This window comes from Anser cygnoides, chromosome Z, assembly GCF_040182565.1.
Source record: "Anser cygnoides isolate HZ-2024a breed goose chromosome Z, Taihu_goose_T2T_genome, whole genome shotgun sequence".
In the NCBI taxonomy this organism is placed as follows: Eukaryota; Metazoa; Chordata; class Aves; order Anseriformes; family Anatidae; genus Anser; species Anser cygnoides.
In genome coordinates, this window is record NC_089912.1 from 80,904,111 (window position 1) to 81,025,781 (window position 121,671).

Consider the following 121,671-nt stretch of genomic DNA (forward strand, 5'->3'; position numbering starts at 1 on the left):
TTTCTTTTTCCACAGCCACTAGAGACTTTGCAGTTTCTCTCCGTAAGTCACCTTGCTGTCCTACATAACCACAAGAGCAAGTACACAGAGGATTTTTGGTTCCGTTCTGAAAGTGAAAAAAAGCCATGTTAAAGATTGTACTTCAAGTTTCACTGATTCCATAACCAGAGCTGGTACGTGTATCGCTCCCACACTTCCTTTCAGCTTTCCTTGTTTCTGAATCCTTTGTCTATACTCCAAGAAAGCTTTAAAAAGAAATAACAAAGGTGGCTCCCAGAAGGCTTCTGGACCTATCAGCCTGTGGGAGTTCAGATTCAGAAGTAACCAGAATACAGAAGTTAGTGCTGAGGCCAGTAACAGTTTTGTGCATACAGACAACAAATCTGCTGATGTTGACATACCAGAGCAGGGAAAGCCTGACTAAAAATTAGGACAGAGTGCCATCCAGTGAGCTCTAGAAAAAAATTTACTTATGTCATTACTAACAGGGAAGTTTGTACCGCTCTGACATAGGGATCAGATTGATAGCTGCAACCACTGAGATCTCTGTCCAAGCAGCTACCATCAATCAAGAGCTAACCTGAAACCAAGGGGAATTTCAGACTGGAAAATAGCAAGTTCAGAGGCACCATGAGAAAACGGTCTCCTTCGGAGAGCAGGAGGTACTTAACCCTGCCCATACTGCAGTGTTTCAACACTGCTCTCTTCCCTGCACCAGTAGTCTTCCAGGACAGGCTTTGTCTGTGACTTGGAAATATCACAAGGGACATCAGACTGGAGCAGTTTGTCAAAAATGGAAGCAGGTAACTGGTTTAATTCGCTGTTTCAGTTAACCTTCAGCATCTCCTCTACCAGTTTCTAGTGCCCTGCTACAAACTGAGACAACTGGAAGCTACAAGTTAAGTTAGACTGACTCCTCCTTACATATGCCTCAACAGCTACTCCACAAGAAAAACAACATATTCTGTGACTTCTAGAAGCAAACTGTTGAACATGTGTCAGCCACAACAAGCTCCATGTCACTCCCCAGTAACTGCAATGCCCCACTGGGATGAAAACAAAACATAACCATAAAACCCACTAGTCACTCAAATACATAATTATCTAATTATCTGTCTGCAATATAAGGCAATCTATTGAGTCACTTACTTAATGACTTGTAAGAGCAGAATCCCACTTAAAGAAAGGGGTGAACAGATATACAAACGAAGTTACTAGATCTGCTGAACATCAAACAGGACCTCTAGCAGCATGGGAGAAGGCAGAGAGCATGCTGGTGACAAGGCACAGTGAGCACAAGACCTGAAGGGCAAGGAAACAGGCTGTTCCACAGCAGCAAGATGACCACTGCAGGAAACAGTCTCCTGACTGGCTATCTCAAACAGCGTAAGTAAGGGACATGCCTCAATGAAGCCCATTACTCTGGTCAGTTCATTCATAAGCTATGCTAAGTATTTCTTCCCTATTCTGAGAATAACTTCCCTTTACTATGAATGGTTTGAAAAACTGCAAGTGGGGGCTCCCTTATCATAGAATCACAATGGTTTGGGTTGGAAGGGACCTTAAACACCATCTAGATCCAACCCCCTGCCATGGGCAGGGACACCTCCCACCAGACCAGGTTGCCCAAAGCCCCATCCAGCCTGGCCTTGAACACCTCCAGGGATGGAGCACCCACAGCTTCTCTGGGCAGCCTGTGCCAGTGCCTCACCACTCTCAAAGTATTTCCCCCTTATATCTAATCTAGATCTAACCTCTTTTAGTTTAAAGCCATTACTCCTTGTAATATCCCTACACTCCCTGACAAAGAGTCCCTTCCCAGCTTTCCTGTAGGCCCCCTTTAGGTACTGAAAGGCCACTCTAAGGTCTCCCTGGAGCCTTCTCTTCTCCAGGCTGAAGAACCCCAACTCTCTCAGTCTGTCCTTATAGGAGAGGTGCTCCAGCCCCTTGATCATCATAGCCTTCCTCTGGGCTCATTCTAATATTTCTATGTCAGCCCCTGTGCTGGGGGCCCCAGATGTGAATGCAGGACTCCAGGTGGGGGTCTCATGAGAGCAGAGGGGAAGAATTCACCTCCCTCATCCTACTGGCCACACTGCTTTTGATGCCTTGATAGTACTGAGTATTATAGGAGTGTTACTCATGACTTCACTTTGGAAAAAGCAGCTATGCGGGGCAGTAAGGGTAAGAAAAGAAGAATAAAGAAATCTTGATAGATTTCAAACTGAAGACCTTTACCCAAGCATACTTCTAATACTGCATGAGTTGGAGTCAATTTGAAGGATCTGTTTACGAACAGAGAAAATAATTAGGTTGGTCACTCTTTCCTCAATTTCACTGGTCCTTCCTAAATTACCTTTTTTTTTCCCTAATAACTACCTACACTCCCTGATGAGTGGAATTTTTCCTCATTTTCATAATTGATTTGAGCTGGTTCAGAGTTATTGACCTACAAGGATACTAAACTGAGTAAATGGCCTCTGAAATACAAGAACACGCAAAGCCCAGTTTTAGACACAACTGTCTTGAGATATTTTTCTGTTGAGGCACATTAACCATTATAACAGCAATACACTATAATTAGAGAAAAGTCTGAATGCTTTCTTTGCAATTCCCTTTAGGGAAGAAAATATGGAAATAAGTACAAGAAAATTAGGACAAAAGGAAACAATGTGAAGTGGAAAAAAAATAATCAAGTGTTTAGTCTTTAAAAAGAAAAATCTAGAGGTTTGTTCTCTTTGCTCCAACACAGTGCCTGTTTCTCTTCCACTAATCTTGTTGTTATGAGATTAAGTTAAAACACACATTAGAAATGAAGCATGTGCATATTTTCTTAATTCTCTCAGGCCACAAAAGAAGGAACATTCAGAACAGCCTGTTGTGGCTTTGAAGATGAAAGCCACAGATTTTATGCTGCAAAATCCAAGGGCAGACTAATTTTCATTTGTGCTACCACCAAATTTTAATAGTAAACCCAATGAAAGATTAAGCCATATTTCTTGTGTTTCAAGAAGTACTTTAAGACAGAAGCAAGGCTTATATTGACTATGTGTTTGAAATACTTCCACAAGATTAGGTATCATATTGACACAGGGAGGTCTTCACTTCCTATTTACCCCTAGCTTGAAAGCAGACATGAAATAACAGGTCAGAAACTGCTGGCATAAAATTCAACAGGGTAGAGACAGTTAAGTATGAAGGAAGGAGAAACTGGAAACATGGCTTGTAAAGGAAGTCTGGTTATGAGCTTAACTTGAATGATATAGTGCTTTATCCTCTTGTAAGTCTGGCCTATGACAGGTATACAGAACAGGAAATAACGTAATTTTTGCATGTAACGCTTGTGATACAACTTTCACATTATGGATGAGTCAAAGAATTTAAAAATACAAATTTTGATTCTAAAAAGGGGACATGTTGCTTTCTGTTTGACCCTTCAGAGTTCAAGTTTTCTAAGATTTCTACTGCAAACACCAGGGCTATAAGCTTACTCTCCCTTACCCATATGAAATTTGATATCCTCATGCAGTCATGAATTCAGGAACTGAGGACTAAAAGAAAAAAAACATTGGAAGAATTAAAACACTTCCATCTCTCTGTTTTATGTCTCCCAGAGTAGGCCCCATTTCTGCTATTTCACTTGCAAATGCACCCAAATCTTTTCATGCACAAGGACCACGCTCTTCAGACAAGAGGGAATGGCCTCAAGTTGCACCAGGAGAGATTTAGGTTGGAAATTAGGCGACATTTCTTCTCAGAAAGAGTAGTCAGACATTGGAATGGGTTGCCCAGGGAGGTGGTGGAGTCACTGTTCCTGGGGGTGTTCAAGGAAAGGTCAGACCTGGTGCTTAGGGACATGGTTTAGTGGGTGATACTGGGGTAGGGGGATGGTTGGACCAGATGATCTTGTAAGTCTTTTCCAACCTTAATGATTCTATGACCAGGTCTAGTTTATACAATTATTTAAGAACTACAATATCTAACCCTTTTAGCTGTTGTCCACAACAGCAACTTCCAATGGACTCAGAAGCCATCTCTTTCAGATATTTTCCTTTTAACTGTTTTCACCCCTAATTCCAATTTTGACCTCCTCCTGCAAAGTCGCCACTGTCATTCTATGTTTTTTCCTTCTGGTTTCTAGTAAAACCATGAATCCTGATAGGACAAACTAACTGGAGGGAAAACCTCCCAACTTTATTCAGTTTAACTTCCATGTCACAACTCCAGAGGGCTCTCTCCTTCTTCTTCCTTTGCCTCTCACTCCTTGTATAACTCACTTCTCCATTTACATACAGTATGTCCCCCAAACTGCACTCTTGACAGTCAGCAGAACTATCTTTCTGTGAGCACAGCTGGTCAACCTAAAGTAAATTGGAGTTTACCACATTTTTCCACCCCCCATGTACCACCCGCTCACCCCAACACAATTTTTAATCACTTGTGTAGGTAAGGGCAAATGCCAATTAGCCTGATAGTACTTTCAGTTTCCTACTATCAAGCAACAATAACACTACCAGCACTAGCAAGTTTGCAGATGCTAATCTAACCAATTTGCTCTCATATATACGCAGAGTAATTAGTGCCCAACGTTGTTCTCATCTCACATAACATCTGACATCCAAGAAGAAGGATTTTCAGAATTTAAAAGATGCACAAAACAATCTCCAAGCATTCAGTGGATGTCACAGACAGAAACTCTACCAATATGAGTTGACAAAATGATTATACCAGCTCACAATATAAGAAGGGTAACACTGCGTTGTTAGTTCTGAGTGTTGAAGGTGGGATAGGACTAAGCGTCTGGAAGAGTGCTGGAAAACACCTGCAGTAGGAAGTTACAGAAAACAGGATAATCCTGACAGTCTCCAGGCACGTGTGCAGCAGGGATCCTTCTCACCACAAACTGAGAAAGTGTCAGGGATTCTATCCTGTGCCAGACAACTACACTCCTTTAAGAAGCTGCCAGCTACGATCCCTGTGCGCTACAGGGAAAAAATGATTAGAATAGAATCCTTTTACCGATATACCGATATAAAGGATCGAATACCCGATCCTTTTTGGTAGGGAAGGGGTCCTTGCACTGATGCCATGGTTGGATGCAAGGATCCCAGAAGGGCGCATGGCCACAAACAGACATTTGCAGACCAGTTCAGCAGACGACTGGTTGGGTGCCACGCAGACAGTGAGGATAAAACCCATATTCAGCAACAACTCTGAAGGATCCCTGGTAGGTAGGATTCTTTTTTACACAGAACACTCACAGCACACAGGAGCTGGGGTAAAGCAGCTCTTGTTTTCTCACCAGTAGGGAGACTAGGTAGAAAATAAATAGAGGTGAGGCCCAAGCACACAATTAAAACCAGAGGTGACTTTCTTCAGACGCATAACACAAGGCAGAGCAGTTTATGTAAAGTTCTGGGAGGATCTGTCCCACAGATCTGATCGACATTGAGTGACAAAAGGCACAGGCAAGGAGACTTACAGATCTTTGAGGCGATATGCTTGTGACCATCGAGACGACCTAAGACTCCACAAGCTGTCCAGAGCCTTCCTGTCTGAGTTTCTTGATGCTGCCCGTGGGCACTAAAACACAACCAACACATGGACAAAGCAATTAAGCTCTACTCCGTTCAGGAAAAGCACCATCCCACCAAAGACCCCACCTCGTACTCCAGCCTGTCAGCCAGGCTCTCCTCCAAGCCACAGAGGATCTCGGAGGGGCAGGACGATGCCTTGAAAGCGCAGCTCGTGCATGTAGCAGCGAGAGCCAGGTGGCAGCGAGCCTGCCCGGGGCGAGCTGGTCCTCACAGGAGAAGCCTCCTCACCAACCCCATGCCACCAGCACGGAGAGCAGCGTAATTCGCACAGGGCTATGTGATAATTCCCCATCCTCCCGCAGGCCCAGAGGTCCCTGCATGAGACAGGCAGGCCCAGGCTCTCCAGGGAGCAGCAGAAGAGCCTCTCTGTTACTCCAGGACACCACCGCCCTACAAAAGCGACGCGCAGAGGACCAGCCATCGCCTCCACCCTTCACCCGAAGGGAGCCAGACCCACACCGACAACAGCAGCACAGCCGGCGGCTGTCGGGTGACACAACACCCCGCACACCCGCCCCACGGAGGTCAGCAGGAGGACGAGACCTCCTCCGACACCCTCCTCCGGAGCCGCCGCTCTGCCCCGCGGCACCGTCCCCAGCCCCCCCTCCCCTCAGCGCGGGGACCACCCGCCATCTTCGCGCCCTCCCGCTCGCTCTCTCGGCAGCAGCACCCCGACATGGCGGCGCGGCAGGTGCGGGGCAGAGCCGGCAGCTCGCTCGCTCCTTCTTTCGCTCCCTCCTTCCTTCCCAGCGCCCCTTACCTGGCCGGCCCGCGGACAGCTGCCGTGGTTCAGCCAGCGCCGCTATTTAAGCACCTGCGCCCGGCTCCGCGCACCTGGGCGGCAGCGGCGCGGGGCAGGGCTGAGCCGAGCCGCCCAGGGGCCAGGGGCGCGGCGGCGGTGGTGCTGCTGTTGGTGGCTGCTGCGGCGGCACCGCCTCCTCGTCCCCGCCTCCCCCGGTGCCGAGCGCCCCGCCCGCTGGCCGGCGTCGCCCCTCGGTCGACCTGGGCTTCTCCTGTCAGCCCTGAGGGGCGTCCGGCAGCGCTCCGGGGCGTGAGGAGGCTGAGGCGGGAGGCGACGCCATGTCAGCCGCCCCGCGGCTGTGAGGTGACGGCCGGGGCTGAAGGCCGGCCGGAGGGGATCCATCCGGGATGGGCTTCCCAAAACCGGCCGCAGCCCGCCGGTGTGTTTGCTGCCCGGCTGTGAGGGGAGCCGGCCGGCCGGCCTGCCGCCGTGCGGGTGCCGCTGGCCCCTCACAGCCCTGCGTACGTGGCCCGGGTCTGGCGCACACCCGAAATACGGGTGGTTTTGGGGTGAGGCCGATGAGTGTTGCTCTCGGGAGGGTTGCGCCACACCTGCCATCTCTGGATCCCTTTGGTCACAGCCTTCTGTGTGTCCTTGACCTGAGACGTTGGGTTTTGAGCAGGATTCCCCTTGCTTTTCATGGTCTGGATGTGCCTGGTGTTGCTGAAGGTGACACAAGGTGATGCCACGTTTCCTGCTCCTCCTGCCTACCCTTGGCATTTCAGTAGGATTCTATAGTTAAAGCAAGCAAACAAAGAAACAAAAAACAAAAACACAAACAAACAAAAACAACAAACACTTCTGCACACTGGGAAAGTTGCAAGGCATTAAAGATAGGCCAAGCCTAGGAGTAAGAGATTTCCTTCAGTGGTGAGTCAGTTCAGGCAGTGGAAATGTGAGGAGATGCTTTCCCTCCAGCTTCCTAGGTGCCGGCAGCGTGGAGGAGGAAGGTGGCTTTGGCAGCAGAGATGAGAGCACAACAGTGAACAGCAGGCTTAGGTGGAAAGGTAAAGAAAAGTGGGAGTAGCTGTGCAAGAGGACAAGGAGCTAAGGGAATAAGGTTGGGATGTACCACTTGTAAGTGCATGGAGCTGTGGTTGGACCTGAATGACCATGGGACTAAAGCTGCTCCACTGGTTAGGCCCAGACTGGCAGCTAGTGAGGTGCAAGGGAAGCTTGGTCTTATGTGAGTCAAAGTGAGACGAGCAAGAGGAAGAGTGAAAGGTGGAATGATGCATAGAAAATAGATGGCAGGATGGAAAGGGAATGGTTAAAGTCTTGTTTGACGGGGAGATAGTTTTGTTATATAACAACACTGAGAGAAAGGGAGATATGTATGTTTTTGGAGCGGATCTGGATTTGGGTTAAAAATAGGGAAAACTAAGAGTGAAAAGTCAAAGACTGGGGACTTACTAAGTTTGAGAATACATGTGGGGTGTGAGAAGGATGGGGTAGAAGGCTTCAAGTTTTCTAGAGTTGTAGGTTTCTGGATGTTATTGACCTTCTGTTGTTTCTATGTTTTTATGTCCCAACTCAGCTGCCACCGACTTGAAGGTCAGTTGTGAAAACTCAGACACTGTTGTGAAGGATCCCACGGTAAGGAGAGACTAGGAAGTGATGATTTCTATATTCAGTGAAGAGTGAAGTATTTCAGTAAAGGAGAAATAAAAGGAAAAAGGCTTGAAACAAACAAAAGAAGGTGAGCATCATTTGTTACGAACACAAGCGGAAGCTGAAGTCTTGAAAAAAAAGAAGGAGCATCAAAATGCACAGTCAGACTATTTTATAATGTGTGGCAACACTGGCACAAGGAGATTAATTATGTTTATGTGACAGTTTTCTATTATCTGATTCTAGTTCTATTGTTGTCCAATATAGAGCTTTAACAATAGTAATAATAATAAATTATGTAGTGCTTATTTCTGTCTTGTTAGGCTGAACTTTCTTCAGTTGTCTGGTATCCTTAAATGAGAGGATCACTTGTTCTATAAGATCTCTCCCTTTTCCTGTTATGTAAATACTTCTTGTACCAAACCTTACACACATTAGGAATTTCACATTTATTAAATTATTTTCTTTAATTAAAAAAAAAAAGGAAAAGACAATCACTCTTCTTGACAAAAGTTAGCAATCTTGTTGTTTAGCATCTACATGCAAACAAGATTTCTGTCCAAACCTTTACATCAGCCTTTCTTCTCCACCCTCCACTTGGTTTTCTCGTAGTGCTAGGTCTCCAGATTTGACACCGATGATGAGAGAAGTCATTTCAGGAATACCATTCTTCCATTTGTGAGATTCTGATTCAACCTGATTTCAGTTTTCAGTGGATTGAGTGGATTTGAATTCATGTCATATGGCTATAGTCATTAAACTGTAATCTTGAGCCATATCTTGTGATTTAAGATAAGAATAAATTTATCTTTTTATTTATTTATTTATATATATTTTTTAGCTTTTCACATAGTAACTGTTTAGTTATAAGTTATGCATATTTTATTTCTGGATACGAAGTGGTAATGTTTGCAAAAATGGAGGTAAATTGATTTTCCCTATACCAGAAAGTACTGAGAGAGTTGTTTGTATAAATCTGGACATGGTTGTAAGAAAGACAGTGGTTATAGAAGTTGATGCTAATGGGGAAAATAAAGTATTTTGGACTGGCATAGAAAGCAGTCCTAGGGCTATGGAAAGCTATAGTGCATTCACAGCTGGAGCGTGACAGGAAACCCAGAACTACCAGAATATCATTGCTTTTGACATAATTTCCAGGCCTGCAGTCAGGAGCACTAGTGAAGGCACCAAAAATACAGATTACCATTTTGGGATGATGAGCAGGGAAATAGAGTTGTTCACATTTTATTGGTTGGGAATTAGTCAAGGCTGTTCTGGTGGAAGCAACTATTAAAGCAATAACCTAATGAAATACAAACTAAAATTACTAACTTGCTACACACAGACCTTTTTTATTTTTTATTTTTAAATTAACACACATAAATGACAAAGTCATTTGCGTGATTTCGATTGCCTAATGAGGATGATCTCTAGAAATGAAGACAAGTACCGTAAGGAAAGTTAAGCATATTTCATCTTCTAAAATTCTACAGTGCAGAAGAGAAGTTAATTTGTTATGAGCAATATGAGACTGGTCACAAAAATCACAGCTGTTGGAGTAATCTTTTCTCTTTTGAGATTATACGTGCAAAATACAGGACGTGCTGAGATTGTGCTTCAATTCAAAACACTAAATATGCTCTGCAGAACGTATTTAGGTGTCTGAAAACATGGTGAGAGAGTCCAGGCTTTTCTAATCTGGCTTGATGAGAACGCACCCACTAGAGAAACATCTTGTGTTTATAATTCACTGCACACTTGGAAGTTTTTCAGTTCTGTTTTTCTGAAACCATACAAAATCCTTGAATCAAGGCCGGTGCTACTTGCTTTGTCTCAGTGAAATCTGACCTTTAATTGGTATGCTTTGAAACAAGAGCTGTTGAAGAACACATGGAGGTAATGTGCAGCAAATTGTACTTTATAAATTATAACTTGCTTACTGTGACAGTGTGGACCAAACAAAATGATGGCACAGAAGCCAAGGGAAACCCAGTTCTCCAACTCCCATTGAGTTCTGTCCAGACAGTTCACAGCAAGCACTCAGCGTGCATAGTTACTGTGAAGCTCACCCGAATAGCTAAGGACTGTGTGTTTTGGTTTATTTAAGTTCTGGTAGACTCAAAAGGGCTATACTTAGAAATATAAGGATATAAAGATGTTTGTTTTATTAGAATTGTTTAATTAGAATTGTCAATTTATAGGCTGAGGACAAAAGCATCGGTGCCAACAGCCAGTAAGCTTTTGAACCAAACTTAATTAACCCTGAAATAGTTGTTCTTCTGCAGTTGTTTGGCAGATAGTTACAAAAGAATTGCAGAAAAGTGCAGCATGCTGGCTGCACTGGAAGTGGGGGGATGAATTTGACATCGACACCCTTCTCCCAAAGCAGCAGCAAACTGCTGCTGCCTTGTGCTCATGCTATGCACCCTATTCACCTGTGAATGTCCCTCCTGCAGGAGGAACTGGAAAAGTCCCAACAACAAAACTGACAAGACTGCTTTCTTCAGGGCCTGGGCAAGCCAGGAGTGCTCATAATTTGTCTGTCTGTCACTGCCTCTCCATAAATCTTCTTTCCCACCCTTCCCTCTGTTCCTCTAAGAAGTGTGTGAATGTGACAGTTCAGTTCAGTTTTTCTGTTTGTAAATGAAGATATTTAGAGAGAAGAGGTCATTTAATTAAAGGTTACACGTTGACCCTACTAAAAATCAAATAACTTCGTTTTGGCCTGTAGAGGTAGTCCTGTATCTCATGTCTGCATCTTAATTTGTCGTGTTTGCTTATCGTGCTTGTGTCTGATTTTAAGAGAAGGGTGTGGCGGATCCTCCAGCTGGCAGTGTTGGTAACCCTTCACCTGTGGCGCTGAAGAGTCACGGCACTGGGATGAGGAAATGAAGGTCAGCCCTTCATGTGCGTGCTGCTACGTGCTGCACCTGTCGGCATAGGTGTTGGCTGCAGACACCTGTACCCCGACTGGTGGCCGTGCTGCCCGTCTGCCAGAGCTGAAGCCTGGAGAACAGTAGAAAACACAGTGGGGTACAAAGATGAATCTGTATTCTTTAAACAATGTTTTTAACCTGGTACAAGTGGGAATCTTCATTCCGTTTGGGGTGCCTCCCCTTCCTACCTCTCCCCTCTCGCTCTTCCCAGCCTTTCTGGGGGAGTCACGAACTCCTCTGGTGCTGGAATGACAGCTGAGGCTCCCTGACGCTGCTGTGGATCTCTTCTCTTCCTGCATGTAGCAACTCAGTGGCTGGGACATTTAGGACGGATGTGGGAGTCCCTAGTCTGTGGGATTCAGTTAGGATCTAAACTGCGATCTTATATATACTTGAAATGATTAAACTGGATAATGCTGGACTGTGGCTGGGTGAAGTAACCAGGTTGTTGTTGCTTTTGAAGTTGTGTCCCCCTGCCCAACTCTGGGGAGACCCAGAGTTGAAGCGAGGTGCCATTTAGGTACCTGGTGACTGTAACATCCAGGTAATTCAAAGAAAGATTTAGACGCTGCCAGGAGGATAGCACAGGAGTGTGATTCGAGGGAAACACTGTCTTCTTGCTCATCTTTTAAACAAAGTTTACTCCAACTGTTTTCCAGACTACTCCTTTTTTAATCTAATCCTGACTATTCCAGAGAGGTGCTTTTAAGTGGAACATAGAGAATATATTGGAGGCAAGTCACTGCAAGCTCTCTGGCCTGTCCAGGTCTCTCTGAATGGGACTTGCAAAAGGTACACCCAGGCACAGCCCTCTGGTGTACCACACCTCACAGTTTTGTGTCATCACCAAACATGCTGAGGGTTCACTCTGTCCCTTCATCCAGGCCACTGACGAGTGAGTTGAACAGGTCTGGACCCAGTACTGACCCCCCTAGGGACACTGCTAGCTACCAGCCTCCAACCAGACTGCATCGCTGATCACAGCCCTCTGAGCTCTGCCATCCAGGCGGTTCTCAATCCACCTCACTGCCCACTCCCCTAACACACAATTCCTGAGCTTACCTATGAGTATGTTGTGAGAGACAGTGTCAAAAGCCTTGCTGAAGTCAAGGCAGACAACAGCCACCGCTCTCCCCTCATCTACCCAGCCAGTCATTCTGTCATAGACGGCTCTCAGATTGGTTAAGCACGATTTGCCCTTGGGGAATGCATGCTGACTACTCCCGATCACCTTCTTTTTCTCCACATGATTAGAGATGACCTCCAGGATGAGCTGTTCCATCACATGTCCAGGGATGAAGGTGAGGCTGACTGGCCTGTAGTTTCCTGAGTCCTCCCTTCTTGCCCTTTTTGAAGGCTGGCATGACATTGGCTTTCTTCCAGACCTCAGGCACCTCCCCTGTTTTCCACAGCCTTTCAAAGCTGTTGGGTAGTGGCGTACTGATACCATTGGCCAGCTCCCTCAGCACTTGTGAGTGCGCCCCATCCAGGCCCATGGATTTGTGGCTATGGTGTTTGCCTAAATGATCTCTAACCCGACCCTCCCCAGCCAAGAGAAAGTCTGCCTTTCTCCACACTTTCTCTTGTGTCCGAAGGGTCTGGGATTCCTCGGGGCTGGCCTTAGCAGTAAAGATTGAAGCAAAAAAGGCATTAGTGTTTGTGAAGCTCTTGAGAGCAGAGGATACTGTGTGATATTTGCTGCTTTATGAACCAACCAAATGGTTAAGTTACTGCTGATTACGTGTAGGAGGGTTGTTCTCAAACAACAAAAAAATCATTATAACAAGCCCACTTAGTATTCAGAGAGGAGGACTTTTGTAGGGAAATCCAGATTTCATTGGGTTCCACTGTGCAAGATCAGCTATTTTTTGAGGACAAATAAAAACAGTTACATAAAGTTCAGCTGGCTTGCTGATAAAACCAGGCTGTAAATGTCATCACACTGGACACACTTTCATGTAAAGTATATCCCTGGTAGTGTTTAATGGTGCTTAAAGTAGCTAAAGAATCCATAATAAAGCCCTGTTAATCCTATACAGGTTCAGTTCACCTTTCTCTTAGAGTGCTGTTGCCGTACGTAGAGTTTTGTCTTTCTACTTATGTTCATGTAAACTGTAATGAGTTCACTCCTTAGACTTTGATATTCTGAAATAGACTCACACCATTAGCGCCCTGTTTCACTCATTCTGCAAGTCCCATGGCTTTTTTAATATTCTTCATATTGGCTTTAAAGTAAGCTGAATGAAATTATGTTAATATCATCTCTAATGTAATAAAGCAAAACAAAACAAAAACCAGGGAAAGATAACTTAACCATGGCCAAAACCTTCACCTGATTATAAATGAAGCATTTTTTTTTTTAACTGAGGATTCTTGCCTGAAGTGATTTTTTTATTTTTTTATTTTTTTTTGGTAACGTTTCGCATGCTTTAACTAATTATTTTGATATAGATGCAGAAATTTTATTTCTGTACAATCTAACAATTTGTTCTCCTATATTTTGGACATCATAATCAAAGAAGAAAGGCAGATTACTGATTCTTCTGAGCATGGCAAGTGTGTGACTTCGCATGTACATACGCAGGCACTGAAGCTGAAAGGCTTTTTCTAACTTGTAGGACGCTGTAGGATACACACCTAAGCTACATGTCTCCCCATGTGTCAAGTGATTTAAAGAGCTTTGCAGCACCACAGGCACTTGGCATTTCTCAAACTCAGATTTCTCTTGTTTATTCAGGAAGCTTCTGGCCAGAGGTAATTTGTGAAAGCCTTGAGACAGAGAGAAATGGAGATGGTTGGGATACGTGCCACAAGGAAGTATTTCTTGATATTGATTGTATCTTTATTCTGAGATATGGTCTGCAGTTTTACACCATGAATGACTTCAAGCAGGTGATTGTTGATAATACTTGTGTTATCTGGATAAAGATTCCGGAAGCATAAGAAAAAAGTGACAAGGAGGTTGCTTCTACTGACGTTTGTGTCTTCTCTGCACTGTACTTAGCTATAGTGCAGTGTATAGAATTTTGTGGATAGAGCTCTAAGTTAAGGGATAAGAATGTTTGTCCTCGTCCCATAATATGGGCTTGTATCACATCAGATAGCTTCATCTTCCATGAGAGCTTACTAGGGTATGAGACAGACACTAACACACTGGGAGAAGATGAGTGAAGACTGCAGTAAGATTCTTGGAGAAAGAAGCAACAGAATTGCATTCTGTCCAAATTAAAAAAAAAAAAATCTAAGCATGTTAATATGTAGGGTAGAGAGTGTTGCTTCTGTTGTGGATGAATGAGATTTAGGAAAGGATGTAGGTGGGGTAGTTTGGACTAAGTGAAACTGAGGAATTACCTTTTGGCAGGAACTTCTAGTCACTCTGAAGTTAACCTTGTCTCCAAAACTCTTCACATAGGCAGATCTGTCACAGAAGCCTGTATCTTTTTTGCAGTCATTCCAGCAGAAATAAAAGATGCCAAAAATTCCATTTCATAGATGTGAAAAAGACTAAATGTACCTCACTATTCCACTGAGGTCAAGAGAGTGAAACCAAGGTTTCTCCAGGTAATTGGTTTCTTCTTTAGAAGAAAAACACAAAGGAAGCTGTTGAGGATGGAGCTTCAATCAGGTAGGCATGAAGAAAAGGGAGGGAAACGGTAAGATAGGAGTAGTAGCTAAATATACACTAACTAAACTAATGGAAAGCCAATATAGCCTGGAGGAGTTTGCATTGGTAGGTGGTGGAATGATGGTTTCCACAGAAATCAGTCTTTGTTGGAAGTTTTTGTTAAGACTAACATTTTTATTTCCAGGGAGTTCATTAATTTGGTAAGACCTCAGGTCTTTGTCCATGCTTTGAGCAGGTGAAATGGCTCGATGATTTCTGGGGGTCCCTTCCAGCCTCAGTTCTTCTGTGGTTCTGTGAAGTTCTGCAGGTTTATAGTCAGAAGTTGGCACTGTATGTCTTTTAAAAACAGTTTAGGAAAGTCCTTAGTTATCCCAAAGCAAGAGGATATTTTGTCCGAATTATTTATTCCTAAAGCCTCTTCATGCCTGTTTTGTGTGATGACAATGTGGTCCAAACTGTTTGTACATGAGATCTAGCTTATCTTTTGTACTCCGGCCTTTCGTCATCTGCAAACATTTATTTTTTTAAACTTCAGGTAATCGGAGAAATGTTGAGTATTATGAAGTTTGCAGGAATCCAGCAGAAATGTGCTTATAGTTGATTTCTTTTTTAGTTACACCTTAAGGCTCAGTTTTTAATCTATTGTGTGTTTGTATTGTTGTAAATTCTACATTACAATTATTTGGACTTTTTTTTTTTTTTTTTTTTTTTTTTTTTGTACTGGTGCAGTGTTAGCTGTCTTCCAGTCTTCTAATACTTTCCAGCACTTTAAGGCTCACTGAAAGGAAAATTAATCGTTCATAGCGTGGCTTATCCAGCTTCCTAAATTCTTGGATGTTTTTTATTTGATCTGCAGGTTTAAAAATATTTAGCTTGATGATTTTTTAACATTCTCTTAGGTACTGCTGGATTGCAAGGTATTTTTACCATGTGACTACATAACCTAGGTGTCCTTTAAGAAATGTGACAAAACGATTATTAAACACTTTTTAAAAAATGTTTTTTGTTCTTACTGATTCTGGTATTTCCATTTAGTAAGGGTCCAGTAACACTGTGGAAGTTAAAAGATTTTTGTTGTTTTTCAGAACAAACTCCTTTCCATCGCCCTCAGTTAAGCTACCAGCATGGACTTCCCTACCCCCTGTGTTTATTTGCTTTTCTTATCAACCTCGCATAGTTTATAACTTCTGGTTTTACAGCCACTATTAAGAAGTCTCCCATTATGCCATCTGAGCTAGCTGCTTCAGTTCCTCTCTCTGGCTGTGGTTTAGTGAACAGCGGAGCCAGGCTTAGGATGCATTGCAGCTGAAAGGGGAAGATCTCGTTCCCTGCCCCTTCACTGCTCTTGGATGGGGAAATGCCCGTGTGTGGTGTTTGCCAGCCCCTGCCGGCTGGTTCAGCTGGCTAACCTACCAACAATCTCTCCCTCTCTCTTTTTCTTTTTCCCCTCTCCTGAGTTTGAATTATGTCTGGTTGGTGACTTACGTTGACTCATAGGCAGACACGATGCACGCCAGAGCTGGTGCAAGGTGTGGTGGGTGAAGTGGACAAGTGTGGTGTGCGCCTTTTGGCACTGTCAGGATGTTTAACTGGCCCATCATGAAGCTGTAGTCTAAGCCAGTTTAGTTGTTCTTAATTACTCTAGACCTCTCAATCATGGGATTGCTGCTTTATAAGCATCAATAAAATCTAAAAGTTGACCTTTTAAAGTACTACCTTCCCATAATATTAGTTTGAATTGATTATAAACACCAAACACAAGTAATGGTGACTTGGTTGTCAGAAATATTTGGTTGTGCCACCCGGTCAGGCAGCTTAAGATGAGGTATAGCGTATGATTCGGTCTGGTAACTACATCAAAAAGTGTTTTATTTTTCTTTCTTTCTTTCCACGACCTTCATGCTCCAATCTCCAATTTTGAGCTCAGTTTGGGGCACCATAAATTAATGTGCATACTTCACAGCTTCAGTGAAGAGGACTAAACTGACAATGGGTATTGCTGGACACATGAGCAAGATCTAAAGATTAGATCCAGATGCTGAAATAATGTCTGGTAGACTTCTGTGAATAGTGGAAATGGTGAACCTATCTTTTGGATACTGTTCCTGCAATGTCTTGGTACAGGCACACATTCACCTTTCTGATGACTTGAATAGGAGGTGTAGGTGAATCTTTGTTGGGAATGATTCCTTAAGGGTAAAATTCAGCATGGTTTTTGTTTAAAAACTGGTGTTGAGGTTAGAGTCACATGTTTAAGAAACAAGACATTTTTGGAAGGCTTCTGTTCAACCTGTGGCAACCGGTGACTTTTCCTAATCATTTTTTCCTAATCAGTACTAACCCTGGGACAGCCTTAATAACTGTATTACGGATGGCTATTGATATAACCCAGCAATGACAGTAGTGGGGAGGGGAAACGAAGGCAGTGGAGGCTATGGATATTATATAAAGAATGCATCTAATTGCAAAGCAGGAGGGGAGAATCAGCAATTGTAAAAATCAGCTGCTTCATTTAATGACAGTGAAGAAAGAACTGAGCAGAACTGAGCCATTACTGAACGCATAACCACTGCTAACTTGCTGGAGCAGAAATGAGACCTTCAAGAAGGGAGATCTGGTGATGGTAAGAGGAAGAGTTGAATTGCTATCACAATTGTGAAGTTGGCATAATTTATGACGTGATTATTATCCTGTTTTGTTGTTGTTTTTTAAATATCTGAATTCTAAGAAAAAAAAAAGATGCCGAGTCACATAACAAGGCTTTTAGCAAGAAATACATCTGAGACAATGGCAAACAAAATGATTCCTTAGGTTATAGCAATTGAAATAGCCATCCCAAATTAAAAGAGAGATATAATGGATTCAAACTGAAGTGAAAGCAAATATAGAAAATGCAACATTTGAATATTAAATTCTTAATAAGTAATTCAGCAATTGCCTCATGTTTCTAAGATTACTCTTTACAGGCTGAATGATTTCTATCGGTATTGAGTTAACTAAGGAAGAACTTAAAAATCAACATGTCAGTAAACACAGAGGTCACACAGCATTGAGGAGGAATACTTGGTAGTGTAATAATATGCACAGCTGAAGATAAAAATCAGGTTTTCAATTAAGAGGCCTGGTAATCAGTCCAATCAAGGGCACTACACAGTAAGTATGCTATTTGCTGCTTTAGTACCTTGGACTGTTTTTAGCTTACTCTATCCTTACAGGAATTTCTGATTTTTTTCTTGCGTGCTCTAAAGTAAACTTGCCCGTTCATGGCAACTGAAATGGAAACCAATTATCTAGCAATTCCAAGAAAACAAAAGGTATGCAGATATTAAGATGCCTATCTTAAGCTTCTCAAACATGCAAGACTTGAAATGTAATGCTTTTTGGCATGATGCAAGACCTTCCTGGCTAGTTGGATGGCAAAAACCACCACACTTGTAACTTCCACACTGTTCCATTTGATAATCAAATAATTCATCTGCTTCAAATGCACTACCTAAATATTATTTGGCAGTGGTAGAGGTAGACGATTATCCCTGAAAAACTACCTGATAATACACTTCGATAATGACAAACCAGCTTGAGCAGTATAAATCCAGTTTGTAGTAGCTGTGAGTAGTACCTGGGCACTGGCTTACAATAACAAGTCAACTGTTAACAGAAGTGCCAGAGCAGTGATCTCCGACACTTTGAGTTAAATGACTGCTGGAAGGACTGAGCAGAGTTGTACCCTTTCACATCCCTAACCAATAACTGAGGATGCTGGGTGAATAGCAAGGAAATGGCTTATGAACTCTCCTTGCCACAGTCCATTCTCCTGCCTTTGCTGAAGACAAGAGCCCTGGGCTAGACGGACCATTTGGTCTGGCTGTAGGGCAGTGGCCAAAGGGCACCTGCATTCTTCATTCCTGCCTTGCAGCAGAAGATAGCAATCAAACCCCACCTTTGGACTATTACTTGCCAGCATGACAAGAATGGTACTTATTGAAATGATATCCAGCCAGCTGAGAAAGTCAATTCAATAAGTCATTACTTATTAAACTACACAGACTGTGAGACTAGTGGGAAAGAAACGGACACAAACATACATTTGTTCAGCTTCAAACTTTGTTTCTGTGCTCAAAGCTTTGAGGGACTATCTATTCTCAGACTGTGAGAACTGAATTACCCGCCGTTATGACTGCGGAAACATAAGTCAGAAAGAATTACTTTAGCCTCGCCATGGACTTTTTTCATGTGCACTCAACAAAATATATGCTTATTAAGGAAGTTAGGGAACATATAGTATTTTATGGCACTATTTAGAGAAAGCAGCTACAAGCTAACATGTCTACAAAGTCAAGATTTTTCTGACAAACGTATCTGCAGTTTTGTCTGATAGTTAAGTATACCAATTTAGTAAAGGCAGAAGACATTGTAGATATCTTCCCAAGCATTCCAGTTTAGTAAAGATGTAACTCTGCAGAAATCATCTTTCCACCCATCTTTTTTGTGTTGTTTTAAAATATAGAAAATAGATCATATATTATCTCTACTACTTATTACTTGCAAATCAATTAACACTTCACAAACATTTAATACAGGCATAGTTTTGTTCTATTATCGTATTGTATCTCTGTGGCCCTGAGTGCAAAAGTATAAGCAATATAAATCAGTATTTAAATTATATATTACATGTTTATTATGGGTGCAACATTTTTTAAATTTACATTTTATGAAAAATCAGAAGTATTTACAATTTTTGCAAGATAAACTTGTATGCTCTAATTTACAGTCTGACGTAGTAACAATTCATAAAAATTCAGATCCTTTAGAGTTGTGTTTACAAATTATTTTTTTTAGGAGGCAGCTACAAAGGATATTGCTGTATACACAAGCAAGAACCAGCTTGCTACTTTTTTTTTCTTTTTTCATCAGATAGCTACATGTATTTTTTACATTGTTTTTGAATTTCTTTACAAAAAGTCTACATAAACTTGTATGGCTTCAAAATTGTAACCTGCACCCAATGCAAATGTATGTATAATCACCTGAACGAAGACTAGTTTAAAAGTGCTGAAACATAACTACTTCATTTAACTTAGAATTGAAAGTAACGGTTGATTAAAAACGGCTATACAGTTTTGGGTTTTCCTAATAAAACATACTCATGTTAAAGAGCATTTGATTGCAAAGCAGATTACAATTAAGATTCCAGTAAATTGACTGTACCATTTCATATTAGTTAGAAATTCATCATTCAGTAAGATCATCAAATTAAAAGCCAGATATACTCTTCCAAACAGGTCTAAAGTACAGTATCCCCTTAATGCTAATAATGAAAATCTCATCTGCAAAAGTGTATAGTATACCTTAGAATTTATGTAGCCTCTGCAAAGCTTAATTTACTGTAAAGCTTTAGCAGTCCAATTTATTACCGGTTCTGCATGAATTAGTTCTGGCAAGTTGTATTGTTTTAATATACAATTTAAAATAGATACTGGTATTGTGAATGGTCATATAATATCCCCACTTGCACGTTATTAAATTATTTTGCTCCAATACTTTTGATTTCTGCATTGAAAAAACACTTGATAATAAAAACACAAAATATTTTCTAAATTAGAAATTTACTTAAAAAATGTTACTAATGTGTCACTTCCCTGTGCTTAGGCTGTGTAAGAAGAGTAGATGACAAATATTAAAATCGGTGGTTACAGATAAAATTTAAGCTAATAAAAATGGCAGTACTTGTCATCCTACTGCCATAAAATACCCTTCTGAAATGCTATTCCTCCCAAAGTATTATGTTTACATTCACTTCACACAATTCCAAAAGCACTTAAATTCCAAAGACTTGCAATCAAAGCGAAGGGAAATGCTGTGTGCTCTTATAATCTTCAGTGATTTTTAAGGATTCTCATCTTTGGTGACATTAGAGTTTCTATATCAAAATTTCAGTGTCCTGCATGATGCATCTCCCTTTACTATGGCTGCATGTATTGCAATTACCCCATGAGGAAGTAATCCAGTATTTTAAACCTCTTTTAAAACAATCTCCAGTTTTTGCAGATCTCCCTTTTAAATCCCAGTCAAAGGAATTTTTATAAAGTTGTATGTATTATACAAACAGCATGCTTTCTTTATGAAGGGCCAAACTTTGAAAAAGGAAGTGAGGCACATGAATAACAAACTGGATAGGCACAGGTTTCTTTTAAAGGCACAAATGTTATGCAATTCATATAAAAATAAATTAAATCTACAGCATTAATTCAAACAATCACAACGCCCATAAAATTTACTAACTGCAGAAGTAAATCTCTTCTGTCTTTTGCAATTTTATAACACATTGCACTTAGGAAAAATAAACAAACAAACACCTATATAAAACAACTTAGATGTTAATAATATATGATACATGGGAATCAAGTTACATTTTTATACACCTCTAACTCAAATAGTTTTATGGCATGAGTGGATGGAAGAACTACATGAGTTTGCCTTTGTTTTCTTTAAAAACTGGCAATTAAAGAATCTGATATTACTTATGGAAAGCTCAAATATTTCTTACTTGCTCTCCTACATTTTAAGGTTTAATGCTTACAGTATAACATACAACTTCATACTTTCATTACAACTATTGATTACCATTTTGACTTCTATATAAATTTACTAAAATTTTAACAAATTTTCCCCAATATTGCAGTTGATCATTTACAGACAGTGTTGAAGTTAACTTCAGTGCTATTAAAGTAATAAAAAGTTTGCAAAATGACTTTCAAAAGTGCATTTTCTGTTCTGTAGTTCAGCCTCAAAGTAGGTCAACATTTAAAAAAAATTAATGCATGTTAAAATAGTGTTTGAGAAGTAGAGGGGGCAGAGTGAGCTTCTTGCACTCCTTTGATCCAATGACTTTCACAGGTTCATCAGCAGTCTGCCATATACCGTCCTGAAAAATAAAGGTAGTTTTTTTTGCATTCAGTAGGTAAAATAGATTTTGTCAGTATTTTCCTGTGAGCAGTTTAACTATGGAAAAACAAAAGACATGCGAAACAATTTTCCGATGTGTTTTAAGGAAAGGTAAATATGCATCACTTGTTTAACAGTTTCATAATCCATAATTTAGCACTACAGAATATATCATGTATTAATTTGAATACATAACCATTTCAACATCTTACCAGTGGCAAATCTTTTCTTAAGTAGGGAAAGCCGATAGCCGGTGCCTACTAGCTCTACATCTACTCCTGAAAGGGTGCTTCCTTCACTTATGAATTGCACTGCAAGTGTTGCTGGTTTACTGGGTCCTTCTGAAAGTTCAAATTTTGCCCTGAGGGATCCAGAACCTATAAAAAACAGTAATGTACCAAGAGGAAAAAAAAATCTCATTCTTCTAATATAGACAAGATTTAATTAAATACATTTCCCAAAAAACTTTAGTTGATTTGTCATAGACATTGGTGAAGCTCACTTCAGTGCCATTATAAAGTAGCAACAGTTCAAAATTATTTTAAAATACACTTCTGTAGCTAGTGCAAGGCATTCAAAAAAGCATGCTACTGCTCCCTTTTTCTAGTTCTTTAACATTTTCTTGTTCTTGCACTGTCTAGCGGGAAAATGAGATTTAAATAATAAATAATGGAATAGTAAAAGTCAAGTACCTTTGCTTGCTTAAAACAACTTGCTATTCCTAGTCAATAGGAACAGCTAATTGATGAGGAGAGCTAGTAACTTGATAAATTTGCCATAAAGTCCATTCCATTTCTTTAGTATATATATCATAGTTTGGGTAAATGGATTCTCATACTCAAGAGCTTTGAAAGTTGGTTGTGTTTTACCTCTGTGATTCACCACTCGCATAATGTGTTGGATTGTACAAAAAGCACATTTTACCACCCTGTACACCAGAATAAAGAGACTTCAAGGCATTTGTCCTAATATGAAGTCTTTCTGTAACTTCTATTGTTCCTATAACTGGAAGCCTGGCATAATATTACTTCCTCTTAAACACTGGATTGTGAGTATTAAGTATTTGTGCTCAAGAGAAAGGGAAACAACGATGGTGGGAAGAGAAGGGAATATAGTAGAACCAGTGGGATATGCAGAAGTCTGCTGAACACACAAGATGTGATCTGTATCACTAGGAGTCCATTTTATGCTGCTCTGCAGGTGTGCAGTAGTTTTTCATCTGGCTGCATTCATGTTTTAGTATGGCTTTTTTTCTTTTAAAAGAAAATATGGTTTAGAAAAGAAAAAGAAAAGAGAAGGCTATCCCTACATAATCAAAATGGAAGAGAAATGGCAAAGAACTGTGAGGTCAGTGAACGGTAAAGTACACCAGACTACAGAAACAACCTCTGTCAGATTAAAATACCCTCAGATTTTGTTCAAATGACCACCACAACTTTGCAGCCTTTACACCAATTGAAGAGGGCTTCCCTTTCCAGGCTTATAGTTCCTATATGAAATCAGACGTATTTACAGGAAAATCTATGCTTTCATAATGCTCTTCACTAAATTCTTAACAGGACTATAGGCCCTTCCAAGGGCCACAAGGCCATTTTTTCCACAGAGGCTTTGTGGATGAGATGCTTCCCTTTTGCCCCTACTTTTCTAATTCAGAAAAAAACATTGCAACTACAAAGGCTTCAAGGACTGTGACATCAATTAGACTTCAGGGAAAGGCGGCTGTGTGGAGGACACCTACTGATACCTCACAAAATGCTACATAAACTACCACTCTGAGCAGATGTGCAGAGTCTTTTTTTTTTTTCTCATAGCTGTATGCAAAAACAAAGACCCTCAAAATGCTGGTCAAGAATCATCTAGAGTTGAGCCTGTCTCAGCACAGCATTTTATTTTATTTTTTTCAGTTCTTCCACTTACCTCTTACTACTTTATCTCAATTGTCAACGTGTGGCAAAACAGAAGACAGATAGATCCTTTTTCTTCAAATAATTGCTCATTTTCAAATAGCATTGATGTAATAATTTCCTTACTAAACCTAAACTCTATTTTAGAGCTCGTAACTGCTTTCAAGGGGGTTCACTATTTTTCCTTTTAAAATTAAATGATTTGTGCTGGTTTCAGATGGGGTAGAGTTAATTTTGTTCCTAGCAGCTCATATGATTCTGTGTTTTGAATTTAGGATGAGAATAATGCTGATAACATGCAGATGTTTCAGTTGTTGCTGAGCAGTGCTTATGCTAAGTCAAGGCCTTTTCAGCTTCTCATGCTGCCCTGCCAGCCACTGGTAAACAGGATACAGCATGAGATGAAGTGTATACACGCATGAGGATGCAGAGGCTAAAATGATTACATTTTTATTGTTATCATTTTTCTGTAGAAGAAAACAAAACAGAAAAATCAACTTGCCTCCATTCTCAGACTTCTCTGAAATGCTAGATATTTTCCAACAAGCTTTCATCTGGTCTGCATTCCTGTAAGAGAAAGTTACAGGTTAGTTACAAGCATCAATTTTTAGAACATTATTTCTGTACATTTACACTAGTACTTTAAAAGACTAAGTATGTATGAACTACATCTCTAAATGGATGTTTATGAAAATGCTTGATTATTTTGTGTAAGTTTGTGGAAAACTATACAAAGCAAACAAGTGCACTGCACCTGAGTTCACAGCAGAGCTCATGCGTACATGACACCTCTTTATACAGTTAACACTGTCCTATGCCTAGGTTGACAACTCAAAAATATTTGTCTTCGAAGGGCAAAGACAGGCCAAACACACTGGAAACAGTTTGAAAGCTGAGTTTTTATGCTTGATGGTGATGGTCTGAATGGGAACAATGCTGATTGCTCTCTCCTATGCGAGATTCTTGGCTGTATAAATTTTATTCCATTTCCATTCTAATAAAACTATAGTTGGCAAAAGTGGCACATGGTTTAAGCTTATGACACACAGATTTACTTCTGATTATATACAGGGACAGGAAAGGAAAGGGCACTGAAAATTGGAGTCTCTAAACTGATAAGACATTTTGATATTGAGCAGCTGTTCCATCATAGGAAAGTTAACAACATAAAGCTGTGAGTGGCATGAAATGCTGATAGGTGTGAAATTGTCTTTGACATTGGTATAGCAGGAATGAAATGTTCACATAAGTAGCACAGATGATACCAGTCATTTGCCAGAGACAGAATTACAAAACTGTTATTAAAAATAAAAATAAAAAAGCACAACGGGCCACTGCCCAACCCAATAGGCCAAAAATGTAGCATGACAAACACTAGAACTGTATTTATTTTTTGTCAACTTGCAAAGCTTAAAATTCTAGCTTTGGGTGGTTGCTTAGTTGAAAGGCAGAATAGCTGGGATTGAGTCCCCTACTCTGACGAATCTGCTGTGAAACTGTCACTAAGTGTTGAATCTTCCTACCTAGCACTAGAGGTTCCTGTTTTTACTTAGGTTTCACTATTAAAGGGTTTTGTGGAAGAAGCCTGGACAGGGAGAAACTGGTCATGTGCAGGCAGGATACTGAATCTGCTCCAGTAGAAAAAGCTTAAGATGATCTGGTTACAAGTTTTGCTCCCTTGAAATAGAAAATATAGAAAGATTCAGTCTTGGCAGATTTTTTTCCACTTAAAATCATTCTGTATTACCACATTGTCCTATCAACACATTTAAGAGGACTGCCTTCTGAAACATCAAAACCTACTTGATAAATATATCAAGTTTATTTTTCTTCTGAACCTTGCTTTATAGGAAGGTTAACGAAGTTTGGTATTCTTTTCTCTCATAATCTTCATGCTTTACTCAGCTGAAAAGACCCTCTTGACCCCCTTGGAAGTAAACATCCTGGAATTATATTATACCTGGGCAAGTAATTTAATGTTACCAAACCACAGGTGCAGTGGTTGAATTCTGGTCACGTTTTGCTCATGCATGTACTTCTCTGCCTTTTCCTACCACCCTCTGCTTGTTTTCACAAATCTGTAGCAATATACAAATCTGAGGCTTATGTCTCACTTTCAAGTGCTGCTGTAAATGGCCTGCAGGCTTAGGAGGTGGTGGCAGGTAGCTGTGAGTCAGATGATAATCGTGACAACTCTCGAATTGAGAGACAATGCTACATAGCTTATAAAGTACTCTTCCATCTACTGAGTTATCTTTTAAAACAATTTAAATCAGACGCTAATTTTTAAGTTAAAATACTCAAGAAGTATAAATCTGTATGTTGCAAGTAACAATGATCAGAGGATACAAAAAATACTAATGTATGTGGAACCTGAGCGTGACACTAACTTTATGGAATAAGGAGTGCAAGTTGTAGTGGGCCTGGCTGGGATGGAATTAAGTTTCCCCACAGCTACCCACACAGTGCTGTGCTCTGCATGTGTAGCTAGAACAACATCTATACCAATGTTTTGGCTAGTGCTGGCAGTGCTGCCACAGCATCAAGGCTGGCACAGCATCTCCAACCCTCCACCCTCAAAAGCCAGTAGGCTGGGGTAGGCATAGGCAAGAGGAGGGGAGGGGACGTTGCCAGGGCAGCTGGCCCAAACTGACCAAAAGGATGTGACACGCCATGTTATGTCGTGCTCAGCAACAAAAGCTGAGGAAGGGAAAGAAGAAGAGGGGGACACTCGTTATAACAGCGTATGTCTTCCCCTGTAAAAGCTACACATTTTGAGACCCTGTTTCCGAAAACGTTGCTGAACATTGCTTGCTGATGTGAAGTAGACAAGAATTGTTTTCTTCTTTTGTTTCTGTGAGTCCTTTGCTTGTTTTTCTTTTTCTATAATTAAACTGCTCCTTATCACAACCCATGAACCTTTTTTCATCATATTTTCTCCCCCGTTCTTTTGAGCAAGGAGAGTGAGAGAGAAGTGTGCTGGAGCTTAGCTAGCCATCAGTGTGAAACCACCACAAATCCATATACATGGATATATTTACACACACACAAATCTATATAACATTTTTTTTTAACCATTAAGAGATTCTGGCTGCAAATCATGTTATTAAGAATAACTATCCTGTCTATTGGACCAAAAGAAAACACTGGAAATTTCGTGAAGACCTGTATTATTATACAGTTGGAATGGCTGAATATAGTTTCATTTTAGTCTGTATGAATTCGCTGCACATGGTCTATTTGGACCAGAAAATGTCCTATGCACTTTATTAAGAGAAAAAAAAAATCGACTATTTCTTCCAATGAAATTTTTTAGGCTATGACCCTAATGAATACAATGAAATGAACTTAAAATAATAGAAAAAAAAGTATTAATGTTACCATTTTGCAGGTGGAAGCGACTGCATGTTTGTTACTCCTCCATCTACTGGTACCACAACCTGTACATTAGACAGCATACTAGGCACATTCATAGACTCTGGATTGTATTTATAATCCACTCTCACATCAGTAGTGCTAGCATTACATTTCCAGTAAGTTGCAAGATTCAAGGGAGTGGACTGGATGCCATTTGAAGATACCTGTAAAAAAAACCAACCAAACAAAAAAACACATTGAAAGCGGCTTAATTACAATATCTACCCTTTTGGGCAGAATTATGGAATGACGGTAATGAGTACAACTATAGTATAACTATAAATCGTGACAAAAGATCAGAAGAACAATCGACCTCTGAGCCTTTGATCTCAGAATTCTATAGACTGTTGCAGCCTACAGTAATTGCCACTCTTTTAATTTTAAAATAAATTATTTTTAAACGACGCTTTAAATTCACTGTGGCCCATGAGACTTTTTCCTGTTCTGGCTTTCTTAAGTCCAAATAGTTTTGTTTTAGTCTTGTTCTCTAACTCACAGAAGTTACCAGTGGCAAACATCCTTACCAATTGTGTACCACATCAGTTCAGCTCCCCAAGCAGCAAGCAGCAAAAGAGAATACCTGTCATTGGACAGGCAGACAGCAAAACAGTTCTTACATACTAAAAGCATTGTTGTCCTGGCATAGGAGAGCTGGAAGCTGCTGCTTCTGTGGTTGAGCTCATGCTGCTGCCCTGCTGCATACCCCTACCACCTTCCTCATCTGCTTGAGGAACCTTCTATTTCCCTGTGCCCTGTCTTCCCTTTCCTTGGCAACTCAGGACTCTTTCCATCTGCCATGGCTACTGCATGCCAATGCCTCACTTTTCTCCAGTGGTAAAGGCCTCACAACTCCTCTTTCCACAGTGCTCATTTCTGCAATCCAAAGAACAGTTCTGTTCTTTCAATCTTTCTTAGGGTTTCTGTGATTCTTCCTCTGTTTTTCTGTGAATCTAACATTCTTTTTATAGATTCAGTATGGCAATATTTTGAACTATACTGAGAGGATGTGGAAAACTACTTTGGTATTAATAGCTGCATTGGCAGGCCTAGGAAACGCTTGTTCTCCCATTCAGATGAACGTGTCATTTCTGTATTTTCATGAAGGTCTTTGGTTGACATCCCACAGAATCACAGAGTGACTGAAGTTGGAAAGGACCTCTGGAGGTCATCTGGTCCAAGCCCCCTGCTCAGACAGGGCCACCTAGAGTCAGTAAGCCCAGGACCATGTCCAGACAGCTTTGAAGTATCTCCAAGGAGGAAGACTCCACAGCCTCCCTGGGCAATTCATGTCATTGCTTGGTCACCCTCATAGTAAGAGGGTTTCCCGATGTTCAGGTGACACCTCCTGTGTTTTCAGTTTGTTCCCATTGCCTCTAGTCCTGTTACTGGGCACCACTAAAAAGAGCCTGTCTCCGTCCTCTTTGCACTCTCCCTTCAGGTGTTTATAGACATTGGTAAGATCTCCCCCACCCCCATCTTCTGTAGGCTGAAGAGTGAATCCCAGCTGTCTCAGCCTTTTGTCACAGAAGAGATCCTCCAGTCCCTTCTTTGAGTCATCTTTGTGGCCCTTTGCTGGACTCTCTTGAGTGTGTGCATGTCTCTCTTATACTGAGGAGCCCAGAACCGGACTCTGGCTGTGGCCTCACCAGTGCTGAGTAGAAGGGAAGGATCACCTCACTCGACCTGCTGGCTACAGTCCTCCAAATGCAGCCCAGGATACCACCAGCCTTCTCTTCTGCAAGGCACTCTGCTGGCTCATGCTCAGCTGTGTCCACCAAGATCCCTGGGTCTTTTCCAACAAACTGCTTTCCAGCTGGGTGGCTCCAGCATGTCCTGGTGCCTGGGGTTATTTCCCCCCCAGGCGCAGGATTTTGCACTTCTCTTTGTTGAACTTCATGAGGTTCCTGTCAGCCCTTTTCTTCAGCCAGCTGGGGTCCCTCTGGATGGCAGCACGAGCCTTTGACCTATTAGCCACTCCTTCCAGCTTTGCGTCATCTGCAAACTTGCTGATGGCAAAATCTTCCCCATCCTCCAGATCATTAATGAAGATCTTAAGCAGGGCTGGTTCCAGTAGTGACCCCTAGGATACTCCGACTGGACTTTGCACGACAGATAACCACCTTCTGGGCCTGGCTGTTAGCCAGTTTTTGTATCACCTCACTGTCTGCTCATCCAGCTCCTCCATGATGATCTAATGGGCGACAGTGCCCTACTGAAGTCCAGGCACACCATATCTACTGTTCTTTCCTCATCTACTAAGCCAGCTGTTTCATCATAGAAGGCTATCAAGTAAGGGGAAGCATGACTTCCCCTTACTGAATCCATACTGACTACTCCTGATGACCTTCTTGTCCTCTGTGTGCCTAGAATTGTTTCCAGGATAAGCTGTTCCATATTTTCTGAGGGGTCAGAACATCACTCACTCTCTTATATTACATCTGTTACAGCATCCAAAAATAAAATAATTACAAAAGCAAATGCAATTGAATTACAAACTCAAACAAATACCTGAAAAATGCCTAAATTCATGTAAAACTTAAGACTTTGCTAACAAATACCTAAAGAAACAGTGTTCAAAGTTTTCACACTTGAATTGGAGTAAGGTGTGAGCAAGCTGAAACAGGTCATGAATTCAAGGGAATCCAAGGGAATGACATGAAGGCATAACAGGAATGCACTCAGCCTGGGCAGACCCTATGGACTGGAAACAGTGACATACCCAGAACTGATCTAGATGCAGGGTGACAGTTCATCTGTATGCTATCAGGCAAAGAACAACCCTTATAAATTCTGTATAGATAAGAAATCAGCCAGAGTTCATTAAAAAATTCCAAAGGGAAAAATGTGTTTACCTGATACTTTAAAACATCCACATTATAATAGGATGCAGATGGATTCTGCTCTGATAACTTCTTGAGGTAGACAGTTATAGCTTGCATGTTCATCCAAAAATCCCTAGTACTGGAATCACTTTGTGACTGATCACTACAAAGAAAAAGAAAGGTAGGACTGAGAATGCAACACTGAGTGTTCTTTTTTGCATGTCTAATAACTAAGACTAGATCCTTTCCCTTCTTCAAGCAAGAGTTTGTTATACTGCTTTATGACACATAATTATACCTTTTTAATATTAAGGAAAATTATCAGCTTGTTGTATCTAGTAAAAATTCTCCTTCCATTCAAGGAGCAGTGAGTTTTCTCCACTGACAACTGACACCACAAGATTTAGTCTTGGATTTTATATTTAATAAACTCAATATTGGCAGGTGCCATGGGGATGTGCCATGAGGATGTGCATGAGCTCTGGATACAAAGGGTCTTTGAAAAGGAATGTTATCCAATTTGGAGTAAGACCTAAAATCGTAGTTAATTTTGGTTATGTTATAGCATCCCTAAGATTTCTGCTACATGTGTGTTACTATACTTTCACATCTGCAGAAAGCATAAGCTTTCTAAAGTTTTTCCATTAAAAACAATTTTCAAATTATTATAAACAATTGCCTTTTAGGTACTCATAGTTATATTCAATCTATGAAGCAATTTATTATATCATCTCTCTATGTAGTTAAGAGCAAACATGACTGCATGATCAAAATGTTGGTTTGGAGCTACTGGAGCATGAAAACCTGTTTGGCAGGTCAAGAATATTTTCAGTTCTGGTTGCATCATGTTTATTTTGAATAAGGATGAAATTTTTAAGAATACTGATTCAGAAGCAAAATACAAACCATTTAACAATCAATAAGCTTCACTGAAGCTCTGTGGATACAGTGAGGACCTGCATCCATTTGCTAAGGAGGTCTGCAGAATGTGTGTGCAAAGCAAAAGCTGAAAATGAACATCTGGACCACAGTAAATATTACTGCAATGGGTTGAATCTAGAATACTGACTTATACACAAGTAATCTGTTTGATTTATTTTGACTTTGATTCTCAATATAGTATTGTAATTCATGCTACATCCATTTTTAGTAAAATATAGATGAACACTTACTTATCACTACAGGGACCTTACACAATTTAAGTAAATTAAATCTACAGTAAAATCCTTCTGCTGCTCCACAATTAAGTGCAATTCAAAATAAATTCTGATGTTTCCATGAATGTCACTCTCATTGAAACATTCCACCTCAATAAATATTAAAGAAATGATAGCATTTGCCATATATGATGAAAAGTTAAATTATTACCATACAGTTAACTTTGTAAGTTTCTGTTACATGCATTTTTTCTAGTTAGAGGCAGGGTTACAGCACTCAGATAGGAATATTAGACATTTTCATGTTTTGCCAAAATGTACTTTTTCAGTATAATTCATTGTCAGATATAGTTCTGCTAATATTTCAGGTATATACCATCATGTCAAAAAGCAGCAAATACATTTTTTTACACTGAAACATTAAGTATGAATGATCACAATGATTAAATGTGAAAGAATGGATGCATATGGTTTGTTTCAGTTATTTCAGTAATTTTTAAAAATGTACCACCTAGAAGTGTTTAATAGGTTTTCAGATAATTTCTCCTCTAAATGGAACAAACAATTACAGCTTTTAAAAATGTCCTTTTTTTTTTTTGAAAAGAAGTCAAAATGCTGTGATTTCAACACTTATTCTACTCAACCTCCAGCCTTTTTTCTTAAGAATTCTCCAAAACATGTTGCTATGCACTTGATATATATATAGCCATGTAATGGCTCTAATCTACTGTAGAAGCAATACAGCTTAAAAATACAGTAGTAACCAACAAATGAGATTAGGCATAGCTCCTACTATTTGTCTTCTACTTAAAGCCACTGTTTCATCATTTAATCATACCACTGTTACTGCATAAAGAAATTTGTATGACAACATAAGAATTTCCTAGTTTCAATATCTAATTTTTCTTCATATCTTGTACTTTCATAACTAGTTAGATTGTTCATATAGTTTGACTGGGAAAAAAAGTATTTTTTTCCAATAGGTTATTAAACCATTTCATGTATAAAATGCATGTAAAAACACAGCTACCTTTGCAAAGTATTTCTTATGGCTCCTGTTTTATTTAGCATAAATTTCAGTACCTTACTGAGATTTTTAATGGTGGCAGGAGAAAGAAACTGAGCTAAACAAGATTAGTTCATAGAATTAAATTACAGTTAAGCAAATCAACGAGATGGAAGAGAACTCTGATTTACATATAAAACAAGTGAAATTTTAGAAATCACACAGTTTACTATTATATTAAAAAAAATACAAAACCTGTATACAAGTTGTGCATTTGGAAGAATCTGCTCTAGTTTGCTTGTGTTTTTTACCCTGAAGCAGAGCACAGCTGGAGATGGGTTGCTGGTGAAGACTTTAATAATCCCACTTGGGAATGATACTGTCATATCACCAGTGATCTTCACAATACATCTAGGAGAATGAAAACATCAGTTTTATTGCAACTCATTAACTGCATGGTTTTAATTACTGATTTTAAAGCAATCACTGTACTTGCACAATCTGATGAGCTGAATTCAAAACAGAAAGTCAATTTTAAATAAGGGTAATGTGGCACTGTAACAATGTACCATCACTTTCAATTTGGCAGTCAGATGAAAGTGAAGAAAAAAGTGCAGCTGGTTAAGCATACAGTAGTCTTGGTGGATATTATTCAGGCTTTGAAAACATGGCACAACTATGCTTAGGCAAGGCCTACTAGCATAGCAAGGGATGTGACAGGGTGAATGAGGTGCTTTATAGAGCTGCCCAAATTTACTTGTAGCACCTAGCTGACTACGATAAAAACCTTTCTAATTTTCAATGTTTTCACTGAACATATTTTTGTAAAGCAGGGATATATGAGCTCCTAGCAGGATGCAGGACAATAGAGAGCAAAGAGCCACTGTTGTCACTTACGCTCGGGGAAAAAAAAAACTGTGAAAACCCCTTCTAATGCACATACATATTCCCCAAAATATTACAAGTATAAACATTTTTTTTTTAAATTGTAATTTATTACATTCAAAACAATTCACTATTTAACTAACTTTGTGGGATCTGCTCCTTTAAAGTAGGCGTTAACAGATTCAGTAAGGGCTACTGCAACAGGCAAGGTGTCCTGGTTTCCAAGGCTGACAGGGCTGGGACCACGTGAAACACCTAGAATACATACAGTGTATAGGTTTAATTTATAAAAGTTTAGCAATAGATTTCAGAATGGTTGACTACATCTGTCATTTTCACAAGATGTTACTACCATCAAGGTCACAGTAGGGCCTGAAATGGTACTTGAACAGTTATTAGAAAAATATAAACATAGTACAGTACAATCACACCACCAAAACACTGCTTAGCAGCCTAAGAAAACAGGACTATCAATATGACATATTGTAAATGGACAGACACAAGGAAATACGTATGAGCTAGAGGAATGCTGCATTAAAATGGCTAATGATAACACCAAAGTCAACAGATCCAAAGGACATTGGACATTAACTACAATACTTAAAAAAAACCACCAACAACCAAAAACAAACCCTACTGTATGCTTGTTGCATGGAAAAATGAATGATAAAATGGTGAGGGAAATGCAAAGAATTCAGCTACAGTATGTATGAACTTAAGTGCATATACATTTATATTACTCTACATAAGTGAACTGTTGAACATTCTTTTAACGACTTCAGCCAACAAAGGTTAAAATTTCCAAGCAGAAATTGCTGGAGAAATATTTTGCTACGTTTTCTATTGTTTTTGTAGTAAGGGTTCTGGGAATACCTTGGAGGTACTTGGAAATACACAGCAGTTCACAAGAAAAATAATTATCAGGCTTACATCAGCCTTCACAGGTGCTTGTGCATATACAACAGAGTTGAAATGCACAGCTACAAAAATTAACTCAGACCTCATGCTATGGCTTTTTAAAATCTGTACAACTGAAAAAACTGGTTGTCATGGGATATTACTTTTATCAGTGTTTTCCAATGTGCGGCCAGCTACTTAATATAAACCACAATACTGGAACTTTCATCATTTTTATTACTGCAGCTGCATAGTAGAGAGCATCTTACTGATTTTTTGTACCACTGCTGAAATGGTTTATATCACATAATATATGTATCACAAAGGAGGCACAGTCTTTCTCATGTCATAAGCAAAATGAGAAACTTGATTTTCATACCGTGAAGTAGAAACAAAATGCTTCTGTATAACATTGCTAATGGCAAACTAATCTCCTATTTACTTCAAAATAGCAGCTGTGCCTTCTGGGCTCTTTCATAAACAAAAAGGAATTTGAGACCTTGTTCTTCACAGAAGGTCTACTATGTGATTTTATGCTTAAATACAGAGATAAGAGAAAGAAGTATTAACAACAGAATAGTAAAAGACAGGAGAGTTGGTCTAATTCTGCTACTTCCATACCTTGCCCTCCATCATGATTTCTTGCCTAAGGTATGAAAACGTTCAGAATACTTCTCTGTGCTATGAGAAGGTATTAGTGCAAACTTTAAGCCCTCTTAGATGCATAGTACTGCTCTAGTCACAAGTGTTCAAAAACAGAAGATTCTTCAATGAAAGAAATGTTATGATGCTTTTTTTTTTAATATAAACAGTAGATCAATTTTATTTGTTCTTTCAGAGTACTCATAGGTCATGTTTCCAGTGTTATGTTTCTCTCCATGGAAGCTAGCAATAAAAGCTGTCATTTTCAGTAGTCTTAGGAATGCAGAAATAATGACTTCAAAAAACAAATAGGCATTAAAATTCTGTGTTAACAACAACCAGACCCATTCACAAAATTCTGTCTGATGAAATAGCGAACTCCAGAAGTATTCTCCACCTAAGTCAAACTATGCACTTGATGGAACAACAAACAACTGCAGAACCCATAAGAGGTTTTTATGTCATATTATGTCAGATTGTCTACAGATTTATAAATTGTATCTAAATCTTTTCCTTATAAAAGTGTTGCAGATATCTTTACAGTGATATTTTAAGATCAAGAGTAATGTGAATACATAAATTATATTCCTATCAGTAAAAGACAAACATTGATTTCTTCACCAAACAGGGAAATTTATTAGTAACAACAAGGCTATTTTACATTTTTCTGGTAATACCAAAGCGAATATATATATATGTATAAACATTTCTCTGAGTTGTGTCTTAGGGACTACTACTTATTTCCACAGCTCTCGATCCTCATTGCCCTTTATGATTCATGAAATCTAATCATTCTCCTTAAAAACAATGAAGTGAAACATATAAAACTGTCTAACCTAACACATGTGATTGTTTTGTTGCCTTGCAGCTGAAAATATAAGCCTAACAATACAATGCACCACTATCCTGCTTCATGGCATTCCATGTCTGCTGCACCCTTTCAGAGGGGCAGGAAGCCATAGAGCTGTGCCAAGGTGGACTTGCTGCATCTCAGACTGCAGCACAGCTCAAGGGTCCAGATGTTCTGCAGTACCTGCATAGCTGGCCTTGATGTCCTGATCACCGTTAACAGCACCTCAGCTGTGCTGACACATACCGACATTGACACTGTTGAGGAGGGTGGCAAACTGCTGAATAAAACCTCTTATCATTGGTCATAAAAATGCCAAATAAATAAATTTGACCAAAGGGTTTCAGTTCAGTTCAGGAATAAAGACTCAGGTGATTTTAACATTGGCTAAGCTGTTTTGGCGAAAATATATATATATTTAAAAAAAGACTATCTTTACTATCTGTATCTTCAAAGCTTTGTATTATATGAATATATATAAATGTTTTTACCTACTTGTCTTACGAGAATAAGGACCATCAGAGTAAAAATGTAGTCCCTTTTTTTGAATAAAAGCAGTAAAGCAAAACTAAAGAAGCGAGACCAGGTGTCAGCATGTTTGGAGAAATAGAAGACTATGCTGCAAAGAAGTGGATAAATAAAGTTTTGATGATTTTGGTAACATATAACACATTAAGAAGTTGCACTTTCTAGCTATTTGTATCTGCCAGACACCAGAAATAGCTGGAGAAACTTGTTCCAAAAGAAATACAATTTTATTAGGTGCAGTGCATTAGAATGATTAGTTGACATGTAAGTCTGCTTCTAATACTATACCTGGTGGTGCGTCACAAAGCCTTTCTATTGGATGAAGTGTTCCAATCAAAAGATCATCCTCTATTACATTTAAATGAAACAAGACATTGCAAGAAAACAAAATATTTCAAGCAAAAATATATAATTTAATATATATATAAATTCTTTCCAAATGAAAATTAAGCTAAAGCATAAAAGAAACGCACAATTAGGCACACCTACAAGTTCACATGGAACAAGACAAGAGTCAGCTCTCTATTATTCAGAACAAATGGGGTGAGGAAAACACTAGATTGTGCAAAAGCCAAAAGACTATAGATAGTAGTGCAGAGTATCCTCATGCCCCAAAGTCATTTTGCCATCTGCATTGCCCTTCCCATCTCTCCAGGTCTATTTAATTCACACACATGGTGCAGTGAACTGGCCCTGTTCATTTTCGGTAGGCCAGGTTAACAACCATGTCAAATCTCTGTGGCAGCACACACCTCCTTACCTTCTTCCTCACACACACATGCATACACAGAGAGCTGGAGCTATTGATGCTGCTGCCACCAACTTCTAGTTCCTTGGGACCAGTGCTGAGGCCTGAGGAAGTGAGCCTGGATGGACTTTGACAATCAAAATATCAGTTACCTTTCTATGATGATTCTCAGCGTTTGGGAAAATGGTAGACACTGAACTGTGCCACCACCACAGCAGCTAAAGCTGGTCAGACCTTACTAGCCTACGTCTTGCACAGTGAGGAAGCAGCTGCACTGCTTTCCATATGGAACTCCCCGCTAGAAGCTGTACAGATGCTCTCCTGAAATGTTGAGCCAGGCTGAGAAATCCTTAGCATCAGTACGATTCACAGACAACTAAGTGTTAAATCAGAGTCTAATTTCACTTTGAACTAAAGTGCTAACAGTGTTCAGAAATGAAATATTATGCTTCTGCTAACAAAACTAGTTAGAACGTCTTTAAAAAACAACAAAAAAGCAAATGAAACACCTCAGAAGTCTCCTTACTATTTGTTAAAACCAGATATAAAAATTGAGGACTTTCCTTTAAAAACATGAGAAAATCTTCTGAAACTTGTGGCAGCACATAGAGACTGATTTGACTTTTTTTCGATTGTTCTTTTGTTTTTACCAACAAGTTCTGCTTAGTTAAAATACTTCAATAATTTGAAGGAGAAGATGCATTTTTTTTTTTTTGAAACTGCAATTACAGAATAACAAACAAAATAAAAATAACATAAAATAACTGTTCTGAACATTTATATTCATTCAAACTTATCAGTATCCTAAAGTATTTCTGTACCTATAAAATAACATATTCCAAACAAGTGCACAATAACACATTGTGCTCAATGAACGCATATACAACCACACCGAATATGAACTTACAGAATATTTTAACTTTGAAAAGTATTTCACTAAAGAACATGCCATAATTGCATTAATGGCCTAATCTAATCAAATCCACTCTCCTGGCAGGACAGAACACTGTCCTGTCTCAGTATCATTTAGTAGCAGGTATTTCAAAAGATGCTTGAAATACCTACGCTAGACTTACATGTGGAACAACTAACTCCAAGGAATGGTTTTCCTAAGAGGTGAAACTTAGTGGTGGAATTATACCACTACTAAGTTAGTATGGTTAATTTAACTTACCAACTGTAGGTGTGTTTGCTGCACTGAGGGAAGCAGAAGAGGATATTGAGGAGATGCTCTCAGCACGTGCCAAGGGAGCTGCAGGTGGTGGACTTGAGTTAGAGGTCAATGGAGGGCTGAATGGCCTAGGCTGAACACAAGAGATCACAGGAGTATTAAATAGACAAAGTGATTTTAAAAATAAAAAATACTGTAAATGGAAGAGTTTTTCTATTTCCCCAATTGGGGAATGTATCTTCCCCAATACATTTCAAAGCATTTCTTATTTCTTTTAATACTTTATCTATCCTAGTTTTGGTGTAAAACAGAGAACACACATTTTCCTTGGAAATCAACTCCACTATTTCATAGACTATTGATACCATTTTTTTCCCTGGGTAGTGAAGTCTAATATTTTTGATTGTGTAACAGCCTGTCAATAGTTGAACTGTATTACAGCAGCAGAATTTAAGCCTACAGCCCTGTGCATGTGTGCACCAAATGCAGATTTGCACAGCTAAAGGAGAGCTACTAACAAACTGGAAGCAAGTCCAGCATAAGACAACTAAAACAGCCGGGGTCTGGGGAACATAAGAGAGAGTAAGAGCTGAACGACCTGAGTTTGCCCAAGCCTGGAGAAAAGAAGCCTAAGGAGGGATCTACTAGCAATCTTCTACCAGCTAAAAGGTGTCACATTCTTCTCAGATGTGCAAAGAGCTATAGCAAAGGAACTTCAGTTGAATGTATGGGAAAAAGTTCCTTCTTATAGGCTGGGACAGCTTGCCCAAAGAGGTTGTGAGATCTCCCTCCTTGGAAACTTTCAAAAGTTGGCATGTCCCTGAACAATTTGATTCAATTTTGAAGTTGGACCTTCTTTGGACAGGAGGTTGTCCTAAAGATCTTCAGAAGTCCCATCTACCCAAAAACTTTGAATGGCCTTGTAAATCACTTGACTGTAAAAGCACCAGTTTAAACTAATCAATGATCACTTGGGGATTAATCTATCTAAAAGGTACTGAAACTCCTGAAACATCTATTTCGGCTGGGCAATGGTTATTTTATTTCAGTTCTATCACTCTTGTCAGCGAGTATATGACTTTTATACAGACCATGGGAATTGTAAATGTGTGTGACATATAATGAAGACAACTCAGTCTTCCACTTGTACAGAGATAATAGCTGATTTCTAAAACAACAGTATAAAATAAATGTAACTTTAAGCAGAATCATACTTTATAACAGAAAACTACTGGCTAAATTCACTTCTATTTGGATGATAAGAAGAGCAGATTCCTTTGTCTAAGAGCAATTACTACAGTTTTATATTGGAATGAGAAAACAATCTCAAAATAGACCTTACAATATTACAGAATAGCAAAATAGTTTAAAATGTTTCTGTTTTGTGAACATGTAGGACCAAAATTTTGTCTATAATGAGAAGATGGTGAATGTATCTTGCTGTTTTGAAAGACAGGAAGAGGATATTACCACAGTCACATTCTTTCAAGTCATTAAGTCAAACAAAACCCAAAGAATTATAATATTCATAGAAAAGATTAAGCATGGCTTGGTTTGATATGCTGCCTGAGTACTTGCATTCTTTGCCACAATCTTTATTGGCAGGTGGACCTGCACTGCAGGCAGTGAGCAGAGATGACCTCTCACTATCCTGATGGGCAGCTGCTGCAATCTGCCACCTCCCTTCACCACCAACCAGCACCAAGGGCAGGGTGAAGTCACAGAATGGCTACTTGTGTCAACACACAACTGATAATGATCTACTTAATGCCACTCATTCCCCAAAGCTTTGGTGATATTCCTAAATCAATGGAGCTTTACTAACGACTTTGCTAGAGTTTCACATTTTGAATACCTTAATCCCACAAACATACTATCTTTGCATTTTCAAACTATTTATTTATTCACTTAAAAACAACTGGCTGATGCAAAAATTATGTTTTAGACTTTTCTAATTCAATTAAGAATTATTTTTATTATAGTAATATGTTTACCAGAAACAACTTCCATGCCTACTTGGTAATGGTGAAAATCTGAGTATGTGATTCCTTGAGCACTGGCTGGAAAGTAACTCCATTGTAACAGTGTAAATTAATGGTATATCTGACACTGAGTTATAAAAGAGAATTTAAAAAAATCTATACATACTATTTCATTAATTCCACTAAGTTTCCCTGTAGACAGCTTTGGTCTTGAGGCAGGCCTTGGTGGGGGTACAATGGTGCCTACAGAAAGAGGAGTTGTGGGTCTTGCTGAAAGAAAGCAAATTTAAGGAAATTAGAAAGATCACATTGAACATAAATACGTACTCACTTGAATAAAATAAATAAAAGTTATGTTTCTATTCAAAGTCCCTATTTTGCAAGTTCCATTTTATAAGATTTACCACTAATCAAAAATGCTTCTAAAATAGGACTATATGATACCCTGAAAAGTGACTCTAAAAATGGCATCATGGGATTTCTCATTGCTCTCAAATGACTTTATATCAACTATTCCTGGAAATTTATAGGTAAAAATATGGTTTTCCCTGAGCTCCCTTTTGAGTATAATCTATGTGGTTTCAAAAAACAGGACAATCTTTCATGCCTCACCATAAATGGAAAATTCAGTGGAAATTCGTATTTGGTCCTGGCTGACAACGGGGCAACTGTTTGCTTAAAATCATGCCCTTTGAAATCATGTTGACTCCAATATATAAATGCCAGTGCAACAAATATAATTCAGTTAATTACTCTGTTGTTTGCAAGAACACAATAACTCCTCATTATCTCTTAGCTGACCTGTCAGAACTAAAAAGTGATTAAAAATACTGCCCCCATGTCCTTCTAATGCTAACAGACACAACTAACAGATGGTGGCAGCAGTACAAAGATGCCACTTTTACATAGTCACTTTTCTGAATAGAACTGCATTTCAAAATAAATGTTAAATGCCATCCAGTGAGTATGCCACATCTAAAATTAACTTCAAAATAGAACGAAACCCTTATACATAATTACATTCCCAGTACTTCATCTCCCTCAAATTATTCTGGATGGTTCTTTCTTAAATAATTAAGTTAATGTTATATAAAATGCAACTTTAAGCATGGAATTTTCTCAGGTATTCAGCATAACTCTGCCATCATTGAAGTAAGGGAGTTTCATTGCTGACTTGGAAGAAATTAGGCTAATACTGACCACATCCACCTTAAAAGTTGCAAATTGAAATGTCCCCAAACAAATTCGATTCTGAAATATCATTAATTCCTTTAAAATTCTTGTTGTGCCCAAAGAAGGCAGTGAATGCTAAACACCGAGTAGTCTGCTGCAGTATCAAAGGTATTCAGTGAAACATGGCACACTTGCCCAAATACTTTTTCCCATTGCCCTCTTAATATGAAGCATTACCATGATATCATCCACCCTTCAAAATAATGGGCGTTAAGAAAGTATCATTCTTATTCCAATGTATTTAACTTTATTTAACCTGAAGTTATACAAATATATACAAAGCTGGTTCAGAATGCATCTGTTTAAGAATGGAATTGTTTTTGCATATTCAATCATTTAATCTTTGAGACCTCACTGCTCTCTGACATCACAGATAAGTACATTCATATTTCTAGAGAAGCTAAGTTTCACGTAGTTAAGAAAAAGCAATGCCTTTAATTGAATAATTCAAATTTTTCTTCTTATGTCAAGCTGAACATTTATTTTGATGTCCTAACTTTCAAGGAAGTTGGTGCTAACAAGCAGTTTGTTTAGTACATTCTAAGTTAAGAAGACAAAGTTAATTTTAACATCAGGTGAGCAAGAATAATGAAATGAAAAATCAGTCCAAAGCTTACTTTTTAGAGTCAGTTATTAGCAAAGAGCAGCACACAATGCATGCTTGTCATACCCTTATTTGTATGAACACAAGGAGACACTAAACTATATTCCAGTAGTGCTGAAGATGATGTGGAAGAAATTTCAGCAGCAGTGCCAGTTTCTTCAATGAATAATTGTTCATGGCATATAGCACTATTTGAAAGGTCACTTTGATCCTCAGAAGCACAGCTGTTGGAAGAATTCCCAAGCAAAGCAGAAGAGGCAAGGCAGGCATTTTCAGTTGTGAATGGCAATTTTGGGGGCACCTTCTTGTCTGTGCTTGTGTCTCTACTTGTAAGAAGTTCATCAGCAAAGGAAATCCACTGACTGAGAGACCATGAAACAGAGGATAAAGTACTCCCTGATGGTGCTTCTGTAACACCAGATTTGCACAAAGTGCTAATGGTAAAGTCTGGTGAGGATGGGCTTCTAGACCCAGAATCTGTCTGGTGTCCAAGCAAAGACTGAGATACTCTACACCCAGGCAAATCATTGGTAGATGAAGAGCAATTCGTATTGTGCTCTCTTAGAGTAGCTGAAGGAAAAGGGAAGAATTGAAACTAGAGGCAACACCGAGATAATAAAAATTTCAATATAAATCTCAATATAAATCCAGGCTTAAAAGGTGTATTCAATAATCATTGCATGATGACTACTAGCCAGCATGAAGAAAAAAAAACACACAACAAAAAACAAAGTGTTCTACTAGGTTAAAAATCCCACTACTTACAATTAAAGGAAAAACAACAACAACAACAAAAAAAACATCCACATATCATAGGTACTTTGTTCATACTTTCAGCCAGGTCACTTTCCATTTGTTAACTAAGCCAAAAAGTTATTTATGGTGTTTTTCTCCTCTTAAGGCCTTTACTCTCATGACTTTGCTTATTCCTCTGACTGCTTCCTTATTGTGGTTTAACTTCCTCTTGACTTTTTCTTTTACTTTTCGGTGTCCTAATCCATTTTTATTTCCTCTCCACGGCATTTCTTTCAAAGTTATTTAATCAAACCTATCCTTCTATGTTCCTTCTAAACCCTCCATGCTTGTAATGGAAAGGCTTAACACAAATGGCTGCCCAGTAAATGAATGAAGACAATGAAGTCATGAGATCCTGTTTAATATTTTTCTGTCTGCATTCTAGAAAGTGACTGTATGCATGAGGCATCATCTGCCTCAGTTTATTTTTCTTGCTCATCCCAGAGTCTTTGGGGTGCTGGAAAATGGGAGTTTCCTACAAGTATTCCCTGCACTTGGCTGTTGCCTGTTGCAGTAGATGACAACAGAAGCAGCAAATGCAAGGTTAGTCAACTCTCAACATCTTGCAGATTGGCAAAGCTAGGAGCAACAGCAGAGTGGCATAAAGAATTAAAGAGAGCAACACATTTAAAAATTCATGTCAGAAGTGTAAGTCACTATAGCTATCTTTCTGTCATGAACAAGTACATTCCCTAAGCCCAAATAAACAGAGACCTAACACAGTTTTCCCTTTCTAACAGATATTTTAAATATCATTCAAAGACTTTGAAATACTACTACAAGTCCTATACAAAAGCAATGTGGAAATGCTATTTTAAAAATACCTGTTCATGAAAATGGGGAAGATAAACAAAAAGCATTTTTACAGTTATCAACAGCTCACTAAAAATGTCTGTTTTGTTTGTTCAAGATAACAAAGTTAGTTTAAACATCTAATAAAGCAGGACTTCACGGATGACCAAAGTTTACCTCTGTTCTGCATAAACCAATGCCTGCTCAAATACCACAGTGGTTTAGGTGTTCAATGATTAACAGAGTAACAAAACAGTATCTAATGAAATGTTTTAACAGTAAAAAAGTATCCGTGGGACTTGTTAGATCACATTTACATATTCTGTATATAAAATAAGTAAATAATTATATACTTGAGTAATTTAAGTTTTGGATTGAGATTTTCAAAAGCTTTAAGCACCTTGTCTTATAAGCTTATCTTATTAACATTCAAGATGAAGATAACACTGATTTCAATAGGTTTCAAAATAGAATCAGATCAAAGTATGTATTTTTTGAGGTCTTCAGAACTAAGATGCAGGTAAATGAACATCAGAAGCTAATTTCATTTAAACAACAATATGAACTACTGCAATTAAGTAAAAATTTTCCCAAATGTGCTACTAATTTGGTAACACTTTAGCACGCTCACTTGCTATCTAACTCCATGGATCATTTCACTGATGTAAATACCACACTTAATTCCTAGAACAACAATCCTTTAAATAATTATCATCAGATAAAACTGCAAAGGCAAAATATGTAGATATTTATATATTTCTCATATTTAAAATAGACTTTCATACCTAAAATTGACTTATACCCATGAGGCATTATATTCCAACAATTTCAATCAAACATAGGGCTCTGTGCATAAGTCACTTTCATGTACAAGGCCAGGTGCAGATGATTCCTCCTGAAGTCTGGCTACTGATCCCAATGATCTGTCATTACTCACCAGCCAGAGGCTACGCTCTCTAGTTCTGCTGACAGGAGGGACTGTGTGAACATTTCCTAACCTGCTTTACCCTCCTACTCATAGGTAGCAATAAATATCTGATTGCAGACAGAGCTTCAGATGGTGGATGTGGCCCTCCAAGTCCCATGCTGCGGGCAGTGCCTGTGGCCTCTCTCTGATGCCAGGACAGATGATCAATCCCCTGTCCTACAGGACAGCTGCAGTGCTGTCTTGGAGGAGCTATGCCACCAAGTGGAGGAGATAAAGTAGGGAATGAGCAGGCTGTGCAGCATGCGAGAATATGAAAGGGAGACAGATCTTCTCTGAGACACAACAGCTTGAAGAGCCTCAGACCCCAACCACAGTAGACAAGCAGGTAGTGTCCACCCCCACTATTAAAGTAAGCACAACCTCTAGAGAAGGGGAAGGATGAAAGCTGGTGACTTCTGGCAACAAGAGGAAGGCATTTGCCCCTTCCAAGGGCTTATAGCTACAGAGGAGGTTCACTGCCCTTGCAGTTGAAGGGAAGCCAGATGGACGTTAAAGCAGTGAACATGGTCCGCCTGATCCTACACTATGCAAGAACACCTGGAAGAAATGGTAAGTCACTATAACGGGTGACTGACTCCCCGCTACAAGCGACAAAGGCACACATCTGTTGACCTGAGATATCAACTAGAGAGGTTTGCTGCCTGCTGGAGGCCTGGATATGGGATACGGCGGAGGAACTGCTGAAGATGGTTCAACCCACTGACTACGATCCCCTGCAGTTCTTCCATGTGGTGCCTAAATGATACTGCTAGGTGAAATATGGACAGTATCAAAAACAACTACAGAGCTCTGAAGGCAGTAGTCAAAGGCATGGAGGCCCACGTGGTTTTCCACTCAATCCTGCTGGTGAGGGGAAAGGGTGTCAGAAGGGCACTAACAGGACACGTCAATAATTGACAGCAGAACCAGTGCTGGTGACAGTATTGTGGGTGCTGTGACCATGGTACCTTGCTTACAGATCAGCATCTGCTTGGGAGAGACTGGATCCACCTCACTACATGGCACAAAGACATTTTTACCAATAGGATGGCTGGCCTCATAAGGATGATGAGGGACTAAAAGAGTAACCAGCAGTCCTGTGAGGGATTTGAACATGGTCGCTGAGCAAACAGCATGCAGTCATGTGACTGGAACAGATTACAAAAATTAACAAAATGGGGCTTAAGAAGGGTCATCTCCATCACTTCCATGTAAGCAAGGAAATGCCTACAAGGCACTATTACAGAAAGATTGTTCAAACCCTTTCTAGAAACTCCACATGCTGGGACACCTCTCTGAAGTGCCTGTACACTAATGAACACAGTATGAGGAATATACACAATGAATTAAAAATCTATGTGCAGTTGTAGGGCTCTGAACTTGCCGGGATGGTAGTGGGACAGCTCCTAAGACTGAAGTAGGAGTCAGGGATGGAGTACGGGCAGGGATACCACCCGCTGGATCAGGCTGCCCAGGGCCTTGTCCAACCTGGCCTTGAACACCCCCAGGGATGGGGCTTCCACAACTTCTCTGGTCAACCTGTTCCAGTGCCTCACCACCCTCTGAGTGAAGAATTTCCTCCTAACCTCTTATCTAAATCTCCCCTCTTTAATTTGCTTTTAAAAACATTCCCCCTTGTCCTGTGATTGTCTGCCTGAGCAAAAAGTTGTTCTCCATCTTTTTTTACAAGCCCCCTGTAAGTATTGAAAAGATGCAATGAACTCTCCCTGGAGCCTTCTCTTATTCAGGCTGAACATTCCCAGCTCTCTCACCCTTTCTTCATAGGAGAGGTGCTCCAGCCCTCAGATCAGCTTCTGAGCCGTCCTCTGGGCCCACTTCAATAGATCAAAATCCTTCCTGTGATGGGGACCCCAGACCTGGACACTAACAACCACTAGCAGAACAAACTAAGCATCCTCTACGTTCCTTTACAGACTTCAACACCAGACCAAAGCAATAATATGCTACAAAAAAAAAAAACATTACTTTGAGAAAACGCAACTTCTTTTCAGCATATTTCATTCATATATATAGAATATATATATATATAGGTGGTGCCACAAACTTCCCCCTCATTTCAGTCTTAGTCCTGCCATTTTTCTCCCACTCCCCCTGGATTCTGCCCACACATCTCCTAATAGAATCACGGTTTACTATAGAAAGCAGGTTAATTACTGCAAAGTTCTATAGTGGCTTTGTACTATACAGCTCAGCAGGCTTCCCTGGAAAGAAGCTACCCATCCCTATTCACAGTGCAAGCTCAGCTTGGCTCACAGTTGTTCAACAACCTCCATTTCATCTCCCAACCCTACCAGCTGAAAAAGTAGATTATATTATTCCTCCAGAACAGATGATCATTTTTTGGGAAGGGAGAAAAGGAGATTAAAAACAAAAGCAAGAGGGAATTTTCCTAAGGTTTCTTGTGTTCTCTCTTCCCACTTGCTCCCTAGCCTGAAAGCCTGACGTATTGCATTATTGTTGTGTATTACTTATAACATAGGACACTGCTTTTAAAAGTACTTTCATTTCAATATCTATGCACATTCACTTGCAATGACTAAAAAAGCAACAATAGAACACCCTGAAGAATATGCAGAAAACATTTTCTACTATAAAATATCTTACCTGAGGAAGATGAGGATGCCAAGGAGGCTGAAGAGGACGATTCAAGAGAACTGCTAAAGAGTGGATCCCATGCCAGAAGGTCACTGTTCCCCTTTCTACAGTAAGAGTTACAATTGGAATATAAATGAAAGGCATATATACTTATAAAAAAAAAATCAAATTACAACTTTGATAGTTCATCTTCTATATTAGTTAGTCCTTGCATCTAAAATAAAAAAAAGTACTTACAAATTGTAGGTCAAGGAACTCACACATAAGTAAACTATCTGAACTGATACCTTTATCACCTCGGTGCAAGTTTGTGTTTGGGCATATATCATTATGTTAGTACTTAACCTCATTTTCAGTAAGAAATACATTTACAAACTGATTTGTTTCAGCAAACACATATATGAACAATGTATATATATCTGTCTAAATGTGGGGTTTGTGATCTTAAACGCTCTTAAATGGAAACTAACCTCGGCAGTTAAAACATGAGTTTTTAATAAAAAAACAGTATTTAGTGATTATGTAATTTTAAATATCAATTCAGACATAACAACAAAGCAACAAAGTAAGTTACGAGGGCAATAACAAGTGAACAGGAATCATTACATGATTAGTCCTTAACTCTTACCACACAAGAGATGCCTAAAACAGCAGTCGATGTTTCCAATGAGTTTCTGAGCATTGGATCAAAATAAGAACAAATTCCCCCCCCACTTCATTCGACATAATATAAAAGTTGAACTTACTCATTAGTTGGAGCAGAAAGTTTTGATTTTGTTAACTCCTCACCTAAGCAAAGAACATAGTATGACCAAAGCTGTGATACACTAAAATAAAAATCTTTCAGCTTTATTACACAAAAGTAGTAAATGCTTATCATTGCAGTTCAAACTTTATCATGGATTTTTAAAATGGAAAGAAGATGCATTATTTCTGATAACATAAATTCAGATGCTCCTGAAATACTTTCTGAAAGGACTACACACAGCAATACATTTTGGGAGAAAGTGATCACTTGAAATTTCATCCGTATATTATTCTGTTTACACCAATTTTATTCTTCAGCAAACCTGTCCTCTTTTCTTACTGGAAAAAAAAAGAAAACCACACATACAAAAAACCTAGAGGATATACTTTCTCTCTGAAAGATAGTACTTAGTGGGTTTGTGGATCTGTGGATCACACCTTACTAGAGATGGTGGAAGGGTTTTAAGAACTTGCACAAGAGTGATTTCCCTTTGCTCTTGGACTTGTTCCTCAGCAACGTCACAGACAGCCTCATCTGATTCCCAGAACAGGGAACAACTAAGTACATAGAAACTGAAGAGATCTTCACGTGTTTTCTACTGTTTTGAAATTTAGACCAGATAACTTAATTTTGTCCTTTGAATTTACCACTGGTACTTCAAAAGAAATATCACAAAGGTACCAACAATAAAAAATCTATTTTCATGCTAAGTTGAAAAACTAACATAAATAGACTAAAAGTTAAATATTGCACTTACTGGATGAATTTCTGTTCATTTGTGCCTGAAGCAGAAGAAAAAATATTATTATTGTTGTTGTTGTTGTTACAACAATTGCCAAATAAAACACTTAATAGTCCCAGGGCTCATATTTCCACTCAATCTTCCATGAGATATTTTACTTTCAGTGCCAGGCAGAACATTCTGGAACTTGCAGAATAATAGAACAAGAGCCATAACAGAGCAACCAGCGCAAACCTGTCACACAGGATATGAAAAGGCAGGAAAGAAGATTGCAGAGCTGACAAAGGGAACAGTATTATCAAATCTCTTTTCAGGCTAGGCCAGTAGAATTTCACAGCTTTCATATTACATGAAAGCTGCATCATGTCTGACAGATAAGAATAGAAACATTCCTAACATTTTCCCAACTCCCTCACATAGTAGACTTACTCAATTTTCATTTGAAAACACGAATAAAAAGCCATTCCGTACTTACAGGACTGTGTCTCTGCTTTCAAAAAATGGGGAAAAAAGAGAAAAATCACTGTTAATATTTTATTATTACTTTCCTTGAAATCAGAGCCATCCTAATTCTACTTTGACTATTGCACTAGAATACTTCAAAACTATTTATTTCTAATTTCATCTCTTGGTATAAAGGATAATTCTGTGGTTTGGCAGAATACATACAGTAAAGATGCTCTTTAAGAGTTACACGTACCCACACCATATAATCAATTTTAAAGGTTTGCATATTATTGAATACCCATTAGTTAACTAAGTTTGCAATGCAATGCACACCTAACTTCACATTTATTCAAATGTATTGTGGTGGCAACGGTGGAAAGACAAGGATTGAGCACTTCTCAGACTTAAGAAAAGTTAAAATCTGAGAAGAGAAAATTACTTAACATTATATTGTGATAAAGTGCAGGAAAGATAATCTAGTGCACAGTAAAAAAAAAAAAGAATAATAAAATTTGAAACTAGAATAAATTTTGGACAGTAAATTACATGTTTGCAGTAAAGATTCCTTATCACTCTTCTTCTCTATTCATTAAAAATACAAAGAACAAAATTACTTACGGATGTTGCTGGAGAAAGGGCAATGTTCCCTATAGATACTTTTAATTCATCCAAGGAAGGCATGGTATATTGAGAGCTATTATTTGGCTGTACAGGTTTTATTTCTATATGGAACCTCCTGGGTTCATCATCTTCAGAGTCAGAATCACTGGATGAATAGAAGTGGTTCTCTTTGGTATGTTTTTCTCAGTTAAGGTGGAAGTACTACAAATTCACTTACTTTACAAATTACAAATTCATACACAACTGATAAACAATACTGCCTAAACTCTTTGTGCACTTATACAGACATCTCAAATAGATCCCACAAGTCAAAGTAAAAAAATTTAGTTTTCATATCCCACTCGTCTTCGAAATGGTACCCCTGTTATGAAAGGCACTACTCCGTTCTATAACTGAAAAAGTGCGTATTTGAAGGCATCAGGGTAAAAATGAAGATTTTACAATGGCAACACTTCTGTATGATAAATTAATGATTTGTACGATTCCACCAAGGATCCTAATGCATGTATGAAAAATGTATGAATCGCAGAAATCCATAAAAATCAAGTAAGGGAAAACACTAGGCTTTTTAAATAGCAACGGAATGCCCATGGTACCTGCACCAACCATAACTGCAGAGGAAGCAGCAGCAGCCACCACAACTTGCCATTTTTGCAGAGTGGCATGACAATTTCGCAACAAAGGATGCCAGTTACACAGGAGGCTGCACAGTAAATGAAACACCAGAATCAGCTACTTAAAGCAATGTCAACATTCCTAAAAAGGAATCACAATGACAACTCAGCCCTCAACACAAGCGAAATATAAAGATGAATTTAGCCTTGATTCTTTTTATGTACATATACTGCACTGGGAAAAACCTCTGAAAGGCCCATGCTAAGTCTTAAAAGATGCATTCGTTTTGACAAGAAACAAGGTGAAAAATTTTCTCTATTCAAAATTTTCTTGCCACATGGGGGGAGAACACATACCCTATACATTGCTTCTTTTTTTTTTTTGTTATTTGAAAAAATGCCAGCCACTTGAATGATATCTCTTGAAAGTATTCCCTGACAAAGATTAAAATCCTGAACCATAAGTGCATTACAAATCCAATTTAACTGAAAGAATCCCTGAGATCTGGTGAAGAAAAATTCAGATGTCTTCATCTTACAGGCTATCCGTCCTCAAAAATGGATCACATCTGGAAAAGAAAATTTTAAGACAGGCCATTTTTCATTTCACAAAATTGCCTTGCCTGTGAAGTTACTGAGTTTTATGACTCATTTACTACAAATCAGGCTGTTGCATGCAGGTCTATTAAATGGTTACTGGCAAAGATTATTTAGATCTGAATAACGTGAACTGAAAGGTCAGCCAGTAATTTTTAGGATGAATGTTCTTCCAACACTTAAGATTGGCCTTACTAAGATAGACTGCCATTATGGTAAATTAATGTCCTCCAACGAATCACCTTAAAAGTTCCCATCAGCAGAATAAATATCCACTCTTGGATGCTAGTGGGAGGAAAAGAAGAAAGGAACTGATGACTTCCTGAATCTGGTCAAAAGCTTCTGAAGCTGAAGGGATTGCAAATCATTGAACTTTGTCACTAGATGTATGGCCTTTTCCATTTCTTCATGACAAAAGGGATAACGGAGAAAAAGATGTCTGGGTAAATCTTTTACAAAGAATGGATGTTACTCACTCCACTTCATAAACATATGCAAAACATGAAATAAAGCCCTCCACAGAACTGGATAAGTCTGTCACTTTTATACCAGTTTTCTAAATGAGAGGTAACATGACTGTTTTCATCAGTACAGGAATCTTCACTGGGGGCAAGAGACGCATATTCTGCAGAGATGATGAAAACAGAAACTGTGATGAATTGGTTCACTTTAAGGTGCTTTAAACTTGTTAAAAATTGTCACTAATATAAATGTAAACTGTAAATTTACCTTTTATCTCTAGTCCTCTGAAAAATCAGCGAATACATTTCCAAAAATTAATAATCTTGCTAACATAGTAGGCTTGTTTAGATCTATAGCAAGTCAGATCCCAGCTCCTGAATAGAGCCTCTCTCTGTTTCTGATAGGAGAACGAAAGAAGACAAAAATATTTTCCTTCAAAAGAAGAGCAGAGAAAATCACGTGTCTCCGTAAAAAATTACTCGTAGTGAAAATGTATTCTACATATCGAAACAATTACTAAAATACAATAAAAGCTGTAAGCACCAATTAGAAAGTGCATGCGGTGGAATACTTAATAAAGAAATTCCATTTCTAGGCTGTTGGAGCTCCCAACCTTTCTAATGGTATTATAAAAATGTGGAAAGGGTGTGGGTATAGAACAGGTAACTGTTCATTATGCTTAAAAGAGTTCTACTTTGCAAACTCTCTGAAAGGTTTTCATGGAGAAAGATCTTCATGGTCACCTTAAAGCTTTTGTTCAGGCTTTCTGTTATTGTTTTGTTTACTGTCAGACAAAGAGAATCCTTTTACAGTTCCTACGAAGTCTGATCTAAATTTTAACATTTATATACACAAAATCTAGGCTAGACAAAATTTTGTACAGTTTGCAGAAGCTATAAGCATAAGAATACAAAGTTGCAACGTAAGCTTGAATGACGTCTTCCTTTACTTAATACTTTAATCAGTACTTGCCCTCTTCAAAGAACTGTAACAACATCAAATAATTTGGCACAACAATAGTAAAAAGGATATCCTGTGTTGTTTCTGGTTTAATGCTGTATCCTTCATCATCTACATCAGGAATGTTCTAAAAATGAACAAACAAAAAAAATGTGGTATTGACAAATAACAAAACCATTCTTACATCAGACTGGATTTTATGTCAATGACAAATTAAAATTTGATTATGACACCTCATGAAAGTCATCACTATTCACCAATAATTATCGCAGTTATCTCATGTTATGGTCTATAATTCGGAAGAAGAGTGACAGGCAAGATACCTCAGAACAGGGTGCAACAAAACAACCTCTGAATTTCCTGCGAAAAATGGCAGTTTAAATGCATCTGTTTTTACTGGTATGCTAGCAAAAAGGTCAGTAGCAAGTTACCTTTATTGCTGAGCATTAAATAAGGCTACAGGTTTTTGGCTCCAAATATTTTCCTAGTTTCTACTTCTAATTCTTTCAGCTGAGCCCTTTGAGGCTCTGATGGTGCAGGAACTAAGCATTTACTAAACACTAGTTAATACTTCAGTAAGTGAGCAAAAGCATTCCAGGCTATACAGGTTGCAACTTTTCTCCCCCTTGATAAGGCAGCAAGCCTGCTTTATCAAAGAATATGCACATCAGTTAAAAAGCATGGATGAAAATTAAAAATACATCCTCAGCACTGCCCTGGATTTTCAAAGCTAATAATCATTCAGGAACTTCAAACCATTTCAGTTTTTCAGTTCTTGCAGGCACTTAAGCATAAATTGAAGAGAATTATGCTAAAAATCATTTAGAATTTTTAGCTAAGCACTTTGTTTCATAAAAGTGCTTTGGAACGAGAAACAATTTTTTAATATGGTAATCTAGATTTCAGAAATATGCAAAAAAAAGGTCACATATATATTGTATTGGTATATATTGCATGTAAAGGAATAGACTAGCATATATGGATACTTTCCCCATTCAAAACAGAATAGTAAAGGAAAGGACCACTAATGACTTTGTGAATTGAAATGCCACAGTTAAGGTTATTAAAAAACAACAACAAGTTCTTATAAAAATATAATAATGTCAAGATTCATACAAAAGAAGTGTTTTATTCTAATGTATCAAAAAGTTTATCCTTTCTCTGTTAGAAAACAGGTACGGGTAAGCAGTTTGACCGAAAAAGAAACATATATTATGGCCAAAATATATCTTTCTGATACAAGTCATGAGATACAAGAAAATAACCTATACTAGAGACTTCCAGTGGGCTAGCAAGCAGCCACTTGACTTCACCTAAAATTTGAAGCCAAGCTTAAAGAAATATTCAGCCTGAATAGCTTTAGAATTACAGAGGAAGATAAACATACAGTTGTTATTATATTCATTTTATAGGCATCACAAATGTGATGTCTCATATTTTACTAAGAGAGATTCTTTTCTGTACAGCCCTCTAAATCTAACACTTCTGAATTAAGTGTAAGGAATTTAAATATAGATCAAACTTTATGCTAAAAGGAGTAAGAAATATGATCATATATAGGAGATACAATACAGTACCTAATTAAACAGCACAACTAAAGCAAAAAAAATATTTAAACACAAACTTTTAAATGCAGAATGTTTAGATGCAGTTTCTTGAAATTTGTAAGACTTTGCCTTCACCAGTGTTTGATTTTAAAAAATTAAAAACAAGAAGAAAAAAAGTAACACCCCCCCCCCCAAAAAAAAAAATGTAATAAGAGTAGGATCACACGGTCCAGTACCTTAGCTCTACTTGCTCAAATCAGGGTTCTTAGCTACGCTTGACCTCAGGCCGACCTTGTTTATATGCCAAAAAACACTAATGAAACTTGACATCAAAGTAAACAGAACAAAAACATACAGCTAGAGGGTAGGTACACGTTCTTATTACAACTTCTGCATTCTGAAGTGATTTAGTTGTCATAATAGACAATTTTCAATAGAGTTGGATCACTCACGGTTAAGATGAATTGAAAAACAACAACAATCTTCAAACAGACAACATTTAATTTTTCTTCCATATATGTAAAAGATATTATTACTGGGGACACACAGCACAAACAACTTAGCTGACAAATCTGTCTGTTTTGGTTTATAATTGTAGAAAAAAACTCAGTTTGCAGAAGATATTTTCATAGCATTATTTTAGCTTATTAAGTAATCTCTAAGATAAATTGTATCTGTGCAAAGCACTAAAATCTTAACTTTCTTAAAGTATGCAATTTCTTTCTTAATATTTTTATCTAAATATTTCTGATCTTGAGAAGATATTTGAAGCAGCTATTTCTCAGCAATGTTACTTTAGCATATAGCCTGTATTCGTAACTTCAGACAAGAAGTTAAAATTAGTATTTTCAAAACAGATGGAAATGTACAGCTTAACTTCTGAACACATGAACTGTAAAAGCCCTTGCTCTTACACCTGCAGGACTAGATTGCCTTTTTTTTTCCTAACACAAAACAAAGAACTTTATTTGTACTTCTTTTTTTCTATTTTGAAATTTGAATATATATCATTTAAAACTTCTGACTTTACATAGTGTAAGCAGAGTCAGAAATCATCAGGCTTTATATTTCCAGGTTTCTCCATGATTCATATTGATCTTGTACAAAATTCTTATAATTCTTAAAATGCCTTCTGTTTTCCTTAGTAAGATACTGAATTCACATTTTTGTATGAACTATTAGCAGATATAGGTGAATGAATGAACCTTTATACTGACAAATTGTGTCATATACAAGCAAAATGTTACTTCACAGTCTTACTTAAAATTAAGCAGTAATTTCAAAATACTATTTTCATGGTGATCAGTTTTCCTTACTTTCTGAAACATGAGACTGTTATTTACTAATTTACATTTTGTAACAGCAGTAGAAGACACAGCCCTTTGGATAAGCTACATATTCACAAAATTGATGTTAATGAAGGCATTTACACCTACCAAGCTAAGCCTCCTCCACACTTCTACAAAGACAGAACTACATATACGGTGGTAGATCATGGTGCATCTTTCAAATACCAGGCACGCAATATAGTCAAGATCTGATTTGCCTACCACAATGAAATGAGGAGAAAAAATACAACCTCCATGTATACAAGTCATTTTTGAACTTCAGCAGAGAGAAAGAACATCTTTACAAATTTTGGTTTTCCATAAGAGGTAGTTATGAATGTGAGTGGGGATGAAGGTTTAGCCCCCTACCCAAACACTTTATTTGTTGTATTTCCACGGAAAAAAGTGCTCAATATGGACATGACTTGAACTCTGAAAGTCTCTGGAAAGTGTACTTCCTAGGAAGAAGGCTTCACATTCTCAGAGGTTCTGTTAAGTGACTAAACATACTGTTATAAAAAAGCACAGAGTTTTTCCCTGTGCTTGTAGATGTAATACAACACATTACTGATTAAGTTTATATGTAGTTTCGAATATATATATATATATATAATTTTAGAGTTTATAACTTGATCTCTACATTAGTATGTTTTACACACTTTCTGAGATGAATATCTTTTTAAAAATAACAAAAGGATGTAATGAATAACAAAGTAAAACTACCTATACAAAAAGCATAAGGAATGCAAATTCTATTGCCAAAACTCATTTTTAGAGTTTGGGTCAATACTTTGGCTCAAATTCCTTATTCTATCCCATCTGGCACCTAAAAACAATGGAAGATGCCTAAACCACTACCACATTATTGGCTCCTCCAAGGTACATACAAAGGATGAGAGAGGAGACAGCTGCAGTCTAGTTACTTCATTTGTCCCTTCCTCAGCAACATTAGCACTACTCACAGGTTGGTTACTGGGTCAAAAAACAACCTTAACTGATCTTCAGCAAGATTTCTGCCCATTTTCTCTTCTTCTGGGATATCTACAGTGAGAGCTACTTATCAAGTCTTCATCAAGGCATGCTTCAAGATACTGATAAGCAGAACAGTTCACTGTTTCTTTTTTTGCCTGATGAACTTTCTCTCATTTTACTGAGGAAGACTGACTTCTTTCTGTACATCCAGATCAGCAAACTCAAAGCACACTCAAAGTGAGCAGTTGAAGCTTATATCCTGGAAGAAGAGAAAAAAAGAGCCTCTCTACTTTTAACATATTTAAGGTGCAAATTTGACCTAGGTACATCCTCATGGCTAAGACAGAGTTTTACATTACATTCTCAGCCTCCTCTCTTTACGGTGTATACAAAAGATATGAAAGAAGAGAGCATTCAGTCACTTTCTTCCACTGCCAGAGATGCAGAAAGAAAGCAAAATGAGTATTCAGAGTGCTCCCCTCCTGTACTGTACAAAGGTTCATATCCTATATCATCACCAGCTGCTCAAAATAGATCAGAAGTAAACATTACAAAATACAAATAAAGAAAAACATTTGAATATAGCAATCCAAATATAATTAAGGTTATACTTGTGTTCCACATATTAATGACAATTACAAATTCAATCATTCCCTAGAAATAAAAATGGTGTATAATTACATAGAATCTTAATTATGCTATACCCTTTACGTATTAGATTAATGGAAAGTTTTAGACGCCCCAATATTGTTTGCATTCCAGTTTCCAAGGAAAAAGGGTTCGGCACTGTTCAGTGCATCTGTGACTCCCTTCTTAATTACTTTTGAACTTACTGGACAATTTCAAATGGATTTGACAGAAAGAACAGAGGACTCAAAGATAATTACATTACTACAGTTTTCATGAAAATAGGCAGTCAAGTAGAAGAGAGAGATCTGCTAGTATCCCAACCAAAGGAAGGGCTGCAATCCAAACTCAGACCTTACTGGACACAAGTGGAACCTTGTAAATGCTTTCCCAGAAGAAAAATTTCTGCTAGAGCTTCTATCTTCCTATACACCTAGAGACATGTCAAACTCATGGGAAACAAGACAATTAGTTCTGCCCGTGGAGCAACTTGCTAGGTAATAAACACTTACACAACCAAACTTCAATTGCTGTCTCCTTCTAGCATACACACAGCTTTCTACTTTTCTTAATTATTAAGGCTTTACTTAATGGAAGTTACATGTGTAGCCTGATATACAATATCACATGAATTTCATATCTCATGACATACTGTGATCCGTATTTCAACAGAGAATGCTTACTGAAGTGTTCAACCTCTTTAACAAAAAACAGTTCTCAGTTCACAGCTGCCTTCAAACTCATGATCACATAAAAACCTGTTATAGCAACTACAAAAAAAAATATTGATAGCAATTAACAATTTATTCATTTGCAATAGAATTATATTTTCCAATATATATAATCTAGCAGCTGCATAAAAAGGATGAGCATAAGCACATAGCTTGCCACACACACATTTAAAAACTTTCATTTTGGTACAGAAGACCTTTCTTAGGACAATCTTGCTGTTTTGTTTTCTGAAAACAGAGAGTACAAGTCAGAATATACTGCATTATACAGTTTGGACTACTGACAAGACCCTGATGGAACTGGCTACTTAATATCTATTTTCAAAGATCCATGAAAAAAATGGATCTGGTAGATAACTGATATAACCATGGATAACTGGTAGATACAGTACTGAAGTCAGTTCTTACTGGTTACTCAGCTTCTACAGTCAATACATTTACCTCAGTGTTTAAAATTATAAATAACTATAAGGTGGTTACCTCCTACAGTCCTTTCTCTTGAGTGAAAAACAACTAAAATTCTTGGCAAAAAAACAAAAGCCAATTTTAAGAAAAAGATCATGATAATATAAAAGCCAGACATTGAGATTTTTAGTAATTGACCAAACATGACCAAAATCACAATATTAACCATTAGTAGGGGACACCTTAAGTCAGTTGAATTTTCTAAGGGTTCATCCTCAGTATTTTTCTGGCAATCAAACAAAAATAACAATTCCTTTTTCTTTCTGCAATAATTCTATTCCAAGTTCAATTTCTTGAAACATGTAATGTATTGTGAAGATGTATACCAAATGATCCTCATAGAGATAGCCAGGTGCAATAATAACTAGCAATAATTACTTAGACCAAGTTTTCAAAATGAAACAGAAAAGATGCTTTACGGCATCTCAAGAAAAAGAGGAAAAACATGAAATGTCACCTTCCAGAGGAAGATGCCAACCCAAAGTGTAAAACTACACTCGGGATAAGTTGATTGTAATGGGTGAAATTAATCTCATCTACGGTACACTGCATCATTTTTCATGACAGTAATGGGTTCTGCTGTTAAAGCATTCTACCATTCAGAATAATAATTTTGTTTGCAAAAAGCAAGAAGAAATGATAGACCAATATTTAAATTCCAAATGTAATCAAAAAATTGTGGGCGTTAAAAAGAAGAGGAGGCATTGAAAGTATCAGTTTTGTTGTTAAACACTATGGAAGCTAGTGTTTGTTTGTTTTTATACATAAATTACATCTAGACAGAACAACTATCTTATATGATCATATGGTGTGCCTCATGCAGCCAGAATGAATGTCAGACTCATTTACAGTTGAATTAAATATCTTCTAAAAATGTAGAGACCAAAATAAGCAAGGTAGAAAATAAATACTGCAAGTCAAACCCAGTTGTGCTTCACTCCAGTGACTCAACCTGAACTGTCAGAAGACATTATTTCTATGTAAAGTCTGATAAACTTGCTTTAAATTAAGATGACTTTATAGACGATAAAATAATTATCTCATACGATTCTTACAGGGCTGTGCATACATATACAGTTCTATTATGTGGCAAATTTTATCTTCCTTATGTAGAAGAATGGTCCTATTAGATTTTTTAAACTAAATTCCTCAAACAAAAAGTTTTTATACTACATACTAAAACTTACAGACATTATATGAAGAGACAGGTGCACATGGAGACTGAATTTTTTTAAGATAACTGGCATCTAAATAAATTAACTGAAAAACAAAGCAGTCTATCCAAAGTCACTTAAACCATTCTGTAAATTATTCCCTACTATAGCTACAGGCAGTTCCAATATCCATTACATATAATTCAAGACAACATCTATGTTTTTAAATAAAAAGACTTAATTAAGGAAATAAAAAACTATTAACAATTGTAACTGTTACTTATTTTAATTTAATAAATAAAATTCTAAGATGCAGCACAGATCAACTAAGAGCAACGGAAGAGTGAAAAAGTGTGCATCTAGAAATTCTAGTGTGCATCTAGAAAGTCTACATTTAAAGCAGTATTTTACAAACTATATTCCTACATTCTATTGCCATCAATCAAGCAGAACTCCATTAATTTCAGAAAGGTTCTCCAGGGAGACAGTAGGAAAGCAGAAGAACTTGATGATGCAAAGTTGGGTCCACATGAGAATATAGTGAACTTTTAACTCACTCAGAATCTATTAGTCAAGCACTTCAAACTATTAACTGGCAAAACAAAGTAGCTAATAATTACAGTAAGAACATCTTGTTTAAAACCTAAAATTTTTAGGAAACATAAACGCATTATAGATGCATATTTTTATGTATTGTGAAAGATTATGATCTGAGAAAAAATTAACACTTCAGTTATGTTACCAAAATATTAAGTTCTCTATCACATAAATAATACTTAGCAAGGACTATATATAAATATAGTTTTTTTTTTTTAATTGCACTGTTTGACATTGTTAGCATAAACATTTGTGTTAGAAATAAGTCTACTTACAACTGAGTCTGCGTCTGGACACTCCCTATTAAAAAAATAAAGAATATACACAATTACAAAACACACAAATGACTTTATTCATCCAGTTCTGATACTTCTTCTAATATTTTCAATCTGAAACATTGAAGTTAACCCATTTGCCTCTCAAAGTCTATTAAAATTTTTGCAATAAATAATCCACATTCAACTGAATGATATTTAAAAAAGAAGCTAAAAGTTCATGCTGAAAACACTACAGGAGAAAAATTCACAATAAATGCTTTAAAAACAAACTCACTTCATAGTAAAGACAAAAAGAATCAAGGGAATTCAGGAGTACCGTGGTTTATTTTGAATTAATAACTTAATGAGTCAGGTCTCTGTGGACAATGTGCATAATAAGTATAAGTCACCAGACTCAGTGAAACATTTTGGATAATAACTAGCTCTTAAAACAATTAAGACTATTCTTAAAGGAATTCAGATCTTCTTTCTTTTGAAAATTCATTCCTAGTTCATGCTTGTCAAGTAAAGTTGCAGTTAGACACCAGAAAATGCAGGAAAAAATAAAAGTATCTTCTTAAGAAACACTTTAAAAAAAAAATTTAAAAAGTGGTCGGAAGGAACAGTGATTACAGTGATCTCTTCCCACCAATATATGCAAAAAACAGAAGGAATCACATTTACTGTATGTGGGAATACCTGAATAGCATACAGGTGATTAAATCCTCTCTAATCTGCACCCTCAGAAACAACTCTGTAAATGCTAGTACAACAGAACAACCGCATTTTGGTGCTGTCAAGTTGAACATCCTAAATTTGTACTTATGAAAAATTTAAAAAAGGAAAAAAAAGAGAGAAAAATAAAAAAGATTTTGGAGCAAACTACATCACCTCCAAAAGGTTAAAAAAAGTTATAAGTAAAAACTACAGTGTCCTTAAAAACAGGTTTGAAAACTTGCTGACATGGGAACATGAACACAAAATTCAGTCCAGCCTATTAAGGAACACAGCGAGATGAAGGGTCTCATCTCCTCTCCTCTAAAAGGCTACACACAAAAGAAAATGTGTGTAACGAAGTCAAATTGTTCTATGTCATACCTCCCCCTGCTGGCTAAACTGAATTCATAGCAATAGAAGCAACTACTTTATTTTGCAGCTTGAAGTATTAGACTTCTCTCAAAAGGTTCTAATTGCTGGTGAAGTAGAAAATGAGGACATCGAGTTTTAGATGGATGTGCTTTTATATTGCTAGATGCATAATCTTTTAACATTAAAGAACTGGGTCACGCTTTTAGTATAAGGTAACATTTCAGAAAATTGGGACTTTGTGAGAGAATCTAAAATTTTTAGCTAAAAACTAAACCAAATAAATCATGTAAAGCAGTAATTAGGAAAACAAGCAAAACCTTTGACTGAACCTGTACAGCAAGAATATAAAGCGTATGACAATTACCCGTGTAAAAACACTACTGGGCACAACATCTGGTTTAGGTGTCAACACTTCCGAGATTGATCAACTGAAAAGCCTAAAAAGCATGAGAGTTATGTATTCTAGGTCTGGAAAGCATGTCCTACACAAACTAAACAAACTTCCAGTCCAGTTTAACAAGAAATTAAGAAAGCACTCTCTGTGTGCAGAGAAGTTTCTCTCTGTGTGCAGAGAAGTTTCTGATGATACAGAGCTCTATCATGCACAGCTTGTAAGCTGATCATCAGCTGAAGACGAAATCAAGCAAATACAGACTAGCAGTAAAACTCTTTAAATAGATGATAAATAACTATTAGAATATTTTACTTAAGAACTTAATGGATCCTCTATACTTGAAAAACAAATATTAAAATGTGAAGTTCTAAATATGTGATGATAGAAATTCTGGACTAGTGCAAAAATCTTTGTAAAAACCTATGGCATGTGTTACACAGTAAATCAGTATCATGCAGTTATATTTCTTTCTTTTTGACCTCCACATCTATTCTTTTTTGCGTTGTGTGCAAATATAGAGACAAAAAGCATAATATAAATCAAGTTTCGGTTCAAATTATTGTAAATAAATCAACTTATTTTCCGATTTCAGAGTGGCTGCATTCATTTTTGTTATCTGATGACATCACCATGTAATGAAAAACAAAATTTCTCCCTGGAAGAAACACTCAGATTATCTTTCAATTTTAAATATAATGTCTTTGGAAAATGTCAGCTTTCACAAAAGTATCGAGACCCAATGGATAAGCACACAAAGCCAATTATTGACTCAATAAGCACACAGAAGCCAATTTTCAACCCTCAGTACCAAAGAAAATTTCTTCCTGTGATGGGTCAAGGAAAAACATGACCACGGAGCAAGGATACATTAAGTGATATACCTGCAATGAATCATTTTGGAGCTTCCTGGCCTTTTACTGGCTCCAAAAAAATAACATTAAGAACCTTCAGTCTTTGCTGGGGCCATGTTAAATTTCATTCATCATCTGCCAAAGAATGGATGGAAGAAGATGCTTGGCTTGCAAGCTAATAAAAAATACAAGAGATCAGCTTGTGTAACAACCCATGTAGTGGCAAAATATTTTTTTGTTGGACAGAAAAGCTGACAGCTATAGAACTCAATCGTGTAACAGTATTCAAAACTCAATATGCAAAATCACTACTTTGCAATGCAGTAAATGCAAGGAAAAAAGGTGAATGTACATAGTGCTGTTTTACACTGTGAGTTTTGCATCACAAAAGAAGTGTAGTAAATAACTTTCTAGAGAGAATTCATTATTTCTAACACTATTTCTGTACACAAAAACTCTTTAAGCTCTAATATCATCATTCATAACACATTAATTTAAATATTTTAAACTAAATCATCAGAAAAAAGTTTGTAACTTTATTTTTAGGTTACTGCTGACCAAAATCACACTGCATACATTTTTCTCATCATTTACTTAAACATAATTAAGTACACAAGAGGGGGTGGGGAAAGATTAAATCACAGAAAGAACAGAAATACAGAAGAATGACTTAAAGCAAATAACACCTTGGAGCCCCAGTGCATCTTTCTTGACAGCATGAAGAAAAAGGATGGTTTAGAAGTGTATCATTATTTAAATCAAACACCAAAAGAAAAAAAGCTATAAGGCACTTTTTGTATGTGTGAATAATCAACATCTGCAGTTCTTAGGTTATGAATTTTTCAGAACTGTACTAAAAAAGAACGTATACAGATGTTGCCACTTTGAAAATATTTCTATATTGTTACATTTTTGTTAAATTGCAAGCTATTTTCTGTTGAATAAGATATTTCTATTGAGAAAATGCTTCTAGAAATTTAGAACCAAATACACTGTAATACAGTAACCATAATTACTAGTACATGGAATGCTACCAATCCACGCAAGAACTTTTATTTAGACTCACTCTCTGGATAGTCTTAACTCCTGGGAGATAGAGTGAATATAGCAGAGGGTATAGCTGGGATATCAATCATGAGTTAAAATGATGATCTTTCTGACATGAGTGTGCACATCATTTACTGGAAAAACATTCTGTACCGTATACAAAAGCTTCTCTAACAGTAGAATAACAGAAGCTTCAAATCTGCAAACAGACATATAGTACTTTTTCCACATCTACAGCTATTATTTCATTAGGAGTTCATGTGAAAATCACATTATCTACAATGTTCAAATGTAGAAATAGGGAGAACTACTTACCTCTGCAAAGAAAAGAATGAAACATGAGTAGACTAAGAATACATTATTTCTTTAAAACCCTCTGTTACAAAATTCTTAAATAGCTGTGACGTTTTCATATTGTTAGCATTCTTCTAAATTTGCCATAAAACCAGTTGTTAAACATCAGCTCATGTTTATCTCCATACCTTTACAAGTTTTCATACAAGACAAAGCTTCCATTTGGGAACATACTTACACAGATTCAGTATCTTTTTCTTTTTTCATTATTCCTGATAAACCAAAAGGCTTCCTCTTCCGTGGTTTTATCCCTATGGAACAAAACCTTTTCTTATTTAAAGATCAAAAAGATGAGTATATATCTATCTGTGTCAAACACTTGTGCATATCAATGTCAATACCTTTTAAATGCTGCTACAAGAAGTGACAGACAAATCTAGCAGTGGAAGTAGTATAGAGAGAAACTAAGGGTACACAAGCTATCTGCAATACATTCCAGTATATTGTTAAGTTAACACACCAATCAAAAAGCAACACATTAATAATTTAAGTCATTATAAAACTGATTTGCATTGTACTTGCTATTCTCAACATTCAGTATGCTAGACTGCCACTTCTTTTATAAATGGATGCACTGCTAGTTCTTAGGAAAGGGACCCAGCTCATGGAAACTCAAGAGAAGCCATTTCTCCTGCTAATCTTGAGTAGCCAACGAACTTGGATCGGAAACTCAAACTGTCCCTATCAGCTACTGCAGTTCAGCACCCTGTTCTTATTTTCCTGAATGTTCCTAGTAGCTGCAAGCCTCCATCTCTCCCCAAACCTAGGATCTTTGTAAAAAAGAGAATGTCTCCTAGGATCTTTGTAAAAAAGAGAATGTCTCTTAGGTTTTCCAGCTGAGGCTCAGCTCACGATTCCTTAGTGCTGTAGATAGCACTGAGGCTGGTTCCCAGTGAGTCTGGAATCATGTCTTCCCCGTTTTTAACGCTAGATACATATGGGTATACTACAAAAAAAAATTTCTTTCATTCCTATTTAATGTAATAAAATAAATACTTCTGAATATTTCATCGGCCTGACATTTCTACTGCTCTCCCCATTTTTGCTGTAGCTGAGTAGACTGTCAATCTTTAAGCAAAATGACTAAGTACAACTAAGTGCATGCATTTGATCCAACTAGTCTACAGGGTGGTTTTTTTTTCATATTATATACTATCTACAGCAAGCTTTTGAGCAGAATGGTGGAAACAATTTGGTTTCCCAAATTTTGAAACCTATAGTTCAAGGGCATCATTAAAATTTCATTATATTACCCTTTACGGAAATACATCACACAGCACATAAGGAACCTCTCCGCTCCGAGAAATTTTCAGGGTGAAATAATTTAAACTTCTCAAATCTGGTAGCTGTAAACTCAGCTGCATCTTATGTTTTCAAAAGTACACAAATTGCTCCAAAATTATTTTAAAACGCTATCGTGAGATTTATTTCCTTTTTGTGCTTTATCCAGTCCAATCCAGTAACAAATAGAGTATGTGAGTAGTTTCTGAATATTGATCCCCTTTGTTTTAGTCAAAAAAAAATTTAAGTTTCAGCTGCAATCTTGGCAATTTAAAAGTTTTTGGACACTACAGCTATACTGTTGACTCCTCTGTCCCTAAAGTAAATACACAGTGTATGCAAATAAAACAGTTCTTAACCACTTAAAACAATTCCCTAAGCAAAACAATTCCCAACAAAGAAAGGTTTTGTGAACCATAACACTGCATTAAAATTGGTACAACCAACATGTCAACAATGGAAAGAGCCTGGGCCACATTTTGACACTTGTTAATGGAGTTACACAGTTGTAAGTCAACCATATACAAACCTCTGCAAAGACAAGGTCTTAGCCAAAGTACATTTTTAAGAAACATTAAAATTCTCTGACATCATGCATTAGTTTAAAAAGTATTGTAGGTCTTATTTTCTTCTAAATTTGTTTCTTAAAAGAACAACTGCTTCTTAGTTGATTGAAATACTTTCAAGTTATATAAATTCAAAAGCTGAATACAATTCACTACTCAGTTCCAGGTGCTATCCACTGAACTGTTATGTAAATAGTTACACTACAATAACTTACCTTCAACAGCACTGGATGTATTACATTCTTCAAATTCAATAGGGCCTTAAAGAAATGGCAATGAAGATAAACATTAGCTTAAATTTAACTCAAATGAGGGCCAAACACTAAAATATTTTAGCCACTATTAATATTTCTTGAAATTACCAGATAGTCTAATTGTGACTTTAAATGGTAAAGGTAAACCACGGTTGCTCTGTCAATGGTCAAACAGATGGTAAAATCATATATATACAACAAATCATTAAATATTTTCACTTTTTCATAGTGAAAAATTAAAATTCTAGTGCACACTGCCCGATTACAAGTTAATTGCCTATGCTCTTAAAGCCACATGAAACTATTCTGTTTCCTTTTCTCATTCAAAACTGTATCTCTAATATAGCATCAGTGTGAAGTTTTAGACTTATCTTCTTTTAATGAAAGATGAGCTGTGTAAAAAAAATTGAAAACCAGAAAGTATAGCTATAACTCTAATTTTGAGATTCACACCTTTCCTGACTGTATTTTTAGTTCCCATTTTTTCTTCATAGCTAATTACCTAGACAGTAAAAAGTGATGTGTGAGCACCGTTTAAGTGTTGTATCTAAATAAATTCATTATTGTGACTTCTCATTAGAGCTGACACAAGGTAGCAGTCAGGTGTTATTGCAAAGGGTAAATCTAACTCTCATTTCTTCAATCTGTCTAAGTCTAGAGCTTGTTTAGCCCCACTATGAGCCACTTTAGGAAGTTCATATATACACTCATTACAGATAAAATAGAGAGAGAAAAAAAAAAACAAACCACACTGTTCCCAATTCTGTAAGATTGCCCAATTTTTTTTTTCCTCATCCCCTTTTTTGGGGCTTACTCATCTGCTGCAAATGAGACTGAGATCTTGCAAATTTCAATTACAAGCAACTGGAAGTAAAAAGATTGTGGAAACTTTAAATACAGAACAATTTTCACTTCTGCCCAAAAGCATATGTGCTAGTAAATACTCTAATTTATTTATCTTCATTGTGAAATTAAGATTATTTTGGAACATCTACCATAAAACCAAAAGTAGTGTAATTTTCAGTGTGTTTTCACATAAAATAAAAGGTGTGCTTGCAAGCATTTTCCATCATTCTCACTTGCATACACTTCAAAATGAATGTGATACTCTTAGTCTTAAAATAACTAGTTGATATAAACAGATCTTATATACAAGAAAGATGACTACAGGCTTCAGTTTGTTTTTTTAAGCAGTACAACATAGCAAATCACTGTACTGCAATTAGAGATGCCACAATGAAAGTAAAAAAATAATTTAGCTGTGAATTAGTACTGTGAATTACACAACTGGGATTAATTTGCATTTGATTTATGCAGTTAATTATCTCAAATGGTTATATTTGTAAAGTAACCCCTAAAATGTACATTAACTCTTGAAGTGTAAAATTGTGTTCAACTCAGTATAAACACCACATTTTGATGGCATTTCTCAAAATTGCAAATAAAAAAAAGTTACGTCAAACAAAAAGGTAAAAAGATAATTGAGAAACTGATGATGTAGCTCCATCCTTGGTAATGTTAAACAAACTGAATTATTTTAGGCATACTAGACAAAAGCTACCAGATACTTTGAAATCTTGCAGATATCTAGTGAATTGGTTTAAAAAAAAAAAAAAAAGATACTCAAAGTAATGACTTATATTTATTGGAATAATGACCAAGTCTGTAATATTTTCCCTGCTGGTTAAAAAACAAACCAAAAAAAAAAAAAACCACATTTGTAAAAGCAGCAGTAGCATGAGAATCTAGGACTAGGACACCTTGATACCTCATTTATCATAATGTAGTTGCTTCGGCTCCAGATGAAGCTCTTGAGAGCAGAATATCAAAAGACCAATTTCAAATGGCAGTCTTAACTACCCTTTAAATTTCAATTGCTAAATAACTTCAAATGCAAGTCTAATTATTCCACACAACAAGATAAAATGCAAATTCCAAACAGCTCTCTCATTCCACTATATATTGTAAATATATGGACATGTTAGACTTCTCTTCCAATCATTTCTCCTTTGCTCTCCTTGAAATTCATTGTAAAACAAAGTCACTGTGCTCCACAAGTCAGCAAATCTGGGTTATCTCACAAAATGAAAAAACAGCAAGAAGAAGAAGAAACACTGATTCAGAGAACTGTCACATCCCTATAACAATTTCGCCAACATTTTATTTTAGTTAATTAAACACTATTGTACAAAACACATTGAAGACAAAATTCAGAAAAAATACTATAACACATAAAAGCTCAAGAACAGATCCCTTACTTATTCAGTACTTCACTTCAGACAATCTATTTTTCATCAATTTGCTAGGGATTCAACTACTTCTATTTCTTGCTTCTATGCATATTTCCATTGGGCCAGGAAAAAAACAAAAGCCAAACCAACCACAAGCACTCTTCCCCAAAACAAAAACAGAAGGAAAAAACTGTAAACAACGGGGACTTAAACATATTTTTAGAAGAAAACAATACTAAAGCTTTTTCAGAATACCATCCTTCCTCTTTACCATTCCCAGTTACTAACACAGACGCCCAGACTTTTAATTCTTCTACTTTAATGATTAAAATATATATATATATATATATTCAAGGTTCCAGTAAAACTCATCCTTATTTCAGATATCTTTAACTTTCACTTCAAACACAAGCATAAAAGATTGATCAACATGAACACATCAAAGTTTCTGTATTTTGTCCACTACACTTGCCTAATGTTTGTCTTCGAAGGTAGATTATTTTTTTTTTACAGATCGATAAGCTCTTTACTTCAAGAAATGAACACTCTTACTTAGTACTGAAACACACAAGGACATGAAGAACAGGTAAGTATTTTCATTTAGAATTAACATAAGCTGGCCTATCCCCACCACCCCGAGCTTACAGTCTTTCAAAACCGTATTCTTTCCTCATATGGAAGTCTACAGAATACAATCTGAAATATTCTTAAGAATATTAAGAATTCTTAGTTACTTAAGAATAGTCAGAGACTGTAATGTGATAAAAGTGCAAAAAATTTCAGCAAGCAGGTCCCATTTTTCACTAAGATCTATGAAGTTAACTTGGAGATTTTAAATGCACTTTCTTCTTAATGATATCAATTATCTAACTTCATGCTTCCTCAAAATGTGCAGTTAATACAGAAAACCCTTCTCCCCACATGCTTTTTCCTTTCTCTCTGTCTGCTAGCTGCTATACCCCAAGAAAGATAAATCATGAGAACAGCTTTCTCTTACAAAAAAATCTGTGAATCAGTTAAAATTCTAAAGCTTCTTTTCATCTTAACTTACTTTTTCCATTTAATTCAAATTTCTACAAGGCTCTTTTACCATTCGGAATCTCAGATATTTAAGATGCTTATGGCTGTCACTAACAAATTCACAAACAATAACAAATTAATTCTATGATTTTCCTCCAAACTCCATAGATTTTTTTTTCTAAAATTTGTATGTAACCTTCTCCTGACATATTGAATCATATACTTGTAGCAAAGGCAAGCAAGGGTAAATTCATACATTGTGCACTTTTTAGCAGAATAGAGCGAAATTTGTAGTAGCTCTTAATTTTCTGGAGTTTTGTTCCGCAACTTCAGATCTCCCAACAGTTCTGTTCCCTACATGCCAGCTGTAAAGAGCAGCACATTTTGCCTTAGGAGCGTTATTTTTAAGCCAAAATAACATTTCAGAAATAGATATTTTATGTGGTGCTGTATGGTGAGCCAATTTAGAAAGCAGAACAGCTGTGATGAGCATTTGGTAGCCCACAAAATAACTAGAGTTTCTTGCAGGCAGACAGCTTTGAGCCTAAAGAGGTAATAATACTGTTGTTCAGCTCAAAGAGTGTGCTGTTGCCACATCATCTTCCACTACAAGATGCAGCCAACCAAAACTCCTTAGGCACACATACTGCTATGAAAGCAAAGTATCAGTAAGGATTTCAGAAGCTTTCTTAAGAAGTTCCACTACATTATCCACTGTATTTGTGTCTCTGAATAACAAAAGCACCTGTGCTATCACTGAAAACAAACAAATGAACAAAAAAACCCACACACTAAATGAAAAAGCTTTCTTCCCTTAACAACCATAACCTCCATCTTTCTAATTCCTAATTTCTTAATCCTTCGAAAATCCTCAAAAATTCCTAATGGGTTGGCAATAATGGAGATATCCGAATAGGTGTAATATATAGGTGCATGTCAAAGCATGAAAACTCGTGTATTGCTATCACACTTTCATAACAGCTACACGGAGATGTGGATGCACTACCTCTTCACTAGGAGGAAAGAAGTTTTCTTAACAGACTTGTGCCCAACTACTGCTGCACAGACAAAAGGTTAACTCCAACAAAGATTTCTGCTCAAAACCTGCATGATTAATTTAATGGCACTGATACTTTTGTCTACAGAACCAAATGCTGCACAACCTAACTTCTGAGATTTTTGAAGCAAGTATACTGATACACTTGTCCATCGCAACATCCAAAGAAAGAAAAGCAGTCATTTCACATTTAACAGGTATTGGTGATGACAGGGACTGAAGCCGTTCCCTGAAGTAGACATTTTTATGGATATCTCTAGAGTCCTAGCCACACGGTAGCCCAAAGCACTGAAAAGTGTTACCACACTGCAATAATAATGACGATAATCTGCAGTACTACAGTCAAAGCACTGAGATTCTGTTTGTACTTTTTCTCACGGAAAGCCAAGAAAATAATGTGACTTGAGAGGGAAGACTATTCTCAAGCATTCACCTGAACACAAAAAGAATAAAGACATAAAAAAATAAAAACAAATATTAGAACTAAACCAGGACTGTGAAAATCAAAAATACGTTTTAAGACACTTATCAGAGTAAGTAAAAATTCATAGCTGAGACCACCCTTCACAAAAGTCTTTGCATTCATGTTCTTTTGGTTTAGGGATGGATAGTTTCAGGCTCCACATAATTTCTTCACAGTCTGGTCTGCTCGTTGTTACATTGAGCTACGGAATGGTAACTCAATGATTTAAATATCTGAAATACTTGTACATAAACTTAAAAAACTATTTGATACTGTATGTACCCTGGGTAGAAAAAAAACTAATATGTCTAAACGAAGGTTAGCATTAGTCAACAGAAAGAAATATGAGTATCTTGTGGGATTTCAGTCACTTAAGGATACATACCTAGCCAGCAGGATGCTAATGAGATCTTAGCACCTACAAATGAAGGGGGCCTCAAAATTTAGTAAGCTCCTCTAATTGTATATCCACATTCCCAGTAAGCGTCACCCTAAAACACTTTCCAAAGCAGGCTGCTGCAGCTCACAGCATGCCACCAGAAGGGACAGATACAGACAGGAAGGAAAGGCAAATGGACAATGGCTTTACAGACACATGAAAGCAGAGGGCTGCTATTTGACTAGAGACTGAAGCAAATAAATCAGGAGTGGGTCAGTTCGTGGTTCTTGAAAATGAGGAAGCTTTGGTTTGCTAAAATAGAAAATGGCTATTTGAAGAAACTGACAATTTTGATTTTAATTAATCTAATAGCTTACAGTGAGTGACACTAGCATAACTAAAGTAACTGAATCTGGAGCTCAGGATGCATCTCCCAGACTATTCAGAAAATATAGGTAGAGTTCTCTTGTTACGGGAGGCATGTATGTGGACTTCCATGACACCAAAAAGCAAAGTGGATGGCTAACAATAAGGAGATACTGATCTTATTCAAAGATGAATGAAGAAAATGTAACTGTGCTGATACAATTGCACTGTTAATTTTAATTTAGTATCTACTACATATTTAGCCTATGTCTGTGGGAACGGTTTTTTCAGAGTATACACAAGACAACTACAGAAGAGGGTTTATAAATAACAACCCTCATGCCTGCTAGCAAATTTATGTACAAAGTAACACCAACAGCCTTCAAGACAGTTATGTTCTTTGTCAACGACCTTGAAAACCAGTTATAAAACCTACCTCTAGTATGCGGTCAGGGAGACTCTGGAAAAATAAAGGTTTTGCTAAGGTCAGACAAACAAAATTATTTGCACTTTGCATAACAGGGGAAAAAAAAAGTTTTATTGTTTGAATTCTTAAATAAACAAGTCAGGTAAAAAAGCCAACTACTATCACCAGGAAGGCAAACAATATTATGTCATTCTCTGGAAAAGAGCCCCCAGTAAGTATACCAATGAACTGGAAAATCCTGCCAAGCTAAAAAAAATAAAGTAAACAAATCAAGAAGTCAATAAATCAACTACCAACTGTTTTACGTTTGTACCTCCTTTTGGTCCTTTTTAGTTTAAGGGGGCTATACTTGACAGAAAGAAATGCTCTCCCACCCAGACATGTATTTTTATTAACTACATTTAATTGCCAATAACTGGAAGTCCCCAGTCACTCAAAGAAAAAAAAAATTTTATATATATATATATATATATATATTCTGGCCTTTCCTCTACTCCAAGGAAACAGTTTACATATCGCACGCACATATATAAACATTAACATATCTCTTTCAACCAAAAGCTTTTTAAAAAACTCGGTAAATCTGCACTTGTAGTTACAAATACAGTAACAAACAATATCCTTGTTTTTGATAAAAACAAAAGTTTTTCTCTTTGACAGTAAATCATGCATGAAAGGAGGACAATTTTTTTAAACTGCATATGCTTCACATGCTGCTTCAAATGGCAAAGCTTTGCGTGCCTGGCCCAGTGCCAGTTGACAGCTCAGCTGGATATCAATGCACATTCTGACCCCCCTTGCAGCGTGTCACTTCTGAATTGTTTCCGCAGTAGAAAGTTTATTCAACCTCTCTCTCAAATTCAGTGGACCGACCATCATTCTGCTATTTAATCATAGCAGAACAGGTTATTTTTCTGACAGCACTAAAGCCAGAGAGCAATTCCTAATGAACAGCTTGATACAAGTGGAATTTCGACTGTTTTAGCCTCAATTAATTCTGCTGTCAAAACAAATGACTGCTTTTAGTGTTTAGATGTTAAGCTGCATCACAAAGGTCAATTTTGTATGTACACAAACATATAAGCAATCTTTTTCTTGCCATCATCTGATCCTGATCCAAGCTTTCAAATTTAGAAACCAGGAAACCAAAATTGTTTCTAACACCAACTTCCCATTTTTATTGCCTGTCCAAGAAAGATAAGCAATTTTCTAAAAAGAGCAGGAGAATTTTATTTTTCCATGGAAAAGGATTTCTAACCTAGAATTAGAAAAAAAAAAAAAAAAAAGGGAAAAAATTAAAACAGTTTATTTATAAGAATGCATTATAAAGATACATTACAGTCTTGGAGGTAAATAATGTATCTGTGTATCTTAATCGTATTAGTACCAGACTGTCTCAAACAAACATTAATTCATGGATTTGGTCAGCTCTATCTCACTAAAGAGGATAAGGGACATAAAATACAATAACTGACCTGAACATAGGCCTGACTGAGAGAAAATACTGACATTGTGGTAAAGCTGTATCCTTAAGCCTAATTCTACAAATAATTTTTATACTGTTCCACTACAATAATCACTGAATTTCTGACAAATCTTTTTTACATACTCAGGCTTACATATCAATCTAGCTTTTTTGAGATGCTTGAGACTTGACTGAACCCTCTTTCTCAACATTCATTTTGAAAAAAAAATAAAATAAAGAAAACTATAGTATGGTGTTAGTTCTTCAGCTGAAAAAATGGAAAAATATAGAGGTGACAATGGAAGCATAGACAACCTTGCTTATCAGTAGCAACGTGGGTAGCACTTCCAAATGACTTCTTCTTTAGATGAACAGATTAACATAAAAGGAGAGCAAACTTTGCCTCCATCCACTGAACAAGCAATTTGTTCTAACCCTGATTCTGCTGTGGTGCTTTTAGCCCCTCACGCTATTCACTGGATCAAAGGAAACATCATTTATCTCAGGCACTTCAGGTACTGTGTATACAACTCCACGAGTACACTAGGCACGCTACTCTCAAGGGGCAGTATTTCCCTATAGCTTACACAGCAACAACGAACTAGAAAAGCATCATTATCCTCATAGTTTTAAAACAATTACCATCAATTAAGATGTTTATCAGCAGAAAGGAGAGTACATTTTTTCTCTAAGATGACAAACATCTTCAGTTACAAATAAAATAATTTTTATTGCTCAGATAACACAAGAATTTTCAACAAGAGACACTAAGCACATACTGAAAGCAGTTCAAAGTTTGAGATCCAACTATCCTACAACACCAGAATATGACAACAAACACAGGAAATTTCAGCAGTTTCATGAAATTCATGAAATGAGTGGCAAAATTAACGTCAGTTAGGACAACAATCCGCAGAATGCAATGCTCCCAAGTCTCTTTCTTGATACCACTCCCAGACTCTTTCTCAACCTCTTCTACTCTCTTGCTTTGCACTTTAACTTCATCTTATATTTTCTTTTCGGCTGGATAAACAACAGGATGTGAGATATAGCAGGTTTTAAACTCTCCACAAGCTGGCCAACATGCAAACATACTGCCTGCTGTCTGCTGACTCTCAGTATGAGCTACTGGACATATTGCAGGACGTATTTGGGTTCTTCTTTACCTGTATCCTCATTTTTACCTAATTTTTGCAACCTCTACTTTTCCATCAAATTTAGGTGAAAGTAGCAAAGTCTTGGGAAAATGAAACGGCAGGACTGCATATACCTAGTTTATAATAATAAGCGTATGCAACACACAGCTTTGTCTGCCTGCAGGATGAATGACTCATCTGTTGCAGGCAGAACATGCAAGTATGTAGTGATGAAAAAGCTGCGTAGACACATTCAAGTAGTGTTCTTCTTAGAGTCAAGTCAGCTGAGATTTTTTAATGCAAGGCATTATATGTACATTAAATAATATCCCTCTTCTTTAAAGAATCACTTCTTTGTAACTGTTGCACAATGTCCCTGCAAACCAAGAGGGGTATGGTTTCTTTCTAAGTCCTGAACTCAAATCCATGAAACCTTAGGAGGTTAAAACCTTTAATAGGACCTCTTTCCAAAAGAGAGGAGAAAAAGAGAATTAAAACAAACAAACAAAGAAACAAACATATTTTCTGGTAGACAGAACAAACATTTTTTCAGGTAGACAAAAACATCTTCATGGGAAATACACGTCTTCTTGTTTTGTAGCACTTTCAAAGCGCTTTCCAATTTATGTGTACAGAAGACTCAGTTGTTAGGGCAAGGAAGAAAAGAATATAAGCTTAATCACCTTTCCACCCCAACTGTAAAACAGGAAGTACTGATTACTGTATGACAGTTTCCAGTGCTACCAACAAGCAAAAAATTTGTTATGAAATTCTTCCTAGTGTGTTTTTTCAGCATAGCTTTGACCTTGAAATATGTCTCACTGCTTAAAGAAACTAAATATGCGTAATACTATTTTTTATTTTTTTAAATCCTTCTTTGGATATTAAAAGCATCTAAGCAATATCAGGCAAATGTGACAGTTTCAAAATCAGTGGTTGCAAAGGAACAAATGTATGTGACAAGATCCTGATTTTCCACTTCTATCTAATCTTCCTGAACCAGACAAATTATCAAAAATAATGTAGCACTACACAATCCTTTGAACTGTATCAGCTACAATAGTAAAGCTGAGAAACATACTGTGAAACTAAATTCCAAAAGCTTAGGAAGTTTAATGCTAGTAACAGCATTTCTTACACTGTTTTTTTAGAGACCATCTTTCCCACAAAACTAGGCAACCAATTAAGTAAAATTCTTCAAAACAAATCCATGACATTACATGAAGAATTTAAATTATGAACATTATTAATAAAAGACAGGAATTTGAGATATTATTGTTATGGCTAAACTTGGGCTTAGGTATGAAGAATGCAAGCCTAAGAGACATTTAAACCAACCAGCAGAGAGAAAAGTGTATGTATTAAACATATGTACATGTAAAAAAGCATCAAGAAATTTCCATTTTTGTAGCATTTAATAATTTTGCACATATGAATCTAGTCTGATAGCTAAACAAGATGGCAAATATCTGTACAGCTATTCAAGCAATAGGTGCCCCCCCCGCACCTTCCAATGCCAAAATGCAGAAAAATCAGTATCGATCATTTAAAATCAAATTGTTCACGCAGAAAGCTTTCTGGATGCAGAAGATGATGATTTATGGCAATTAAGAAGACAATCGAAAGATACTGAAGAAAAAGGCGCTGAGATTCTGCACTTTCTGACAACTACCATGAACACACGAGGTCAAAGGTAAATTAAGTGAGAATTCATTTCCAAATCATAAATGATATTCTTGATCAAGAAAGAGTATAATACACAGATCTAGTTGACCCAGTCAATTCACCGTAAAAAATGTCCAATGATAGCTTGTTCTGGTGTAAAGTACTTCCATGCTGCAGCATTACCATCAATGAAATTATGAGAAATAATTAATGGCCTATTAGACTTGTCAAATATTGTCTATCAGACAATTGTCCAATAATTGTCTATTAGAAACATGTCCGCATACAACTTAGTGTGTAAACTGTTTAAGTTTGTATGTTAGACAAGTGTAGGAAGACTGTATGCTTAGGATTTATTTTAATTTTATTAGAAAGGTAAAGTGTATGATAAAATATCCAACTTGAAACTCCTCTATTTGCTTCCCTAGTTGGAAACTATATTTTTCCTCAAAAAGTTAAATTACAAGATTCAAGATGTTGCTTTTCTCTAACGTTACAGTTTAGTAAGAATGAACTACAGCACAGATGTTTATAAGGAGTTTTCCGAATCTTTCCAGATTTCAGAGAGTTTGTTTTTGCTAAGCTTTATCTTCTGAAAGAAAAAAAAGAGAGAGAGAGAGAGAGAGAGAATACACTTCTTCCAATTGTGCTTCTCGTGAAAATTTGAAAAGGCCATTTAACGTTTACTGTGTCCACAGAACATTTTCTACCTTAAAAGAAAAATGTCTTTAACAATTACCCCCTTCCTCCAGCATTAATTTCATATGTTATACTATTTATATAAATAAATTACAGGTCTTATTTGCTATATTAGTACAAAACATGTCTCATGATGCTATTTCTATTCTCAGGTGTTTAAAAGCTCTTCATAAATAATTTATTATTATCGTAGTAGTACCTATCCTGCCAATTACTTCATTTTCCGAGGAGTCTATTACCTAATTAATACCTTAAATTACTGAAATTGGCATTTCTTTGCTCCCACAACCTATAATAATTACTTGCCTTAGTCTGCAGCTGTTTTTTGTTGTTGTTGTCTGTTTGTTTGTTTGAGGCAGGAAAATTCAAGAAAAACTGACAGTACTTCTTAGGAGTCAAAGCTTTTGTTCTGTTGCATCTACGGTTGTCTAACAGTTTCTATGGTATTTTTCATTTTTCCCTTGTCCCACTTTGGTTGAATATATTTACACTACATTTCAGTGTTTTAGCTAGCTCTGTAGAAGAAATTGTACTAATATACTGCAGAACTGTAATGAAGCCAAAAAAACAAGAAGGGTATGGTTCCAGACAGCGTGGCACATGCGTTTTTTAAAGGTTATCTTCACATAAACTTTTACCACAGTTCGACTGTTTCTTGGGTGTGTGTTTTTTTGTTTTGTTGTTGTTTTTTTTTTTGACAAACCATTGAAGTTGGTTTCCTGCTGTTCTACTATTTTCTCTTTCAGCTAAGCTTGTGGTTGGTCTTTTACAGATTTTCTTCCTAGTTATCACAGGCAGCTCTTGATTTCCCTAAGTATTTCAGGAGAATTGGACTTTTCTTTCTCAGATAGAATGAACCCAAATTTTTCACACACCAGGAAAGGATCACCCAGCTTTCAAATTCAGATGTGGACTTCTGAATGTGTGTGTCTGTGAACATGATATATTCAAGAAAGATACCACACCAAGAATAATTTTTGTTATTAATATGAATTGTTCTTTCTACTACTTAAAACACAATCGCTCTAAAATGAAAAGCTTAATTAGCTTCCTCATGGCACTACATTTGTAGCCCAACCTGCCAAATAATGTTAAATTTCCAGTTGGCTGACAAATTCAGTACAATGCTACCAGTCTTCCACAGGCACTAAGAGATTTTCACAGCAAAACCTGTAGTTTTGACTCTCCAGACCGTTATAAATAATAAGTAATTTATTTTCTTCGTTTAAATCAAATTTGCAAGCTAGATATATGTAATTATTTAAAATCTATGCTGGCAGATAAGGTTTCCTAAAGTCTATGGCAGTTTAGGCAGGTTTTTTATCTATGACAGGACCTAATTTTTGCAGGCAAAATCTAAGACCTAGGATAGGAACTAAGATGCATGAATGGACTGTCTTCCTTTACAGAGAACACTATTGTGAATCCCTTGGACACTGTCATTGTTGATAAACTAAACTCCTTCCTCAGTCAGCCTTCTGTGTAGAATTATGTATGGGCACAGGCTTTGAAAAACTGAGACACTTCTGGCTATTTATGCATCTATTCACAAGTGTTGGCCGTATTAAAATATTAACAATACTTACAGAAAATATAAAGAAAATAATTTATAAGAACGTAAATAAACAGTTGCTTTGTTATAATTCCTTGTGGAAAAGAAGCTCAAAGATGTCATGCAGACCTGTTCAAAAATTAGTATTAGACATTTGCAGTGTTTATTTCCACCTATTTTGTTGTTTAACTTCCTAGAAAAGTATTTTTTATAAAAACTACAAACTATTATGTTATCAAACAAACCCATGGAAAATACCAATGCCTGCCACACCCAGCGCTGTTTGAAGTCTTTCTCTCAAAGCAGAGTTTATTATTCAAGTACATAAAAAGCTAGCAGCCTTAATCAAAGCTAGCTTCAATATTCCATGACCCTTGTTTTGCCTCTCAATCTCTGGGAAAGGACTAACTTCATTCTGAAATTTCATTGACATAAAACATTCGTTCCAAACACTTTTTTTTTTTTTTTTGGTCTACATTACCCTATAGACCTTGTTCATTTCTTCATAAGACAGAAAGTATGTAGTTTTACACAACATAGTAACTTAAATAAGAATGTTAACAAAGAGGAAGCATAACTGCGCATTCACACTACACTGGTTACTTTGGACTAGCTTCACAGCTGTGGTGCAGCTCACTTTAATGCTCTTGCATTCACTTTGGGAAAAATACATAAGTATTCACTTTTGGGAAAAATACACGGACATTTAGGACTAAAATGCCCACATAACAATTAGCGAAGGCCAACAACATCTCATAAATTCACACCTCAGCTTTGCACCAACTCTCACCAGAGCCAACAACCAGCCACATAAAACATTATTCTAATCAAATGTACAACAATTCAGTTGAGTTAATTGAATCAGTACTCAGTTGAATTAAAGCCTAGGTAAAATTTGTTTTTTAAATGTTTACTAAATTGAAGCTTTGATGCCTTACAATTCTGGTAACAGGCAATGCTGGCAGCATTAATGAGCTTGTAAGGAATCCAGATTAAACTGCTTTGATTGCCATCCAAATAGTAAACATAATGGTTTGTCAACAGTTTTGCAGCCTGTGAAATTTCCATATTGCTTTCAGCAGGAATGTCATGCCTAAATAAATCATTTTTTAAGATTTCAAAATAAGGCTTCAAATGCTAGCACTCCAGAAAGAGAGCTCCCAGATGTGTTGCCTCAGAGCAGACAAGGATCATCAGCATATTGAGGATACCGGAATATATTTTTCTGATATGCTCTGCCTTATGAGGCATTGACGATCTTGATATAATAGCTGTTTTAAGTCAGTCTAGACTACTTCAAAGCCTTCCCAGAGAGCTGAATTTCAAAATGACTAATAAATAAATAACAATTCTGAATTTATGTCTGCATTTGATATCCATGACCTTATACTTCCTGATAATTGGACTTACCAGGAGCCTTGAGACCATTTTTTCTTGCATTGGCAAATAAAGCAAAATAGGTTTCAGCAGCTCTAAAAAGCCACAGACCAAACATTTATTTACCAGCATTACTGATTAATTATTGACTGAATTGTCATTTTCTGGGACTGTTAGAGGAAGGAAAAGGAGTAAAGACAATACATCTGTCACTTTCTGAATCTTGGTATCTATGGAAGCATCATTCAATTAAAAGGACATAGACTGTTTTTCCCAGTATCTAAAATGACAAGGACAAATTAAAATGTTCTGCTATATGTACAGCTATGTCACTGTGCAAGAGCCAGTGACAGCTGGTCACCAGCAATTGTGGACAACTGACATTCTCAACTACTTCTGTAGAAATAGCCCATGGATTGCCGACACTCACTTTACAATGCTTGAACAAAAGCAGACTTGTAGCCTCTCCTAAAGGTCAAGTTTATTGGGTGAACAGTATGTGAAAGGATACAAGAAGTATTTTTATGTACCTTTGTTTTCAACAGCCTAAAATCTAGATGTTTGACTGGTACAGTTAGAAGACCGTGTATGTAGCTGATTCCTCTTCCTCACATTTTTCATTTGCTTGCATGGATAAGGATGTAGGGTCACAGTGAAAATCATGTTCTGTCTGATTCTGATTGTGCAGATGGATCAAGCTAGCACAAAAGCAATGATTTTTTTTTAATAGTAGGAAAAAGCTGACCCCCAATTCCACATTCAACAATGGCACAGCATATGTAGTAATTGCCATCTGTGGATAATTGTTTAATTGGAGGGTTATGGAGCCAGAAAGGATTTTGTCTTTCCATTGTTGTCTGTATTACAATATTTTTTTTTGTTTTCCTCTTTATTAAATTTTTAAGAAAATTGAGAAAATAAGAGCAACAACTTAATAAATTACCAACAACCACTAACAAGGACATCAGAACAAATTAACAAAAACAAATAGTCTGGATTTGGCTTTTGTTTGTGTATTTTCGGACAATGTAGCACAGCTGAGTCTTCTCATCTGGCCTTCGAAGCTAGCTTCTGGGTAAACTGTAGTGGGCTAACACTAATACAGGGCCAGACACACAGACTTATTTTGGTACATAGGAGAACACTGTAAAAAATGGAAAATCATTCATGACCAGCTACAGCTGGCCACTGGCACTCACAAGTATCTTTACACACAGTATGTATTATCCTGCCAATTTCAGACATAAGATCTTGGAAGAACATGAGCTCGTACTTCCTAACAGTTTCTGTTTCATGCATCAACTTTTCATAATGAAACAAACCAAGTTTTTATAGATGATTAGAAGATTAAGTAAATACGGCAAAAAGTCATTGATATGTCACTAATCTGTAATTTACATCATCTCTACTATAGATTTAACACCTACTTTGGGTGGAAGAAAAGTAGACATTTTCTGCCACGCTATAAATGATTTTTCCGAGGAACACAGAACAGCAGCCTATCACAAATAGAAAGTAGATTAATCTGAAGTGGCCAACAATGGTTTTGATCAATGTTGCACAACAGAAGCATCTTTCGGCTGATGGTATCTAACCTGCTATTCGACCTAACAGCAGAACCAAATAAACTTTAGAAAATAGTTCAGATAATGTATTAAACTCTGACCTGGAGCATGACTGTTTGACTGTTTATTGAAGGGTCCTGCCACCTCTTTTTCTGTTTTTCAAGGTTTTACATTTAAGTGATTTTTCTTTCATTTTGAATTAAAATATTTGCAACTTAATATACATGGCTTTTTTTTTTTTACACTGAAAGAGAGTATGAAAAATTATGAATAGAACCTCTTCAAATATTGTATATCTTTAAAAAATATACTTGAAGTAAATTCCATAAGAATTAGGAGATAAAGCTCAAGAGGTAGGCTATTTAGGTAGCAGTTAAAAAAAGCCTTCAAGTAAGGAAGTCCATAAATAAGGTTTAGAAAACTCATAAAGCATTACTGCTTGAAAGAAATTTTATTTGTACTAGAAAAAATGCATATTAAACTCTACTTGTTGCAGTACATCAAGACTTCAGGTATCAGAAATTAGCCACCAGAGGGAGCCCATATAATCTGGTATAAGGGATATGATCGTACAAAGAGAAATTGAAGTTACACAGATGAGAATTTAAGAAAATAATTGCATGTACAGAGAAACATTATAAGTTGTTCCTAATCCACAAAATAAACAGCCCTTCTACAGTACTTCCTTCCAGATTCATATTTATATTTAGATCTGTAGAAATAGGAAAGTGAACCCTGCTGTAAAGTACTATGACTACAATTTTAAAATACTGAAATAAACTAAAATACTTTGTTATGCATTATCCTTTTGTTTGTTATTGTTGTTCTCAAAATTCAGTATTTCAGAATGTTCCACAAACTGATTCAGTATATTGGTCTACAAATAATATGGGAAGGTGAAGGCCTACACACTACTGATGATTATTAAATTGTTTCTTTCAAATATATTCAGGACCAGAATCTTAAGTAGCAGTGAGAGCACTAAGACATTTTTTCTACATTTGTTTTGTACTCCAAGTCAGTACCATTTTTATACATTGAATACTTAGATTTATCTGAGAAGCCCTCTCCTTCTGCAGCATAATTACTAAATTCATATCACAGAAAGACTTCTAGAATTTGCTTCATGGTTAAAAATGCCTTTCTATTAAGAACAGTTCTCAATTGTGGAAAAGCATTTTTGAATCAAGAAAAAGCTGCTCCTCCCACACTGGATGTTTTCATTTCGTTCTTACAGAGGTGATACCTCACTTTGCATCCCAAATATTTGTAATTGTCAAAGCTATATGACTATAATAGAAGCAGTAATTATAACTAAGACCAATCTTTGACACCTCACAACTTCTTGTAAATTTCTATTGCTACTGAATTTGCCTATGCTTTCTCTCTGCCCCATGGCAGCTTTACAAAATTAATATCAATGTAATTTCACTCTGTAAAAAAAAAAAGACAACATGCATACATTTCCACACTAAAAACATAATCCTTCCTTAAACCTTTTTGCTGTTAAAATAGTTACAGAATTGAAAAAAATAGAATTTGCCATGGCAAAAGTTTTTATTTGACTCAAGAGAATACAAATGTAATATGACAAAATCTGTAAAGCAGCTAATAAGTACACAGTGTACAACTTCTCCCACTAAATTAAAAGGTGAAGTGCTACTTTTCTTATGATTGCCATGTTGTCTGACAAAAAAAAAAAGTGTATTGCCTGAAACGCACAGTGCTCTAGAATACGCTAGCACAGGTCTTTGTAACACACGGAGTCGGGATCCTGAATATAAGACAGTGACCCCTACACGTGACATTTTGGCCACAGCTAGTCAAAGAGGCTTGAATACTGAATTTTCACCTGTCTTCATCCTGAATTCAGTCCAACTGAACATGAATCCCTGAGGTGTGTACTTTTTCTTTCTTACTCTTTACCAAAAAAAATGTAAGACACACTAGAAAAGTTTGACAATTTTTCCATATAAAATCTTGCCTCATCCCACTCATGTACAAGCATTAGCAGATCACAGAGTGAATATGTAACAATGTTATATTAAAAACACAGCACAGAAACATTGTAAGATACCTAATAACCACATTTAATAATTCAATATAAATGCTTAAGATCTAAGCTACTCCGTACACCCTTGCTCTGAAAAAAACATGTTTTGATACTATAAGGCAGAGATGCTAACAAGGACTCCCAACACTCCACACTCCAAGAAAAACAGTATTACCAAACTTCTGTATTCACACATCTAGTGACCATGTTCCCATGCCTGAATATTAAACTGAACTCTGTATTTTTCCTGTAATGTTAGATACACAGTAATGTGAGATTGTCCTTTTACACGAGCCCAGGAAACACAACACACCCAACAAGCAGTACTTTCAGAAAGTACTCATAAATTTGTGGCTGATAAAGAACAAACCAATCTACACATAATCTACTAAAAAGCATGATTTTGTAAGCTAACTAAATAAACCAATGCAACTGTTACAACAATTCTATAATCAGCTTTACAGACACCTGTTCTGAATATATCCCTAAATTTGTATTAAATTTGGAAATATAATTTGTGCTGAAGCACATAGAATAAAGGCAGTTTTGTGCAAGGAACTTCATTTTCTGGACAAACTTCACTGACATCCCAAGGAACAGTATAGTTTAAAAGCTTCCTCAGAAGTCCACATCTGAGGACTCTGAGCTATAAATTGTTATGCTTTATGAACACGAGTCCTGGAAATACATAATAAATAAACTGTGTGTTGTTAAATTTCTGTGAAATATTTAATATCAAAGCTAATGAACTCTGAGAATTTTGAAATTTTAAGTATGTTACAACAATAGCATGTTAACAAATAGGGTTTGCCTTTTGATTAGGAGAGAAAATCTACAGTATTAAAATTAAAATTTGCTCCTCTATTTTTAATCTCTTACCAGGTCTTTCCTTGCCAGTTCCTTTTGACTCAGCAAATTTCTGTATTAAACTCTCAACTGTAGTATTTGTCATGTTATTAATAAACTCTTCGTGAACCTTCAAAAAAAACAAACAAAATACCACACACAACAGGAATTTAAAAAACAGTAATTAAAGAAATTTCATTAACTTCAGAAAGTGTTTATTTTTCACTCTGGAGTTTAAAATGCTTCCCTCTAAAATATATTAACTTCCAGAAATCAATAGGCATTTTATCAAGGAAATCCCTTTTTATTGCTTTAGCATTGGTAATTATGTACACAATACACATACAAATGAGGAACGAAAGAACACAGACTGATGACAAGTCTATGATTTATTTCCATTTCTTCTATCTAAACTACTTTTCTATATACGCTTTTCTGAATTTGTCAACAACATGCCCCACGACAATGTCAGGAAGACAAACTGTCCCCTTAAGCCAGCACCAGTTAAGGGTGTGAACAGTTACCACTGTATTATCACAGTTTCCACCTGCTTGAGTAAAAGCGTTACTGTTTTAATGGTTTTGGTCTGGCAAAGGAACATGCTGTTAATATGAAGTTTTTGCAACAAGGCAGTAATATGTTTTAGAAATAAATAGCATGAACCTTGTGACCACCATTCACCAGCAGAAAACCTCAAAACTAAGCAAACTAGTGACTCAAAGTATACACAAATAAAACTGCAACACATCAAAAAAACTGAGGACTACTTATAAGGATTATTAGTTAGACCAGCTTGCATCTGAAGAAAAGATACTACAAAAACTTATTTTAACACTGTTACTGGAGGCCTTTCCCTAACAGCGTCATCAAAAATTTTGAAACTTTTCAGACAATATAATTCCATGTTTTAGTTAAAGAAAAGAGGAAGTACCCGTATTACGTGTAAAATGAGTGTTAATTTAATATCTAAGGAACAGAGCTTTGAAATACACTAAACATCCTTCAAATGGTCAAAAGACATTATTTTCTGTTAGCACAAAATTTATTGTTTGTTCAGACTTATTCTGTAGAATTTGTTATACTGAATTTATAATTGCAACAGGAAGCAGTAAAGTTTTTGGCTCATATTGAATTTAGATATTAAAAAGATTTCCAATACAATGAACAAAATCAGAGCTGATCCATTCAATAAAATTTATCAGAGAGGCTTGGATAAGAGAATAGATTGCACACATCTGAGAAGACCAAAATGGCTATTTAGTAGATATTCAAATCTCCTTCAAACTTCTGACAAGCAAATTCAGCACTGATACAATATTTGATACCTGTGGTAAAAAGAATCAAATCTGCTTCAGTCTTTTAAATTCTGTGTTTTGTTACTATTTATCTCCTTCTTATTGTAATTTTAAAAGTTATTGCCATTTGAAAGATGTAGTCTTGCAATTACACAAGCACAAGTTACACAAACACAGTAAGGAATGTTCCATTTAGTAGTTAAGAAAAATATGTAGCATAATCCAAATAAACAAATGATAATATAAAAATTACCTCTCCTATTTGTAAATGAATTTCCTTTATGGTATTTGACAATGATTCTATAATCTCTTTCATATGAAGAAGATGTGTTTCTTCAATGTCTTGAAATTTCTGTCAACCAATGGAAGCAATTATTCATAATGAAAATAATTTTTGAAATGCTAAAACTTACATCATAAAAATTAAATGTACTAAACAGAAAAAAAACAAACTTTTTTTCCAGATCTTTATTACAGTGATTACAGTATTTAAGAAAGGAAGGTGTAAAACTCACAGTTACAAAATAATGTGCTTTATAATATATCCTTTTGGAACCATTATCTAGTTTTTTACTTCCTTTTTCAGCTTTCATCAATCTTGATTTTTCAAAAAATCTGACCTATTTTTACCAAGAGAAAATAGGGTTGAAGAAAAAATCTCTTTTCTCCATTACTGAAAGATCTCATGATTTTTCATCTAATTTCAGAAGTCCTATTACTGAATCTGTTTTGTACTTCCTCAGCACCCTCTCCTCCTGATCACAACATATACATACTTTCTCTTTCTCCAGTTAAATCGATATCCTTTGCTTCTTTAAATATAATTAATTTATTTTTAAACTGACTGTATATAATCTTTGCAGTTTGTTTGGAATTTGTTCCCCTGTTCCACTTTACCCACACTTCCATCATTTTAAGAGCACTTTGAACATCTCTAAGAAAAGAAAAATTTCCTCATTCTACCCAACCCTTAGCCATAATCATCTTGAAATCTTTCTTTACTCCTGCTCTCTACTGATTCTCTTCCTACCTCCGTAACTGCCTTTTCAAGCGTGACCAAACTTCGGAGCACCATTTATTCCTCTCTATTTTTACAAGGTTCTCTGAAGATCATCTTTACATTTCATACTTTCTGGTAGTCTGATTCACAAACACAAGCATAACTCCATACAAGTCAAATATCTGTATCTTCTAAACTCTCAGTCTGTCTTTTGCCACACTCATATATGACTCACTAGACAACAGTAAGCCAATAAGCAGACTAGAATAATCTTTTTTTTTTTCCCAGCAGCTTTCCTTGTTGATCACAGAGGATAGGGTCAAACTCTGTAGACTATTCTATGATGCCACTATTTTTACCAATTGCCTGATTAAATAAACTGCACTATTTTGCTTTCAAACATATCTGTGGTCCATGTCTATACATACTCTCAGTCACAATCAGGGTGCCAGCACTTGTACACAATGTGATCTTCCAGCCTACTTCTACTACCTAATGTTTACCTATACTCAAAGTGAACTTCTGAGATTATACCAACACTGCTGCCTTCAGGTTTGGTTGAAGATCCCCATAAAACTGTGCAAAACTGATGTATCATTCTCTTTTAAACTCTTCTCTATGACGCGTATCAAAACAACCGGCCATTCAGAGATTTTTGCCTGTTACGTCAGTGGATACCACGATTCCCCTCAAGCCACTCCTGCCATTCTCGGTTTCCTTATTTCTTGTTTATTGTTCTATCTGCAATAAAGTCTTTGAAGTAGAAGCCATCTTTGCCTTGTACAGTACATAACACAAAGATTCTGATCAAAGACTATCTCAGCACTGCAATACAACCATATCATTCATGTCACAGATAGAATCATTAACAAAATGGTTTACTTGAACTTGCCTGTTCTGAAGGGATATACTGAGACATACTGAAATGTATCTATAATGCTAAGACCCAAGTACAAGTCACTTCTTAGTGTTTTATGCTAAATTAAAAATGAAAAATCTTCAACTATCCTTAACTGTCTAACTCAGCATACACAGCGTGTGATCCATTTTTAAACATTCTTTTCAGTTTTAAAATGTGAAGAATTACTACTTTAACTTTATGTATATATGCAGATTGCTTAACATCAAGGTCATCTGAACAGTCAACTGTACTTAATTCTAGTTAAGACAGAAGGCTTTCAAAGAAAAATAATTTAGCGCTTTCAGCTATTTGATCCTTTCCAATAACTGACTGGATAACATGATTTTTTAAAAAGCTTCTGACAAGTTGGAATACTTTGCAAATGAGACATCATGTTTTCTTAGCAATTGCAGAGCAATTATATAATACAATCACAGCCTTACTCAGAAAAAATAAATCTTTCAACATAAGGAATTTCATTCAAAACCAATTTCTAAATGACAAATTAACTATATTATTATTCTTCTATAATCACAACTAAACCTTCCATCTTTATTGCAGCAAAAAATAAAACTTGCAATTCAAAATTAGGAAGATCGTATTTCAAAATTTAACCTCTCAAAATCATGTCTCACAAATCACTTCACTTTGATGACTGCAGATAAGATAGTAAATGACAAAAAAGGAAAAATGAAAAAAAAAAAATGCAACAGATTCAGTGGTGGAGGGTCAACAAGGAGGACAGCTAAGTGAAGACATTACTACATGATTACCTAGGATAAAGCCACATCAATTCAAGATGTTAGTGTTCTCAGAACAATTTTATCTGAACAGCCCAAGACAGACTGAATAAGCCAACTATTTTTGCAATGAAACAGCAGAGAATGACCACATTCATCATTTGTTTCCTGAACTGGTATATTTCAAGTGAAATATAACCCAAATTAAGATAATCTGGGGTGTGCTTAACTTAGGAGGGGTCTTACACATATTCACGGGTTTTCTTATTTTTCCTATCACATCATATTTAAAGTAGCTGTCTTGCAACCAAACTTTAGATGCAGCTACGCTATTACACTTAAAATGCAATAATTGAATAGGTACGACTTACACAGGTAGAATTTTCAGTTTCAGCACAGACAGTCATGAAAGGTATTAAGAGTTTTCAGTTGTCTCTTATCATCTTAAATGAAATATAAAGTTTGAGTAAAAGGGTTATTGCAGCTAAAGAATAACCAAAGACATTCAGACAAGTATGGCCTGCCATGAGAGGTAAATATGTACCATTTTTGTACTGGGAAAAAAAAAGAAGCCATGAGTATCGTCATGCTTTCCCAGCTATAATATCCACTATGGTAAAACCTTTTTTCTCTCTAATGTTCAGTCATGCTTAAGTACCTAATACCTACCTAACAACATAAACAAGGGGGGGAAAAAAGCATCTTCATATTGTGTCTCTAGATACAAAATAAGTCGTTTCTTTTCCTATTCTTTTGTTGTACTGGATTCTTCAAATGGCTTTTCTTTTAGCATATCACGAATAGCCCAGCTAGTTTGCTTGCTGAAAGTCTCTACATTTTCCTTCACTGATTCACTGACAATAAAATCCATTTCAAATACTCTTCATGTCTATCTCCTGTCAGTCTAAATAAGAACTCTATTACTCATAGCTTTCTTGCTCATTAGTGAAAAGTTTACAGGGCAATTTAGCAAGGCCAGTTCATTAAAGTCATACTTACACACTTCAAGCCAGCTTAAGGACACAAACCTCCACCCTTGGTAACACACTGCCTTTTCCTTTGTGCCAGCACAAATGCTTGTGTGATCTCTTAATAAACTAGAACCCACATCTCCTCTGGGTTAATGTTAACCTTCCTCAATACATTAGTTTTATCTGGCTTAGCTCTACAAGGCTGTTTCTCAAACAAATACACGACAAAAGACCAGAAAGAGGGCAACTACTGCTTTTGACTGCAACACTAACTTAAAACATGTATTGAAAACAGAGCTTCGCAAATCAGAGATGATAGAGAAGGACAACAGGACATAGAACCTTTACCACAGCACCCATGAATTTCCTTAATGATTTTTTTTTAAATAAAACCTTTTATAACACTGAATAACTGCAATCATCACTACACAATTAAACAAACAAACAAAATATTTAAGATTCACATTTTTACATGGCGAGGAAAAGAATGTACTTAGCCAAATTCAACTCAAACTGAAAAGAAAAGCTTGGGGCATAGCTCCTCTATCAGAACCTAGTCAAGATACTGCACAAAGAAGATGCCTACTGGAAACTCTCCAACAAAAGGGTATCAAGACTCCTAATATAAGTCACATTAAAGGCAGACTTTAGCAGTAGTATACCCGAGCATTTTTTTGTCACAAATGCCTGGACTGGGGGGTTGCAAGGAAGACTTCTGGTATATGATATATTTGCTATTTTTTCTTTAACGTCTGTGTTGAGTATGTATTCAGAGATGAACTAGATCAAGTTCTAATCAAGTTTTCAAAGTAGAAAAGCAGTTTACAGTTTAGGACAGCACAGTTTTTCTGTATCAACCTACACAATTCCCTTACTGTAAAATTCAATTAATTGAACTATTAATTTAATTCTTAATTTCCAAGAAGTTAAGGAAAATGCTAACACTTGTACACTTCTACATTAATAACATGTAATAAGTATGACATAATTTAAAAAAAAAATTCATCTTTGAAACTAAGCAAAAGAGCAAAGAATTTCCAGCCAAAAAGAAAACTCCAATAACTCTAATCTTGTAAAAGCTTTTTTTCAACCAAAAAACGTATACAAGTAATTATGTCAACTAAATATTAAAAAGAGCAGAAATGGTGCATTTTGCTTTTTGAAATCTGGGACAGTCTTCTACCGAAAGATTTTAAAAAAAACTTTATAAGAAGAAACAGAATGTTCAAGCATACGGAGAACATGATATCCTTTGTAATACACATTAAAACACCTTAAAATAAAAAACAAAAACATTTGTTCATTTGACATTTGAATAGAGGTAAGGGCTTTTGACCACCTCAGATAAGCACTTAGGGGAAGACTCTTTAACAAGCTGTTACTGAAATGTTTTGCCGGAATGATAATGAAAAAACCATAATGGGTCATGGTATTGTAACTCCTGTGAACGAATTCTAGGTCACCAGCAATTCACAGGATTTCCTGCATCATCACAATGCATCTACAACACTTACAGAAGTTCATTTTGTTTTCTTACTAAAAATTTCTTCAAAATGTCTTTCTGAAGTGCTAGTATTTCAGTGTGTTATTCAAGGACACTGCCATCACAATACATATGGCCAGCGTTTGTCTTTCAAACCTATTACTTTTGACAGCACAGTTTACATCAATTTCCAAAGGAGATCATTCTATTTTGAACTAATTTTTCAAAAGCCTTGATTGCTGGTATCTTCAGAGAGATAAAATAAAACATATTAATTTATTTTAAAAGTGTCTTATTTAATATAACACTTACCTGTGCAGTTTCTGTCATTTTCTGCTCAAAATCAGATTTAACTGTAGCATATTTCTCCACATACAGTTTATAGGTATCTGTAGCTTTTTTCGATTTAACTGCTGCCTATGGATCAGTACAAAAAGAGTGTCAATCCAATCATATCTAAGGCTTTTAAAGTCACTATCTGAGAGAAAGCATAGGATGACCTATAAAAAAGATCCAGGGGCATATCAAAACAGCAAAGTGTCATAACGAAATTTTACCACCAAATAAATTAGATTCAGACTGTTACAGATTTCTGCATAAAATCATTATGCTGCTTAGAATAAGTCACATAAAAAAGGTAACAAAGCAACTACCTCATTTAAATTCCTTTCTCTTATCATCAATGACTAATTTATAATACACTTGTTTTGAGATCAACATTTTAAAGTATGTGTTGCTGAAATTAAGCTATTTCACTGATACATAAAATATTTAGATATACAACAACAAAAACAGGAAAAAAGCAGGGTTGAAATTCAGAGTAAACAGTTCTTAGTGCAATTCTGAAAGAGTCAATTGTAAAAAAAAAATAAAACAAGAAGGCACTTGTTAGAAGTGAAAAGAAAAAAATAAGGAATGTGGAAAAAATAATGGAAAATGAGTAAGAGAAGATATTTGAAAGTGAAATTAATGCAGAACAAAGTGATGGACAGGTTCATGCAGCTCAGATTTGTTTCTAATAGTATTTTTTGGCATTATAATGATTTTTTTCATTATTTGTTTTCAATAAACCAAAGTTTTCTTTCTGTGGACTTGATATTTTTAAAAGATAAAAAGAAATATAGGAGAATCTCAATATAACATGGAAAAAAATGAATGAAGTAACTGTTTTTGGTGGGGAAGTTATTTTCAAATTTTACAGCATGACAGGAGATTAAGTTTTTTGAACTTTGATATTTTTGCTACATCCAAGTAAAAAAAAAAAAACACAGATTAAATAAAAATTATTTCTCATCAGCTTTTTTCTGCCTAAGAAGTTCGAAATACCTTCTTTATCTGAATGAAATTTCCCACCAGTTGTAACAATTCAGAAATACTTTTCAGTTAGTGACATGAGTGAAGACAGAATGTTTACTATTCTAGTTCTGAAGAGCTTTCCTTTCCTCTTTCAAAGGGATTTTATCAGTCCCAGATTAAAGACAGCAACTACTACTCACTTGCGGTGAGTTATAAAGCTGACCACTGTCTATAACATTCAAATCAATTAATACAAAGATGCCCTCTGGAAGAAGATAATTCTATTCTTCCTCTTCCAAGAAAAAATAACCCAAAATCACAAGTAGCAATATACCATTAGCACTTGTTTATCAGGGGAAACATCAAACAGGACTTCAAAGGATGAGGAATTGAAGGTGCAGTTCAATTTATCAACTTACTGAGAAAGCTTAAGCAGACCTTGCTCATGTAGTACTCTAAACCCAGCAAAACAGAGCATCAAAATACCTTATTGCACAAAGAATATGGATCCTTCAGGCATTAAGGACAGCAGGACAGGATGTATCAGACCGACCTACAATTTGCCCTGAATTTTGCTTCATGATTCTTTCTCCTGCATATTCACACAGGGGAACTCCCAAGAAGAAAACTGTCCTATCTTGTTTCCCAAATATGCTTTACTTTATTGAAAGTACAAGGTGCTCTATAAACACTTGGTTTTAAAAATAATTATGATTGCTTTGCAATGAGAGGATTCCGAACTTGATCATTTGAAACGAAAGGAAATGCCAAACTAAAAGACTTCAAAAAAGTTTCTTTTGTGAAGGATTATGTAACTGAACCCTGCGTGCATGGGATTTTGACAAACAAAATGTTCTCTGCCTCTTGTCATCATGTTTAACTATGAGCAGAATCATGAGTGTTGTCTGCTGAAGAGTACATACAGAAAACAATCAGCAAGACAGACAATGATGGAACGTGAACATTGCATGATTAGCTACTAATCCCTTCTGAAAACAGGATGTATCTATTCTCAGGTACAGCAATTGCTAGAGTTCTATTTAGCAGTTTTACAGTAACTGAAATAATAAAGATTAGTCAAGAATTTTTTGTCAAGTCACTATAAATACAGAAGTTAACATGTCAGAGAAAAACAGGAAGTTATTACACAAGCTAACACTAACTATCAGCTGCAATTAAAATTGCAAGCTTTCATGCCTCCTCAGATTCTTTGATAAAGTATCTCTCGAAATATTAAACTTAATGATAAGCTCTTAGCATACTGGCACAAATCCTCTGTCTTGTGATACAGTAGGTATTGTGTGATTTTGAGAAAAACACTCTTGATGTTCCGCTAAACATAACAAAATTATTCTCTGCCAAAAGAAAAATATACGAAAACAATCTTTATCACGATTCTAAAAGTACAAGTGTAAATTTTAATAAAGACGTGATGGAAGGGATGTGATAGTCACAGTTACTAGCTCCCACCAGAAACGTTTTTGAAGTACTAGCTGAGTTTCAACCATGCTGCCCTATTGTTTGGACAAAATTATCCAAGAAAGATGCATAAAACATCAGAAAGTGGCCCTTGTCCTACAGCATTTCCCCTCCTTCTTCTACAGTGACATAGCTATTAGTAAGACTGATTTTTTTGATTGTTTGTTTCTGACCAGAGGAGGGATTATGGATTATATCTTAAAAGCAAGCCTTCCATCAAGTCAACTTTTCTAACTGAAAAGTTCTGAACTACTTTCAGAAGTTCAGAAAAGTAAATATATTTTGAATAGACTGGCAAGAAAACATCTGCTGTCCCACATATTTTTGATTCATATCTAGAATCCAACACAGATTGCTATTTGAAATACAAATCAGGGGAAAAATAGATTTAAATTAAAAATAAAACAATCAGAACATTGTCAACTGGATCACCGTTGTCATCAATGAACCAACCCTATCTGCTCCACCAAGATTACAGAAAAAAGGTACTACGACCATTTTAACATGAACAGACCAGATAACCTCAAAAGAAATAGGCAGAGGTATCAAGATTAAAAAAGAGAAAGTATAGAGACAGGGAAACATAACCACTTCCCTCTACTTTGTTTCCTGAAATCAAGAGAAAGTTTCAGTTTTCCCAGCAGGTTGACGTAGGTGATCGTTCCCCTCTACTCAGCCCTCCCTGGTGAGGCCACACCTATAGTGCTGTGTCCAGTGCTGGACTCTCCAACTGCTAGATAGACACAGGCACACTGGAGAGAATGCAGCAAAGGCCCACAAAGACAAAGGGATTAGAGCACCTCCCCTATTATGAAAAGCTGAGAGTGCTGGGCCTGTTCAGCCTGTAGAAGAGGAAGCTCGGGGTGATCTTATCCATGCCTACAAATATCTGAAGAGAGAATGCAGAGGACAGAGCCAGGCTCTTTTCAATGCAGCCCAGTGACAGGACAAAAGGCCATGGGCACAAACGGAAAGACAGGAGGTTCTGTCTGAACATCAGGAAACACTTCTTTATTATGCAGGTGCCTCAGTACTGGCACAGGTTGTCCAGAGAGGTTGTGGAGTCGCCCTCCTTGGAGATCTTCAAAAGCCACTTGGACATGGACCTGTGGTCCTGGCTTTAGGTGTCTCTGTTTGAGCAGAGGGTTTGGTCGAGATGGTCTCCAGAGGTCTCTTCCAGCCTCAGCCATTCAATGATTCTGTGAATGGATCAAACTCTCCCATGACCCAAGGACAGTACTAAATACAGCATCAGGATACTTATCCCTAGGGATTTTGATCTGTGTAATTGGGAGCTCCTAAATTAGCTTTGAAAGTAATGTAAGCTTGTTTTTCTTTTCAACGGAACAAACTTCAAATACTCTGATGATTAACTACTTTGTCCCTGTTGAAAGGACAATGTAAAAAACTCTCTAATCCTTAATTCAAAAAAGAGGGCATTGAGTGTTTGAATATTTACATAAGAAAATGCATTAAAAACGTAGTAGATGCTGAAACAATTACAAGAAATTTCTGTAAAAGCCACTAAATGAAATTACCGTATGAGGCAGTAATACAGCATAATTAGAACTGCAGTGCAGTTAGAGAGAACAGATAAGGAAGTAAGTGTAAACAAAACCTAACTAGGCATTCAAAGGATCATGTACATTATAAAATAGCTACAGCTTACCGCTTTTAGCCCGTTCTGAGCATTTCACTAATACAATGTGAATGTGTTACACCTGGACAACTCAATGAATTTTAAGAAAGATGTCACAGAATTACCTTATCGATTTCTCTTGGTGTTGCTCCTTCCTTTTTCAGACGTTCTTGTTCAAGACACTTTGCATTGTAGTTTTCCTTTGACTTCTGTAAGGCCTGAGTGATACTTTGAATGCTTTGCACTGCTTCCAATGTTCCTGAAACTTCTTCTTTAGTCTGCCAAAAATCACATAGTCATCAAAATCCAACCTTCTGAACTTTAATGTTAACAAGTCACTGGACACACATAAGAAAAAAAATAACCTTTTTATAAGCTTTAATTTGTTCATCTCCATACTTGTGAACTTCTTTTATTAGCTCTTGTAATCTCCGCACCAGATCCAAGTGGCAGCTTGCTAGTTTTTCTGTTGAGGTTTTGAAAACATCCCAAACTGGTGCAAACGTCCTGCATTGAGGGGGGGGGGGGAAAAAAAGTAATGTTCATCTGGATTTTTTTCCTTTCAATCAGCTAACTTTTTTAAAATAGTGCTAATGTATCAATGTTTACAGAAGTTAAGCTGTGCTCCTAAACTGAAGCAAATAAACAAAAACCCAACAACTGCTATGTTATAAATAACGTTATTATATCTTTCAAATGTACTATATGCTAACTTTTCAGTTTTTGCTGTTTTAGAGTCAACACAGGTAAAATATAAAAGTTTACTCAATCCACTCAGTCTTCTCTGTCATCAACACATGAGAATGACAAGGATATTCCTACAGATGATGCAAGAATAGCTCAAAAATTTAACATAAGTATATTTATGTGCATACTGTAATAGTGCTACATCTACTGATAAAAGCTCTCCATATTTCCATTTTCTGAAGTGTTAACTCTGTCCTCAGAGATGTTAAGAATGTGACTTTTCAATAGATTCATTCCATAATTTCTTTTTTCTTTTTTTGAGGTATGTTTTAAAAAATTAAATGATTAATGGATTTTTTTTTTGTAAGAAAGATTAGGCCTACAGCTCAGACTTCTTACATGAGGCTAAAGGCTTTTATTTTATTTGCAGTAACCACAGCTAGAAATAGAAATAAATTCACTGCCACATTTGTAGACAATATGTTCTCTACTCAGAACAATTAGGTTTGAGAGCACTTAATAGAAAGTCATGTTCATTATTTTGTCTGAGAAGAACTCAATCTTAAATATAGACGAACAAACAGCCCTCCTCATGTTTGGTTGTGTTGTCGTGTTTTTTTTTAAATATCTAAATAAAGAACTATACTGTCTTTTATTTTTGTCATATCTGTATACTTTGTATGGTTGCATACTAGCTGAAGGACTAACAATCATTTTTAAAGGTGGCAAAGTTACGCTACTTTCAAGATTGCCACTAAAATATTCAGAAGCAAACTGGATTCTTAATATGTATGTAGTTTATTATTTCTCCCTTGTGCACACTTACCCAAGTTGTGTGTAATTGCTCGCTGATTTAGCTAGTTTTGTCATTGACCTAGAATATGCTTCCTCTATTGTAGCCCTGTCAAAGAAAACAACCAAAAGCACAATTGAAATTTTGAAGATACTTGAAGACAGATAAGCATGAATTCTAAAAATGCAAAGTACAGGACTGCTAATCTTGAGCTGAAAATTGTTCCATTTTAATGATCCTGCAAAAACTATATGCAAAACCAAAGAAATATGTAAAAAAAATAAATAAATCTAAGAACATTGTGACAGAATGTTGAAGGGAACTGGAACAAGTAAAACTGAAGGACTCAAGACTCGCAAAAGGCAACACCTTCCTTCTTTTATTCTCTGCTTTTTCCTGTCTTTAGTAACAGTTAGAACAAAGTGACACGATCACTCATCTAACACTGTCTCAATACCTGAGATTTACAGAGCAGCATGATCGAATAAATTTGTAATAAAAACATTACACAAACTGAATGCTTACTGAGCGATCACATTTGTTCACCATAAATATAATGAGGTCTTGTGTAGCCTTTCTAGTTTTTTTCACGGTTTTAAATTCTATGCATAGTGACATTTGAGTCTGGAAAACAGTGAAGTGACATGCAGCAAAATGTATTCTGTTCTACTGTTTATACTTATTTTTTAAAGAAAGTTCTTTCAAAATCCAAAGGATTCAAAATCCAAGGGTCACCATTAATTCCTCTCAGGAGGAATGCTGAGAGCCTCTGTTGGGGCAGCTGTCATGGAATAGCTGTCATGCGCAATGTACCATAGCAGTGACTCCTTTCAAGTCTTTCCCACACCAGTCTTCCTATTGCTAAGGTTAAGATGCACACTATTTTCATTTTTGACCCTAAGCCAATACTCAGTACTTATGAAAATATGAAATGAAGTAGTAATAGTCACCTGAAACTCTGACAGATGTATTTAAGTCTACTGAACTTCAAAAATAACAAGCTAATCAGCTGGACAATCAACTAGGAGATGGCGATTAAAATGTAAAATGCAGCAACTCAACTTCATTTTAAATCTCACCTACAAACAACTACAAATTTATTCACCACAAGAAATTACACAACTTTCTTCTCCTTCCTCATATGTAAGTATTCTTGATGATCTGAAAAAGGTTTTAAGTTTCCAAGGCTGGGAAAGCTTACTCACTGAAAAAAGTACATATACTGATGTTTCTTTAATTATCACGATGAACAATGTGTTTTGATAAATTATCAAAAGCTTCTATCATTTTTTTCTAGATTTAATAGCTCCACACTTAAAAACGAACAAACAACAAAAAAAGCACTTTTTGACCAAAATCCACAGCTCTTTTCTTCAGAACAATTTACAGAATACTTTAATGAACGATCTTCACAACCCTGAAGTTATGAAACTTGCTATACATTATCAGCATACAACAGTTACAAACAATAAAAACAAAAAGATGCTGCTGACTGGTTGGGCACATTTATCTTCAGTTGTTGTATCAACTGACTTCCAAGAGCACTGATATACCAGTAACATACTATGAATGCCTGGTTAAATTAGTTTTTACTTATTTGAAAATGTCTTTGGTTGGGATCTGTTAAACATTTAAACTGAAATGGGAATACGTGCATTGCCAGTTTCTTCTGATCAAGGAGTTCCTTTTTAGGCCATTTATAGACAACTGGCGCACAAAAAGGTTTGAAACACTTCTAGAGAAAAGCCAACACAACAACTATTCGGTTCCTAGTTGAGACCAGTTTCTTATATATACACATTTTAGGTGTTAAATACATACAAACACAACACACAGTTGACCTACAAAATCTTCCCAGTATGCAAAGTCTGTATTTCTAAACAAGAAAAGAAAGAAATGTGGGGTAACCCAATCTTTATACATTTTCACTCCTTTAAAGACAGCATGTCTATGCACTTTATCAAGAATAGAGCTAAGACACCTATGTTTCAGAAGAAAGACAGGTATCCCACCCGATCAAAGATTTAACAGTGCTGAGCAGAGTGCTCCCCCACATGTTCATTCTTTCAGGAAACACATTTCTGAACCTCTTCGAAGGCAGTAACTACTAACTAAGCAACTCTTCGCCATTCAGAGCAGCAGCATATCCAGAAAAAAAAGGCAGTGAAGAACTGTCCAAATATGTAACTGTCCCTCAGTCCTGTAAGAACTTTACCATTAGCAAGTACTCCAAAAGAAAAATGAGACAGTGAAACAACACTGTTGAAAACTGAATTGCAATTGACTTGGTAAATCAACACAGCCTAGAAAAATTATCTCTCTCTAATAAGCTCAGAAAGTTGCATATATAACAGAGACTAGAGTGCCCACAAGGATAAACTGCTACAGGTAGCAGTCTGAGGGTCAGACAGACCACGGTAGTTTTCAGTGTCCCACCAGATCCAGGACCTAGCCAAGGGGAAAACCTTTTGGTCCTCCCAGGAATATCCAGTTTTAACAGCACATACAGTACAAATACACTGTGTTCTTTCAAATGAACACATTACAAACATAGATACAATGGTTAAGTGCTCTAACTTTTTAAAGTATTATCAGTAACTCATGATCTGTCTCCTCTACCTATCCAGCAATTTTCAACTTTCACTCTCCTGTGTTTCCACATTCGAATAAAGCTACTTGCTACGTTCAAAAGGAACCAAAGGCAGAAAATGTGAACGTATGCAAGTTTGGTTTTCAGAGACAACAGCCCAGAAAACAGCACAGCCCAGGTACAAGCAGGGCATGAAAACACAAAATGTAGGAGGCACCTAATGAATCTTGCTCATCCACTTCCACATTGCCAGCAGAAAGGAGCAATGCAAAATAACATTCTATTCTATGTTCATCTATGCAGAGGAAGGAGGGGAACAGGTAACTGTGGACAACATCTCTTAATTACTTTGCAATAAACAAAGATGCAGAACAGAATGAAGTCAAGATAAGCAGTTCTGAAATAAAATATTTTTAGTGGTTTAAGTCAACATGAAAAACATTTAATATTTTAGACTAAAGATGACATAAATACCAGCTTCAGAAGCCCTGAACATTTCATACTAAACATCAACAGTGTGATATCCCTCCAAAGCAGGCTTTTACTAGAACCCTGTCTGGCTTCATAATGTGTTTTCTGGAATCAGGGACTCTTGAAACATAGAATTCCCTGGGTTGCGTACACCTTCAGACAGGAGCCTGCCCATCACACTGGGACTCTGCAATTCACCTACTTTGTGGAAAGATTTTTGTCATTTTCTCAACTCCAAGTCAGTTTGCAACTATACAAATGTCAGTGTCACTGAGCACCTGCCAGATCCACAGTGGTTACATTTTGCTGAGGTCATTGCAGGCCACAACAGAAATTCTGATGAAAAATTCCAGAAAACAAAGGCTGTTTTTTGGATGAATTTTACTGCAAGAAACCTTCACTGGAAGAGGTTTTCAAGTTAGTCTTTTACAAGTTTTTTCCACCTGTCATGTGGTGTCATTAACTGAATAAGACAAAATTCTGAACAAGACATATAATTAATTTCATCTAGAATGTAAATTCTTGCATTCCAAGTAGCAGCAATTGTCTTCTTCCATAAAGAAGAGTGAAAACGGCAGTAAGACAACTGTTTAGGAAGTTGTCATACCTGCAGATTTCATTTCTCTTCATTCTATCCCATAAAGAACCTGGCTTATTTTCCATGTATTATTTTCTTATCCCAATATACCACTCCCTTTTCTTTTAAGAACTTGATCTCTCGACATCTTAATCTGAAAGGATAACTTTTAAAGATCATAATTGCAGTTGCTACTACCCCAACTCTACAGCTATGGTCAAAAATTTTGGGAGACTGATACTTCGTACTTGTTAAATTATTGTTTTTCTTCCAACCATGATGAAAATTGGGATTAATTTAAATAAACTGAGGGACCCCTAATGTGATACTCCAGATTTTTGCCTTTTTTTTTTCCTTCAAATCAAATCCGAAAAACTGGAAGCTTATTATTAATTAATGCTTAAGAGTCACTATCCGGTTCTAAGTGAATGGAATAAATCTAGATATTCTTGTAGGATATGAGAGATCTTGAAACACTCACTGATGTTTACATATTTAGCATGTTACTGCAACACGTAGCAAACTGAAATAAAAGCCAAAAATAGTACACTAAAGACACAGAATCAGCAAGGATGAATACTTACCTTTCCCTAATAAAGTCTGCTAATTCTTTTGTTGACAAATGTCCATGCTTCATATTGTGATAGAGAACGTCAAAGCCATTGTTTCTTTCCCCCTAAGGATTAATAAAAAGACAGAAAAACCATGAAACACAATGTGCTAAAGCAATTACAGAACAAAGTATAGAACCTATAAAATTTAATAACTGCTCAAGTTTCATGAACTGGATGATTTCTAATGGTTCAGCTTTTACTAACTGCTGTTAGTTCTCTTAATGTAAAACGAAATAAAATCACCCTCAGCAGCCTCTACTATGATTCTACCGACAACTCCTCCTTTCCATATATTTAGGCTACGTTCAAAGCCATTTCCGTTTTGAACTTCTACAGCTCTTGCATTCTTTTGCTTCATATCTTATTGAATACATACTTAATACTGAACACCCTCTTCATTCTCGCCTAACTTTCATTATTTCCCATGAACTAAAATTCAGACTTTGGCATCACTGGACTTCCTACCAGTCCAATTCTTCACAGATCATTAGTCTTTTTTTTGTGTGTGTGTGCGTGTGTTTTGTTTGTTTGTTTTGTTGTTGTTGTTTGTTTGTAAAATCAGTAAAAATCACTAATCTCTTTTTTCCCTTTGTAATTTCCCTTTGTCTATTCTTAAATCTAGTTTTAAAATTTAAAATGTTTTCCGATCACTACAACATATCTCAGCATTAAAATTAAGACACTGCCCTAAACACTGATTAAGAAAGTGAGCCAGCTTATCGCCTTTGGCACTACAGTGAACTTCCTGTGGACAGGAGAAAGCAACAATAGGAATTAAAAGAAGGCGAGGCAAGGCATGGTACAATAGCACTGCTACTCTTAGAGTTTTCCTGTGAAACTATCCATGCCCCTCCTCCCTTCCAAAAGCTTCAGATCCACATCACTGCTGCTGCTCAAGACACAGTAGTACGCCCTTGGGAAAGCTGCACGGATGTTCAGAGTGGAAGGGAAAGAAGGATAGAAATACAATCCTGAACTTTTAACGACAGCAGCTCCACATTTTCAGTGAGAGGAGCTGGGGATTTGGTCATAAATCCCTCCAATCATTTCTGACCTTTTTGTTCTGAAAAAAAAAAAAAAAATTTGCTTGCGCAGCCTTAAGGCACACCTGATCAGGGCAGTTGCCCAGCAGCTGAAAAACAAAGCTGATAAATAAAAACGAAGGTCGGTGGTCCAGATCACGATGAGGATGCGAACAGCTGCGCTGCTCAGCGGGAGCAGCAGAAGCAAGGAGGCGGTGGGTGGGTGGCTGGAGGAAGCTTGCAGCGCCGCAGTAGCAGCCCTCTGGAGCATGCATCAGTCTGAGCACTAATGCAGCAAGCTCCCTTGAAGGACACCACGTAGACACAAATACATTTATTTACAATTAACAGGTGAGTGAACGGCAATTTCATTCAGATTACTAGTAAGGATTTATTTGCTTTAGTTCTTCCAGGCACTGGGAAAAACTAGCCAAAAAGAAACCCGCAATCGAAAAAGAAACAGCGATAAAATGACTGAAAACCAGCAAATTAGTTTTGAGGAAGCCAGATATCTCCAAACACAAGAAGTAAACAGTTGCACTCCTACTTATTTCTCCTTGCAGTTTGAAGCTCAGAATAATTTTGATTACACGTGCACTAACAGGCGCCTTATTATCTTCATGTATTTACTCAGTATAAACCCTGATGAACACCACCACATTATAAAACACCAGATTAACTCTGTAATTGAGAAAGTACTGATATTTTCAATTAGAATACAAAATCAAACTCTAATATAACAGTTGTTGTCATGCCCAAATCTGGAGGTTTTACAAACAAGCATTAAGCATGTCTTCTAGAAAAAATAATAAATTTCTCCTTTATCGTGTGTGCTTTCTTTGCTTTACTTTAATGCGTTTCTCCTATCTGAACCAACCCACTGACCTAAATGTGCTGAACACAGACTGCTTGTGAACTTTTAAGTGTGACTGTTCATAATGGGGTAACTTTTAATCTTTCCTATACTGGAGGCTCCATAAATTTCCTGCCAGTTTAGAAACACAGGAAGGGTAGCATAGCCATGACCCTACTTCTGGCTGCAGCCTTCCTGAGTGCTGACAATCTATCAGAAATGTAACTCTGCAAATCCTTGCGGAACTGAATGATCCAGACCAACCAATTTCCATCATCATCTTGTTCCCTAATTGTAAGTGTAGTTTAATGTAAGGAACTAGTTTTTCCACTTAAATGAAGTCTTCTAATCAGTTCTAGTCTTGTTCCTAACATCACGTTGAACAGCAGACAGAACAACAGAGAAACAGAACAGTTAGTTTCATAAATGAAAAAAGCTCTCTGAACGCCACTTATTTTATATATGATAGGTAGTTATCCAAGGCTAAGTGAAAAATCTATTAAAGATTAAATGAAGCAGCAAGATCAAAGCAGGCACTGTGACTTAGTCCCATGCAGTTTAAATCTGGTGCAGCTAAAAGATGTTTTCACTTGCAAATACAACACCAAGTGCAGCCTGTCTTACCAATATCAGGCTCCACCTAAAAGCACTAACATCTAGACTTTGAAACTGCTTGATTATTTACAAGTTACATAATCAAGAGTTCTGATAATTAACCTGAGGACAGTTCTCTAAACTACATTACCTTCTACTCATGCCTGGGGAGACATTTGTGTACCTATGTCAAATAAAGCATGATATCTCGGTGCAGTGAGCAGATGTTTTTCTGCTTGGGAAAAGCTATATTGCCTATCCATAACCACTCCATTTAGTGGTTATTTTTAAGAAGGGTAGCTCAAATACTCACGTACTGAGCATCACAGTTAAGGCTCTGTATTTAGGATGCAGATGTATGCTGAAGCTAAGAGAAAAAAAAATGTAGTTCAATTTACAAAAATACAAGTACTTGCCCCCTACATGCATATATAGCATCAGCACTGTTTATTTGTGTGTTTTTTTCCTTAATGCACTCCACAGATGTGGCATCAAATTCTGTACATGGGAACTGTAGGTATAGCCAATTAATCTTCACTACGATTTTTACGTGCTCCTTCCTGATGCCAACAGTAATTGCTGGGATCACTGAAAGCCCAATACGAACTGTCTTAAAAATAAATAAATGCAGCAGGCAGTAGAAGGAACTGGTGAGACCTTCCACTCCTGCTCAGAGGCAATTACCATCCCCTTCCGTAACAGACTGCCCATGAAGTCTGATGCACATCCCTCTGCTAGCAGCACCTTGGGAGAAATACCAGCCTGTATGCAACACACTACCAGATCAGTCTGAAAAACTACTCTGAATGTCATATCAGGGTTAAAATACCATCTGTTGAGGATGACCCCATTAAATTACACTCAAGCTTATTAGCAGTTTTTCCTTTTTCCCTAGAGCTAACAGAACTCTCTCTTCAGAAGCTGGGGTTCTTGTTGAGGTTTCCCATTTTACGCCACCACAAGAGAGCTCTTTCTCAGATATGACATAAATGTCTCCTGAGAGCAAGCCATCAGAAAAAAGTAAGACTTAAAATACAAGCAAACACCTCACTTAAGCCCACAATAAGGAATACGGACCAACTTCGTATACAAAATAAACAACACTCCCAGAAAGCGAGGGTAGACAATCATTCCACTTCCCTCCATGGAGAACTATCTGCAATGATTTTCTCATGGAAATGAAAGTAACCCTGTCAGCAACTGAGAAGTCAGAATTCAGCATTTCCATGACTTGTACATAACAGGAAACAGATTACATGAACTCCGTTTTACTAAGCTACTTAACAGACTTAGAAAAAAAAAAAAAAAAAGACTAAGTTAGTTTGCTGCACATAGAGATAATTCCGAACCTAAATCTACATTTTGTAAACTAGCCAGAAATTTTTGGGCCATCTGTAGCACTGTTTATTTCCTACGTTTCTAATCAATTTGTCTAAGTGCAAGTTCTGTCTGCTTTGGACTAAAACTGTTCAACATTAACATGTATTAGTATAAAAAGCTAATACTCTATTATAGCACGCTCCTTTTTCCTAATGTAAACAAATGCTTCCCAACTATTGACGTGATTATAAAGTTTCCATGATTGGTCAGGTACTTACTACTGGTTTGGCCAGTCTGAGAAGCAAGAAGAGGACAGCTGCAAATACTGCTTTCACTGCAAAACTCAGTGGACAAGTCAATAAAAGGCACATGCAGTACTTTTTGATTTTGGTCAAACTTTAGAAGCTTGTTGAGAGATTCAGCCAAAGTTTAACTTTTTCCAACTAAGTTTGGCAAGTAAAGAAACGTTTGACAATAAGTGAATTACCATCATTTTAGCCTATGCTTTTGTACCACACGTGAGTAGTGGCTGAGTATGCACGATAATCCTTCAACCCCCTATTCAAACTTTTAAACATGATCACAATACCACATTACACTGAAGGAATAGAACAGAATAAGAAAAGTATACTTTTGACTTCAAACAATTTAAATCATAATCTGTTGACTCCCTTTTTTTATTTTTTTTAATAGCCTACCAAACCTCCAGCTTATTCTCCAGGAAATAGACAAATATTCAAACTGCAACATTCAGAAGTGCTTCTTCAACTTAAAGACAGGTTTTCTTTTTAACCCTAAGAATTTTAGGTCTCTAATTTACTTCAAATTGTCTAAAAATGAAAACTGGATAATCTCCAAATTAAGTTAAACCTTACAACCGTCTATGGCAAACATGCAATATCAATGACATATGACCAAAAAGAAATTCTCTTGCTAGATAAACCCTAAATAGAAAAAGCCTAGAAAATAATTAATATGGAAAACAGAGTCACTTGCTTCAGTTTTGGTGGTGAGAATAGGAAAGTTTGTATCCTTTGCCTCTTCTATGGGTCACTTCCAGAGAAGCTGTCCTACAGCTACTTTTACGCTTAAAAGTACTGCCCATACTACTATCAGATGCAAATATGAGAAAACCACACCCCTGAAGTAAGAGTATGCATATAAAACCCCTAGCAAGGATAAATCTTAACAATTTATAAGCCATTTTGGAAGAAAAGTTTTTCTGTATCAAAGTCTCAGAGTCGCACTGACAGGCCAAATAATAACTGTAGACATTCCCATAGCTGAGCGCAGGGAGAAGCACAACTCCCTCTGGGGGGTGAAATAAAGCATTATATGAAACTAGACACAACTTTTACAACCTTTCTGCTATAAGATACAAGTTTAACAGGTTAAAAGATACTTTATTTTAACAACTAATTTACATATTTTAGTGCATCAGAGACTGGCTGTTCATTCCCCTCACCCTAAAATGAAAGTTCTACATATTAACCAAAAAACCCTTGCTCTTTATCCACAAAGTTAGATGTATACTGTTTGCTACGGCTTGTCCATTTGTACCGTTGACTTCTTTTCGTGAACTCATAAGGAAGTATGACTTTAAAGAAATAAAGCTATAGAAGTCCAGCTAACCTCAGGTAAATTTAAACAAATTTTAGATGCTCTGATATACGTTGTTGTCTTTTTGTTTAATCAGTTACTGCTTACTGCAGTTTCAAGTAAGTAATGTTTCCTGCATAATTAAGCACTGCTTAATCTAGCGGACATAGTCTACACGAAAATACTCCTCTGATGCATGTGATGGTGTTACCCTTTTGAAAGCTGTAATTTTGGATCACTGAGTGTCTGAAAGAGCTACACAGAATTGAGTGCATGGAAACACCCAAAAAGTAGTCATCTGACGTTTACACAGGCAAAGTATCTTCTTCGGTTCTGAAAGTTTTGAGAAGTTTGAACACAAAGCAACCTGGAAATTTCAATTTCCTTCTTCCAGTTTCAGTAAATTAAATACAGATCAGCTACATAGAAGCTCCAGGCATACAATGGAGGAAGGACGTTTTTTCCTCTACATCTAGGTAATAAAAAATATTTTGGGGACAAGAAGATGGAAAATTGCCAACTCATGCTAAACGAGTACACAAAGAGGGAGGGGACTGAACAAACATTGCACAACAGCTCTCCTGAAAACTGAGCATCCATCTGCACACCAAGCCGAAGAGTAGCACTGCATAAACATATGAATGGGCCTCCAGATGGAAGCACGACAAGTCTCGGTGTCAATCATAGCCCGTAAGTGCGTAAGAGAATACGTCTTACATTTATTAGAGCAAGCCTCTTCACAAAGCTGAGATTACTAACCCCGGACACAGCCAGCCCTTACATGTTGCAAAAGCCCCTAAGAAAGGAACCTTCCTGGCAGCCCTCCTCAAAGGCTACATGTAGCGTAAGCAGCTAAAAAGATAAAACAGAAAGAAATTGTCAAAGCTGACTTAAACATGTATTTTTATGCCGCAGAACTTCTTGAATGTTTAACATGTGCACCATTGCAGAGACCAGTTTCAGCTATGCATAAAACTTCAATCGGTTTAATCAAATTAATTTAAAACAATTTACAGATGTATGCCGACTGGCTTAGAAGTGGCTTATTTTGGTTGACTTGAAACAGTTTAATAGACTTACAATTAACGTGGGTATCGCTTGCACCAGGCAATTTAAAACCAAACTTATGTCAAAGCTTATGCAACACTTCCTAAGCAGTGCTAGGAAAACAGTAAGTAATGATAATGAATGCTTTTTTTTCTACTGTACTGGCATGAGTGTATTCAAAGTGACAAAACCTAGTTATTTATAATGGAAATAACTTAGGAAAGTGTTCCCTTTAAATTACATCATTGTTTTGATATAGCACATACATAGCAGCGAGCACCCAAGTTTTATGACAACATCCTAATTAGGAGTGGGGAATGTTTGGCCATGTGACTTGAATGCCTGAAACTCAGTCATAAGAATCAAAGCCATTTATAGTCTGCATTACTCGTTCATAATTTCTGATACCACAAACAAATGAAAAAAAAAACACACAACAAATCACACACACAAAAAAACAAACCTATATGATACTGACTTTGAAAAGCTCAGGAGCACCACACTCTACTGGCATACCCCTATGTTTTTCAAGTGACAGTACAGGTCTCTGAACTTCAACTTCATGTCCTGAAAATAATCTTGCAATGACCTGATAGAAGCAGTCAACAAATGACAAGCCCAAAAATACCACAAAGTAATTTTTTCTTACATTCCCTGCCAAAAAAATAAAATTGCAACTATCCAGTTACTTTTAAAAGCAGTACAATGTGGAAGTCTAATAAGCTTCAAGACTATTACAGTAAAGAAGCTAAAATTTGTTTTGTCTATACAAGAACCCTGTTAGGATCTTGTTAGAACATAGCAGCCTGAACAGTATGCAAGAAACGCATGTATATTCATGTCACCCCTCTCTACCAAAGAAATCATTTGAGACCCTCAAGTTTCTTAGGCCTTTTCCTACCAATTATTGCAGGTTATGAAGCTGGGAGAGGGTCTTCCAAAGCACAAGACCCAGAGTTCCATTTCCAATGTGCCATTTCAGCTGCGAATTGATGGCAGCATGTACGTAATATAATTAAGTATTAATTATAATGTTTTGGATTTATTCCACATCAGCGCTTTAGAAAGTATAATTAACCCCATTCCATAGGTGACGAACAGGACAGAAAGGACGAACAGAAAAGTAAAATACTTTGCCCTGTGTTACCTAGGCGGCCATGGCAAAAGCAAGAAATAGATGACACTTCTTCCAAAGTTCAATGCAATACCACTTTTCTTTCTATTTACAGATTTATCTTCGTTATTTTTAGTCATCATGCGGTCAGTGCATTTCAACAGCAATCTTCTAATTTCCGTCTCAGCATTCTCACCACGTTTCAAAGCAGATATAGATGGTACCCTGAATCTTCCAAAGTAACAGTTCTGAACAATAACCCATTCTGAAAAGCTGGACAAGCCTTATCACTCAAAACGCACAAACCTACGCTTGTTTTTGAGGACATACTTTCTGATGTTAAAAATTATACATATGCATAGCCACTACAGTTTTTCTAGAAAGATATTTGCCCACATCAGCAAGGAGGCAGCCATCCTCATCGCTTTTAATTTTACTTTTACACAAAACAAAACTCTGTCCGTGGTATTACAAAGGTTTCTCGTCAAATTTTGCCAGTTTAAGACCCTGTCTACTGTCTTTGCCACCACTGCAAGACAAGCGAGAAGAACGTGCTTCCTGTCCTACTCTACGTCATTTTTGGAGGCAGGAAAAAAATACCTGCGCCAACAGAAGAAAAACTCCTTTTCTTGGCACCCGTTTCTAAACCCACAGTTGGAGTTTGGCCTGCGAGCTGTAAGACAGGGACTTTGCAGAGCAGAAAGGGGGAATGGGAAGCGTTGGGTAGACGTCTACTGCCTCATATTTGCTGGTAGCACTTTTGAAGGCACAGAGAGACAACATAGAAAAATAGCCCTCTATCTTCATTGATTTAACAAAATTACTGGCTTACTACTGAAATTAGCCACAGATAAGCAGACAGTCAAAAGCTTAAAAAGTTGAAAGTTATAGTACTTACTGCAGTTAAATGGAAAAATATTTTATTTCAATTGAGGTAGCTGGATAAAAGCTTGTATTTCACTTTATTTGTAGGAGGAGATACTAACTTTTCAAATGAAAACTTGACTTTCTACATTAACTTAAATATTTATTTATGTTTAAAGATGAAAAGATTTCACACATTAGTTTAATACTCATCTCCCACAGCAGAACTGCAATTTAAGCGTCTCCACATGCCATGGGAACAAACGTGGGCTCTTTGCACCCGACTTTAACGTTTTGTCGAAAACAAAAAGAGCCAAAGCAAAAAAAAAAAATAAAAGAAAGAAAGAAAAAAAAAAAAAAACAGCTGCAGACAAAACACGAAACCAGGCTTACGCCCGGAATAACAGCATATCGCATCTGGGAAACGGGCTTTCTCTAGACGTTAGGAATAACTATTGTTTGTGCAGAAGCAGGAAGATGGGAAGGTCTGAGGTATTTTCTCTCTCTTTTTGTGTGTGTGTGTGCGTGCGTGTCCCGGGGAGCTCGCCGATCCCCACCAGCCGGCGGGGAGGCAGCGCACGGCGGCAGCCCGGCGAGCCCCGACGACGCAGCCAGCCGCCGCAGCGCCCCGGACCCGTCCTCCCCGGCTGGGAAACACGCCCCGGCTCGCTGCCGGCCCCGGATCACCGCTTCCCTCCCCGATCTCCCTGCGGAGCCCCCCCTCCGCGCCCACACACCGGCACCGGGCCCCCCGCTCCCCGCACAGCCTGAGGGGGGGGGGGGGGGGGGGGGGCTGCTCCCGGCCTGACGGGGCGACCCCCGCGGCACCCCGCGCCCCCCGTCCCGCGGCGCTGCCGTACCCAGAAGCTCTCGGCGAAGTACGCCATCATCATCCCGCCGCCCCCGGCGAGCGCGGCCCGGCCCCAGGCGCCGAGTGGCGAGGGCGGAGGAGGAGGAGGAGGAGGAGGAGGACGCGGGGGAGGAAGGAGCAGCCGCCGCCTCCCTCACACGGCCCCGCCGCCTCCCTCACACGGCCCCGCCGCCCCTCGCCGCCGCGCATGCGCGCAGGCACAGAGTGGACACGGCGCTGCTACGCAGGCGCCAAGGGGCCCGCCCCGCTCCGCCGGGAGAAGGGAGGGTGCGCATGCGCGTGGAGCCCATGGGTGGGAGGGGGGTGACCCGTTGGGTGCCGCTGTCCGCCTGAGGGTGGCGGCGGCTCCTCGGGGACGGGGCTGCCTCTTGCCTGCGGGGACCGCCCCTGCCTGGGGAGCGGCCCAGCGGACAGCCCCTGCAGATAGCCTGACGCGGAAAAGCACAAACGCAGGCGCAGAGGACGGTGAATTAGTGTGTGCGCAACAGCAACGTGCCCGCTCCTCAGCCCTGCCTGTTAAGCAGAACGTAGCGTTAGCTGCCTCGTAGAGTTGTGAGGGGACAAACGGCTTCAGAAGGCTGAGCTTCAGCAGTGCCAGTCCCACACTGACAGTCTGATCCCTGAGTCACATCACAGAATCACATACTGTGATACACGTATGTCACAGAGTCCTATACTTGCGTCCTATATCTCTGCAGGGGCCGACCACTGTACTCACCCCAGGCTGGGGTGAAATGGTGCAGGAAGCCCAAAACAAGGGCAGTGCCCCTGTGCTTACTGTCCCCTGGCACTCATTAGGCATTGCCACCACAACTGCTCCCAGTCCTCAAGTCTCACCTACATCTTACTGTTTCTTTTATCAAGGGTACAGCTGCCAAAACTATCTACGGTCAAACACCAATTTTACTCAGGGGCCAATGCATCCAGAACAGGGTAGATGGTCTTTATGGGGGTTTTCATGTTGATTAAACACCTCCATCAAAGCCAAATGGTTAGGAAAAGCGTTCTGCAGAAGCTTAAAGAACTATAGACTTTAATTAGGCATATATTTTACGTGCTAGGGCAAACGAGACCACCAAATTTGTATCAGCACAAGGCAGTGTGATTCATTCTGCCTTACACAATTTCAGCTACCTTCATCCTCCATGAACATGTAAAGAATATCATTCCCAATTGGTGTAACCCTTGCTGGTAACTGGCTATACCTTTAGCACATTGTTTCCTGTAGCTCCATGGTAACTTTAGGAGTGCCTCTCTTTCTAGCAACATTCTCCTTAACTTTCAGTGTATGCAAGGTTCGCTGAGTCACCAAAGCCAAGACAGAAAAATTCTGGACCCTTTGTGTAGTCAGAACTTATAAAGAAGTCCCAAAAGACTGCTAGATCTGGATTTCTCTCTTTTCATAATAGTAGCAAGCATGTATATGGTAATTCTAAACAACAATATGCTGTAGTACTACATTAAAAAAAATGCTTTATGCTTCTGTTTACATGATATAAGCAAGCATTCTGCATTATGATGCTCTTAACCTAAAAGATATGAACATAGTTCATTTTGTAGTGTGCATTGTTATCTGTAAGGATGTACTCCAGGGCAAACAATGGAATAAAAACTGCATGATGAGAGCTGAGTTTGTTTATTTTTGTTTTCCTCCCCTCTCTCTATAGCAGATATATATATATATATTTTTTTTTTTTTCCACATGGACAGATACTATGCTATGATGGAAGGGGAGTCAGGTTTATTTATACATTTTAAATATGACTTCCCATCTTCCATTCCTATCTACCATTTTCAAAGGTATATAGTCATCCTGTATCTATTACTACATCAAGATGCAAAGCAACTGCTGCTGTTCTGCAGCAATCTACCATCACACAAGCATCAAACATATCCTCAGGCTTTCTACAAGTTTCTTTCCCACAAAAGTTAAGTGAAATGCAAAATCTTAGACCTCAACTTTAAGCATCCTGCAGCACAGGTACAGTTATCTAGAAAACCACTTTGATATGGATGAAGATCAGGAATAATAATTATGTTCTTAAGGTACACTGAAATTCCCACAATAAAATTAATATCTTCAGGAGTGAACTTTCTTTTGAACTCCATATACAATCACAAAGCTCTATCGGCAACAAAGGGTTGTTTTCAAATTTTAACATCGTGCATGCAGATCTTGTCACTTACCTTGTATTTACAGTAGCACATACTGAAAAACCCTTATTGAAGCCAATCTTATTACACACATCCCTTCTTTGGAGACTAGGCTAGATAAGAAAATTCTTGATTATTGATTACCTTGCTTAAGGTGCTGCTGGGTATTATGTAGTGAGCATGACTAAAAAATCAGTTCATGTGCTACATCAGTGCCATGTCAATAGCCAGTCAGTCTCTACAATTTTTCGGGCATGCCTCTTGCATAGCACCCAGCAACAGGTATTAGGATGTATTAGAACTCAGTATCTTGCAACTGAAGTTAAAAATTCAGTATAAAGACATATGATGGGGATGAGATTTTATGTACTGTTACAATATCTAGCCAGTGTATTAATGTCATTCTACAGGGCAACTCTGCAAATTTTCTAGATAGAGAAATCCACAATGGGTTACTAAATACAAAGTCAGTGGCACTTATTCTGGAAGCCTATGAGAATACTTTGCAAAAAAATACCATTTATAGTACTTTATTCTTTTTTTTTTTTTTTTAGGTATTGTCTTTTATTGTTTGCCAAGGACAGGATGCTGAGTTAGGTAGGCTCTGTCCCAGCACAACTGTTCTTTTGTTCTTATAGTGCAATGGGAGTGGGCAGAAAGGAATGCTGTTCTGATAGCCATAACTATACAATGAGCACTGTAAAATACAACAAACATTCTCATTGCATATTATCACTAGCTTTCACAGAAGATTCAAGTAATTTTCTGGATTACTAAGTTTTTTAGTAGAAATTTTAAAAAAGCAATTCCTCTCCTATTTTTGCCATCTACACAAATTTAAGGTTAAAGAACCATAACAATACACCTCACAGTAAGAGTATGAAGAGCTGAACAGATTTCTTGGCTATACCAGTTAAGTTATATCTCATGAATACAATCCTCATTTTGAAAAATGATGCCATTTGGTACTAATGTAGGTTGCATATGTGTGAAAGGAGGTCTTCAGCTCATAATTCCTCTCCCAGAAAAGCATCCCCGATTCCAGTTTGCTCTCTCCATTTCATTTACCCATCCTCCTGTATTGCCAGCTTCTGATTTTGTAAGTTTTAATAATAACCTATTTTCAACAATCAATCTTTTTAAAGACTAATTATGCAAGGCATAGCATATATGCAGTGAGTTCTTATTGGGAGGACCTGTCAAATATGATACAGAAATGTAGAGTGCATTTAGACTACAGACATTAGACAGATATCATTAAAAAACAAAGATTGTATATTGCTTTCTACCTATAGAAACTAAGTTAATCTACCTTGTGAGTAAGCCATTTGAAAATAGATTATGAACTTTAGGCACAATAACTGAATACAATTCTGGGGTACACCCATGGTACATGAACCTACAACTGAAGGCACTAATACTTTAAAATGAGAAAAATGAAGACATCAAATAACCTGAATTAAATTTGGCTATTACATTACTGTCATAATGAACTGCCAAAGAGCTAGTTGATATTTAAAGCTCTTTATACATTAAAAAGAAAGAGTAAGAAACTGATGCAGGTAAAATACATAATCTCACACTGCGCTATTTTTTTTAAAGAGAACCTGAAGAAGCAGATGGAGTTGGACCATATTTATCCTTCTCAGATACATACCAAATTGAGGCACACCCTTGAAATGCATTTACTTTACTTTTTTAAAATAGTTACACAAAGAACCTTGATAAGAAAACAAGAACTTTTACTGACAGATTCCAAAACAATGAGCACTAGAAAATGTACAAAGCCTTTATTTATTTTTTTCTTACAACCGTAGTGGAGAACAAAAGACGAGGCAAAACGAAGACAGCAAATTGCTAGGGAAGTCTCTTTCAAGAGCCATTTAACTGTGGTAAATATTATCAGGTTGTGTTATAGGATTTCAAGATCATCAAGAGCATGTTCTAAGCACACGTTTGTACCTGGCTAGATGCAGACATTACCCAGAAGCTTAATGATTCACTTGCTTCTGATCTAGACATTACCTTCATGACTAGAGAAGGGTTGTTGTTGTTGTTGGTTGTTTTGTTTTCTTAAGGTACAAAAAATGTAATGAAGTCCCACACACGGTAATTAAAGCTAGAAAGGTTTAGAAAAAAATCTGGCTAGGAGTAAGAAGCTAAAAAGTTGGTAGCAAATACACATAACTTAAAATAACTTATCCAAAGAGTACTGGCAATTCTCCAACACAATCTTAAGATATTCCCATCTCTTTTCAGAGATATACACACAAACTGAAGATGTGGTCTATTGAGAGATCACAGGTGAGACTATGACCAAATTACACTTCTGGGCATAAAAATAATTATGCACATAGATAACTACATTTATTACAGTAAGAGATCAGCTCAATTTTTTCAGCTTTCTGTAATACCTCACCTGAGCTATTTCAAAGTTGCTAATGATTTTTGTGTTCTGTTGAACCATTCACTAGCAAGTTTCAACTGCGCTGTTTTCAACTTCCCTGGAATGATGTATTCCATTAGGCTGCATCATCTGACTCACTGTATATGTAAAACCACACTTCTATTGATCTAGTAAGCAAGCTTGATCACATCCCATTCATTACTTCAATTACTTGAATTATGAACTCAACAGCATTGTTTCAGAGTGAGTCACTTAGTACCAATACTCGACCTTTATTAGTCTTCTGCTCATGCTGCCAAAATCTTGCTTCATCAAATCAGTTAAACCAGATGGAAGTGTTAGTTGGCATTAGTAACTATAAAATGCAGTAGTTTAATGGCTATAAGTTTCATGTTGACTCTCTCCAGTGACACTTCAGTCCTGCCTGAAAAATTCTGTGTTATTTCTAATATATTCAGGAGATGTATTATTATAGATACACCATACTGAGTTATCTCATCTATATTCTCTGAAAGGTGGGGCAGTAATATGAAAAACTATTTTGCTGTGATCCTGTCAGGTAGAGTCAATGGTTAGCTAGACTTTGTTGCTCTATCAATATTTTCAGCCTGAAAATAGGTTAATCAATGCACTTGGAGCAGCTTCTTATTTGTGGCCAACCAATGAAAAAGAACTTAAATTAAAAAAAAACAAAAACAAAAACAAAAACAGAATTGTTTAAAGGATTTGAATTAAATGAAAAGCAAACAAATCTGAAGCGTTTAGAAGACAAAGCTCTGATGGTGTAACTTCACTTAGTACCAAAATGCCACATAGTACCTACCACACAAGCAAGCTGTGATTTCCAGACCACAAAGATCTTCTCTGATAATATGAAACAGAAACGGTAGCTTGTGGTAGAAAGGCATGAAGTTCCACTAATAAGATCACACGGTATCTCAGGAAAGTGTTCTAAATGCAATCTAGTGGAAAAAATGCTGCTTGTGTTTTTAATTAAACACAAATACAGCTCATTATTATTACTATACTAACAAACAGGAAGCGCAAAAGCTCAGGAATGAGTTTTATGAGATATAGTCAAGGAATAATGAAAAAATTAATTTGGACAGATTTTTTTTTCTGTTTAGGTAAGAAATCATTGGGAATACTATGAAAGAGGTAAAACAAAAGAGTACAGGTACTGAAGTAGCATTGCATGTTTGAAATCTGAATGGCAGTAATGGACAGCATAGGCAGTGAACGAGTGGGTTGCATTTGGGAGGAAGTCATGCTATGTGAAAATATAAACTTTGATTCTTTACAGCATCCATAGTTATATATACTAGTGCTTACCAATGGCAGCCATCAACTTGAGCAGCTGGAAGACAGGTGAATTTCATAGTGACCTTATCACTCGATAAAAATCACCTTAAAGCTTAAGTCATTATGAAGATGTGCAGACTTGTATTAGCAATACTTTTCAGGGCCTCCTGTCTCCACACATAGAATAATATCCTGTTATTTCTGCCACACTTTGAATTAAGATAAAGAACTAATTAAGAAATAAATGTATGTGAGATGCCTATTGCTCTTAATTAGGTAAAGCTCTGAGTTGTACCAGTGGGCAATTGACCTCTTCATGTCTCCACAACTCCCTTTTTAATGCTGCCATTTTATGGACTGAGTAAATGAATGCTTGCAAGTAGTGGGAGCTGTGGTCAAAGGTTCCAGCTAGCTTCTGTCTGTTTTTTGCCCAAGACAGACAATGGTTTTGACGTATAAAACCTTTGGAAGGAAGAAGGATTGGAATAAGGAAAATTAAAATTAGTTGCATCTTCCTCTGGAATACTGGAGAAAGTGATGCAACTCTCTTACTCTCCTCTGCTAAGGTATATAAAGAATGAAAGAAAATGGCCACTTAATCCTTAGTCATGCAATTCATCTGTCCATCCAAAGTACATCTGCTCCTAGAAGGAAAAGGCGTGTGAGTTTACTAGCCTGGGATTATTTTGGGTATAGTTTCAAAATGTTTATTTCAGCAAGCAGAGTTTGGAATGAAAAACGTATGTGCAAGACAATGACCAGAAATATGTATAATGACTGAATTTTTTTTTTTTTCTAATACGATTAAGATAAAGGATGGCAATGCAACATACCTTGTGTCAAGATGCCATTCTGGGAAGATGTAGTGGGTCTGGCTGGGATGGAGTTGACTTTCCCTGCAGCTGCTCTGCCTGCACCTGTATCTGGAGCAGCCGATGGCACCAGTGTTGGTCTCTTGCTGAGCAGCACTGGCACAGCACCCAGACTCCCTCCAAACCCCCCAGAGCCAGCAGGGGGTGGGCAAGGTGTGGGGAGGGGACATCACCAGGGCAGCTGACCTAAAGCGACCAGGGGACATTCCTTACCTTGTGGTGTCACACTCAGCAATAAAAGGTAAAAAAAATAAAAAATAAAAGGGAACAGGGAAGGAGTGGGGCAGGGGAGGCTCTCGTTATGAAGACGTCTGTCCTGCCGAACAACTGCTATGTGTATTGAGGCCCTGCTTCCTGGGATGTGGCCGAACATTGCTCACTGACGGGAAGTAGAAATATTTTTTTTTCCTCTGTACTTCCACACAGCCTTTGCTTGTTCTCCCTCCCACCCCTTCCTTTTCCCTTTAATTAAAATAGCCTTCTCAACCTGTGAGATTTTTTTCCTTCCTTTCCAGCGTACTTTCTTCTCCCCCTCTTCTTCTGAGGAAGGGGAGTGAGGGAGCAGTTGTGGTGGAGTTTGGCTGCCCATCAAGGTAAAACCACCACAGAAGAAAAACACCAACTCAGAATTATAAAATTTAAGTCAAAATCATATTTTTATATTATTATTTTTTAAGGTCTCGTTCACTATATTTGAGTTTTCAAACTGTAGAATCCTTCAGTTTCTTTATCTGCCAGCCACAGAATCCTCTAAACAAGCCAATCTGAATGTAACTCCAATAGGTGTGTATTGACAAAACTGCACGTAAAGTTTGTTCTACACATGGGGCGTTCCTTGACAATTATGTCAAGGTAAAAGTGTTGTCAAGCTAAAAGTATTGTCAAGTTACATTGCTTCTCATTGTGTACAGTACCATATTAGAGATATAAACTGTTTTGAATTTGCATTAAGTACCAGGGGAGCAGATAGAAATAATGAACAGTTTAATTAATTAATCTTAGTGTTATTGCAGTAGTTACACATCCAAGTTAACCTGTATGCTGTAAACAAAGTGGAAGACTAAGTTCCCCTGTATGATCAACAGCAAAAATTTATGACTATCCAATTTGCCAAGGGGTGATAAGAAAAGGAAAAATGGGTAAGAATGCTGTCATCGTAAGACTTCAAAGTTTTATTTCCATATTTTAAATATAAATTAATATTTGACAAGAAGTGTTTTGAAGCTACAAAATAGAGTATGCCAGTTTTCACTTTCACAATTCAAATGCAAGTCTGGCAAACAAGAAAAAATGTCAAAAAAATGAAAATCTGTATGATTCAAAAGTAATTTCTTGTACGTTATCACTTATACATACATGCTCTAACAAGTGTGCAGCATAATTACATATGTTTTTCTTAAAGTGGACTAACTAGTGGAAAAAACATCAAGTCCACCACTTTACAGATTAACATTGGTGCATCTTTTGGGAAGTTTCAGTAGTGCTTATATTGCTCATTTTACGCAAAACAAGAGCAAACGCCTCTGAAAGAAATGGACTTCGGATGTCAACAATTTATATAAGCAGTATGTTTCATTCCGAGTCATTTGGATTAAAAAAAGTTACCAACATTTATTTGCGATCATTTAACACACACAAAAAAATTTATGCACTCAATATTCCTATTGACATGCTTCATTTTTCATTTAAGTCTATCTTTAAGTTAGATACAAAAGTAAAGTGAAAGGGAACAGCATGGCGTATGTTGAAAAGACAATCCTTTGCACTGTTGCAATCTAACCACAAACTTAGTCACAACATTCATTTCACCTGTCCAAGATGCTAGTACTTACTCTGCTCATCTCTTATGTGTAAACAAGTAGTCATTAACCTCAGACTCAAAATTAGAGGCCACAGCTAAAGATCAGGCTCTGAGTCAAGAGGGTTAGATATTTTGTGCAAGTACCCTGCTGACAGCAGGGCTCTATCATAGGTACCCCACAACAAAAGGGAGTGGGAAGGGCAATTTGAAAGAAAACACACCCCTACCCCTCCCACCAGTCACCAGTGCACTCATGTCTCACAGCCGACAGGAGCTGATCTCTAATCAACTTGACACCTACATTGCTGTTAACAGCAATTCCATGGCTTTCTTCTCTTTTTGGAGGCAGAAATCTAAGTCTCTAGGTTAAGTAGACTTTAAGCTGAGTATGCAGCAATGGATTCCTACCGAAGTTTTATTTTGTATTTGCTCATGCATTTTATTGAAATTTATCATTACACTATAGGAGTTGCACCTGTCCAGCACAGGTAACTAAGTTGTCTGTATGTAATTGACCAACTGTTAAATGTTGAACATGAAATGGGATACCACTTTTAGTTTTATATTTTAATTTTGCAGACTCCTGTACCAGGAAATTACAGAAGAACAGATCTTTAAATAGCTTGTATGATCCCAGTCCCATAAAAGCTAGACAAAAATTGGATTAAGACCACTGTAAGGTCTTTTTTTTTTTTTTTTTGCTTTAAGGTCTTGATTAATTTTCATTCATTTTTTAGTTTACTCCTATTTTCCTTCAGATTACTGAAGGAAATGATAATACAAGTATGGTAATACAAATGGTAATACAAGTAGTGAGGTCTGTTTTCTCCCCCCATTTGGTAAGCCTTAGCAAACATCAGCTATTTCAAATGAAAATGATTTCACCATATCATTTCTCAGTAAAGCACCTAACCATTATGACCCAACAAATACTGATTTAAGTTCAGTTAAACCTCCTATGTCTAACACCGATCTGCCTCCAGGCAGCACAAAGCATTTAAATTGAATTGACCTGAACTTATCCAAAGATCTTTTTTTTTTTTTTTTTTTTTTTGAGATAAATGAAAACCCTCCTTATTCTTGAAAAGACTTCAGAACTTACATGTGGCAACCAGAAGAGTGCACTAATGGCTCAGGAAAACCATAAATGAAACTAGAAATTTTCATTTTTTCATTAAAAATTAGAATGCAACATCTATATTTAAACAACTTTATTAACATAGTCAAGCAGTGATTAACATTCACATCTATTATGTCACATCATACAAATGTAAATACAAAATTACTACAGTACAATATATATTCTCTGCATGATCCAAAATATTTGGTGGCCCCAAAAACTCTTTAAAATTCAGCAGCTTATCAAAAATTAAAACCATATTCTATTTAAAATGAAGTTCTGTTAGCACATAGGCAGACTTCAAGAAATAATCACTCAATTTAGTACAGTTTGAGAGGTTGCAGGAGGATATGTTTGAAGGAAACATTCCAACATTGTGGCAGATACAGAAACATCAGATTTAAAGCTTTCAAGCAAAACTCATACAACCTAAGTTGTCAGCAGAAAGATCTAGTCATCTTTCACTTTAAACTATTTTATATACTGCATTCAATTTAAAATTTTGGAAGTGTTTAGTATTAGCAAGTCAGACAGCATACAACGTATCTACCTATCTCTTCCCATGAAAAAAAAGATACTACACTAGAGACTTCAACAGCCAAATAAAACTGCTCATACTAATCTTTTTAAATAATCACAATCCCCATAAAGTTCATCCAGGCCTTCTCAGTTTTGTTTCTCACCTGAAGTAAGTAAACATATCTAAGGTGAAAGTAGCACAATAGAACTTGCTTATCAAAAAATGATACTATAAGTGCTGAATTCTTAGAGATGTGGATTTGGCTTACTAAGACGTATACTGTTAACACCACACTGGGATACATCTTTTATAGAGCCATTTTAACTTCCCTCACATAAATACATTCAAGTGAGTAAGTATCCTTATTATTTTAGCAGAATATATACCATAAGGCAAGCAACAAGAGTACTCACCTCAGAGTTTCCCCATTTAAAATAACCTAAAACTGGCTTGCTCCAACCATTAAGTGCAAAGAGCAAGCATCAGTGGCAGACAAAAAAGAAAAAAAAAAAACCAGCTTCTATTGGAGAAGAATAGCTAGTAGACTGATGGATGCAAGTCATCTGGAGAATGCATAGGTGAGTGAAATACACAGCTACTGATCAAGCTTCATTTACTCAAGATGAGGTTACTGGAAATACTTATGTAATATATAACAAATATGTATGCAAACTACATCAGTATCTACGTGAGATAACTGCAAGTTTTTTATTTTTATTTTTTAATTTACAGCAGTCATTTCACTGTAGAGCTTAACCTTTATCTAAGATAAAAAGTTACTCTTTAGACCCTATATAGAAGCTTTTTGCATCTATCATCCCCATGAAAGTACTGAAGCAATTAGTGTTAAGTTGCAACTTCTTTCCTTGACAAAATCTGAAACAGAAGATTTCCAATACAATGTTGCATTTAAAGCATTTTTCAACAAATATTTCAGTTGTTTGAATATGGATGCATTCTCCTCAAGGGAAGAATGTTTTTGCACCTTTATCTATTAATACATTCAATATGAATAAAATAGGTGAAGCAAAAGTCATTATTGTCCCACAGTAGAAGGTTAATTTAGAGTAAGTTCAAGACAGAGGAGCTGCCTACCATGAAATACACGAACTGATATAATCAAGACACATTTTCATAAGCATGTGTTCTGAACAAAAAGGGTACAAGAGTATTCACCTGAGATAAAGCTAGTATTTGAATATTTCTAAGTAGCAATGAGTTTCACTTGAGGAAAGCCACTCCAAGTTTTAAAATATACATTTTACTATTATACAATATATGCAGTTTAAGTAAGATTGATGTTAACATAAAAGTCCTAACAAAAAAAAATAATAATCACAGTGTGTATCAATATTGTTAGTTACAAAATTTATGCTACCTCATAACTTTTAAAAATTATAATGATTATAAATTTTAAACCCATTCTCCTAAAAGTGATCTTCTGAGTATAAGCATTAAGGAGCAATAAACTAAAGCATAAGAATTAGCTCATTACAATTTAAATATATACATATTCACTGATTTAGAAAATAATCAAGCTTTGGAAAAAAATTACAAAATTGATTATTTTTGCTTGCACTGGTTAAAATAATGAACTACTATATTTTTTTTTTTCCCTAAATGAAAAGAGCTGTTTCCTGAATGTGTAATGAAACAAGTTTAGTATTGAACTTCACTTAAGACTAATTTAACAGCAATTTAGAACTGCCAAAAAAGATGCATTTATAAGGATTTTAAATACACTTTCTGTTACCAACTTAGGTTGATCAGCAGCTTTTGTTCACTCTCAGAATCCTTCAAAAAAGGGAAACTCAAAACAGGAGAAAGGCATATATAAAAACAGTAAACACTGACCTCCTGAGGTTCCTACAACAAAAATATTCAAGTAGAAAATCTACACCATTACTTAGCAGCGGCTATTTCTGTAGTTTAGCACACTAACAGCACTTTATTCAGTGTGTAAGGAGCAAATGAAGTAAGCCGTGCTTTCAGCATGCCAAGAGGCAGAAACACTGGAATGTAACAAAGACAAACTCACAATTCTACCAGTATAGACATTCAGTCAACATTCAAAAACTGTCAAGACCACACCACAAGAATTAAGATTTTTTTAAATATATCCCATGATGCAATAATT

General features: G+C 36.9%; 3 protein-coding genes across 6 annotated transcripts in view; 1 reads left to right on the plus strand and 2 right to left on the minus strand.

The window, feature by feature from the left end:
- The window catches only part of TMEM171 (transmembrane protein 171), an 11,923-nt gene extending 5,406 nt beyond the window's left edge, over positions 1-6,517 (minus strand). The window contains exons 1-4 of one of the 2 annotated variants that reach the window (XM_048049859.2): positions 6,358-6,517; positions 5,483-5,583; positions 3,502-3,551; positions 1-106 (exon numbers count right to left, since the gene is read on the minus strand). The exon at positions 1-106 is cut by the window's left edge and continues 22 nt beyond it. The gene's annotated coding sequence lies outside the window, so the exon portion shown is untranslated. The remainder of the gene's footprint in view (positions 107-3,501; positions 3,552-5,482; positions 5,584-6,357) is intronic. The other variant, XM_048049858.2, reaches the window with a different exon arrangement.
- LOC125180340 (lysine-specific demethylase 9-like) lies at positions 5,622-8,860 on the plus strand. The gene is made up of 2 exons (XM_066988586.1): positions 5,622-6,288; positions 7,937-8,860. Exons 1-2 carry the CDS (start codon positions 5,916-5,918, stop codon positions 8,008-8,010), a joined length of 447 nt encoding a protein of 148 aa, XP_066844687.1. The 5' UTR covers positions 5,622-5,915; the 3' UTR covers positions 8,011-8,860.
- Positions 8,861-19,225: 10,365 nt separating this feature from the next.
- Positions 19,226-109,544, minus strand: FCHO2 (FCH and mu domain containing endocytic adaptor 2). Of its 3 annotated transcripts, none has more exons than XM_066988584.1 (26): positions 109,348-109,544; positions 100,045-100,136; positions 95,856-95,930; positions 94,708-94,849; positions 94,468-94,620; positions 90,241-90,345; positions 85,087-85,185; positions 83,572-83,668; positions 65,199-65,243; positions 63,315-63,387; positions 59,420-59,444; positions 51,793-51,850; positions 49,088-49,263; positions 48,498-48,509; positions 48,038-48,062; positions 47,279-47,321; positions 46,542-46,636; positions 39,692-39,795; positions 37,547-37,676; positions 32,851-32,962; positions 32,078-32,233; positions 29,690-29,822; positions 26,802-27,001; positions 23,923-23,987; positions 21,729-21,893; positions 19,226-21,496 (listed from the first exon to the last, which is right to left on the minus strand). In XM_066988584.1, the coding sequence occupies exons 1-26, from the start codon at positions 109,378-109,380 to the stop codon at positions 21,474-21,476; spliced, it is 2,436 nt and encodes an 811-aa protein (XP_066844685.1). In that variant the 5' UTR covers positions 109,381-109,544; the 3' UTR covers positions 19,226-21,473. The 3 variants fall into 3 exon arrangements, with proteins under 3 accessions (XP_066844685.1, XP_066844684.1, XP_066844686.1); XM_066988583.1 differs by having other exon boundaries at positions 48,498-48,512; XM_066988585.1 differs by lacking the exon at positions 48,498-48,509.
- Between the last annotated feature and the right edge of the window lie 12,127 nt (positions 109,545-121,671).

Bases quoted from the DNA above. Each gene is read 5' to 3' on its own strand.
- LOC125180340 (XM_066988586.1), top strand. From the start codon at position 5,916: ATGAGACAGGCAGGCCCAGGCTCTCCAGGGAGCAGCAGAAGAGCCTCT. The intron at 6,289-7,936 runs GTGCGGGGCAGA...GTCCCAACTCAG, and splicing joins CCGACATGGCGGCGCGGCAG to CTGCCACCGACTTGAAGGTC.
- FCHO2 (XM_066988583.1), bottom strand. From the start codon at position 109,380: ATGATGATGGCGTACTTCGCCGAGAGCTTCTGG. The intron at 83,669-85,086 runs GTAATTTTTATA...TTTTTTTTGAAG, and splicing joins TTCATTTACAAATAGGAGAG to GTTCACGAAGAGTTTATTAA. The intron at 65,244-83,571 runs GTAAGAGATTAA...CATTTCTTTAAG, and splicing joins AACTGGCAAGGAAAGACCTG to GCCCTATTGAATTTGAAGAA.